The sequence below is a fragment of the Acipenser ruthenus genome, chromosome 16 (assembly GCF_902713425.1).
Source record: "Acipenser ruthenus chromosome 16, fAciRut3.2 maternal haplotype, whole genome shotgun sequence".
Lineage (NCBI taxonomy): Eukaryota > Metazoa > Chordata > Actinopteri > Acipenseriformes > Acipenseridae > Acipenser > Acipenser ruthenus.
This window is the reverse complement of record NC_081204.1, coordinates 13,154,376-13,293,971: the sequence shown is the minus strand read 5'-3', so window position 1 is coordinate 13,293,971 and position 139,596 is coordinate 13,154,376. Positions and strand designations below refer to the sequence as shown.

The following is a 139,596-nucleotide window of genomic DNA, read 5'->3' as shown; positions in this document are numbered from 1 at the left end:
TCTTTGAACTTCTATCACTCATTTACAACTGCTAACATTAGTCCTAAACCCTTTTAATAATTTTATTTAATTAAATATTTTATTATTAACTTGGTAAGATTCTAAAATTAAATTGACCCACCTAAACTACTCCTTACATTTCCTTTTGTTTTGGGCTACGGCATGCTCATAATAGTATACTTCTTACTGAGAACACAAACATGCATTTGCAGTACATGAATATGCTTTAAAGGTTCCTGTGACGGTAGTGTTGCGGGCCCAGATGGTATCGGCTGGGAAGGAGACTGAGGCAAGGAAGCTGCAAAATAACAAAGTGCAAAAAAAAAAGCTTAAACAAAAACAAAACTGTTCAGGCTGCCGTCAAATAGGCTAGTTTAAAAACAGGGTTAAGAAAAGTGTCTTCACACACTCTGAAGCAGTTCATTATTTGAACAAATCATTTAAGGTTCACAGATGTAATACAGTACAAAGGGCCAAATTTTCAAAGAGTTTCCTCCATTCTTTAATTCACTCCTATTTTTTGAAAGAGGTAAAACACCTAGAAAACTTGAACCAAACAACTCTGTTATATATTTCAAGTCCTCTTAAGCACTCAAGGTGTTTTGATTTTCTCACTTTTCAAAAAAAAAAAAAAATTGAGGATATGTAGTGTCTTCTGCCTGTGCAGTATCCCCTCGCTTATTATTCCTGTAAGTTCTTTCTAGCACCACTCTCTTTCCATTATAACTTCAAATTACAAGTTATTCTATAAAAAGAATGCTTAGGGTCGGAATTTTTGAAAAAGGTGACCGCTTGGTTACAAAACCCATGGGGCCTATTCTGACACCAGCATTGTTTATTCATAGAACTGCAGTCTAATCTATACAGTGTTTAAATCTCGAGTGTAAACAAGCATGTTGGTCACAGGCATCCCCCACCGCACTGCTGGAAATACAAAATTTGAAACACCAATATCATGGAAAAATACAGATATAAATGCAGACCGTTGCACAGGCTGCCCCTTGTATCCAGATTGTGATACACAGTCACTTGCCAAGCCAACTGCATTACCTCTCTGGGATGCATCCACTATATCACCGTCAGACTGGATATGCATCGCCTGTGGGGGTGAATAGGACTTGGGCTAAGATTGAAGAAATAAAGAAATTAGGACTCCATTTGAAATGCAAAGCCTGCAGTAAATCACTCCCATGATCTTCTTCAGTGCTGCAGTCCAGTGTATCACATCCCAGCCTGCAGCTCATAACAATGCATTATCTGTGTTCACTTTCTATCTGTGCTGTTGCTATCAAGCCTTAATGCTTTTTTGCTGCCCAAAAAAAATCACCTACTAGACTAGACAAAGAATGAATGATTTTACAGTTCATGACCAACAAATACACAAGGGATGCATCTACAATAGCTTCACTGTGTCTGTCTGCAGAGAGGTCCTGGATTATTTAGCTTTAGTGATCAGTGGGATAAGACTGTCATTCTGTTCTGCACAGTGCTTGTAGCAGCAGTCTTTAATCAATCATGTGAATCTGCTATAAGAAAGAAATTACTCGTGTAACACATGTGATTCAACATTCCTGTCACATAAGAACATAAAGTTATAAATGAGAGAAGGCTATTCGGCCCAGCACTGCTTGTCTGGTTTAGTAGTGGATTTATCCCAGAAATTTGTCTAGTTGGTCCTTAAAAGATCCCAACGCTTCAGCATATGCAACCTGGCTTAGTAAACTACCAATGCTAAAATTGCACATGCAAGCCTAAAGCAATGCATCAAAGCAAATGGAATATTACACAAAATGAATGCAAGCACTGTTTTGTTAAACTTCCACAGCTCTAAAAACTCCCTTTAATTGTCTGTTTTAATTATCTAAACAGCGGCGGATCTAAATGCTGCCTTCCTAAAATTTGTGACTAAGGACATAACAAAATTTATAAACGCGAGAAGGCCATTTGACCCAACAATCTCCATACCCCCACTGGCCTCCACCTCTCACAGGATGCCAGATTGTTGCAGCTTCCCAGGTTCAAAAAGCATACCAGGGTGAAAGAACATTCTCACTCGCCTTTGTAATTCCAACCTCCTTTGGTCAGACAAACAGAGTCTGTCCCTATTTTCAAATCTCGTTTAAAAGCATATCTGTTTGAAAAGGCATTTCTTAGTACATTGCCCTAAGGTTGTCAACTGATTTTAAGTAGCTGACTAACAACTAAAGTATTAGTCATTTTTAACTATTAGTTTCCATTTTCTCTGATGAAATGAGTTCAGCGCTTTGAGAGGACCTGGTTTTGAAAGGCGCTGTATACAAGTGCAAAGTTGTTGTTGTTGTGCTGTCTAAGCTCGTCAGGATTCTAGAAGCTGATTGATCTTAAAACTTTCTCAAGTTGGAGCATCCAAGTGATTGTGCCTCAACAACAGGTCCTAACTATGTCAACTCCTATTCATATTTTGAAACGAAGTGAATACATAAGCCTGGCTAGCTGGATACATAGTTACAAAACAGTGATATTAAGATCCGACACTTTTTAGACCATTAAAATAGGCCACTGGAACACATGAACACGTTTTAGAATTTAGAATATAACAGTTAACAACACTTTGTGAGGACACACATGGGATGGTTCTAGAATTTAGAAACACAGAAAAATACTCAATGAGGACTCAAGCAGAAACTACAATTAGTTCCTTGGGAGATCCATGAAAGCTGAGATGAGAGAGCTGTATGCCAAGGACAGGCATTGAACTTTGGAGGGGAAGGTGGGAAAGGGCAGGGCTGTTTCTTCAGTCCACTGAAAACTATTGTACACAGCTGTGGGGTGGGAGACATGCTCATGAACCCCAGTAGAACTTGTGTAGTTTACATGTGAATTGAAGAACCTTTTTTATTATTATTAATTATACTGCAATGTACATGATAGCGTTTTTGGTTCAAATACAAACAAATAATTATTTACAATTTGATATTTAAAGTGTTCAGTGGCTACCTCTAATCAAGTTGAGTATTTCTCGCGCAGGTAGCCACCAAACACAAGTCATTAAATCTAAATTTAAAAAAAAAACAGATGAAATGCAGATATTAACATATGGAATCTGTTTATACAGAACCTGCTGTGGTTTTAAACATTTTGAATGCTTTGTCATTGATATTCTGAGAGCCAGATCTACACTCCCAACACAATTATAAGTCTAGGTGCTTATAATAGGTTCCAGTGGGGATATGATTTATAATTAGAGGCAATCCAAATCTGGATTGAGTGGTGTTCTGCAGAGCATCTTATGTGTTTAGTATTTGCATTAATAATGGCTTATAAAAATGTAAATCAAGCAAACAATGCATGGGTGAAGTACTTCCAGTTTAATATATCAAGCATTTTTTGTCAGTAAAATCTTTAGAACAGGCACTTTAAAAACATCACAGCACATTACATGAGATTTCTTATTGGGCCACATTTTCAAAGCGTCAACTCCAGTCTTTAATGAACTCAGACTTTTTGAAGGAGACTAAACATCTTAATTTAACATCTTTAATTTAACCTAACAGCTAGGCTATATATTTCAGCTCCCTCTAGCAGTCTGTTTATGATCATTATGATGGCAATGTAATTGCAGAATATGGTGAATGTGGAAGCTGCGATTTCAGAGGAATTCCGTTTTCTGCCTATACTTATATACTGTATATATATATATATATATATATATATATATATATATATATATATATATATATATATATATATATATATATGGCAGGCTGGGGTTTGAATCCCCTCCCTGCTAAAATGTGTGTGAAACGTGGCCAGGTGCTAATTGATTCACTGATGATCAATTACACCTGGCCACATGCTATAAAAGATCTGGGAGATAGCTCCAGAGAGTTAGTTTAGGAAAATAACTGAGAGTAGCAAGGTTTACTTGCTGTCCTGCACTGAGATAGCCGTTGCTTGGGTGCCACACTAGTTTATTTTGGATTGTTTGTTGATTTATTTTGTTTGATTTGTACAGAATAAAAGTGTGCAAGAAGCGCAATTTCTGAACTCCAATATCCTGTCTCCTGCCTCTGCTATTCCAGCCACTAGCTTTGACCAACCGACTATCCTAATACAAGGCCATTCTGCCCATCTATACTCGTCCAGTTCTGAGTAGCGAACAGATCTTGTGACCTCAACATATCACATGAATTTTAAACATAGTTGTATTCTCTTTCAGATAAAGCTATGGAGTTTGTTCGCGGGTTTGAGCAGTACAAGGCAGATGCTCCAGAACTCTTGGAAGAGATTGAAAAGGCTTTAACGGACTGCAGGAAACAAGATGTCTGGCTGCCATATGGCATACAAAACCTGTGTGATTACAGCTGGGAGGAGCTGAGCGAGATCCCACCCAGGACCAAGTCCGCTTCTATGCAGAAGAACCAGAATAAAACACCCAAAAACCTGTGCCTTCCACCCAACATCGGTGCCAGTTTCACTGGGGTACCAAACGAATCTCAGATGTCTGTGAGAATCTCACTGAGACAGAAATACAAGCAGTCATTAGGATGTGGTCTGAAAAATAAGCCAACAATGGAAACAGTGGTTGGTAAGTTTTTGTGTTGTCCATGGTATAGGAACAATAGGCACTTATGTGAAAATGTTAGACCACTTTGTGCTTTAATTAGGCATCTTAAACAGCTTCTAAAAAGTACTACTGCATTTGTAGTTTGAGGCAACTGCCAACATTCACTGTAAATGAATGACAGTAAGTGCTGGTAACTTACCATTTGGTTTGCTGTCGGAAGACAGTCGCTGGAAGTCTTGATCTGTTTGAAGGCGACTCTAATAACTATCTAATTCATGATCGCTGATTTCTCTAATCTCAAACCACCAAGAAAATCCTAAAAAAAAACGTGTCCTTTACAAGTTACATCACAATTGGATCAGTGGTTCTCCTAGATATGTAAAAATGTGACATACAGACAGATGGCCAGACAGATAGATAGTCCAGACAGATAGAGTCCACAATAGATATATCACATTAGTCGTTGTATCACAATGGGATTCTCAGACTTGCATATGAACAACTCCAGAATAGCTTCAGACTAGCATCAGTCAGTAACTAATCAGACTGAATAAAAATTTGACGTCGTGAAAAGAAAATGATTATTTGGTATGCAGAGCTGGATTAGGATATTTTGAAGACCTGGCCTTTTCATCCTCAGAAATCCTCTTTTTTAATCAAATCCTTTCTTTCAACACGTCCCTTTATTTTTCAGATTGCTGTTAGTTTATTTCAAGCTTTATTCAGTCCAGGATGTATCTTTGCAGAGCTCTATTCAGCTTCTATGGTGTGCAGCGAGCTATGGTGATACAGTTCATTGCTTTGGGAGCGATGTGTGAAGTGTCAGCAAACCTTAATAATTCTCCCAACGGTAGCTGAAATGTTACTGTAATGCTAAAAGTAAAACCCTTTCTGGGCTGTACAAGGCAGCAGTTTTTACATCTGTGCCTCTTGGACCTACCCCAGCTCGAATTCCTGTGAACCTGCATACTGTACATGTTGAGGCAGAGAATAAGCACTAGCTAATTCACGTATCCAGGCACTTCAATTTAAATACACTTGTACCATCTGGGGCTTGTAGCCATCCTTTTGCATGTGCTTTGGCAGAGTTCAGCAGTGACTCATTTCTACACCAGGATTGCTTTCATTTTATCCAACCTGATACAGGCTTCTTCTATGTAAGCAATCTGACTGGCAAACCTGACCAGTGCAATAAATCATAATGAAACATAATGACAGTGCAGCCAGTGACAGTGTTAGACTGCTTGACTACTAGTTTAGACACACGTGTTTGGTTACAATCAAATGCTATTTGAAAATACTCCGAATAGAGGCATGACGAGCCTGGTTAAGGCTCTCTCTGCGGTGTGCGAGAGGTTGCTGGTTCACGCCTGGCCTCCATCCTGTTAAACTAGCAATATGGAACATTGGGACATGGAACAGGATAAGATTTCAATGGAATTTTTGCATCAGAATAAACCAGCTCTTGTTTGTAACATGCTGGATCCATTAGTAGACCATGTGCTTGGTGAATCTGCTCCCATGTATTTTGTATAATTCTTTTGAATATCAGTTTATTTTTTGTGGTTCTGCAAATCCTACAGGATTGAAAGTGTTTTAGCACTGGCGCAGAAATAAAATGTCTCTCGCTAATCCAAACCCTGCTTATCCAAAATTAGTCTGAACCGTGCTGATGACAGCTGTACTTAAATATCATCATTTTATGACGCGTGTGAACATTTTCACCCAACTGGTTTGGATTAGTAAGAGTCTACTGTATATGCAAAAACTGAAAGGAACCTTTAAAGCGATGCTCTTATTTCTCAATATTTAATAATATTGTATAAAATGCTCATCTTAGGAAAAAAATTAATTACTACACGGCTGGAAATAAGACTCCCATTGCATAGCAGTTTGGTCCAATCCTCGTTTTGCTATGAGTAGTATAAGACATACCTGAGCTTGTTACCTCTACACTGTGGCTAATCAAGCATGTATTAAAACTTGGAATGGGTAAAATTGCCATTCAATATTTCCATTCCTGACCTAACAATGTCAAGCAGACACCTGCAAGGTAGCTCACTGACATCCACTCTCGCTTTCCTCGGTGTAAAGAGACAATTGGCTTGGTCATGAGATCAGTTCTGCTGAGCTGTTGTTGAGAATTGCTGCAGTGAGGGAATGTAATTGTACATTCTGAATTGGAGAGAAAATAAAGCTTACAATTAAACCCTACTGTTCTTTTCTTTGATTTATAATGGCAGTAGTTGCCTTGGAGTTCACTCTATGACTGATAAACATGGATGAAGCTGAATTTGTTGTTCATTCATAAGGTTTCAAAAGTAGGAAGAGGGTACTTTACTTCCAAGATGGCTTTGTTTTAAGAACAGAGTAGCAGGCTGTATCATTTACTGAATTGTACTGCTTAATCAATTTAGCCAGTACTGAATGAACTGCAGTAGCACACTGTAGGTTTTATTCTGTGACAGAAGAGCACTAGATAAGGGATCATATATACAGTTTGATACTGAGCTTCTATACAAATCATAAATAAGTTTGTATACTGATAAACAGTCAAGTGCAGAATGCATCCGTGTGTCACAATAACAGCCTAAGAAAATGTGTACGCGTGACCTTGGGTTATGAAATCCACACGGCAAAAGACAATTCAACACACAAGTTCAAAAAAAGTGATAGATAGGTTTCTGTAGGAGATTTGAAAGCACTTAAAGTTAGAACTGTGTCTCAAAAGCAAACAAAGAAACAATGCCGACACAATTATTTATTATAGAAAGCGCTCAATATTATTAATTTAGTATTGTGCCTATGAGTGAAAACCACAGTCCTCAGGGGTTCAGTTCTCTGAATATAAACTCATAAAAATCAACACAGCTTGCTTGTTTGAATTTTTATAACTGTATCTAGAAATTGATGACTTATTATTATAGGAACAATCATTGTAACCTTCATGGCTGACTGAACATTTCAGCTTTCCCTCCAATTATTTTATTCCAGTTAATTCAAGACTGCAAAAACCTTTAAGCCTGTGGCTTCACAAAGTATTTAACTTTCATTTATTATATTTATAAAAGATTTATACTTGACCTTTGACCCACATTTGACTCCTGTGCACCCCGACCAATTCCAAACAAAATGTCTCGTTTTAAATCACTTGACAATACCCAGAATTTGTGGTTGTTAGGCACTTTTAACAAATAGGCCATTCTGCTCATCTTGCCCGTTTGGTTGTTAGTAGCTTATTGATCTCAGAATCTCATCAAGCAGCTTCTTGAAGGATCCCAGGGTGTCAGCTTCAACAACATTACTGGGGAGTTGGTTCCAGACCCTCACAATTCTCTGTGTAAAAAAGTGCCTCCTATTTTCTGTTCTGAATGCCCCTTTATCTAATCTCCAATTGTGACCCCTGGTCCTTGTTTCTTTTTTCAGGTCGAAAAAGTCCCCTGGGTCGTCATTGTCAATACCTTTTAGAATTTTGAATGCTATGAAACATGTGTAATTAAAGGAAGTGTGGAAAAATAGGGCTCACATAAATTCAAGCTTAAAAAGAAATGTAGCCAGTAAAATTTAAATATACTTTCTTCCCCTATATAAACCCAAGCTTTTCTTTTCATTTGATCATTATTATTATTATTATTATTATTATTATTATTATTATTATTATTATTATTATTATTATTAATAATAATAATAATAATAATAATAATAATTCAGTATATACTTCACTTTGAGTTATCTAATAGTGTATTTACAGTAAAATTGAATATTAGTCCAAAATGTAAGTTGTGAAGCATAAAATACAATACAATGTTGTTGTTAATTTAAATGATTGTATATTGCGCTCTTTACAATATTTTTGTATTTGATGTTGACAGCAAACCCACCCATTGCCTTGACGTCAACCATCAATCTCACCCTTGACGACTACCTAGCCCACTATTCCTTCTCACTGGCCCTCAGAGGTAAACATTGTCCCTGTGTGGGGAGGGAATGTGATCTTCCCAGGACGCAGACTGAACAAGCAGGCTGAATTGATCCCAAGTGTCTCTTCAGCTTTGGTTTTACATGCAGTCTTCATAGTCTCATTTCATTGGAACTGAATACCCAGAGGAGAACTGTGAAAATAAGAAGGAGATTCCTGACAGAGACATTGAAGCAATGCTGGTTACTTTGGTCTGCAGTGTCAAAACTAGCAACAGCACCCAAACTAGCAATGCTCCAAACCACAGTTTGTTTATTAGTACTTTTTTTAAAAAGCCACTATATTGATAGAAGCACCATGAATGCATTATAACCCTAAGAAAACAGTCTATAAAGATATCTCAGTAGACTGCAGTTTTATTCCAGATGTCCACATCTATTCTTTTTAGAAGGAAGTAGCAGCCCAAATCCAGTGCTGGTAACCCAAGGGACCCTGGAGATGTACAAGTGGGCCATTGAAAGACTGAGACCCATCTTGCAAGAGATGTAGGTGCACATCCATGATACTCAATGACAATAACTCTATACCAAGAAGCAGTGATGCAAGCTAATGCTACCATGGTTCTACAGTGGGCCATTTCCATATTTTGACATACCAGTGTGTTGCATGCTTAAATTAATATAGCCAACAAAATAATTCCATAAATCTTACCCATTTTTTTACTTGCATTACTGTAGCTACATAGAAGTCAGTTACTGCTTTACTTCTTGTTCATTTCAAGAAGTGCCTTCTGGGTCAAAGCATGTTACTGACTGGAAGCATGTCCTATTGGCAACCATGGATGTTAATGCAATAGAGGTAAATGTAGAAAAAAAAGTGCAATGATGGCAATAAGAATGTAACACTGTACATTAAGTGTCTCAAATTTCCATAGTGGTTGCATGGTAAATGCATATGTACTTGCACGTAATTACAATGTTATTACGCATAGTTACAATGTACTTAACATGTACATCTTTTTGCACGAAATATGCAAGTACACTATCATATCAGAAAAGGGTTAGGATTAGGGTTATATCATGCAAAAATATTTACACATTAAGTACATTGTAACTATGCATAATAACATAGAGTATTAACTATAGGTAAGTGTGTGTAATACGCCTGTTAAGGGCTTCGAGGGCTTATGGGATATCGTAGGCCACGAGACAGTAGGTGTGCTTTTAATCTCATACATCTAAGTTGTTTCTAAGTCTGGGGAAAAAGCATGTAATTGTGAAATGTGTCCTTCTGTTTTTAATATGGCACACGTGTTTTATATTCACTAATGGTATTTTGTTAGAATTAATCAATTTAACAAAGTTTACATGCATCTAGACTGCAAATAACGGATGGAACAGCAAACTGTGGTTTCTATGTAAAATATCAGCTAACCTATCTGTACAGTATCTACAGTGTTGTATACAGTTTGGCAAAATTGTATTTGTATTTCTACAGGAGACTAGCCTCTATGGCAATACAGAAAGGTCTTTCTAGGACAGATTAGCTGTTTTGAAACAATCTAATAAAACAATCCTGTGCCAGCAATGTGAGCAATCAGCTCTTAACTGATCAGATTTATTATAGGTTATCCAGCCAGGAATCAATCTCACCAGAGTCTATAGGAAGAGATCAAGGCAACCATAAATGGAAAAGGGAAAGCACTTTATCTTAACCAGTTCACAGGATGAGCTTGATTCTCACATTGCTGGTACTTGATTATTTTATTATATTTCAAAACACTGTCTGCTGAAGAGATAGATACAAATTCAATTTTGTAACTGTATACAATCCTATAGACCATTTACCTGATAAATTTAAACCACAGTTTGCTTAGATACACTTCATTTTCTAATCATAAATATCAGAAGAGAATACACATTTCAGGCTGTGATGGTGTTCGGTGGAATACTGGTTTAAACCAGGGTGATATCAGTGAAGCTATGGCTTATTTTAGCAAACCTGTCCATAACTCCGGATGGCAGGCTGCATATAAATGAAAATATTGAATGTTTATTCTAGTTTTACTGTTGTAATTCACCAGCAGTACCTGTGGTCGAGTCGAGGTTTTCACTCATGGGTGTACAAAACGGCAGTTATATCAGTGTAGGTTCTGTATCCAGCCGCTCACAGGAGAATCATATAGTTCCTTTAATTGTGTAGCTTTATTGCAAGCAGGAATATCTAATAAAGATGTTGGGCATGGTGCAAGGTCTCATGCGAACTAAACCAGGTGTCAGCAATGTAGTTTATCAGTCTGCTTTATGGTTTTACAAAATCTTTGCTTTAAATCCTTTCTAGTCCAAAACTGCATGAGTTGCAACACAAACCAGTGGCCAAGTCAATCTCTGTATAGATCACACACTTCTCCAAATATAGCTTTTCACTTGGCTAGGTGTCCTTATCTACATGGTGTTTTTTTTTTCTAAATTCCCAAGAAATGAACAGCAAGCTTGGGAGAAGGCTAATGGTCGTGACAGCCCTCTGGTTCTCTGCAACTATAATGACAACAAGATCAAGAAGCCAATGCTATTAGAGAAAGCAGGGGTTCAGCATCTGAACAGCAGGCAGCCCTGGCCTGTCGCTGTCAATAAACTGCATTACTCGCTGCCTGACAGGACCACGTTTGTTTAGTATCCTTTCAAGAATGTCAGCGTTATTACAGGACCTTTACACTGCGGAGTATCCTAGAAGTATCTTATGAGGACTATAGTGCAGTGACTGAGTATGTGGGTATAAATCTAGGTGTATTTGGAGAATACCTGTCTCTGTCTGTCTGTCTGTCTGTCACACTTGCCTGTTTACATATATCTGAAGAAGCACATGTTGTGAAACCTGATAAGAACATACAGTTTTTCACAAGAACTCTCATTCCCAGCTATTACATTTCCACCAAAAATACTTGACTGTACTTATTCAGTTATCCATCTGGCTTCATTGCTGTCAGTCAGGTGCCATGTGATGTGATCAAAGGTGGCAGCTATACAAACATCTTCAACAACCATACAAATGATTCTTTACTCGCTTCATTTTCACCTTGTGATTGTGGCTATGTCTACCACCCTGACAAGAACAGGTATTTCATTTAACAGATAAGGATATGAAAACACAGCATGAGCACTGGAGACAGCACAATGAGGAGAATGCCCTGATCTGATATAGGCCCTTGCTCAACTGTACACTGCTCATGCTGCATGAATTAACTTGCTTAGGATTAGTAAGAGCAGGGTTTCATTCAGAAACAAGCCAACTTCGTAACAGAATAGTCCCTGAATGACACTTGTTAATAATGGCTCTAAACACAATTTATCTCTCTAAGCTTTAGATTTTCCTTTTTGTCCCGCTGGATATGCATGTCCACAGATACTGTATATATAGATAGATATCCCCGTACATACATACAGTATGTCATACAGGCAATTGAAAGTATCAGAACCTGGGAACATGTTGTAAGGAGCCACCTGTCCGGTTGCATGTATGTGCCACCTTTTTGCCGTACAAACTGTGTATGCAGGTGGTAAATTGTAGAAATTGTTGGCTCAGATCTCAGGTAAGATGCTGCTCCCCTGTCAGCCACAATAACCACTCTACCTCCACAGGCGTCTCCAATCCAGGAACTGCCCAGACCCAGCCATACTTTTGTCCTGGTATCTGACCAGGCCAGAATCCAATATACAGTGATAGGTCTTTTTTTGTGAGCGCAGAAGACGCAGTGCTGCTTGTGTCCTGGCAGGTGTGCTGTGATTGCTGTGATTCTGACTAGAGAGGGAGGGGCTATCATGGACAGAGAGGGATATGTGGAAAACACATGGAGTTGGGCTTCGAAATGTGTTCCTGCTTCACTAAACAACTATCAGGTGAGTGCAAGGTCAAGCAGGCTGAACTACAGTTTCATATACTGTAATCTGAATCACATGACTCATTATTCAAATCAAGAATTATTTGAAGATGTGGATAATAATGTTTATAACATTTCAGAACTTTGTCCTGATGGATCCAAGTGATTCTGCCTCAATCACATGACACGTCCTTCTGTCTGTCCTCAGTCTGTCTCCACTTAATTTCCAACTGTCTCCTCTGGCTCTGGTGTCTGTACTGCACTTAAAGTGTTGGTTCAGGTTAACTGTCAACTCCTTTTAAGATTTTAAAGATTTCAGTCACCTGCTGCTATAATTAAAGTATTACTATCTGGCCTAATAAGAATCTGAATCTGACTGATTATTGTTAGAAGCATATTTATTTACTATTTCTTGATTCCCAATTTCATTATAAAATACATTACCTCTGAATCTTAAATACTATTTTGTAAATTAAAATGATTGATTTTCTTATTAATATTGACAAAAGCTGATCAATAACCCTGTCCTACCCATTGCTTTGCTTTGTGGAGATTTCTAATTTATTAAATGTGGGTTCTTGTATTAAAACTACATCACAAGACATTCTATATAGTGCCATGAGAATGTTTGCTCTTGTAATGGGGTCTTTGATTCCTTATTTATGTTTTTTGTTGTACAATGATTAAAACAGAAAAAGATAAACTACACGAATCTTGTAGCACGCTACATTGCGACACATTGAGACTGTGTTTAAATTCCCTGTTACAATCAGTACATTCCTCTTGATTGAATCCAGGTTGTAACTGTCTTACAGCTCAATGAACACTTACAATTAAATATAACCAGCCAGTTCTCTATCTCCCTCACCTTTACCTGCCAGCAGGAGACTATCAGTGTGTGTTTGAGAGCGCCAGAAGAGGTAAGCAGCAGCTCAAAAGAAAATGCCCTTCCAAAAACTAAATATATTAAGAGTATACAGTTTTATACTCTGAGTATATTATAGTGTATTATACAGTATATTATAGTGTATTGCAGAGGTGGACAAAGCTGCGCCTTCCACTCCTGGTCTTTGTTCCAACCCTGTTATAAACTGTTTAATTAAACTTCCATCCAGACCTTAAAGCAGTTAATTATATAATTGCTCCTGTTAAACCTGCAGTGGAATGGCCCTGTTGTGATAACCGGAACCTGCTTTATCCTGTACTCTCAAATAAAAGTAAGAAAGCTACTACAGTTATACTAACCATCCAGTGACCCATATTCAAGTATTAGCATGCTTTTAAACACATTGGAGTCCTTGCTTTAAAAAAAAATATATTGTTCCATTAGCTGAAACAAAGATGTAATAGGCTTTAATAAGGGTATTTTTATGGAAACTTTGTAGACATGGGTTTAATTGATAATCTTACATTTTGTGGTTATCTGTACCTTTTCCCTATGCATAATCCCTTATTTCTACTATATCTGTTTCCCTGGGTCGACTTGAAAATGAAGCACCCGCAACATATAAAGGAAGCAACAGCCATCACGGCAGCACAGGTGAAAGACGCTAAAATCGTAAAAGAACTATCGGGCATCAAAAAGAGAATCAAACAGATAGTGGCGACGTGGCTGAATTACTACCTTGTGGCTACAGGTATTACATGATTTAAACATATCTGCATAAAGATTGAGCCTTCCTTGACCCCAAGAGCCAGAAATGTTATATGTTAAAATTACTAATGTTTCCCTTCTTTAAGAGACACTTTTACAACCAGGGTTATACTCTAATGCTAGTTGAGGACAGCTATAGGTAAAAAATATTATTACAAGAGTTGGACCCATTCCTTACCCTCACCACTCTCTGTGTGAAGAAGTATCTCCTTCCCTCTGTTCAACATCTCCACTTCCTTTCCAGCTGTGTCCTCTGGTCCTGGTTTCTGTACTGTGTTTTAAAATATTGTTTGGGGCTAACTTTGTCAACTCATTTTAAGATTTTAAAGACTCATCATTTCTCCTCTAATTCTTCATTGTTCCAAGCTTAATAGATTCCATTCTTCCATCTTCGTAGCTCATTCCATTAAACCCTGGGATTAGTATGATTGCTTTTCATTGGACTCTCTCCAGGGCCACAATGTTCATTGGGTACTGTGGTGACCAAAATTGATTGCTTCCCTGTACTTTGTGGTGGCTATCAGTACCGAAGAAAAACACAGTAACAAAAAAAAACCCTCCAGTTTAATTAAATTATTTTTATTATATAGCAACAAGATGTCAGATTGAGTGCATTCTTGATACTAAACTAATAAGGCCCACTGTTGCCATCCCCTCAGGTCTCTGTGATGCCGAGGAATCTCCTGGTTTGAAACCCTCTCGTCCTGCATCCAAGCGGAAAGCTGCCCCTCCTCCCTCTCTGAACCCAGTGCCGTGGGTCTCTGAGGGCTGTCCTGCAAAGCTTGCAGTGGTGAAGAGGAACCCAAAACACCACCCGCTACCATTCTGCAAGTCTGTACCTAAAACTGGCACCCCTTCACCACCCTTAATACCAGGGGTGCTGGAGGGAATGTGAATACATGTGACAACAAGCACAGAACAAGCCATGGGAAACAAGGCTAAAACGTGTTGGCCACTCCCCCAATCTCTATGTAGTCTGCTTGGTAATCATCCCCAGCTCTAAGTCCTCAGTGTAGATAAGAAACAGCAGAGGTCCAAGTACCAATCCCCACTGAGTGCAAGATTCTCCCATTTCAAACCCTCCCAGATGGCAACCCCCCAACCATCCCCCACCCCACCCCACCACACCCCACAGAGGACCCTGAGAGTCTGTATCAGATATTAACAACTGAGGGCTAATTGATCAGTGATTTAATGGCATCTGCTGCTGCTCCCCAAGCCCATACAGTTCCCTCACTGGCCCTATGGACCCACGCAATAGAAAGCTCCATATAAATTATGTCAAATGCTTTTTGAAAGTATGTTAAATCACACGCTCTTTTTGCATCCATCTTTTTGTGTTGTCTATAGCCTATGATGCTGATACTATGTAGATACTCGTTTAGTTTATGATTTATTCTATGAGTTTACATGAGGTAAGGCTGATGGGTCTGTAACTTCCTGGTTCCTGGCTCTTCTTGAATATGGGTAACATATTTGTAATCCAACAGTCAGCTGGAGCTCCTACCTTTAATGATGTGTCTGAATAATTGTATATACCATTATTGGGATTGTTCTTCTGTAAACATAGTGCTAAAGCTCCTGCAGGACAACAGGCAGTGCAGGCAGTATTGACAGCCTCTATCTCAGTATTGATTAGCAGGCAATACACGCTGATTTTGATTTGATGTTTTGACACCGAAATGGAAACGTCAATGTTCTTTGGCCATGCCCTAGTCAATTACCTGATGTGGATCAGATTTATAACTGCTGATTCCAGAAGATAAGAAGACAACCTTCAGAAAGTGTGTAGCTGAACATATCTTTTCAATCATAACCAATTCCACCCAACAAAGTCAGGAAAAACAATATTGTTCTAAAAAGGGGAAATAGTTGTTAATAATTTGAGCAAATTGACTTGCAGTAAAAAGGTGCGTCTTTTAAATATTATGAGAATAAATGAATCTTACAAAAGGTAGCCTATTTACACAAGTGTGTGCTACATATTGTAATTGACAGTTATTACTTATTTCAACTAACTACTGTAGTAAGACGGTCTGATTGCCATGTGACTGATCTGAAACCGGAGAGTGTCACTGAAACTATTCAACTTGAATTGTTGGAAATCCATGGTAATAAATGCACTCTTAACACAGGAAGCAGGGTACTTGTAAGGGCAGTGACTTCTAGTTGATGCCATGTGCACAGTGGGGTGCTGCAGAGATCAGTGTTAGGACCCCTCTTCTTATCAACATAAATGACGTAGACAGAGGTATATTTAGCAGACTTTGTAGATGACACAAAGCTGGGGGAAGAGTTGACAAAACAGAGTGCTCAAGAAATACACTTTCAGCTTTACTACATGTAGCCACTGAACACTTATAAATATACAGTAGTCCAATATTGCTCATTAAAGCATGGCGTGTCCTAAAAGCAGTATAGGTAAAGAACAGATGTACAGTAATATATATTCTTGTTAGCGGCTGTTTGCTTGATGCAGTGGTTGGTGTGGTATTTCTTTTAGGGTGAAGTTGCCGGTCAAGCCTAAGGCTTCCTGTGTCTGTCCTTCCACGACCTGGAAGGGCATCCCATCGTACTGCCCTGTTCAACTCCGAGAGCTCCTCTGTGAACACAGCGATTCGCAGTTCTGCAGGTGCTCCAAACGAGTCCCCCGAGTCACCAATCTGGAGCTGGATTTCTTTATTAAAGCCCAGAGAGCTGAGCAGATTATTGTGATCCAGGTGATCTCATCACTTCACATACAGCAGCATGTCTGCGGAGCAGATCCTGCACAGAATGCAGCACAAGCGCGTGTGTTTCTCTAACAAACCCTGCTTTGAGGTACTTTTCAAATGAACATATGTACAGTTATTCAAAGTTGTGTACACATAGCATAAGATCATATGGAGTGAATATTGCTTATTTGTAGTTACAGTATATAACAAAATATAAATCACTGTTTACAGATAATTGCTGCTTTTCATATATGGGACAACATATTTATCAATATATTTGAATATAATTTATTCAAGGGGAAATAACTGGGTTTGGATATAAACTATTACAATGTAAAATGATATATAGAAGTATTTCACCTCTGAGACATTGAAGACAATCACACTATTTGTTGCGCATGGTTGCGCAGACTCGTTAAAAACACATTGAACACCTACAATTTCAGAAATAGGTTCTGTGTTATTAATAATGATTCATCACGTTTGAGTAACTGTGGCAATGTGCCCCGCCCCTGTGTGCATGTGTGTGTTATGTGTTGTATGTTGCGTGTGTTAATGTTGGTGTATAGAGATTGGTACACGGAATATAAACGAGTCTGTGTTTCACGTGTGATTTAAATTGTATATTTGTATTTAGGCACGGGATTGCACATCACTGCACGTGCATTTAAAGTATAGTATGTGAGCACGGGGTTGCACAGAATTAATTCACGTGCTGGGATTCAAGTGAATAATTAATTAGTAATTGAATCCCAGCACAACAGTATATATAGATGCACATTTCTTTCACTCGGGGTTGGGTGTTCCAGAGTGGAGAACGGGAGAGAGAGAGAGGAGTTAAAATAAGTAAAAGAAAAGTAAATATAAGTGTTGTGCTCATCGTGTTTGTTTGTCTACGTGCACCATTTGTTAAGTGTTAGTTCATTTTGTTTGTCTATTTATTTTGGCGTAAGTGCCGTGTCCTGTTTTGTGTTTGTGTTTGTTTGTTCAACCTTTTTATTTTCTGTTCTGTTTATTAAATGCTGAGTGAAACCATTCGCTCAGCTCCACCAAACCACACCTCTCTGTCGTTTTATTTCCTGCTTCTGGTCTGACGCCACACACTCCGGCCGTCTTTGTGACAGTAACCTACAATATCAAACAAGTAAGCATGGAAAAAAATAAGACTACCTTGTAATGAGAGCATGAAAAGCCTAGATCTGCTGGTAAACAGTTTGACAGATAAAGTAACCTGGGCCTATATGATAGGACATATTGCACATTTGTTCCCAATAAAACCCCAAACATGTCGTTTTGTTAGTTAAAGGTTATACCGTTTTTGTTAAAACGATCATTTACAAAAAAGTCCTGTGGTTTCAAATTAAATTTGTCAGTCTTTCTGAATATGTCTGGTATTAGCTTGTAAATTTAAAATACAATATTGCTTTATTATTTTTGTATATGGCTTATTTTGTTTATATATATATATATATATATATATATATATATATATATATATATATATATATATATATATAGATAGATATAGATAGATATAGATAATGTGGTAACACTTTATATTAAGGTGCTTCTTATTAATGTTTTATAAATGATTTGTAAATATATAGTATGCTTAATGACTATGTTATAGAGTGTTAATAAAGAATTTAGATGGTTTATAACCATGCATCAGCCATAGATGGAATTACATTTTTATAAAGGGGACAGTTTTTAGCCACCTATTGTACTTTGGGATGTTAAATGTAATTTATATATATAGTTATTGTGCCGTGTGCAATGCCCTGTTGAAATGCATTGTTTTTGTATGTACCCTAAAAATGGAAAGATCATGGTGGATCTTTAACTTCTTCGGTCACTTCGTCAGTCATGCTGTGCTTTATAACGCTATAGTCGGGAGCCATGGTTACGAGACTGTTCTATTTGTATTCTGCCTTACTGTATATTGAGAATGAAAATGCTAGCTGAAAGGCATTATGGGGCAAAGGGGAGCCCTGACCATGCTTTCTTATAACTTGTTCCATGGTATTCATTTTCATAGTGTTCCCAAGACCCCTATAGACTTCTCAGCTATGACATCGACACAGCATCCCGGCTGACAAAAACAAAGACCCCACTTCTGGTAGCAAGACATGGTGTGAGCCCAGGAACAGTGCTGGTAAGTCCTACATTATGACTGAACTACCAACAGACGTAATTCAATCAAGAACTATAGATTACAGGGCACAGTGTGTTAAATTGGGATTTCACACATACACATCCATTTCACAGGCTCCAGCACACCCAGACCAGCGTCGCAGCAGACAGACGAGTTTCACTTTCAGGTAGACGACCATTAACAGGCAGAGAAACAGTGAAAGCTAGATTCCATTTCAGAGACCTCTTCCACTGTATCACATTCTGTATCTCGCCATTACTATATGGCACCATTCTCTTTTAGAGCAAGAAAACTAAAAAGGAACTACTTGTATACAGAATGAAGCAGCTCAGTTTAGAACCTAACATAACTGATCGGGTCTCAAGTGATTCAGTATCAACAACATGGCTAGGTAGCCCATTCCTAATCTCACTAATTCTTTGCTCTAAATAAATTCAGTTCCCTCAATATTTCTGAAAAATGTCCCCATATATATAAATGAGTGGTGTGCCCCCCCCCCACCCAGTGTTCATTTGCTCTTGGTTGAAGAATTGTTTTGCCTCTGGAAATCTCTGTAAGTGACAAAGGGCAAGGCTGCTTGCTGGTCTCCCTGAGTAACTGCTGTGTTTTCTTCTCACTTCCTTTGAAAGGGCGGAGGGGCCTCCTCTGGCCTTGACTTGCATCTTGTTTCCCCTCTTTGTTTTAAAGCACACTTTTAAAGGACAGCAGATCTTGGGAGAATGCAGGGCCTAGTAACAGGGCCTGGGGGTGAGCGGCTGACAAACACAAAGATCCTTCAGAGGGCGTATTTGCTGTTTTCTAGATCTGTGTTCTGAAAAGCCCACTCCAGGATGATGATTCTATGCTTTGCATGCTGTATTTCAAATTTATTCAGCAATGCATTCCTCACTTAATAATAATAACTTTAACCTTTAAAAGATGGCAGCACTTTTATAAGTATTCATCATTTCCAGAGTTTGTAAAAAATACAATTTTTGCTTGAGATATGTTAATGTTATGAATGCTTCTTTCATAACAGAATAAAGTTTTAGAGCAGGAAAGAAAAACGTGCTTATCATAGCAACCATTGCAGCTCCTGGTACGGCCTGAGATGATACCATATATCTACAGTCAATTCAGAAAATGCAGGATCATCAAATTACCATCTAATCGGATTGATTTTCCTATAAATTGGAAATGCAAAGACCTTGGTGTTGTAATAGACTCATCGCTGTCAGCAGCCGGACAGTGCGAGGAAGCAATCAAGCCAAAAGAGTAGAGTACAAAGCAAAGCAGGTTATGATAGGCTCTGTGTCCAATTCTTGTCACCACGGTATCAAAGGGAGATTGTGGCCCTGGAGCCAACCAGATGAATCCCAGGGCTTAAAGGAATGACCTGTGAAGATAGGCTGAAATAAGTGAATCTACTTAGCTTAGAATGGCCAATGCACCTGCAGTCGATCATGCTCATACTGTAGATCTGTTTCAAGCCACTGGGTACTGTAGGTGCTTTCTGTGATTTGGGCACATAGCACATGTTTCTTTCCCTACTGAAGATTTATTATATTAATCCATGATTAATCATGATTTACCTCCATGTAACTGTTACAATATACAGACGTGCTCAAATTTGTTGGTACCCTTCCACAAAAAACGAAGAATGCACAATTTTCTCTGAAATAACTTGAAAGTGACAAAAGTAACTGGCATCCACCATTATTTATTCCATATTTAATAGAAATCAGACTTTGCTTTTGATTTTTTATTCAACATAATATTGTAAATAAGAAAACAAATGAAAATGGCATGGACAAAAATGATGGGACCGCTAACCTAATATTTTGTTGCACAACCTTTAGAGGCAATCACTGCAATCAAACGTTTTCTGTAGCTCTCAATGAGACTTCTGCACCTGTTAACAGGTAGTTTGGCCCACTCTTCCTGAGCAAACTGCTCCAGCTGTCTCAGGTTTGATGGGTGCCTTCTCCAGACTGCAAGTTTCAGCTCTCTCCATAGATGTTCGATAGGATTCAGATCAGGACTTACAGAAGGCCACTTCAGAATAGTCCAATGTTTTGTTCTTATCCATTCTTGGGTGCTTTTAGCTGTGTGTTTTGGGTTATTATCCTGTTGGAGGACCCATGACCTGCAACTGAGACAGAGCTTTCTGACACTGGGCAGTACGTTTCGCTCCAGAATGCCTTGATAGTCTTGAGATTTCATTGTGCCCTGCACAGATTCAAGGCACCCTGTGCCAGGCACAGCAAAGCAGCCCCAAAACATAACCGAGCCTCCTCCATGTCTCACTGTAGGTATGATGGTGTTCTTTTCTTTGAAAGCTTCATTTTTTCGTCTGTGAACAAAGAGCTGATGTGACTTGCCAAAAAGCTCCAGTTTTGACTCATCTGTCCAAAGGACATTCTCCCAGAAGGATTGTGGCTTGTCAATATGCATTTTAGCAAATTCCAGTCTGGCTTTTTTATGTTTTTCTGTCAAAAGTGGAGTCCTCCTGGGTCTTCTTCCATGGAGCCCACTTTCGCTCAAAAAGCGACAGATGGTGCGATCAGAAACTGACGTACCTTCACCTTGGAGTTCAGCTTGTATCTCTTTGGCAGTTATCCTTGGTTCTTTTTCTACTATTCGCACTATCCTTCTGTTCAATCTGGGGTCGATTTTCCTCTTGCGGCCGCGCCCAGGGAGGTTGGCTACAGTTCCATGGACCTTAAACTTCTTAATAATATTTGCAACTGTTGTCACAGGAACATCAAGCTGCTTGGAGATGGTCTTGTAGCCTTTACCTTTACCATGCTTGTCTATTATTTTCTTTCTGATCTCCTCAGACAACTCTCTCCTTTGCTTTCTCTGGTCCATGTTCAGTGTGGTGCACACAATGATACCAAACAGCACAGTGACTACTTTTCTCCATTTAAATAGGCTGAATGACTGATTACAAGATTGGAGACATGTGTGATACTAATTAAAGAAACGAATTAGTTTGAAATATCACTATAATCCAATTATTTATTATCTTTTCTAAGGGGTACCGACAAATGTGTCCAGGCCATTTTAGAATATCTTTGTAGAATAAGCAATAATTCATCTCTTTTCACAGCTTCTTTGCTTTATTCTATGACATACCAAAGGCATGCAAGTATACATGATAAAACAGCTTTTAATTTCATCACTTTTCAGGAGGAATGAAGCATTATTTCAATGAGCTGTAAGGGTACCAACAAATTTGAGCACGTCTGTAGCTCATTTTAAAGCACTAAAATGTGCATTTAAAATAGAGCATAAAAATGCTCAAAATGAATAGCAGAACAACACAATGAGTCCTTTCTTAAGAGAGACACAATTAAGATGAAAGAGCAAGGCTATTACATTGCCTTTGTATATTGAGAAGCTGTAACCCTAAATCAATGGGATCCTTTATTTGAGAGTGGTGGCCCCATTATCACTGGCATTAATGTCAGGAAAATGATAGTTCACCCTAACCAATGCTTTGTGCAGTACAGAAATCTGGACCACAGACATAGCTGGAAAATTAAGTGGAGATACTTTTTCACACAGAGTGGTGAGGGTATGGAATAGGTTACCTAGCTCTGTTGTTGAGACAGAATCACAACTTGGAACCAGACAAGCTTAGATGGGCTGAATGGCCTCCTTTTGTTCATACATTTTTTCATGTTCTTATTTATTGTGTGTATTTTTAAAATTGAATTCTGTACAGTTAAACACTCCAGCCTTTGTCTATAAGATGCCTGCAGGATTTTGAATAAAACGTTTTATTGTCGTTTCCAGCACCGTACTGTTTTTCAGTGTCCCCTTTCGAAAAGTCAGCGACCCAGCGGCTTTCAAGGACAGGATGAAATTATTTCTATCAAGGTTTTAAAAAAGCCTTTATTCCAAGTCCAGTTTTTGCACAGGGAAAATAATGGAATTTTCCTTTCTGATTAGTTCAGCCATATTTATTCCCGAACCAGAACTTCCTGTTTCTCTCTCTCTCTCTCTCTCTCTCTCTCTCTCTCTCTCTCTCTCTCTCTCTCTCTCTCTCTCTCTCTCTCTCTCTCTCTCATCCTCTCATCAGAGCCTGGCTCTCTGCCACATTGTGCAAAAGATGCAAGCTTTTTAAAAAACTGCCATTTGATAGATATATAGGTCATTCTTTAGTAGTGTCGTAGAAAAGTGTGACATTATACATGTCTTGATTTTTATTTCAATTTCTGCATAGCAGTGAATAATGCATCACATATTTTGTGGACTAGCCCAAATAATAACCTATACAATATAAAATTCATTTTTTTTTACTGACATTGAAAGTCCAGCACCCCAAAGGGGTATAAGACTGTCATCACAGAAAGAGTATTGAGATTACAAGACTGAGAGGCCTCCTGTGGAAAATCCTTTCGTAGCACCAGTACTGCTTTCCATGGCGCCCTGGTTGCAGACACACGCCGGATTGCATTGTAGCAGGGACTCCTGTTGATTCAACAGAGCTTACTACTCACTTTTTAATCTGCTTTAATACTGTAGCTGAGTTGATATCCAGATACCAAGGGTAGAACGACTGCTAATTTGACATAGTCGAATAGGTTGACTATTTGATAATATCTGATGCTCTGAGCATACTGTTTCTGAACACTTTGGTCTTTGTGCACTAGATTTTTAAAACCGCTTGGAAATTTTGTAAAACTTTTTTTTATTGTTCTAAAATGTAATTTATATGTCTTGGCTTGCAGCAGTCTGAAACCACCTGCTCACAATTGCCGCACTTCAGTCACATTACATGCAATTAGTCTACCAGTTTGTGAGGTAAGCTGTCGCTTTTCTAGTCGACTATATGGTGATAGCCCTACTGTATTCTATTTCTGTCAAGATCCAAAAGCCAAACAGAAAAGGGTTAGGGTTAAACACTTGGGAAAATTCCGGCCTTTTGCAACACCCACCTCTCAAGCTATTTCCAACATTAGTTTACACTGTATGTTAAGCATGAAGGAGCCTCCAATAACAGGCTCTGAAATACCCTGTTGTATACGAAGATAATACTGTTATTTGAAAGGAGGTATAACTGCAGTATACAAAAATGAAAAGATTTTTTTTAGATCTACGAAATGTGTAAATGATTAAAAAATAATTGATTTCAGGACATTTTGGACAAAAGCCCTTCAGCTGTGTAAAAGAAAATTTAAGTAAACAGTGCAGTTAACTTGTTATTTTTCAGGAATTCTGTGGATGATGTCATGATCATGTCGGGATAGAATGTTCATTCCAAGAGGTTCCAAAGTTCTTAGTTTGAAGATAAACTGACGTTCCCTTTGTTTCCAAGCAGCATTTGTTCAATGGCTTCGTAAGGGTTCCACAAAGTGCTAAACGTCTTTTAGTCTGCCCAGTGTACAGTTTGTTGCATTTCTTGCAGATGATGCAGTATACTATTTCTTTTACAGGTACATGTAAAGGGTTAATGGATGTTGACTGATGATTTAGTGCCTCTGATCTCTGTTTGGGTGTTAATATATTTACAGGTAGTACATCATGGTGTGCTGCATGGAAGTGTGCCTTTTCAAAGTTTTCCTGTCATACTACATTTATTATATTTGGAAGATAATTCTGTTAAACCAAATGTACACCCCAGTGTTAGCGGTTAGCGTTTTTTCTCGTCCTCCCTCCTCATCACAGCCAGGGCAGGGAGGAGCTCCAGGGAGGGGTGTAGATCCTGCCTTAGCCTTGCCTCGCATCAGTGCTGCTCTGTGAACGGAAAGCCCTGCTCTGTCCCCCTGTAACACTGCCAGCTTGCAAGCGCCGACCACACTCTACCCTGTAGCTGGTCATCTCAGTTCCTTTCCATGGTGTATTTAATGAGTACAACACAGGCCTAGAGGAGCTAATATACACCAGGGGGCGCTACAGGGCTGATCTACTGACTAATACACTGCAGCACACTGTGCAAAACATGTGTACTGCCATTTTCTGCACTATTGTTTCCAAAAGTAACTAACATATTAATAAAATGTGTGGGCTCACCTAAAACTTATATACTAATACTTGCACTGCTACTACTGTACTAATTATGTAATTCTGATTGTTTTCACCAGATTCCAGATGATGAGGCTTATTTTGACATGTGAGTCAAGCGTGTACATGGAATACTGTTATATTTGAAGAGTACATTTCTCTGTCTTTTTCTGGATGCACAGTCCTTACACTGTTCTATTTAAGTCTATGTGTAAATCCTTGAACAGAGAATGGTTCATTTCTAATGTTCTAGGAAAGTGAATGGTTCATTTCTAATGTTCTAGGAAAGTGAATGATTTGCTGAAGATTGCCTGTTGATCGTGAATTCAAATCATTTCTGGATTAGTTAAAACACAGTATCACTGAACTGGCAGAGATTATGTTACGGCCGTCGTTTTATTCTGTTCTTCTGCAATTGTTGTGATGCAATTCACCAGAACCCAGCAGGGGGGAGGGTCCAGACAAAGCACATCACGTGAATTTTTGTAAACCCACCAGAAATTATGTTTGCTTTTATAGGGTTCTTTATGTCTAGTTAAAAAAAGCGTACAGCCAAGATCTCCCAAGACAAAAAACAGGAAAAGGAAAACTGTGTGGTCCAGAGACTCCCGACCTCAGCGTGCTCTTCTCTACTGTCAGGTCCTTTCCTGTCTGTTTGTCAACAGATGTATGCTCAGGGGAAACTGCTTTTTGGAGGTACTGTTTTGAACGGATACGGCTTCAGCAAGAAGGACCTGCTCAAGCAGATCGCCAAAACATGCAGGGATTACTTGATGGGCGATGTCCTGCCTGATGACTACAATTTTAGGTAAAGAGGAAGCACAGACTGTATCGCCCAGACTTGTTTGGGACCTAGGCTGGTCTGGGAGGGGTCATAGATAAGACTTTAAGATAGCTTCACTTTGTAGATGTCATTTTGTTTAGGGGACACCACATTTAGTTGCTGGTCTTATCATACTGAAATGGATACTGCCAATGTTTTGGGCCCTGTTTATCAAATCTGAAAATTCAGCCCCAGGCATTTTATTAAAGCAGTGGAGATATCTGCCAAAAACCCAAATGGAATAATTTACAGAATAGTGTAGGAATTTCATAATGGAAGTAACTTGCTTCCTGAGTCCAAAAAAATACATGATTTCTTACTGGAATTTGTACAAATATTTACATTGATTTGAATAATATGACCACTTTTTTTTTTTTTATTTATTTCAAGTATTTTTTTAATCAACTAATCAATTGCCAAATCCTAGATGTAGTTATACTGTATAGTCAGAAACGTTGTCAATGAGGGGTCAGCTAATATTAAAGTTAGTTATACAATTGCCAAACTATTGAAAACTAGAAAAGTAATGGTGCTATTCACATTTGTCATGTAACTCTCTATTCAGCCTGACCTTACCGCACATTCAAGCTGGGCACATTTACTTGAGGCCTAAAAGCTGAGGGAACACGAAGCCACTTTCTGGCTTGAAACTTGGTTTCAGTAGACTGGGTTTTAGGCCGCTGCATGGCACACCAGGGGAGACTTGGGGTTTAATACAGCAAATTTGCCTCAAACTAAGTCTCTCTGTCTCCTGGGAGCAGGTTTCAAGCCACTGTTCCTGAAAAACTGGCTTCATTTTCCCTCAGCCTAAGTTAGACGATGAAATGCTAGTGCTTTAACGCACTGTGAGTCACCCCTGAGTTCTAAAATAATCTGATTCATCAGACCAGTGAGATCCTCCAGTATTGCCATTGTGCACTTTCCCAAAGGTTTAAGGGCCTTTCCTGTTTTCAGGGATGCTGTGAAGGCTGTATTGCAAGCCGCCCTCTCAATAAATAAATACCCTGCATATGGCTGGTTTCTGGTACTCAGAGTGAAAACTCCCCTGGTTTACAACAAGCTTCCTGTTGTGCAACTAATTTTTTACGTGCATTGGGATTCAAACCATCGAAAGTTCACTATTTAAGTCAATTTTAAGTTGAACTTGTTTAGTGCTTTATCATTCAGTAATGTCTTCATTTCATTGGTTAAATGCTCCCAGACAAATCCAATACTATTAATAATAGTTTAGATTTGACCTATACCTGCATTCAATAATATTGGCAGAAAAAAAATCAAATGAATTGATTAAGCAAGTCATCACTTAGGCAGAACCTTTCTTTTCACATTGTGATGTTTTTAAACTATTTTTCCAGAAATGTTCTTCAGAATACAAATATGTATTAATAAAGTAGAACAGGTTAGTAAATACATGCGTATTTACACATAATTACAATGTTATTATGCTTTGTTACAATGTACTTAATGTGTAATTTATTTTGCATGATATAACCCTAACTTTAAACCTAACCATAACTCCCCTAATCCTTTTCTGATACAATTGTGTACTTACAAAAACTCAATTAGAAGATATGTAGTAATACTAAAATAAACATATCCATTATTTCACAAACGTTTCGACTTGAAGCCTTTTTTTCAGGGTCTTCAGACAAAGTTAAAACATTAATTCTTTAAATATTGTTACATAAAAATGTATACATATATATTTTGAAAAATATTAATTTCTTAAAGTTTGGAAATCTATACCTTCAACATTGATAATAGATCACTACAACACCATATCTGGATACATGTTTGTGGTGTTATGATGATGGCGTGGTACATTTACCTGCTGCAGAAATCAGCTTAGCCGAATACAGTTTATCCTGTGAGGACCGGTCCAGTGGCTTGGCATTTGAACAGATGAGAACCGAAAACATGAAAGAACCCCAAACTTCCTGTCAGGTGAAATGTGGTGTCAGAAGTGAACACGTGGTGTTAGAAGTGGGATGACAGAGGTTTGAGGCTCAGAGACAGTGGAAGGGGCAAAATAATGATCTTTATTGAACAAAAATAATCAAATAAACAGGCACAAGGGCCAACAAAAAGGTTCAAACAAAATACAGAAATGTAGGCTGGGCATTAGCCTTCACTACAGTTTCTTTTTCAAAAAAACTAAACAGCACAGCACACCAACAAACAAAACTCACCCAAAAACTCCTCTCCCCAACAAAGGGTTTCAGCTGCCCTTTTATAGTCTGTGGCTGGAGCCCAATTAACTAATAATTAACAATTAAACACTTAAGGCTCCAGCCACATTCTCACATGTATTTTGCAGGGAGGAATTTAACCCCCTCCCTGCCAATCCAAAACAAACCAAGAATCACAAAAACATAATGAAAACAGTAAAACTAACAATAACAACAAACACATATTTATAGGGGCGAGCTGGCACCCCATCACACAGGGCTTGAGAGATAGTGGATAGAATGCGGGGAAACCCATGGAGATTGAGTGTAAAAATAATATTATAAATTATGTTGTCATCATTTGTCAGTACAATATTTCTCTTACCACATACACTGGCCTACCAAAACAAACACTTAAATACAATCAATCACATATGAAGGTCGCATGTACTGCAAGCAATTAATCAAATAAAAGCAGAACACAATATAGCTTTCAATTAAAGCTTAAAATACAACCAGATAATTAATAAATATTTGAACGAATACCACATGCAATGTAAGCAATATATATATTATCATACCTTCCAAAAAAAAAAAAAAAACAACACTACAAGAGGATAAGTTAAATTGCTTTAAAAATAGTCCTTTGAATGATTTGTTTGCATATATTTTTCTGGAAGAACAATTTAAACAGAAGATACACCATTAGAACCTAGCTCAAATTAACTATTAAGTGGTCTAATTCTGGTGTTCTACCTTGCCCTGCCCCCTCACCTCAGTCAGGAGTGCATGAATACCAGCTATCACATTGACTCCTGCAGTCACTGCATTTTGCAGTCCTGTGGCTATTTAATTCAGCCAACAGCTGAGCTCTATGATCTTACTCAGCTAGTGTACAAAGAGAACCCTATAGAGACAAAATGCACTGGAAAGAGTTTGCCGGTACCAATCGATGCTGTGATGGATAATGGAGTGCACATTTAGTGTAAGTAAAGACCCCCCAATTCCCCCATAGTCTGCATAACAAGGAATAATAAATGATCCCCATCCTCCGCTCTGACTGCGTTAATGTCCACGCAGTCCGTCAATGCCTCTGTCCATTGCTGTGAATGATTGTGTGTGGTGACACGCGCTTGCTACTCCGTTAACAGTTTAAATGCCCCTGAATTCAGGAATTAGTGAGGAAATAAGAGGCAGAGTGTAAATCATATCATTAGCTACTGTGATGTCAGATTTGCTGCCTTTTCCTGCAGCTCATGCACATTTTCCATATTCTTAAATACCGAATGATTTAACACCCTGGTTATGTTTGTTTGGGATCTACAATGGCAATTATAAAGCATGCGTTTTAAGAGCATAAAAACAAGAGAGGCCAAACTGTGCCATCAGTGCTTGTCTGGTTTCTCGTAGCTGATTGATCCCCAGTGTCTTTGTTATGGCTCTATCGTGACCCTACTATGAGAAAGTGTGAACATTATTGGCAATTATACAGCATCTGGGCACTGCTTGCCCATTGTTTTCTATAGAGGTCAGCCATTCTGTTATAGCTCAATAATGGAAAAGATGACACTAATTAATGACACCTGTTCTAAAACAACTGCTTACTGTTGATGAGCTTCACAGAGACGCTCGAGCCCTGCTGTCAAAACGTGATCTCTTTCAGAGGACTACAGAGATGATTAAATAACTATTACTATTATACTCCACATGTTTAATGCCATTGCTGTGCTGTGGCGTGTTCCTCAGTAACAGTAAATCGGCCTTGTTCAAATAACCTTGTAGCGCAGCACAACAACACTATTATCCCTTAACGAATGGAGACCTCTTAAAAGGGGCAGTTTATTTGGAAAGTAAACTGGAAGAAATGATATAATTTTCAAGTTAATGGGAATATATTTATTTATATTGAATATTTATTGTGATTAGTTCATTTAATCCCATTAAATAATGCTCCACAATTGCTCTGTTTTGTATATATTTCTGATCTCTAATTTCTGTAAATTAACTTGTGCCTTAAGGGTTTCTCTATAATGCAGAGATTAATTAATATTACAAAACTAGCAATAAACAACTTGGAATGTTCATTTAAGTGTCTGGCTGTGTGTTTTGTTTCACTTTCCCAAATATGGTGTAATTTGTACAGTACAGTACAGTACTAAACCTGCAGCTTTGTGTCTAGTTGTTTAGTTATACCATATTAATCAGCCTGGATTGACAATGACTTTCATTTTAGTTACCCAACACCAGTGCCGAGGTTACAAAGATACAAATGGGACCGCAAACACACAGCATCAGTCCTGTGTCAAGAGTCTGAAAAGGACAACTGTGACTCTCCCTCCAGAAATCCTTCAAAGGTAAGACCAGGAATTGTCTGTTGCTTTTGTTTTCAGTTTGTACAAGGTAAGTTCGCCTCTGTAGAGTTTTCACAAATGCTTCTGCATTGCCGAGTGGCAGGTGTATGGCAGGTGTAACAAAGTGTTGGATGTCACAGGGAACAGTCATGAGGCAGAAATAGAGTAACTATCCCAAAAACTTTGATTAAAACCAGAAATGTGTTTAACAAACACAAAAGAACACAGTGCAGTAACTTTTTTTTTCAGGGCTTGTTCAGAACAGCAAAATGTCACATTACACAGGTACTGTCAGGATTAATTTCCCCCCATTTTATATTTCAAGCAATAAATAAAATGTAATGTCCAATTTTTACAGTGATAGAGTGTGTTATCCATCACAATATCACATACGACTTAAAATCTGTACATTTTATCCTGTGTATTTTTTTTTAATGTGTCTGTTTTTACGCCTGTGTTTGAATGAGTTTGTGCTGTACATGAATGGAGCTATTGCTCAGAGATTGCTCCTTTCCTAGTGTAACAAACACCAATGCACACGTGTGGGTTTGTGAGAGCAAAGGGACTCGTTCTTCTGCTTGGTAAAAGTCATTGAAGTACAACACCTTGGTAACACTGAAGGAAAAAAACCTTTGCAAAACGTACTTTTAATCACAGCCCTTGTTAGAAACTGAGTATGGATTATGAAAACCTAGTTTAAGATGGTATCTAGAAGGAAGAAATCCATCAAAAGAAAATTAAACTTTCATATTTATGTTCTTTTGATTCTTTATTTATTTAACCAGTAGATTTACCTGTTGAGACCAAGGTCTCATTTACAAGGGGGTCTTGGAAAACAATAAATAGACAATTGCAAAGTACAAACACAATAAAAACATGCGTGGTTTAAACTTAAGCAGCAGCATACATAGATCAAAGAATAGAATAAATAAGACATATCTATTTGTTAATGTGAACTGAAGGAGATGCATTGGCAGGAGGTTCGAAGCAATTCCCAAATACGATCTTTAAAACCAGAGAAAGAAAGATGATCACATTCCATCTTCATACTATGATGGAAACAGTTCCTCATCTTCAGGAGTTGATATGCAAAAGATAATTCTCCCAAACGTGGTTGAACCCTTGCAAACATCTGCAAGTAATCAAAACGTGGGTACATCTCATTCACACAGCTATAGCCTCTTCCACATGTGTTTGGCCCAGCTGAATGAAAGATGAATGCAGGAGGGGACGCTACCAGTCGAAATGAACAGGTTTGCTGTAAAAATCAACACTGTCTGTGGACCATGGAGTGGGGTCTACTCAATTGATCTCAACGGCCAAGGATGCTTGGCTTCCATTGTAGTTATTTTTACAGACAGAAATACACTAAACCGACTCCCTTCCGCTGTTAGATTTCACCGTGTAACAATTTTTTTTTTTTTTTTGGTTCCTGGGTAGTAAGTGTTATTTCCTAATTGCTTATGCCTCAAAAGTATAGAAAATGCCTATTATTCCCCACAAACTTTGCTTTTGTGACCAGGACAGTGATATTTTGAAATTTACCTATTTTCCAGAACATTCCAGATAGATTCAGTGCTGAGTAAACTTGGAGTAACTTATAGAACTTTCCAGTAATATAAATAGTAGTATAAATACAGGGGCCTTAAGCCCACCAGTTCAGTTTAGTTCCAGCTGCCTAAGTGGATACATATCTGCATTTTTCTGAAATGGCATCAAGGTCATAGGAGACTTCAAAATGGTGGCATTCCTGATGGGTCTCCAAGGCGGTTTTACCAAGTTTCCCTGCTATCTTTGCCTTTGGGACAGCAGGGACACCAAGGCGCACTACCACAGGCGGGACTGGCCACAGCGGACCGAGTTCTCTGTGGGGAGGAACAACGTCAAGTGGGAGCCACTGGTGGACCCCCGGAAGGTGCTGATGCCACCACTGCACATCAAATTAGGCCTTATGAAACAATTTGTCAGAGCTCTAGATAAGGAGTCGGCAGCCTTCTAGTACCTTCAAGACTTCTTCCCTAAGCTGTCTGAGGCAAAGGTCAAAGCCGGTGTCTTCGTCGGACCACAGATAAAGAAGATCCTGGAGTGCAATGAATTCCCCAAGAAGCTCACTAGTAAGGAGAAAGCGGCTTGGAACAGCTTTGTCGCAGTGGTTCGGGGCTTCCTGGGCAATCACAAGGCCGAAAACTATGTGGAGCTGGTTGAGACTCTGGTGAAGAACTACGGCACAATGGGCTGTAGGATATCCCTCAAAGTCCATATCCTTGATGCTCATCTTGATAAATTCAAGGAGAACATGGGAGCGTACTCGGGGGAGCAAGGCGAGCGCTTCCACCAGGAAATACTGGACTTTGAACGTCGCTACCAAGGACAGTATAACGAGAACATGATGGGAGACTACATTTGGGGGCTGATTCGTGAAAGTGATTTATAGTATAATCGTAAATCTCGAAAAACTACTCACTTCTAAATCTTTTGTAGTCATTTTTGTATTGCTTTAATATAAATACGTGTTAATTTGGATTCATATGTTGTTTTTTTCTGACTTTATGTGAAAGAAAAGACACAAATTCACTCGTTTTCTCATTGGAAATAGGTAAATTTCAAAATATCACTGTCCTGGTCACAAAAGCAAAGTTTGTGGGGAATAATAGCCATTTTCTATACTTTTGAGGCATAAGCAATTAGGAAATAACACTTACTACCCAGGAACAAAAATTGTGTTACATAGTGTTTTCAAAACATTTGTACAAACGTTTGTCTCAACTTTGGCAGTTTAGATCAGTCACGGTTTAGAGAAATAAAGACCCAGTTCTGAATTCTATATTTCTTCAGAATTTCAAGATACACCCCTTGCCTTTTAATATGATCAGATGAACCACGTATATAAAATAACTTTTGGGTTTCTGCTTTAGGTGTGTAAACTAAAGATAAAAATGGTTCCTCCTTCTCTTAACCTTTGTTGTTAATCTTGTTGACCAGCATGGCTTGTTCTACCCTGAACAGTTTATCTCATTGCTTCTAGCTGCTTTTCTTGCCTGAGGGTCATGTTTCATTAGAGATTCTCCAGCCTCTCTTGTTTACAAGCCCCGTACATTATATCCTGCTGCTTGTTACAAGGTGCTCACAGTGTCCGATTGCTTCCTCAACAGGCAGAGACCAGACTTCACTCTGGACTACGTACTCAGGAATTTATCAGACAAAGACTGTGCCTTCTCAATGGTGAAAAGTGTGAAATTCAACAGAGCTTACAGGTATCCAAAGAAAAGTGACTGATTTTGATAATGTGGAGGAAAGATGCGACTAATAAAAGATGGTGTTTCTTTTTCTGCTTGCATGTTTGCCTGAACTAGCAGAGTGTGTCAATATACAGCATTGTTGAGACAGCCTCATTCGGGCAATTCATTAGCTCAATATTCATTTGGAATCTGTTTGAGCCTTTTCCCCACTAGTTTCTTACTACTGGTAAAGGTCTGAACTTGCCATTTGGACTAACTTGGTCTTCTAAACTGTGGACAAGTTACACCCAATTTTGTAGACAATTACATCTTTGTATGGCTAATCTATTTACTTTAGCTCTGGTGTTTTTGAGCATGTTTTGATCCAATGCATTGCCTACGGTAAAACAGCAGTCACATATTGAGATCTAAAAGTGATGGTCAGTCAGTAGCACTTAACTCAGTGTCATCCAGATAAATACTTATATTGGAAATGTTCTTCTAGCTGCTAAAAAACACATGACAAAGCACTCCACTGCTTTACTGCTTTCAGTTAATGTACCCCTAAATATATTCTATTGGCTTATGGTTTCTGTTTATTGCCACTATCACTTTACAAGACTTCAGCTGATGTGCAATACCATTACATGAATACTGCTGTGTAAGACTAAATTACCATTGAACCAGTGTATGATAAAGCAAAAAAAAACAGAAGCTTTTCTCAGCACAACTAACTGTTAATATTATAAACAAAGTTAAACTGGTAACATAATAAACAAAGTTCATGATGGCAACCTAATATCATAATGGTACATTTTATTTTGTATAAAAGTGGACAGTTGTGAACCTGCCTAGAAAAAACACTCAAATCATGAGATCAGAAAACAGGCTTGCACATGCAGCCTCATTTAATTTCATTACAAAGCATTAAAGAGCTATTCTATGAGAATTATGCAATTACAGTAAACTACGTTATTGAGAGTTTAAACATTTCCTTGTCTGAATTGCACTGCAATGGAAAACTGCTATTTCTAAACATAAGAATATAGAAAAAGTATGGGAATGAAAAGAGGTTGTTTATCCCATCAAGGCTTGTCCCTTCCTAGCTCACGCTTTTCCCAGACGAAGGGGATCTAATTTAATAAGACATTATTCATTCTTGTAAGTTTCCATAAGAAAGGGTCAGATCAGTTAAACTCTAGAAGACACTAAACTCTAGGTATTAAAAAACAAAGCAGATTATTTTAACAGCAAGTAATCCCACTTATTTCTGGGAAATGCTTAGAGGGATTTTGCAATTGAAGGTTTTATTTTGATGTCTGTGTACGAGGGGCAATATCTTTACATTTACCTTCAAATTGTTTCATGTCGTGGATAACGGATCTAATGGACGTTTTATGGCTGCTGCAGGAGTGATAGACCTGACACTTTCACTCCAGTAATCCCTTCCCTCAACCTCACTAGAGCTGGCCAATAAATTTCAATTTTTATTACAGCTCCTAGCATTGACAAAAACTCTCCAGAAATGAAAGCCTCTGCTTAAAACCTAGTGAATGTTATTTTACAGTCCTTGTGAGGTTTTAAAAAATAAGAAAATAAAACTCTAGAGTGCAAAAGTGGTTGAGCTAGCAGACAATGCTTTATTGATGCTTCATGGGGTTCAGCTACATGAATAGGCTTGTTTTGCACTATTTCAGATTATAAAAGCTTTTATGATTTGTTTTATGATATGCACTATTGTATTTTCTTGTTAGCTTATTGTATCTTATTTTTATTTTTGTTTTATTCGCTAAATGTTTCACAAAATCTTGTGAATATTAAGATCCCTGAAAAATGACATGGCTTTTTTGTTTTGTTTTTTTAGTACATTGTTTTGGTCTGGCATACTAAGGGAAGGAGTGTGAACTTGTTTCCATCAGGTAATCTCCCTCCTTGGGAAGAATCTTCTCCCTCACCTCCCCCCTTTTGATGCTTTACAAATCAGCTCAAAACAGCTACTATACATTCTCTTCTCATCTGCTTATTTGTTCAGCCACACTACTAGTCTATCTTGCCCTATAACCTTGGGTTCCCAGATGTTTGCCCCATCAGTGTTTATTTTTATTTCTATTCAAAACTTGAGGTCACACTAGACATCGATGCTGGTAAGAAAACATTTCCTTTGGGGTGTTTTTTTCGACTGTGGTGCTGGCAGGAGCAATATATAAGCATTCATCTCAGTGCATTCAGAAGGGAAGGAGAAGCCCACCTATTTATGCACATGCTCCACAACCCCTTCCCTAATATCATGCTGCTGTTGCATCCCTGCTGGAGGTTATTGGCTCATTGTGAAAGCCAATTGCACAAAAGAAGATCCTACACTTTACTGACAAATCAGTGCCTGGTCTTTATAGAACCACCTGATTATTAAAAAGATTACGAATGAGAGGAGGCCATTCGACCCATCTATGCACGTTCCTAGGAGCTGATTGATGTTAAAGTTTGTCAATATGACAAGGTAACCAAGTGTCTCCTTCCCTCTGTCCTAAGCTTATCGCCACTTCATTTCCAACTGTGTCCTTTGGTCTTGGTTTCTGTCCTGTGCTTAAAGTATTGGTTAGGGTTAACTTTGTCAACTCCTTTTAAGATTTAAAAATAAATAATGTCCCTCTGTGGCAGTGCAGAGGTTCTGCCTGTGTATGTGTGTGTGTGTGTGTGTGTGTTTTGTGGCTGGCAGCCATCTTGGCTGGAGAAGAACTGATTGCAGGGGCCAAGATGGCCACTTTTGCAGATTGGTGTTATTGTTTACTTGTTTAATTATTATGAACTTTCAAAAATAAAGTTTTTAATACATAAAAATACAAAATAAACCGGCACGAGGGCCAAACAAAAACACAAAAACACAAACAATCAACACAAAAACAAAACTTACAAAAATACAGCTTCCAGGTTGGGCATTACCTTCACTGGTTTGCAAAAACAAACAGAAAAACAGCACACTCTTTCTTTCTTTCTGGCTGAGTGCTTAATTGAATAATTAAGTGGTTGGTTGCTCCCACCTGACGCAATCAACCTGGGCAGGGAAGAGAATTTAACTCCATCCCTGCCAGTATTTCCACGGGCAGAGCCATTGTTAAAGTGTTTTTACAACATTGACACATTAAATCTGATAATTTTATTGGCTGTGTTAATGGTCTGTGTCCTGTGATGATAAAAGGCTGCTCTCCCAGTTGGGGTAATGCAGTATTGGTATCAAATTATTTACAAAAGCAGAATGAAGGCATTATAAAAAGGATAGATAGTACTGACATATTAGAGACCCAGACACAGAAACTGCAGTTCAAGCGCTTTTTTGTTCTTAAAACACAAAACCGGAACCAAACAAAACAAACACAAGAACAAAAAAAAGGTTTAAACAAAACTCTTCAAAATAAACACTTCAGCATCCAAGCTTCGGCTGTCTCAGTACTCCCTGCTACTCTCAACACTCTCTCCTCTCTCTCCACTCCGCACTCACACTCACCTACACACTCTCACAAACAAACATTCCTTTGTCTCTTTTATATCATGTGACCAGGGGTTAATTCACATGGGTCGGCCCACATTTTGGTGCCTCCAGCGACATGGATGGGGCATCGGGAGCGCAGGTTGGTGACCGGATGGCTGCAGCAACAGGCAGAGGCGAGAGCCTCATCTGGTTCACCGGGTGCAAATGGTGACACCAGGCTGTTCCTTCACTCCTGAGCCAAGATGGTTGCCAGCCACAACATATACACAAAGCCTCTGTTCTGCCACAAGGGATACATAGGGATTTAAAAATGGTTCAAAAAGTTAAATAAAATAATCATGTTTCTGTAAAAGAAAATGTACATGTACTGTATAAAGGTGTGTGTGTGTGTTTTTTTTTTAATAGGAAACAGAAAAGGCTACAATATTCACAAGGCCGTAGCCAACTATGAGGCCCCCGAGGCACGGGCCTCGGTTAAAATCATACTTATCATTGTTTATTTCGGCTCTCTTACACGTTGCTTTTACGCAAAATAAAATGCATTTCATCCCTCATTGTGTGTACATGAATTCCCAAGTCCCGCAATTTAGCAAATCCAGCTTCTTAATATTCCAAGGTGCATGGGCAAGTGTCTCTATCATTTTTCATGGCTGGCTACTGCCCTGATTCATCTCTTTTGGCAGGTCTGACCTCCACATTCTTACTTATGAATATAACCATCTTTAACTGCCTAGATTGCAAAGAAGTGCAATCATTTCTGACCTTAAAACACAGAAAAAAATTCCAAAAATATATAGTAATCATGATTTTTGCATTTTTTTAATCATTCAAAATAAAGTTGTGGCAAGGAATTTAATTTAGGTCTGAAATTCCAAAATCAAGTGCTATATATTTGTGTTGCTCTTCTGTGTTACAGAGTGATTTATTCATAATTTGTAACTCCTACATTTTATGAATAAGAACTGTGAATTGTAAAGTGAAATAAGAGCTCAGATTACAGCTCTTCACAAATAATTTGTGGTCAAAGGAATATTGCAGAAAAACTCTAAATGTCTAGGGGTGCAGCGTGTGTGTTTTGTCATTATTTAGCTAATTCAGTCTGTAATAACACACAGTAGGACGGACTGATTGAGTGTTATTGGTTTTGCAAGTCCTCAGCATTACTGGGCTTGCATGTCCCAGTCATGCTGTACTAATAACCTGGACCTGACAGCTATGGATGGGAGAGGAGCACTCGAGCTTCGGACATTGACAAAACCATTCTGGCCACATGAGTAGAAACAGATGGATTGGAGAGATGCAGACTTCATTGTCTACAACTGTGCCTCATTCCTTTGAAGACCTTATTGCCTAGAGAATTGGGATCAATTTAAGCAAACCAGTCCAGAGACACATTTGGTCCTGAATTTCAACAATTTAAAAGAATCTAATACTGAAGTAGTTTGTGCAAATGTATTATCCTGACACTGACATGTTTCTATTCAATGGAAAGTATACTGCACAGTACATGCACTGTAAGTGCCTGGCCTTGGCAGCATAAAGTAGTTGGCGCACTTAAGAACATAAGAACATTTACGAAAACCAATACTTTAAGCACATTACAGAAACCAGGAGCAGAGGGCACAATCACAAACATTAAGTGGACTTAGGACAGAGGGAAGGACACTACTTCACACAGAGTGGTCAGGGTACAGAATGGGCTACCTAGTTATTTTGCTGAGGCAGAAACACTTGGATCCTGTAAGACTTCACTTGAGATAAATCAGCTACTAGGAAGTGGATGAGCTTATATGGGCTGTATGGTTCGCTCATAAATGTTCTTATGTTCCTGTAGGAAATGAGTAAAGCCAGGCAATGGAGCTGCTGCACACCTTGAGACCAACAAAGCCGGATCTACCTGTCTATCACTTTCTATAGTGTTTCAGCGGGACACAGAATTCTTTTAATATTCTGAGGTCAAGGGAAGATTGTTATAAATATAACCTCTGAGCCTTTCTCAATATTATCTCTGAGACTGTAGCTTTTACTGCACATCAAATCTACTGAATGATGCTGATGAAACTGTTGATATAAGACAGTATAGCTGATAGTGCTACATACTTTTTTTTTTTTACCATTCTTAGTGTTTTCTTTATTCCAGAATGACAGAATGAATAAACACATTTGTTTTGGTTACAAATGTCTATGCCAAATCATTTAACATTTATATGAAAAATGATTCACCAGGAACTAATCATAAGCTTAACTGGACCGTTGCAAACAGACCATTGCGTGAGCTGGTGGGTCATGCAGAGATGAGAAGCTATGCTGCTCAAATTAACAAATACTATAATCCTGATCAAGTTAAAATCCCTCAATGACAGCCAGGTTCTCAACTGATACTGTGAGCAAAAACACTGATATATGCAGTGTACTACCATTGAGTCACACTCATTTCTGCTGTTTTAAAGTCACTGAGAGGCCAGCATGTTGTTTCCATTATGTGCTTATAACTACAGTAGTGTGCACATTTATTAGAACACCTCAAGATGTGTCATGTATATCCTTTACACACCTACTTGCATAAAAACCTCACGGTTAAGTAATTAAAATGTGTCATTCCTTTTACTATTTCCTTTTCTCTTACTATGCATGTGTGGCCTCTTGAGTCATCAATTAAATTAGACAACCACTAATGTGACTATTCTGACAATTTTTTCAAGATTTTCAGTTCCAGTGGTTTGATTTCAGATGCACAACAAATCAAAACAACAGAAGAAATGGGGGTGTTCTCACAATGCACTGCTGTACATCTCCCAGTAGATCCAGTACTGGGAAATAAAACTAAATGGTGTAAATGGTGGACCTGCATTGTAATACTGTAGTTCCACTGATTTAATGTTCATAAAGCAGGTGAAGAAGCTTCATTTTTATATTGTCTGGATTTTTAGTGGAACTCTGCTAACCCTGTAAAAATTGTATTTTTTATTACTCTAACTCGCACAATTTTAATGACGTTCGTGTATTTTTAATACAGCATAGCTCTTAGCTATCTCCAAATTACAGAATGTCTCTTGTTTATATATTAATAGGAAGCGGAACAAAAACTGCTAGGTAGGTGGCACACTTTAAAACTTAACAGATAGGACCAGGAGAAATCCTGCTCATAGGTTATCCAAGCCTTTTTTGGGGCTTTTTTGAAAATAATAAATTCAGCATTTATTTACTGATTCTTTTAGTATGAGGTAGTTCAAGCCCTATTGTGTTTCTAACAGTATTGAATTAAAAATAGCTCTACAGCATGTTGCTGAACACTTTCTCTAGGAACAGGGTTGGTAACGGCATTCCTGTTGCTGATGCTGTATGTTACCTCTTGTATGACGTGACACTGAAGCTTTATAAGGACATTCTGTGCATTGATTTCTAAAATAAACAGCTCAATTACAGCTCAATAAGTTTCCAGTGTGTTCCTGTAGGTACAATGTAAATAGGTAATGAAATGGTTTACCTCCTGGACATTAAGTTTAATAAACAGGTTTTTGGAGATTTACTTTACTGTAATCGTTTCTTTTTTTGTTATATTTAAATGTCTCGTGACGCTCCCTCACAGCGGTAACTGTCCACAACAGCTCCGAAGACCTGAAGCATCCTCCTATCCCCCAACCAAGCCAGTTGCTGTTACACCCAATGACAAAGGCCAGCCCTGCGGGTGTCTGGCCAGCCCTGCTGTAGCACAATGAGGAGAAAAAGTCCCTTCCAGTTTTACCTCCCTAACCTGCGGGAACACCACTCTCAATGTGACTCTGTGGAATCTCGAGCGAATACTACTGTGATTTCTCACAGCCAGGATTCAAAACTGCGGTTCCCTGACTGTATGACACACCACATGGCCATGCCTTTTGCCAAGTGAGACACTCAGGAACCCCTTATAACTGAGGCTTTTTGAATTGTATCAGTATCCATTGAGAAAGTAATAATTCTGATGGTGAATGTTACACTTGATACCAGCAGAGCTCAAAATGACTCTGACTCTGGAGGTTCTGCCACCCCTACAACTAGCCATCAGTCCACCTTTCTCCCTGCAGTACTCGAGAGCTAAGGTCTAAATTACAGGTTTCAACCATAATGATTTCTTTATACGCCTTGCTTGTTAGCACCTAATTAATATAAATGATATGCATGAGAGTATAAAGGAAGCAGTTGATAGTTAATTATCTTCCATGTAGTTCATTAAGCAGAGGGTAGAGGGATCCTCCCATGTATTGATTGATATGATAAGATGAATTAGGTAGCTCCATAGCTCATCCTGTGTAGAATCTATCTTGCCTTGTTGTATTTGAGCTCTGTACCCGAGTTGTGTCTGTTTCTATGTTCCATCGAAGGGGCTGACAAAGGTAGCATCTTATATGGAGGCATAAGTGTAAATAGATGTTATTGCTCAGGGAGTTTGCCAGTGTGTCTGACTAAGGGGTAGATGTACTAGTGTTGCACCTGTCGCAAACCAGTTGCAAACGAGCCGGAAGTCTTGGGTGAAATGTACTAAACAAGCGCAATGCTATTTGCCACTTTTTAGGGAATGATTTGTGGCAGTTGTTTTATTTTGCAGTTCAAGCTGAGATGAAAATGTATTTATGGGCATTCCTGCATAAATTCGCAAAAAGGTGGTGGAGATTATGTGGAGTAGTGGTTAGGGCTCTGGACTCTTAACCGGAGAGTTGTGGGTTCAATCTCTGGTAGGGGACACTGCTGCTGTACCCTTGAACAAGGTACTTTACCTAGATTGCTCCAGTAAAAACCCAACTGTATAAATGGGTAATTGTATGTAAAAATAATGTGTAAACAAAAAAAAAAAATGTAATTGTATGTAAAAATAATGTGATGTCTTGTAACAATTGTAAGTCGCCCTGGATAAGGGCGTCTGCTAAGAAATAAGTAATAATAATAATTGTGCAAATGATGGCTCTCAAATATTATAATGAGATGTACGAAAGCTCCTGGCAATTGCGACACTTACAATTGCATCAATTTGTTAAAAACTTTTGAAAGCATGTTTTAAACAGTCGCAATTGTTGCTGGCATTTCCCAGTCCGCTTTTTCTCATGCGTTGACAGTTGTGCTCAATGCATTTTTGAGGCAAACACCCAAGTACCTAATTTTCTCACGAAAGACAGGGTTTACTTACAAGCCTTGAAAACTAATTTCTATGACATTTATGTTTGCCCAACGTGTTGGGAGTAATAGACTGCACACATGTGCCACTAAGCCATCCAGGTCATTCTGAGAATCTGTATAGGACCATGATCTTGTGTGTTAATTGTTAAAAATAATAATAATAATAAAAAAACCCAGCTGAAATCAATTAAATCAATTTAAAATAATTTGTACAATGCAACCAATTTGTGTACAGTGCAGAAGTATGGTTTATTTTGTGTTACCAGTAGCCTACAGGCTAAAGTAAAAAGAAAGTGCACCAGGTATTCATTTGATTTTACTACTGTACTGTATACTATATAGGCCTATTCTACAGATTTATATTTTTACATAATGTAATGTGTAGCCTACCCAAAACACATCAGTGTTATTTCAGCGCATTTAAAATACACTGAGCACTACAAAAGTATGTGTGTGCGATTTTATTGTGTTGTTTTTAAACCCAACACCTCCTTATGTTGGACAAACATGTCCGATTTAGTGAGGGGCTACTGTGTGATTATGAAAAACTTTTTGGGAGTGAAGGTGGGGGCCCCACTATAGAATCTGATGGGATTAAACTGCCTTTCATGTTTTATATATATATATATATATATATATATATATATATATATATATATATATATATATATATATATATACTGTATATATATAACACTATTAAAATAGGTAAAATGAAGATGGAACAGAATACATTGCACAGATGATGTTTACATTTAACAAAATCAATGTTATTTTGATTCATGCACCCTTGCATGCATAGACGTTATCCTTTGGTCACCCTCTGCTGCAGCAAACCACAACTCAACTCCCGCTATTTACCTGAACAATGTCGCACGACTCTCGTAAAGTATAATGCTAGAGATCTTGCTAAGAAGACACGTATTTAAATTAGTATATTGCAGCTCTTTTCATTAACATATTTTCTCTTAGTGCGTACGACAAAATGTTTACTTTGCTAAGTGCCGCAAACAAAAATGTAAATTGCGGTATGTTTGCGCTGTGACTGGCCCATCTTAGTACACCTACCCCTAAGACTTTTAGTAGAATTTCAAATTGAAGAAGAAATTGTGCTTTTATGCAGTTTCTAGAAACAACTTCATGGACTAGTAGGAATGAGAGCCATCTGCCACATCTTTCATCACCTTGGTTGCCCTTCGGATGGAGACCACGCTAGTGTAAGAGGATGGAGTGCAAAGGATTTGGGATGATACTGAGAGTTATCTGACGAGTATCCAATCTAAATCCTTGTCATTAGTCTGTCCTCATTAACATTTAATGGAAGATTTTAATGGTTCCTGCCTAGGCAATGGCCTCCTCATTGTAGCCGTTTAAAGCAGCTGGGGAGAGCATACAGCCTGAGAAGAGTGAAAGATAAAAACACTAATGCAAAAAATGACCTTATCACAGAGATTCATTTATCGAGCGACCTTGAAAATGCAGTAAACGCTGGTCACCTGGTACAGGGAATTCGACCTCTGAAATTGGTGGGCTACTTGGGATACCAGACATATTCTGTAGTGCTGAGACAAATAGTCGAATATAGCAAAGTATTCAGAAAACATTACCATATTCATATTTGTGATATAATAGAATTTTAACATGACTATCAAAAAACATTAAATAACTGTGCCAGGTTTACTGTACTGTAATATGGCACAAATTATAGTTTTGTTTTCCAACTAATTAAAAATAAAATAATATTTGTTAAATTTAAAAAAAATATTCGAACATATAAAAAACAAAAAAACATGTTTGTCCCAGCATTAATTTGATGCATTGTATACTGTTGTAAAAATTATTTTAGCAGGTCTCCACTGTAGCTCAAAGAAAGCTCCAAGCCTTTAATAAAGAACTGGCACATATCTGTTTATTAAACTTAATGACCAAGAGGTAAACCATTTCATTACCTATTTACACTTTACCTACAGGAACATTCTGGAAACTTATTGAGCTGTAAATGAGCTGTTTATTTTAGAAACCAGTGCACAGTATATTTCCTCATAAAACTTTAGTATCAGCATATTTGCATCTGTCAAAGAAAAGTATCTTTTTTTTCTACATAATTTATTAATTTATCAATTTTTAAAACTTTTAAAACCTTGTTTGTTTATTTGACTGCATATGTTTTGGTAGATTTCATTACACTTTTGAAATAGTGTATATATTTTTCCTTTGAAATACTAACTTGAAATGTCATTTACGGCCCTGTGGGTTGAACAATAGTGGGTGGCCAATCAGAAATAAGCCATGTGTGCTGTGCAGTGACTCTGGAGCTGAATCAATTAAACTATCGACTTTGAACATCGAGAGTGTTGTCGGTTCTGAAGTTTAATTTCCTCTTTTGTTAGTCATGCTCTGTGTTATTTCCTAGTACCCCTCCTGCCTTGGCTTGTAAAAGCCCTGAGTGCAATGTAAACCATATATACAGTATATATACATATATATATGTGTGTGTGTGTGTGTGTGTTTATATATAGGAGACCATTGTCTAGGAATCTGGTATCAGTTTCATAATAATGGTGCCTCATGATAATTACATTTCTTACCGTTTGCAGATTATCAATGATTTTCACTAAAATGTGGATATTAACATTGTAATAGTAAATACTATCACATAGTCTATAGAAGTCTCTTAAGGACGATGGATCAGCGTTGTGGGTTGTTCCTTACGCTCATAAAGACATTGTAGTATATTAGAGCTGCCATCTTAGGGAGATAGAGAAGTGCTGAGTGCTATCTGTTTGCAAACTGATAATGGGATAATAAATTCTGAAAAGCCAAAAACAACTGGAATGAAAACCTGTGTTAGCTGGAAGAACGATCCAAACTCCTTTCACTCTTAACTGATATTTGAAGTTCAAGTTCAACAATATTTAAGCAGCATTTGCACATGCTGTAGCTATGATAGTGCACGTACCCTCCTCCAGCAATCCCAATGGCAAGGCTAATGTTAAGGAGGAGTCTGGATGACATCCCACAGGCTGTTAATTCTTCTCTATAAGCAGGACTTGTTTAAGCCATTGGATTGAGAAGAAATGAAATGCTTTGGCCATAGTGTTTGATTGTGATTTCTCTATTTCACTCAACAGGTATGCCAGTGACCCTCCCGTGAATCTGTATTTTTGACCCTTGCTTTGAAAGCGGTATTCAGTACATACTGGTTTTATATTATTCCAATGTGTGAGGATAGAAAGTGACAGCCTGCATACAGTGTGGGATTAGGGCAGTTACAGTTTTCTTGGGTGGCTGTCCAGTTTGTACAGTATGAGAAAATATGAACTGCAGCTACGCCTCTTCCTGTATAAACACAGCTGAAACGTATTGTGAGTTTTCAAACAGGGTTGTCTACACACAGTTACAGAGAAAATAAACAAAACAGTCTGTAATTAACTTATGACAGCTCCAAAACATTTATATGATGCAGTATATACTGAAAAGATCAGAATGAACTGTAAAAGGATGAACTGAAAAAGAGCATTCCCTTCAGGGAGAATAGGTTTTAACCCAGATCAGCCTATAAACCAGGATCAACTACAGATTGACTTCTAGAGCATTTTACAAAACTGGGGAATCTTGCATTGTATCAAGCACCTAGCCATGGGTACCCAAGATTACCCCAGTGCAGTAATATGCTGTAATAGAAACCAGGGGTGGCTTTTCTTGGCGGGGTATCAGTATTATATTTAGGTATCATACACCACAGAGAAAAGGCAGAGGACTCATTTGTACTCCTGAACACACTGGAGTGTAACCCTAATCAGTGTGTTTATATAGTACAGCCTGCTATTACTGTATATTTCCATTTAGCCATTCCAATGAATGTGTTTCCATCAACCACAACTAAGCAATACACTGACGTAACCCTAGAGTTACTGGGATAAATAATCACAGCTGAACCACTAGATAGAATTAGAACATTTTTCATATCCATTTTTGTGTAGTCTTCCATCTGGGTATTAGAACTGAAGCTTCTGAATATAAGTGTCAGGTCCTAACAAGCTGATCCACATCCAGTGCATTAATAAGAGGGTTCTTTAGTTGTTGTATGATTATGCATTATGCTGATTGGCTTAGTTTTCATTTTATACTAGCTTTCAATATTTCAAAAGTCTCTTCTGGTGTAAGTGGAGATATAAAGAAACTGATATTAGTGTTTACTTTTGCATAACAGAAACATATTAAACATTGACAACACCCAGCCATTGCTCCCCGTTGTTTTCTATGGAGGTCAGCCATTCTGTTGTGCTAATAGTGATAAAGATGACACTAATTAATATACACCTGTTCTGCATTGCTTACTGATGAAAACACTTCACAGGTGGACTACAATGATTATTTCAGACAAACAGAGGTAAATAATAGTGATAATAGTGATACTGGCATTGCTGTTGCATGTTCTCCCTCGTTCAAATAATGCCTTAGACCTCTAGTCTCACTTTACTGATGCAGGAAGTCTGTTATTACCTTGTAAAATGCCAGTGTCCCTTAAATAACACACGTTTCTTAAAATTTCCACTTACACCTGAAGAAGAGACTTTTGAGGTCTTGAAAGCTAAGAGTTTCCATTTCATAGTTAATCTTAAACCATTTCATATATGAATAGTTAATCTGAAAACAGTTGCAACTAATTTCATTACATTATATATATTCAGTTGTAGTCAAAACTTTACATACCCCAATGGAATTTTTTAATTTCTGTACATTTCTCGAAAACAACGAATTATAGGAAAAATCTTTTATAGCAAAAGCTTTTATGGATGAGGGAAAACAAGTTACAAGAAATAGACATCTACAATTATTTATTTCAGCATTTTTTTTATTGCAAAACTCCCAAAATACTAATTTATATATACATTTATTTTATTTTTTTCTAAATTCAGTATTATTGAGTGTTCAACCGTTATGTACAATGCAGCCTTTTTTTAAAAAACAATGCAATGATGACGGGTCCTATAAGATCATGTGCATATCCTATTACTTTTATCTAATATAATTTATTTTCCATTGTGTAGTAATGTTACCCTTTATGTATGTAAGGATGCACCTCTCCCCTTTTCATATATATTAATATACATTATGCTGTATGACGCCAGCAAGAAATAATCCACTCTATAAATCATTATCAGTTCTGCAAGGTTCTAATTGTACTCCTTTAGCCATTATTTTTAGTAGCTATTTGTTTTATTTATTGACCTCAGCTGGTTTTCACCACTGCATTGAACATCCATCAACCCAATCATTACAGGCCCTTTTTGATGACTGTGGTCATGGCTCCTGCTTTATTGTAAATAATGAAAGGTCACTTTAGTTTAATCCTGTATGCCTTTATCAAGACTGATGAAGCCCCTAAACTGTGGCTTTGCCATATAATATGCAGTCAGTCAAAGTGAAAATTCCTATTCCTGAAACAATAGTGTAAATATACATATTGTATCAAAATAAATACAGCAAAAGTTTGCCTTATTGATGCACTGCCTGTTACACTGCATTTAGGAACCTGGCAGTCGGTTTAGTTTGCTTCCGGTAAATGATTGAACACACACTGCACAGAGCAGCACAATTTCTTTAAAATGTCTTCAATGAAAAAGGCCCCAGCTGCATCAAGATTGGAAATATTTCTGCTAAAGATCTCTATTTGGTTTAATAATTCACTAATGGTGAAAATAGAATGTCTTTAAAAGATGACATAAAAAATGAAATATTCTACAATTTAGCATTGACTGTGTTTCAGGAAAGCATTTAAACATTTAGGAACATTTGTTGTATAATTAATCAATTTTGAATGTGAGAACACAATTTTTTTTTCTGCCTTAATACATATTTTTAGACCATGAAATGCAACTAAATAAGCATTTTTTTACAGGGAAAAAATACAGCCCTAGTAATTAGGCAAACAAATATACACATACTGTACTGCTACATGTAGGCCTACTATTAAAAAGTAAGTGCATGTGAAGGCTTCGTACTGCTGTATCCCATGGATTTCAGTAGAGGAAGGTGGCAGAGAATTCAAAACTGGACTTGAGCCTGTGTTGAAACATAGAGTCCTTGACCTGGAGTTCAATAGTACATTGTTGAACAGCCTCCATACATGTGACAAAGAAACTGCACTTTACTGTAATTCCAGATCCATTAGATTTCTTTATGTTTAAATGTTTTAATGCTGGAACATAATTGGTGTGGTGTGTTAGTGTTTAAATCCAGAATTTCCCACAGCTGAAGATCACAGCCCAGCTATTGATGTACTGTGAAACCCCTGAGACAACCACTTTGCTTCTTTGTGCCTTAATTGATCAAGCTGTAAATCCACATTCAAGCCTGTAAATGAAATCTATCTAGTATTTGTAGGCTAATGAAAATAATATACCATGGGGCCTGTATTTGATGTTTCATTATTGTATATTGACAGTTTTTGTAGCCTCTATGATAGTATGGTACTATGATATCTTATTGTACCCATAAATCAACTACAGTATTGGGTTTTGGTAGGATTATACTATGCTATAGTATTTTCTGTATTGGCTATGAGGAGTTTTATTGAGACGAATGTGCCCTACAGATACCAGGACCTAGAAATAGATTAAAATGTTACATGTCCTTTAATCAACCTTATAAAGTCAGAACTGTTTGTGAACTCAATGCTCAATCCATACGTCATTCAAATGTCAGTGTTACTGATTCATTGTAGTGTAGCGGTTCAGTCAAGGCTCATCCAGTTCCTAGAAGTTGTTTCCTAGAAGACAAGCATTGAAATTGATAACAGAACTGGCAGAAGGCACAGGTGTCATTGTCCATCAAATCAACAGTACGAAGGTCACTCTTGAAATCAAGACTTAAAGGAGGTGTTGCAGTAAGAATACCTCTGTTAAGAAAGGGGAACAAGAGTAAAAGGCTAAAATATGCACAAGAACACAGAAATTGTACTATGGGACAATGGTCAAAGGTACTTTGGACTGTTGATGGATAGACAACGACACCTGTGCCTTCTGCCAGTTCTGTTGTCAATTCAACGCTTCTATTCCTTAAGGATATTGTCTTCAAGTATTGCTCATCCTTGTTAGACAACTTTTTGGGTCTTCCAGTCCTGGGTTTGTCAATTACAGATAATGTTTCTCTGTACTTGTTGATTATGCTTCAGATACCACAACTTGAAAATCAAATGTTGTGAGCTATTTCACTCAATGTTTTTCCTTCTTTATACAAGTCAAGGTTGTTATAATAGTAGAAAATACTAGTGGAAGCCACTACTCTTAATGCATCAGAGTAGAAAAATGCAACATGTCTAAGACTTTTGCACAGCAGTGTACACAAAACATATAGTGCACTGCACCTTTAATAGAGAACATATTAAAAAGGAAACAATGATTTAAAACTTTTTGAATGCCATTTAAATAGCTTTACTCTTTACATTTAAGATGGAGACAAGCATTTTTATTATTGGTAATGAATTAACACATCAGGCTCTACTTTTAAATGCAGATAAGGAAAAAAAAAGCAATACTTTGATAAAACAATGTTCAATATAGCGTACAGGAAAAATTTCATAATTCAGTATTAAAATGTAAAAAACAGAAATATTCAGAATAACCTTTGGTAGGCAGTGTGGAGTAGTGGTTAGGGCTCTGGACTCTTGACCGGAGGGTCGTGGGTTCAATCCCAGGTGGGGAACACTGCTGCTGTACCCTTGAGCAAGGTACTTTACCTAGATTGCTCCAGTAAAAACCCAACTGTATAAATGGGTAATTGTATGTAAAAAATAATGTGTAAAAAAATAATGTAATTGTATGAAAAATAATGTGATATCTTATAACAATTGTAAGTCGCCCTGGATAAGGGCGTCTGCTAAGAAATAAATAATAATAATAATAAATAGGCTTTCACCCAGCAAATATATGAACGATTGATTATGCATTTTCAAGAATGCAATACAGTTTCTGAATAGAAATGCTTATACAAGTATATAGAAGAGTGGTCAGCATGAATGTGTTTCGTTTCGTGCATGTGTGCATATTTAAATAGTAGGGTGAATAGCTGAAAGGAGACAGAACATAAGAATATAAGATTCGCAAACAGGAAGTGGTCACATTCGGCTCATCTATGCCAGAAAAATGGTGGCAGTTATTTATCAATTTATACAATTCAATTCAAGAACTAACGAGGCTGTGTGGTCCAGTGGTTAAAGAAAAGGGTTTGTAACTAGGAGGTCACTGGTTCAAATCCCACCTCAGCCACTGACTCATTGTGTGACTCAGAGCAAGTTACTTAACCTCCTTGTGCTCCGTCTTTCGGGTGAGACGTTGTTGTAAGTGACTCTGCAGCTGATGCATAGTTCACACACCCTAGTCTCTGTAAGTCGCCTTGGATAAAGGCATCTGCTAAATAAACAAATAATAAACTGCCAATTATAGTACAGATAACTTGTATACAATACAACTGTGGTTCAAATTCATACAGTCACAAGTAAGTGACAGTGAATACATTTTTAAAATATATATTACAAAACATCTAGAATGCTTTACCAGTTATCAGAATTCAAAAGATCCCATCAGACTCCTGTTCTTGTGACCCAAGAGCAAGAAACCTATTTGCAGGTTCTCTTGCAGGTTCTCTCCCCCTGGGTGCTTCTATCCTATTCCCCCTTTTCCTTTTCCTTTGAACTACTGTCCACTCCCTGTCTGGTCCACCCTCCTCCCTCTGTGTATCCAGTGGAGCCACATGCAACTCCACCTGGGAGTCTACAAACTGCTCCAACTCCTTGATTGCTCGCTGCTGGACTAGCTACAGTATTAGATCGTTGTACTTGTATTGTGCTCTGCAGCTAGCGCATATTAGTAATTATTGTGCTATATAATGCATATTATGAAACAAGATGACTGTAGCGCAGTGACTGGGAACTGTGAAAGCAGTCAAGGAAGCTGTCCACATTTATAAAAGACTCCTGATAGCTCTAGAACAGGGATTACTGAATTTGTTATTAACACCATTGGGAGGATTGATGAGCTATCTCTATGATGAGAGCCAGATACCTCCCACCAGCATCTCCCACCAGCATCTCCACTACCAACAGTCCCATCATCACTCATGAATTATTCATGATGCTTTCAACAAAACATTGTCTCCGAACGCACACACCCAGTCTGCGTCTTTGTTCACAATATTAAAACACAACCTTGGTATTACCATTGTAAATGTGATTCCAAGGGAGACAATATTAATAACAGTCATCCTTATCAGGCTGTCGGTTCCGGCTGAGCTTAATATTCCTGTCTGTGCAATGCGTTTAAAGAAAGCATATTGCTGGCTATAATTCATCTGCTGGTGACAGGGCCTTGTGATTTGGGTTTGATTTTATTACTGTTTACACTCTTGACAAATATCCCATAAAATAATAAGGGAACTGGGCAGACAGGATGTAGATTGACATACAGTGTGAAATCTAATAAGGAATGGTAGCCATAGTACAGTAAAAAAAGGAAGAATACTAGAGCTTCTATAAAGAAGCAATCATACCAAGATAACCTCTCCAAGTTTGTAAATAGTTGGCTTATTCTATCAGCAATTAAGCAAGCAGGAATTTCTAAACTTAAAACAATAAATAAAAAAATGATCTATTTCTACCAGCATTCATCACATTGTGTGGATTTGTGCTTTCAAATACACTGTTGTCATTGCTGTTCACTAAGTGATATAAGAGGCCTATTTTTAGTAAGTGCATAGGCAAATAATTAACGGTATAAAATTAATAAAAACTGACTCACTCCCCCAGTAATTTGCAGTATTAAATGAAGACATACTTGTCAACGCAGATCAGCTGTTCAGAAATACAAGGTTCTGTGGCTGAAAAAATATATGGCAAGAGATAGCTGATCGGGTTCGTGCGTTTGGTACTAAAAGGGAGATTGTATACTGCCTGAAGTGCTGGGAAGATGAATGTCAGATTGTAAACAAAACTGCGGGGTCTTCTCACTTCTGGATCATGTTCCAAAAATATCTCCCTCCTCTTGATGTGCAGTCCACACAAGCACACCGAAGCCTGACATTTTCTTAGAGCAACGAAAAGGCTATAAATATGATTTATATTGTAACGACCCTGGGTCTGCTAATCGCGTTCGGGATGGTTCTATGACCCAAACATTCTGCTGGTCAAAGGTTCAATGGCAGCAGGTGTTCAGGGACGTCAGAGACAGGAGAATTGCTACCAACTGGAGGCTCGGCTTGCTGTGCGAGCGGGACCTGGTTGCAACATTGTTGTCACAAATCAGGGGACAACATGTTGCAACAATCAAGGGATCGAGAGTGGGAAACCGTGTATGCTTGGGATTGGTGGCTGGTGCACTGGGGGGCGTGGCCTGGACATGCCTTGTGCCCCAACCAACCCAACCAATTATTATTATTATTATTTATTTCTTAGCAGACGCCCTTATCCAGGGCGACTTACAATTGTTACAAGATATCACATTATACATTATTTCACATTATACAGATATCACATTATTTTTACATACAATTACCCATTTATACAGTTGGGTTTTTACTGGAGCAATCTAGGTAAAGTACCTTGCTCAAGGGTACAACAGCAGTGTCCCCCACTGGGGATTGAACCCACAACCCTCTGGTCAAGAGTCCAGAGCCCTAACCACTACTCCACACTGCTGTCCGACCAATGCGCCGCCGGCAGTGTTTTGTCAGCCCAGCACGGGCCTTTTCTCTTACTATTTTAAATTAATTGAGGCTGTGTGGTCCAGTGGTTAAAGAAAAGGGCTTGTAACCAGGAGGTTCCCGGTTCAAATCCCACCTCAGCCACTGACTCATTGTATGACCCTGAGCAAGTCACTTAACCTCCTTGTGCTCCGTCTTTCGGGTGAGACGTAGTTGTAAGTGACTCTGCAGCTGATGCATAGTTCACACACCCTAGTCTCTGTAAGTCGCCTTGGATAAAGGCGTCTGCTAAATAAAAAATATTTTTTTTAATTGCATGTGTGGCCTATTAAAGTCATCAATTAAATTAGACAATCACTAATTTGCCTATGTTTACCATTTTCAAGATTTTGAGTGGTTTGATTTCATATGTACAACAAATCAAAACAACAGAAGAAATGGGGTGTTTTAATACCTTTCCACACTACTGTAAATAAATAAATAAATAAACCCCCTTTGCCACAGCTGAAAAGGGTTTGCACACCGAAAACTTGATAAATTAAAATCCGATTTAAAAAAATACTATTCCTTAAAGCTTTGTGAACAGCACCCATTGAATGAAGCCCAAATGTAGAGTCTGAAATCTGAAGCAGAAATGCATTTCAGAAAACCAATGGTGCAATTCCAGTTGTCCCCTTTGAAGTCATGCCTTCTGCTCCTCCCATGCACAGCTGGGTTGAGTGGTCCTGTAAGAGAACCGCACACATCAACAACATTCCTGTTGTCATCCCTTACTGGAATATCTAACAGTGCCAGCTACAGCAGCTGCAAAGAACGGATTGCTTTTTCAAAAATCAGCTCAAGTTATTTTTTCCTTCATGAACTTTAGTGCTGTTCCATATTCAGGCAGTTTTTATATTTAGCTGGCATCACGATAACACTTCTGGATCTGTTAGTGTTCGCTAATATTAACTCCTTTACGTGCTAGTATACCTATTGTAATATGAAAAAAAACAACCTGTTTTTATTCTCCTTATAACATAAATATTTGTTCTCTTTGTATTAGAAACCTGTTTGGGTTTTGTTTGTTTGACATCAGTTTGAATCATGGCCAGACTGGAGTGGATCCATTAAGTAGGGGTGGCTTGTGACTAGGGTTACCAGACATCTTGGGAAAACTGGGATCATCTCAGTTTTCAGAGTTATTTTTTTGCCCCTGTCAGAAACAGTAAAATTGCTAAACCCGTCCCTGTTTTTCTAATGTATTAAAAAAAAAAAAAAAATGTAAAAGTACAAAACTGCATCGGTGTATTCTGCAAGTCAACAGCAATAAATAATTGATTAGGTTGCGTTAGTGCCATTGAACAATAACATATACAACCTTATGGATTATCTGTTTCATAATTCTGATTATGTGAATATGTTTAAATGGTAATTTAATTGGCTTTTTGTATATTTAACATGTTTTGATTAGATGACAATAGAAAGAAAACAATGAGGTATGATCTGCAATACATTCGCACAACATTAGGTTGGATTGACCCTTTTGCATTGTGGCAATCCTCGCTTGACACCACCACACCGATGACGATTTGTGCCAAACCTACACAATCTCATTTAATTTACTTCATGCCTAAATATTATAGTACCATTTTACCATAAGAATACGCAAGCATTGGTTTAAGCTCATTAAGTATTAAGTTAATGTAAATTGAAGCTACTTACTGTTTTTATTTATGTACACACATTTTTACATGGGTAAGATCTTTGTAAGATTAATTATAGCAGAGGCGTTTGCAATGCATGTACACAAACTACAAATGAGAGTGGCATGCTAACAAAGTGCATCGTTAATCAGGGGGCAGAATTAAAGTGAGAGGAATACAATTTGAATAATTATTTATCAGACGCCTTTAGCCAAGGCGACACAGAAACTATGAAAAGTTCCCTTTAAATACCAAACTGGGGGCTGAAAAAGATTAGATACAGAGTGATTACATGAGGCAGCAAGCTAAATAAAGGAAGATTGTATGCTGTGCAAGAGTACATTGTATAGCACTGCAAAAATACTAATGTTGTCTTGAACTCATGTGTTGCAACCCCTGTTTAAATAAATATAGTTTCCAAACTGCTTGTTTTTCAATTTGAACACAGATTTTAATATTGCAGTATTGCAAATACTGTGACCCACTTTACAACGCAATATTACAATGCGTCATACAGCAATCAGAGAAAATTAGGTTTCGTTTCAGGACTGCTTATTGTTTTTCAGCAGCACTTCAGGAAAGCTTACCGTTGCATATTGAATATAACAGAAGACCTGCTTATGAGTGACACAGAAAAATCGGAGAGATGAAAAAACACATTCTGGAATGAGTGCAAATATTTTGAGAGATGGAGGAAGACACGGCTGTGCATGTCCTGCTGTAAAAGTTAATGTGTCAGCAACTTCCATACATAAATACAGAAAATACAGCCCACTCACAATTTCATACTATCAAAACAGTATTCACTGCCATTCACTTTGCAATCAATGCACACTGTGAATAAAAGCTGCAGGAAACATTGTGCCATCTAGTCACTACATAGACATTTGTGTGCTGTAATTGAAGGTAATACTGGATGTAAGTTAATAAAAAGCAGAAATGTACTTAACTGGTTAGAGGCTAAAACTGTGACATAATAAATGATTAGTGAAAGTTTCAGGTCGACACATTCAATAAAATAGTAAAATATGAGGGCCTTCAGAAGCATAGTATTAACTGAATTTAAAGTTACATTTTTACCCTGGAGCGCAGTCCCTCCCCTGCAGAAGCAAGGTAGTAAAAGAAATAGTTATGTCGGCAGTAAGGCAAATTATATATAGCAGCCGGAAAAATGAAATCTCTGAGCTCGGAGTCCACTCCCCGAAAGTCTTAAAACAATCAGTAACAGGAAAAAGTTAATCAAAAGGGAGTTGTTAAGAGTTATGTAGCTATTGTTTACAGCTGGGGTCTGGTGGGCAGAAACCCAGACTTGCACCGTCCTTGTTGACCTTTGACTACAAGAATGTAGGTGGCAAAATATTTGGCTGAACTTTTGATAAGGTGTATAACAATACAATACAGCTCTATCATTAAAAATATAAACTAGAATGCCCCTGTAACACCAAAGAGTTTCATAGTTACTGTACATTTAAGATTAAGAACATAAGAAAATATAGGAACAAGAGGAGGCCATTCGGCTTGTCCGTTTCCTAGAAGCGCATTGATCTTAAAGGATCCAAGTCATTCTGACTCAACCGCATGACTGGGTACAAATGTAACTTGGGTAAGTACCCATGATAGATATCACTTAAAATTAGTGTAACATGGATTGCATCTTATCTAATTGCTAAGGGACTGAAAAGTCTAAGCTTAAAGCAATCAGCTATCTGATCACCAAACATGAAAATAACAAAAGTGTAAAGACCAAAAAGACTCTATGCTTTGCAAAGGGTTTTGTTATTATTATTATTATTATTATTATTATTATTATTATTATTATTATTATTATTATTATTATTATTTCAGTTTGGTCAAATATTCTTGCTAGGGCTACTTTCTCAGTTGATGATAAAGAATTGCTTTGTACCGCTTAGTTATAGTAGAAAGTCAAAAACAGGAGCTTCATTGCTGAAGTCTTGTGAACATATGGTACGACTTTCAAATCTTAGTTTGTGGTCAATTTGCATGGCTTTTTGGCGCGAGAAGGAGATTTACCTACTCTTTTGTTGTACCATGTTTTGGAAACCTATGTAGTAATTTGTCCTACTTTGCATCCATTTTTTATGTTTGCGCCATCTTTAAACAACCTTCAGTTTGTGTATCATAAGATGTTATAAATATTAAACCGAGATGTTGTTCAAAGATGGTGCTTACATTAAAAAATTGATGCAGAATAGGAAAAAATCTAGCTTGAATGTGTCCTTAAACAACTTCAGTCTTTAGTATGTTATTTAGGGTTGTGAGATGTGATCCATTAAAAATGGATACAAAGTTTGAAATAATTACCTTAAAATGAGAAAAATTACACAAGTTGGCCTACACAGGATTCAATAAACATGGAAAAATATTGGCCGTCGCCTGTAGAATTACCATCTTATAAAGCCTTGTCCTTTAGGGCTTTCCTGTTTTACTTGTCAAACAATATGAGGGGCTACATTTCTTACCTGAATTCTGTACTACTTACACTTGCTTTCCCTGTCTGAATTCTCATGTAATTTCTGTTCACATAAATAAACTGTAAGGCGCTTGCATTGTTTCTCAACAATGTGCAGTCATTTCTTTTCATCCAATCTCATGGCTTTAGAAAAAAACTCTCAATGTGATATGTTTTTCAGTCAGGACAAATCTTGCAATTTAAAAAATGTTTTATTCAAGAATAAAAACAGTTGACGTAAGCATATCACTGTATTGTTCTTGGTTTTGACTCTCTGCTTCGTTTTTAGGGGCACTTGTTGCAGCCTCGAAATGTTGCTTGATATCTCAGCTGTCGTTGAGAGATAGGTAAGGAGGCAGTTCAACTGGCAGGACTGAACATGAGGTAGTGGCTGGGAAGTAGGAGGTAAATTCTAAGCATGGCACTAAATGCAGAAAGGTAGATTTCAATGTACCTGGCTGAAATACTATTAGAAGCTGCCACTGATTCAAAGTTGATGTTAGTTTTGTCTTCAATCATTGCACTGCAAGAAAACTTGAGGGGAGTCAGGAATACTTCAAGCAAAAGAAAAAGCACTAAAGAAAAGCACTACTCTGACACAGGAGTAGAATCAATGCTAACTAGGTATGGGAGCTATGCATCATTGAGAGAAGTTGAAAGGTTAGGCTTTAACATACTCAGTGTCAAACAAAGTGTCATGGCTTGGCATCTCAGCCCGTTGAATTTTAAAATACTGACCAGTAAGGTAAAGCTGCTTTGCTGGCAATAATCATAAAATATCAAAGTTGTTCTAAATAGCAGTAGCGTCGAATAAGATAATGACATTGAAAATCAGTATGTGCAGGATGGGATCACCTAATTTATTTGTAAATAGATAATGCAGAAATACAGTCCTGTAAAACGTCAGGGTAATTCCTGTTGCACCTTAGCACTGTGCCCTTTCACTCAGAAAAATGAGTTTGAATCTGCAAACTACACCTGAGCACATTGAAGAAGAACAACATAATTGCTTTATATGTTATTGAGCAACACAGTGGCACAGTCAGAAACCAAAGTCACAACCGCTACACTTTAATAAAGGGCCCTGCTGTTGATCATCTTCAGGGTCTGTGCTCTCCTGGGAATTGTTTCTTGTGTTAAGATGCTGGCTTTGAAGTCTAGATGTTTGTTATTGTAACAGCAACAGTGATATTGAATTACTTTTGAATAGAATTTGAATCAATCTTGCACCCATCACTCTTTTTCACAATGTTTTAGATGTCTAAAAGGTATGTCCTCTATTTGCCCCATCATCATTTTAGTCTTGTTTTTCATTTAAAAAAACCAAAGCAAGAGTACTGTATTATTGTTTGTGCTGAGGTAATTAAGTCCTCAGCCTCAAATGGAATTGTGTATGCGTTAGTTCCTTGTTATATACAATTGATGGCAATCGGCAATGATGATCGTCAATTGGCCCTCAAAATTTGAGGAACAAAGTTAATGGTTAGAATTATAATATTTGAATAGCAAATAATTGCAAATAGAAAGAGTACTGGAAACAGCTTGAATTTCAGCAGGAAGGCTATTCAGGCTTTGTGAAGCTAGAAAGGAACACTTTGAAATAGACTGACAGATGGAATTAAGAGCAGTTGTTAAATGTAATGAGTGATTATTCGAAGCAACTTCAACACGAACCTGAGACATTATTATTATTTATTTCTTAGCAGACGCCCTTATCCAGGGCGACTTACAATTGTAACAAGATATCACATTATACATTATTTCACATTATTTTACATACAATTACCCATTTATACAGTTGGGTTTTTACCGGAGCAATCTAGGTAAAGTACCTTGCTCAAGGGTACAACAGCAGTGTCCCCCACTGGGGATTGAACCCACAACCCTCCGGTCCAGAGTCCAGAGCCCTAACCACTACTCCACACTGCTGCCCTACATGGAGACATGGAGTTGCACTGTAGAATGTGTTTACATAGCAAAAGCAATGCAAGACTAGGAGATATTATTAGCTATCATTTCAGCCCTTTCAACCAGGAATGACCATATTTGATCATAGGTGAGCTTTGGGTTTAATATGTTAGAAACAAAGGAAACAAAACTACAACTTTGACTTTGAATTTATCCACAGGTACAAACTTTACATGCATTCTGTTGAACGACATTTTCACAGCACTTGCATCTGAGCTATACATTTGGAACTGTTAAATGTGCATTTCTTGTTAGGAGTTTTGAGACTAATGAAATATTATACAAATGGAGATGAGGCGTATAGTGGAAAATGATTGTCCCCTGGTCTGGATAGCATATACCCAAGAGGTCTTAGAGAAACATGGGGGAGGATTGCCAAGCCGCTGCAAAGATTTTTCACAAATCCAGGGAGGTGGTGATGAGGCTGTACAATGCACTAGTGAGACTGCACTTGAATACTGTGTTCAATTCAGGTGTCCACAGCACCAAATGGACATTGTGGACCTGGAGAGAGTCCAGAGAAGAGCAACCAGACTGACCCCAGGGTTTAATGGCATGAACTTGAAGAGAGGCTGAAAGAACGTCATCTATTTATCCTGAACAAAGAAGAATCAGGGGAGACATGATTGAAGTCTTTACAGTCTTAAAAGGTGTTAACATAATTAGCCCAAACTATTACTTTAGAGCATTACAGAGACCAGGACCAGAGGACACAGTTGGAAATTAAGAGGTGATAGGGGACAAAGAGTGGTACCAGCAATCAGCTACGAGGAACCAAACGAGCTTAGATGGGTCGAGTGGCCTCCTCTAGGTTATGCAATTACTTATTTTCTTATCCTACTGTAAGCTCTGGCAGGGATGGATGTTCTTTCTTGTTTCATTCGCCTATTGTCAAGTCCATCTACCCAGTACAGTCTGCAGTGAATGTGTTTTTCATAATAACTATGCAAAGTGGCCAAGTGACATTAGATCCCTCCTGCATTTATTAATAACAACCCCCTTTGTTATTGTACTACGTTGGCTTTCTTCTGTTAACACATCCATGCTTGATTTCCTGATTAACCCCAATGTTGTTGAACACTGCAGTGTGAATATTTGTTTTTTTCATTGTGAATAACCCATTTCAGGAGAATTTCCTCTGCATGATACAGTCCATTTAAACAACATGTTTTGCTCTGGCCTTCACTGACAGGAACAGTGAGGTAACAAATTAGCCAAGTGACACAGCAGAGTGCGAGCGTATAGTCTGCCTGCTCACAATAAGGAAACTGACATCTTACACTAAAAACATGTTTTCAACTACCACACATCTGGAGCACTATTTACCAAGAAAAAGTCAGTCAACACAATTCAAAGTACCCATTTGTCACTGCCCTCCACAGCCACCACCACATTTTTTTTTTGACCTTTCTATCAAACAATAAAGTTCGGATCAAATTTAGTAACACTGGCAATTGAATGTTTTGCAACGAGGGGAAGCATCTTGTTGTTTTGCAGAATTTCATTTTCACAGGGTCTATTTATGAGCATGCAAAACAAAGGCACAGTTGTTGGCCATTACAGTTTAAAATTAAATAAAACCACGGACTGGACAAATACTGCTAAACTCACCACACCCTGGACCCCAATTCCAACTGTTCTTGTTTACCCTTGGGAAATCTCCCCTCGTCGCTTCTATTTTTAACCACGACTGCACCTGCTCAATGGATACAAAGGCTTTTGGATTCACTGATGTTCAACCATGCCCCCACCCATATAAGCTTCACATTAAACAAAACTGTGTTAGTTACTCCTGAACACTGTGGGAGTGAATGTCTTACTCCAAAACCCCCCAATTCAATTAAAGGACAGTTGCATCTTTGGAGCTCATAACATTGCTGTTGGTTAAGTAGCTATTATACTTGCAGTCAGATGAACAGCAGTAATTGGATTTGTGATCGATAGATATTTTCATATTGGCCAATTGACTGCCTGGCTGACAATTTCATTTTTACTTTATTTGCACTGGCTCATCTGACAGTAATTCTCTTACATAAAAAGCTGTGAATGGCCAGTTCATTTTTTAAGGGTAGTGTTAGGGTGGGTGTAGAAGCTAGGGAAGAGGGAGGGTAAGACATCAGTAATCTCTGACATGTTTTAATCATTTTCAGGGCAGTTTAAAACCTGGATTTTAGTTTCTACAAAATACATTTAGAAGAATGGTAATCTTCTAAATGTACTGGTAATCTAATCATTTAGTTTATACAACAAGTGTTGAGATATCTAGCATTGAATATATACTTTTTCTTATTCTGCGGTCCTGAGTGACTATTCTTCTTACAGGATCAGATTTTAGATTCATTCTTGCATCCATTCAAATCCAATGACAGAATGGCGTGAGAATCACACTTTTACACTGTGTTGTGTTATTACTTTCTTTTCCATAATTATACTTGTTACATAAACAGGATACTCTAGCTATAACAGTCATGTATAGCTGTAAATAATGAGTCTATAACTACAGGACTCGATGAACATCCATGGTGTATCCTCTATAAAGTCCCTTGCTATTTCTAATAAATAGGATTAGCTTTTGCTGTTTGAAACCAGGTGGTAGTGATAGTAGGTTTGAAGATTTGATACTGTGTTTTAGATGAACTATGCTTTTGAATCACTGGCTCTCAGTACCCAAAAGCCTCTTCTTCAGCAGCAGGTGGACATTTAAAGAAACATGTGTGTACAATTGCATGTCAGAAGAATTATCCGATTGTTGGAACAGAGCATTTCTGAAAGAACACAATTCCTTTGGAAACGGAATGGGATGCTGAAAAGTAACATAACAGCGATCACAGTGATACAAAGTAGCATTAGTCACATGTAACATCCATGTTTTTAAGGTACATTCGTACAGTTTATATAACTGGGATAGAAAGCCATTGATTTAGTCCATGGTAAATGTAACCAACTTGGTTGATTTTTCTGTCTTTGATAGATCTGAAATTCCCTTTCAAGGCAGTACAATCCTCTAAACTGTGGTCTGGTGTACCTGTGACATTATTAAGGATGGTATATCATTGCATTTCAAAAATATGAAAACATCCCATTGCTCAAACACATCCTAGCTTTAATGTAGTGGCACACAATATTTTACCCCTAACCTTTGCTGCTTAGTCATTGTTGCAGCCGTCTATATTTTTTTCTTGAAACCTCATTGATATTAGCCAAAAAAAAAGTTTTTTCCCCTGGCGTTAACATATCCCCCTGGCAATGGGAGCTAGTAAATACCTGAGAAAATAATCTTAAATAATGAACACAAGGTGTATTATAAGACATGAGCCAACTTTTTCAATTTTGTGATATGACCGAACCAATGACAAATCTCCATGTGTGTATTATAAATGTATGTATTAAAAGTCTAAACATTATTATTATTATTATTATACAGGTACTGTTTTTATTCTTGGCTAAAGAGAGAGAATCCATAATGGGATATTTGTATTACTCAGTTAAGCTGCTTTGATGGTGATGTCTATCTGAAGCTTTGAGTTTACTCATTAAAAGAGCAGTGGACTAGGTTGATTTAGTAGAGTTTCTTTGTAAAACACCGATCGTATGAAAAACACTTGTATGTACCACTTGCTATGCAATACTAAAGAAATTAAAAATCATCTGATAAGCATTTCAACTAGAAGTATTTTCTTAAACACTCTCAGGTTGTTTCGCATTTATTCTTATAGTTAAACAATCGTTTTTTTCCTTGTAAAAAATAGGACTAAATTATAGATGGAGAAAACACTTTCAAAATATGGCCCAAAGTTTTAGAAACAGTAAGATATATGATAGAAAAACTAATTGCAGACATTTTTGGACATTTAGATGCTGCTGCTGTAATAAATGCTATAACTACCTGTATATAAATTATCTCACAGTACTTTGGAGTTCCCATCCATATGTATTTGCTGTAATAATTTCTGTAGCAGGTAGCCTGCTTCAGTTTTAACTCACTCAGACTATAATTCCAGTACATGCACAGAACAAATCATTATATATTTTGTTTTTCTTTCAGTGCAATATAAAGCATTACTGTAACTCGCTGTCATAAGGCCGTTTCTTAAAATGATAAAGCAAAATCTTTAATATCTTGCATTTATAAATGATAAACGCATTTTACTGTAAAAACCAAAAATTGAATCACAACGTAATTAAAATACTAAATCCAGATCACAAATATTTAACACATTTTAAAATACAAAATAGAATCATGGCTATGGGCCTGATAAACACTAACAGCTACATGATTGATTATGCTTTGCATCAGTGCTTCAGTGAACACTGTGGCTGTCAGATCTCCTGGCAGTTTGGCACCCCCAATATATATATACAAAAGTGATTCTCACTGAGGCATACATTCTGCTAATCAGGTAAACCACAGACACAGCAGGATTTAAACAAGTCTGTATTAAGATGTCTTCCTTTACTGTGGAATCTAGTGTTTAGTATATATATATATATATATATATATATATATATATATATATATATATATATATATACTAAATTATCTTTACTGCCATTTAAAAGCACGCTGATACAGGGACCCAGCTATGAATACAGTATAGCATACATTATTTTGTCAGCCAAACAAAGATAAGAAAATAAACTAATGTACTGACAAGTGATCATTATTGTACAGCAATCTATCTGTGTGTATGGTGCTATTTAAATTAAACATTTGTAAATACACATGTCAGAATTATTTAGATTCACAAAGACATTACCTAAAGCCCTATTCCATGCTAGGGGTAGAAAGACTACTAATTGATAGAGTCAAATAGTTGAGGTCAAAATATGTTGACTAATCGCCCCTTTAAAAAAAGTAAATGTATAAATCCCATATTTTTATCATGTCTGGTGCTTTATTTGTGAACGTACTGTTTTGTAACAGTTTGGTGCTTGTGCACTGTAATTTAAAATTGCTTAATTTTTTTTTTACCTTCTAACATGTTATTTATATGTTAATGAACGCAACCGTGACAGGACTTCACAATCACATGACCTGCGATTAGTCGACTGACAATTTCTGAGGTCGAATACCAGTTTTTTATTCGACTAGTTGACTGTTGTGTTGCTCAGGTGTTTACCTGCTATTTCCACATGCCCCGTCCTTCCTTGGGCACGGATCCAAACACCCTTACTTTCAAAATAAGGCCAGTTCCCAAACATGTCAGCGCTTTTTACCTGTAACTGTAGGGATATTATTTTTATTATTACTTGTTCATTTAGCAGACACCTTTATCCAAGGCAACTTACAGAGACTAGGGTGTGTGTACTATGCATCAGCTGTAGAGTCACTTACAACAACGTCTCACCCAAGAAACAGAGGATAAGGAGGTTAAGTGGAGGCTGTGTGGTCCAGTGGTTAAAGAAAGGGGATGGTAACCAGGAAGTCCCCGGTTTCAAATCCTACCTCAGCCACTGACTCATTGTGTGACCCTGAGCGAGTCACTTAACCCCCTTGTGCTCCGTCTTTTGGGTGAGACGTAATTGTAAGTGACTTTGCAGCTGATGCATAGTTCACACACCCTAGTCTCTGTAAGTCGCCTTGGATAAAGGCGTCTGCTAAATAAACAAATAATAAATAATAATTAAGTGACTTGCTCAGGGTCACACAGTGAGTCAGTGAGTGAGCTTGGATTTGAACCAGGGACCTCTTGGTTACAAGCCCTTTTCTTTAACCAACGGACCACTCACCCTTCTATATATTAATCTTGTGATGCCATGACTTATCAATTCTGTGTCACACTGACATGCCCGATGACGTGACACAGGACAAATCAGCTTGACTTGACAGTGGTGGAACAGAAATCATATTGACTGAATCACACAGTACAGATATGGCCATACGCTTTGCATCGCCTAAAAATTTAGGATTGAGACGTAATTAAAAAAATGATAATATATTACCATAATTTCAATATTTTATTTAACATTATGTAATCAAAGAAACTACAAAGTAATATTGCACAAGTCTACCAGAAGCCATAATAGTATTTCATGTTAGATTTCAAAATGTCCGTTTTTCAATTTCTTGTCAGTTTTTTGTTAAGTACATAGGAAACTACAAAGCTGTATATAATTCAACATGTTAGCATAACATTATTCAGCAGGTTTAATTCAACTTTCTGAAGCAAAGTCAGTTAATTCTGTAGTGTGATGCAAAATGTTTGATTAACACATTTAAAATTCTTCAGGAATCCTTTTAATCAAAACGTATTCATCCCAATTACTGTTTCTTGCAAAACAAATTCAGTTTTACTCTGAAGTAAATTCACTCTGCAAAAAGAATGCAATATCAATTGAATATGAATGGAGGGATATTGAGTTAGTAAAAATATATAATATGTTTAGTCTAACAGAAGAAAGAAGGGTAATGGATTAATGGGACTGGATTATAGTTATTAAAATCCTAGAATAAGTTGTACCAAGTTAACCCCAGACAATATTTTAACAGCAGCACAGAGACCAGGTCGGATGGCTCTGTTGGAAAGTCTATGTACAACAAAAGTATAAAAAGTTGTTTTTTATTTATTTATTTTATTACCAAAAAGGTGGTGACAAATCTATGTTTAGCCTTTATTGTATAGTCATAGTTGTGTTATTTGTAACTTTGTAAATTCTTATTTGTGTTTAATATGGCACCCTAAGGGGTTAACTGTGCCAGCTTTGTCCATCTGTTGCTAAGGAAATGGTGCCTGTAGTTCAGGAAACAGGGAGAGCAGTTTCCTGTTATGAAGAAAGGTTTTAAAGGACTGTTTTCCTCCAATCAGACAACATATGTATGGGCAGGAAACCGGGCCTGGTAAAGCCTATCCCAGGGCCATTGGTATTTTTTATGCTATGTTTTGTTAGAAAAGATGCAAAAATCATGTCTATAATAGTTAGTCTTTGGATTGACCACTTTGTACCTGCTCTTAAAAAGCTCCCAAGAATATGTCTGGATTCTGGTGCCCCCCGGGATTATAAAAGGACTTATCAAAGTCAATGGGTTCCTGATAAAACCATTAAATAAAATAAATATAGTGTAGATGTGTTAGGGTACAAGATATCTCCTACCCTATCTACCAGATAGTATATCCATACAACTACAATACACTTCATATCATCTAGATCCCTGAGGGAAAACAAATTCAAGTGTACAGACTATGTATAAAAAGGCTCCTGAAAAAGACTTTGAGCGATAGACAGTAATGATCCTAGGGAAAGGGATGTATATGGTCTGAATTAAACTAGAGATTTGCGATATATAATTGAAAATAATAATAATAATAATAATAATAATAATAATAATAATAATAATAATAATAATGTGGCTTTTAAAATGATTTACTCATTTACAACGTTTACAATACAAGCTTATATAGTTGAAAAAAAAACTAGGTGTTTTTTTGTCTTTTCATCACCACTGTATTAAAAAACCATGCGTAATTCTACCCTTTACCGTAAAGTGTTAAAAAAAAAAAAAGGTTTAGTTTATGTTTTTGTTAAGGTTAAAAAAACAAAAAAAGCAGTTCCTCTGGAAGCACTGAGATAGATACATACAGCCCACCCCCTCGCGTATGTTATTGTGGTCAATGACTGTTATAGAGCTTTGAATAATACAATACGAAACTTACACCTCCCCATATGGAATATAATATTATAATTACGGTACTATTTATGAGAGTCAGCACCAGCATCTCACACACATATAGGAGAAGACTGGAGTAATCTTCAGAGGATATTTTTGTAAATTCCTGTTTTTATAATAGAAGATCATACCCTTGACCCAAAACAACAGCATGAACAGGGGTACATTGTTGGACACTATTGGATAAGTTTGTAAGCAGCTCTTGCTCTTTATTATTCACAACCCCTTGTCATATAATGTAAGTGCTGTACCGTCTCCGCGGTATGCAACCACCCCCGCGCACTGTAATCTGAGCAAGTAGTCGTGAGATTCTGTCTCTTTAAATCCTGGGTTTGTTTTTGCCTGAAACTCGGATTTTCACTGCACAATCAATCCCTGATTGAGCAAAAGGGCTTCCTCTGCAGGAAAGGAGCGGAATGCGCGCTTCATCCAGCTAGACCTCAGAGCACATTATTAAGCAGCACCTCGGCAAAAGGGGACGTGACCTGAATAGCGTTTATGAAACAATTTTGAAAGAAGAAAAAAATAATAAAAGGACTGGGAAAGATGACCGATACGCAGCCTTTGTGTCTTTCCGCGTCTTTCCTTGTTGCTGGGGATTTCTAATAATGTGTTTTAATTTATATCTAGTGTGTAGCATCACTTTTAAAGGACTGTGATGATCTGAACACATTCTCATTGACTATTTGGGTGCGTCTCCCAAAATGAATACAGCAGCAGGTAGGCTACGTGTCTGTTTTGTAATATTTTCTTATATTATTTGTATTAATTTTGTTGTTATTTGTATTAATCTCTAGTTGTTGTCAAAGATATGCATTTATGAGTTTTATTTACATTAATTGTCTAAATTAAGACATTCGTAAATGCACCTGCGTTTGAACTGTGTATTATTATTTGTTGTTTGTTTAAAGACGTCTTAAAAAAATGAAACAGGTAAATGTTTGTTTTACTATACAAAGTTGGACTACTTCGTACCGCACACTTTAACTTTTATAGCATGTTATTTAAGTTTTGTAAGACCTGTAATATAATGTCAAGTGCATATTATACAGTAATAGATATCATTTAAATTCCAAATCAGCCAGTAAATCATGTATGATTCGTAATCTCAGTTTATATTTCATTAAATGAAGAAAAGGTATATGATTAAGTTGATTTCTGAAGATTTTATCTTAACAATACTTTGCAAACAGTTGAAAAACTAGCATACTAGAAAATAACGCAACGGTGCAGCGACTGGTCGTTTTTTCCTACTTAAGAATGTCGCACTCTGTTCTGCGGTGACGAGTACCAGTCCGGAGTTAGTACAGTGTGCAATTTCCTGGACGGTGCACAATCCATAAATCCGCCGGGAGACATCTGTATCAGAATTGCACTGCTGCGAGACCTAGAGACTCATCTTTCAATAAAGTTGTGCTGAAATTGGCTTACTGCTTTGGTGGAGGTGAGACGATACTGTACTACACGGTTATTATAATTGAAGTTTTACAGTTAGGTTTGACATTTCTGAAATCGGATGCGTTCTAACAAATAACAGTATTTTCGGTTTAGGAAAATACACCTTTTATGTTTATTCTCAGATTAAGCCGAACACAATGTAGCTATGCTACATTTTAAAACAAATTGGCCTATTACCGACCTTGCTTTTCTATTATTATTATTATTATTATTATTATTATTATTATTATTATTATTATCATCCGTAATGAAACAGATTTTTGGAGTGTTCTGTATTGAGGATTTTGGCAAAATATATATTTTTTTTTTAAATTTGTTTTATTTTTTAATATTTATAATTTTATTGTCTTCATCCATACAATTGTCAAAGGAACGGTATGCAATCACATTAAACATATTGGATAAATGAATGCCTGCATGTGTCGATTTTGAAGCACATTCTGTACATAGAGTATATTATAAATTTATACACTAGTGTGTTTAATTAATTAGTTTGTTTAATTAATTAATTAATTAATTAATTAATTAATTAATTAATTAATTAAAGTGTAAAAAATGTTAACTGGTAAATATCGCAGTAGAAATGCGATTTTACATTTTAAGACAACTAATACATCCATACAACGCTGCACAATATATACAATAATGAATGCGCAATTGTTTAAGTCGTGTATTTTGTGTTTACTGGTAACAGTTGATATATGGGTGTATTGTTAATGCAAGGCTGAAATCGGTACCTGACTTCACTGTGGGAAAATGGTCTCTAGTGTGAAACACAGGAAACTCCCATAAGAACTCAGTACCATAGTCTCACGTACCAAAAGAATATGAAATAAATGAATAGAAATCTTGATAGGATTAAAATAAAAAATAAAAAAACTACCCATTTTACATGGAGTTGGTTTTTAAAACTTAGCTAGCACAATTAACCATAAACATAATACACTTAAAATTATCTGACATTCTTTAAATAATGTTTTCTGTCTGTTTTGCAGTATATAATATAATAGTGTACATGCTACCAGTGTTTAAACCTATACTTGCAAGTTTATTATTCCATAGGCCATGCAGGTAACCCACAGAAGGTAGGAAGGTTATACATCTGCAAAGGCTATTAGTCTGATCAACAAGCTGTTATAGTTGTGAACAATAATACAATTAAGTTATTACAATGTACAGTTAGTCTACTACAATGTACTATAATCAAGGCCCTTTATTGTTGGTTTATATAGCATTTCCTGGGATTTTATCAGTGTTTGTTTAAAAACAAAAATAATTTCAAAGCATTTCTGTGTAAATATAGGGTTTAATACTCAGGGGCAGTCAGAAAAGCAGCTCACCTGCTTCTGTTGTTTGTGAATGCAAACCGTGGAAAGCTGCTCAAGTTAACCTGTATCGCTATTTCAGTTCCAGTATGTTAAACAGACAGTTATTTTTTTATAGCGTTGTATATACTGAATGTACAGTGATGTATTTTCTTGGTGTAAATCAGAATTTCCACACGCTGAGTCGGCCAGACTTCGGGTTACAATCAGAAAACACAGGTCTATATCTTTTGTAAAACACAGGTCTATATCTTTTGTAAAACACAGGTCTATATCTTTTGTAAAACACAGGTCTATATCTTTTGTAAAATCCAGAAATGTTTTGGTAAAAATCGTTAAAACTACTGCTTGCCTCTATTAGAACACGATAGAGTGCAGTCAGCCAATCGCATTCCAGCTCGCATTCTATTAGAACACGATAGAGTGCAGTCAGCCAATCGCATTCCAGCTCGCATTCTATTAGACCGTAAATAACGTCAGCAAATCAGCTGTGATTCCAATATTTCATTTTCACTTCAAGCTTTGTCAGCCTATCAGTGTCCACTGACAATTTGGTTTCTTTCCTGGTTCCAAAACTGAACTATTGTAGACTCTGAATGAACTCTGCCACACAACCTTTCATGTTTCAATAAGAACAGCAGTCAAGCCGAGCCCAGATAAACCGAAAAGCAACTTAAAAGACAATTCAACATTTTTAAAACAAATACGGTTTAATTTCATTTATTTTTTATTAAACTGTCAGTACTATTTACATTTCTCCGCGGAAGGGCACCCGACAAATGATCAATACAGGTTTTAAATGTTGTCTATAAAAAGAAAAGAACAATTATATCTTGATAGTCATAGTTTCACTATTGCTTTTGTCTAAAGTACTATTTATAGAACTAATAGTACCAGCTTAGATACTTTTAGTGATAGAATACTCCAAAAGTACTAAAGTATCAGATTCTAAAGTAATCCTATTGGCTGCTACAACCTTCTATATGCTGTAAAGGAATACTGCACATAGCACATACATTGGAATCACATCGCAAGGTGAAATGCAGACACTATTACCATGTACAGTACACTCAATTGGACCCTGATTTAGGGAGTGTTTTAGTTCATTACCCCTGCATGTATCTATGCTGACAAAACACTGTGCAGACTGTTTTGCTCCACACCTTTCCTGTGTCCCGATGATAAAACAAGCCGGTAATGTCAGGTCAGGACAGAGGACTCTGTAAACCCAGAGCCTTACTGCTCAAAGCAGCGCAGTTTAAAGAATTTAAACACTGTCCCTAAATAGGTTTGTTCTCCAAAATTATCATTTTCTAAATTTGCATATCAGTTGTGCGGGAAACAATTTAACCAAATTTTGAGACCTACATACTCAATAAGTCAACCTTTTTCCCCAGTCAAACCTATTTGATGTATTATATATGTTTAGTATTTCTACAGTGTTTTCTACATTAAAAACAGTAATGTAAAAAGTAGTTTTAAACAATCACTTTTTCAGGACTGGTGCCTATCCCCAATTACTATGCATTAGCACCATAATGTTTTATCTCTTTACACAAATGCTCTTAATGTATTCAATAAAATGTTATGTATTGTTTTACTTTTCCTCACTAAATACTAATACACTCTGTTCAGATGTGCTGCACTCAAATAAAGCTGAGAATATATTTTCAATCATGTGTTGAAACACAGTCAGTTGGTTAATCTCTTCTCTTTGAGTGTGGCACAGGAGTACAGCACGTGTGAGAGTTTGTTTGTTTTAAACTGTTTATTGGTTTTGTAATTGTAAATACAAACAGTGATTATGATTAGCAAAAAGGCAATTAGTTAGAATCATCAAATTACATTAAAAAAATATTATGTGATTATTAACATCAATCTAAACATAATATCAACTTGGAAAGGGAAAACATGGGAGGGAGAGAGAGAGAGAGAGAGATACAGGAGAGTGAGAGAGGAGGGTCACAAGTGGTCAGCTTGCAGGTTAGAAAAGAGTAGGTTAGTAAGATGAGAAGTCAGTGAAGACAGAAGTCTGAGTTCATAGACATATAAGACAAAGGCATGCCAGGCGGTATAGCATTTTTCAGTAGATCCACGGAGTGTATATTTGATTTTTTCAAGCTTGCATGTTGCAAAAGCATTGAAAGGGGTTACATTTGGTACATACATCTTTATCATTTGCTACTGTGATAAAGATGCAAACTCATGCCCCCTAATGCTGTTAGAAAAAGTTTACTCCAACCCTAAGTAACCTTACAGAAATAAAACGTAAGATAACTAATAGTGTTCCCGCTGGTTTCACAGACACGGATTAGCATTAATCTTAGACCACTTTACCAAGGGTAACATTAGCTAGTCCAAAATTAGTGGAACCAGCCATCACTGTGTTATAATAAAAACACATAATAAAACATGTGCACACAATGTAGTTTATCTTCCCAAGACCTGTATACATTTTCTATGTAGAAGATATGACTTTATTTCTGTCATACTGTTGTTTTTTTTATAATGCTCTAGATCTGATTATTTTCTACTCCTTTTTCAGATGATAAGAAGCCACCTCTAGCTCCGAAACCAAAGATTCTTGATCAGCTGACATCTAAATTGCCTTCATCCCTGATGTCAAGACCTTCATCTGCTTCCCGGGGTCCAAAGCCTCCGATTGCTCCCAAACCAAAGCTGCTGCAGGATTCTGAAGAGAAATGCTGCTTGTATACAAACAATAACCTGAACAGGTGCATAAATGGAAAGTTACTGTGTTCTGAAGAAGAGTTCAATGAGGAAAATACATGCAGCACCTATTCTGAGTCTGAGAGCTTCCAAATCATGGACGGTGGGTACATTATGCTTCCTGACAATGAGACTCTTACTAATGAAAGGGATGACAGTGATAATGAAGAGGGACAGTTGTTTGAGATCTCTTCTGATGCTGAGGTGCTCAATTCTACTGATAACATTGATGGAAATGGAGAGGTAGAATTGGAAGAGGCTGTTGAACGTGATCAGACTGAAGACACTGTATCATTAGAAACTGATGAAACTGGTGATGCAGTATCAACTAATACAGTAGAGGCTTGTACTGAACTTGTAGAAAGTGTTGAAGCCTTGAGTAATGACGGAACATCAGACAGTGAGAACAGAGAGGAAGCTGAAGCTGTGGACTCAGGAGCTGGTCCACAGGATAATGATACAGGTAGGGAATCAGATCAAGATCTGGGAGAGGTTGCAGAGGATGTGGGTGCCAGTGAGGGTGATGAGGAAAACCAAAAAGATCAGATCTTAGATGACAACACATCATGTGGAATTAGTGAAGAGAACAACCCTAATCAGTCTCCACCAGTTAGTGAAGGATCTGACGATTTAAATGAACAAAGTGATCCTGAGAAAGAGGATCAGGAAAATGTTGAAGTAAACGAGGAGCGTGAGGATCAAGTTGTTGAACTGTGTGAAAATATGGTACCCGAGGAACAAGAAACTCAGGATTACCTTGTTTTCTCTTCAAATGCTGAGCAGTTGCAGCTTGCAAAACAAATAGATCCTTGTTCTCTGATTCTTGATCCAAATTTATTGGATGCGACTGTTACTGTAGAACCTGATTTTTCACTTTCTGTGGGAGATGATGCGGCCACCATAGATATGGGCAATGAAACCAATATGTTGGAGGAATTTACAGAAAATGAAACTAATGATATTATGAACTTGGAGGATCAGGTAGCTATGGAAAAATCTGAAAATGTTGAGTCTTCAAATTTTCCATGTGATGTTTTTGAAGAGGAGCAAAGCTTCCCTACCTTAGAAGATGACATTGTAGAAGATGACTTTATCCTGGAGGAGACTCATGCGTTTATTGATATGGAAAAGCCTTCTAATGAATGTGAAGGTCTTGACCAAGAATTAGTATGTGAAAAAAAGGATGAGATATTTCCCAATGATACAGAGGAAAATGTATATAGCTTAGCAGGAACAGATGATTTACCCGATGAAAATGCCAAAGCTGAGGACTGTAATACAGTGGAAAATATTAACAATGTAAATACTTTAGAAGATGAGGCTCTAAGCAAACTTGAAGAATTGGTTGTGGAACCAGAAGAGACAGAAACGGTGTGCACTGATGTTAATGATTACACAATCTGCAATCAGGACCATTGTGGCCTCCAAGCAGAATTATGCACCGTTACTTTGCCAAAAGACTTATCAGTAGATTCTCTTTTTAACAGACCAGCACTGCTGGATGACTCAGAACTTTTTGGTGATGATAATGAAGGTCTTATAGTGCCCTATATGGAAGACATAGAACAGGAAAAATCAGAGGATACCATCAGTGAGGAGCATGTGTATGAAGAGGCTGGACTAGACACAGACGGTGAAAATCTAAACTTTATTGCCGTCGATAGAAAAACTATTGTAACAAGAACAAGGTCTTATTCTGGCAAAGTACCTGGTTATGTGCCTGAGACGGTTCCAGAGGAATCTGACTTACAAAACACCAATGAATACTGCACAGTGGCCTTGGACAAAAGCGATCAACATCTTGGTGAAAGTGAACAACTTGACATAAACAGAACAATGCTATCTAAGTCGAGGCGTTTTATTTTATACCCTAGGTCATACTCAGTTGAAGGTCGTGATATGCCAATGTCTGTTTACAGAGAAAATGACGGAGTGGAGAACTGTGGAATGAAGAGGAACGATGATAACCTTTCCCTACCTTGTGTTATCGGGTCCTCAGGCAGTTTCTCTCAGAGAAGCTACCTTTCCTCCAGCGGGATGTCAACTCCATCCTCAGTAGTTGATATTCCACCTCCTTTTGAACTAGCTTGCATAACCAAGAAGCCGGTCACTAAAAGCTCACCATCACTCCTAATGGAGAACGAGTCTCCAGACAAACCAAAAAAGAAAAAGTTGTCGTTCAAGCGTTTCTTAACACTTCGGTTCAAGAAGAAGACAGAAAATAAGGTCCATGTAGACGTTAATGTTTCTTCATCTAGGTCTTCTTCTGAGTCCAGTCATCAAGGGCCTTTAAGACTCCTGGAATTGGACAGGAGAAGTCTTGGCAGCTCACCACAACTGAAGTCCCGGTCTGGAAAATCACGGGCCTCAGACTCACCATCTACTTTTCTGTTTTACAAGGATGGCAAGAGAAAAGGGACCCACAAAACATTCAATAGGAGTGTATCTAGAGTGGAATCCTTTGAGGATCGGTCGAGACCTCCTTTTATGGCCCTTCCTTTGACAAAGCCAAGATCTATTTCTTTCCCGAATGCTGATACTTCAGATTATGAGAACATTCCGGCCATGAACTCCGACTACGAAAATATTCAGATTCCACCCAGGAGACCGTCCAGAACAGGCACCTTTACAGAATTCTTTGAGGATCCATGTAGAGCCCTGTCCTCTGCCAATGAGAATGATGGCTATGTAGACATGAGCAGCTTTAACGCTTTTGAAAGCAATCCTCAAACGCCCGACCAGGAAACAGAAAGGTACTGTAAATTATTATGTAAGACCTGTTAGCTTTTTTTCCAATTCAGGAGATTGAAAACTTCCTACGGTGGCATTTTTTCTGTTTTTTTAAATATACAATTGACTTTATTTACCAGTTGTGATGGGCTGTCTCACCAAAGAAGTGCTTTCAACATAAAGAGAACAAAACTTGGCTAACTTTCTGTAAAGGAAAATCGTCAATAAGAACACATTAAGAAACACGAATATTCTGTAATGAAAAATGCAATGGATCTGCTTGTCAGATGTGCTTTTATCAATAAATGGAAGTTTCACTTTTGACACCAGAATCTTGTTTGGAGATAATGACCCTCATACCTATCTTCGAATCACTAGCACATATTAAGAATTATTACTAAGCCTTCTAACACTAAATGAGAATTTACCATCTTAACTCAAACACTCTGTCCTAGATTACCTCTGCTAACCATATTAAGGCACTATAAACAATCCTCCATTTGTTTTTCCATACATATTTAATGTACTTTTTTTCTTTTCTTTCAATTTTTGTAGTAATTCATGGTTTATTTATATAATTGATAGGTATTCTTAACTTGTTCTATAAGCTATTGAGATCAAATAATATATATAAATATATATATATATATATATATATATATATATATATATATATATATAAATATATATATATATATATATAGATATTGGCAGTATGGTTTTTAATAGTCAATAATTTTACTATATCTTTACAGCTTTTTATATGTATGTGTTTGAATTTGGGCTAACGTTATTACAGTGAATGAATGAATGTAGAATGTATCATGAATAGAAGATTACTAAATAATTTATAAATTGCTGACACTTATTGCAATACCTCTCATTCAATATAATTACATATATTTAATAAGATTGTCCTTTAGGTATGTGCAAAAAAAAATATATGAAGAAATAAAATCATTCCAGTATTTAAACATCTGTGATTAGTGAATACAGTAATTTAGTTAGATTTTCCTAATCTAATAGGATATTCTAATTTCCAAGATTTGCCACCAGTGCCACCAGTCTTCATATTTGTTTCCTGCTAAATTACATTATCTGATCACTCAATGTCTATCCTGTGACATGTACCCTTGTCTGTGCCTCAAAAACCCTTTGTTACATTTCTAATGACATTCCTTATCAAACCACCAGCCCCAGTTTTAAACTGTTGAAAGTGTTCTTTAGCATTATGAAACTAATTGCTAATCTCTAACCTCTGGGACTCATTTCATCCTAAAGCATATACATAACCCCTTACTCCACATCAAGCTACAGCCAACATGTAAAGCATGAATGTATATATAAAACCAGTATTCTTCCTTGGGACTTTCCTTATGTGAAGCATGGTGTTCGCTACTGTATATAAAAAATAGTTATTTACAGAACCTAAACAAAATGAGTCCAGAAACCATATTGGCTCTACAAAGAACGCACAGAAACCTTGTAATCTAACGGTGTATAGCATTGGATTTTTGGAAACACTAACCCATACAACACATACAGATCTGAAATATTTCCTTTAAAGACAGCTGGTTCCATTATCAATAAACAACGTCAAGGTTTATTAGTATTTTTGTTGTTAAAGTGCAAATACTGTAAATACTTAAATATATGACACACCGCAATTGATCTTTAGTGTTATAAACAGACTACAGGAATCGAATTGAAAGCAGATTGTTAAATTTCATTGTACTGTATGCAACAATAAATGATAAAGTATTAGAAAAACAAAACACATAGCATCACGTTTCAGATATTTAAGTACAGTTAGGTTGTTTATTTTTCATTTCAACTGGAAAGGAGGTTTTATTTTGACCTCATTCGTGTCCCAACACTATTGTGTAAATGTTGCAGTAAACATCAAGTTGCAAGCACTTCCTCTGGAGAGAGACCATTGAAATTGTAGAAACCCCAAAAACACGACTATCTGCTGCCAGAGGAAGTTTTCTGTTTTCTTTTTGTGGCTTTGTTTTTATATGCTGCTGTTTCTCAAAATTGTATCACGTAGCCTTCATCTGCTACTATTAGAATACTTGTTTACAGATCTTTGCTTGTTTTGCCAAGAGCTGGGGAGCACTGTGTACAAATAAAACATTCCTGTATTATTAATGTAGCAAATGAATTTTTAAACACAGTAAGAATTGTTTTGATACTGTCTGTCTTCTATTAATGAACTAGGGTGTTGTTCCCTCATGAAACTCAATTTCCTTTCTCTGAAAGTCCTCTTGCCGCATGCACAGACAATAATGCAACACATAAAGATGAGATTAGTTTCACAGAGAACTTCTAGCACTAGATAGCAATATATATTACATAGCAATATCAGAGCTCCGTTAGTCAATGATAAGGATGTATGTTTTCTTTTATTCTTTCAATTTATTTTCTTCATTACACTTTTGTCAAACTGATCTGGGAGATTTACTCCAAAGAGAGTTCAGTGGTGGGATAGTCACCTTTTTTAAGCAATCCTCAATCCAGGATATGGGAATACAAATACCAAAGCAATCTAGATGGTGTTTAAACATTTTCTATAACAGGTGTGTCCAGAATGTGTTCTCCAACTTTCATGAAAGTAACACTGGTCATAACATTACTACATAATCTACAGCTATGGCCAAAAGTTTTGTATCACCCTATAGAATTAACTAATTTTGCTTCATAAAGCGGAATGAAACTTGCTGAATAATGTTACGTTAACATATTGAATTGCATACCGCTTTGTAGTTTTCCATATAAATTTTGAAATCTAACATGAAATATAATACTGTACTACTATTATGGCTTTCGGTAGACTTTTGCGATATCATTAAAATGTTCTTCTGTTGAAGATCTTTTGGTTTTGGGCTTGTTGTTTTGTACTTCAATTGTAATATGCAGATATTTCAAAGACAATGTTATGTAAATGAAAAGTTGCTGGTACCTAATAACTTTATATCCTGGTACCTAATCGCTACACGTGTTGTAATTCAGACTCACTGGCATTTTAACTATTTGCATTAACTTAAGTAAAGTGGAGAGCCAAAATAGTGTATAATCTTTATAAAGCAAATAACAGGCAAGAAAATCTAATTGAAAGCATTTGTTAGCACTCTTAACCAGAAATGCTGTAATCTGAGTAATGTAACCGGAAGGACCATCTGAAGTGAGGTTACCCTTATAAAAGTGTACCACGGAACATTTGCAAAGTAGTTGTAAAGTTTTCCGTCATGCTTTTCCCATGATTATGCTAGATACACCTTTGTTAGCTACAGTTGCTTTAAGTGAGGCAGACATAATTACCATGATTTGGGTTGGGTACCATTATCACACAACTTGAATCAATATTTTGGCTTGAAACTCATTATGACATTGCTGCATTTCTTTTTCTTTGCTGGCAGCATGTGTGAAAGTGGGGAAGAATAGGCAAAAAAAAAAAAATACAATACATTTGCCTGATGCCAAATCTCTCTTCATTTTGTAGGGCTTTTAGCTTGTATAATCCATGCCCATTTTACGTGCATTTAGATTTTGCTTCACTTCTGCTTCTGTGAGAGACTTAAAACACACTTAAGTAAGACAGTAACTTGTGGCATCCATACAAATAAATGGTAGTGCTGAACTATTAAGTACTTTCAAGCAGCCTTTTGGTGGCTTTCATGTAACCATGGCAACACTGAGAAAGTGGCATGAATGCAATTCTTCATAAATAACAGTGGAAGAACCTGCTTGCATTACCGCATGTTATACTTTCATCACTCTCGCTCTGTCTCTCTCATGATCATGTGAAATACTGAGAGATTCTAAAAGAAATGTAGAGCAGTCTTCCTCTTTAGTCGAAACATCTGGCTTTACTGTTTCTTTGAATCTGTCTAAATGTACCGCTATTGAGTGTGTTACAGCTATGGGTGTGTAAGGTTTTCTTGGAAATACCTTGTATGAAGGTGACACATTGATCAATGTGTGGATATTGCTGCTTCAGCATTTTTCATCAAAGGACATGTGGCTTAGAGGTAATGCAAGTCTTTGTCACAAGGGTTATGCATTCTATTGACTATAGCTGCTGATATTAACAGTATCCTTTCAAAGTCAGAGGTTCTGTGGTGTGTGTTCAGTCTTCAGTTGTCTGAGGAACATCCCCCCTTTACATACACACATGTGCAGGTCACTGGGCCCTGGATTACATTTCCCTGTTCAGATCCTTATACAGATGCTTCATTTATAGCACTATCAATTAGCATAATTCCAGGCAGTGATAAATTGCACTTTATCAAATGTAAGTTTTGACAATACCATTTCTCCGTGATTGAAGTGATTAATGAACCTTACCGCTGCCTGATTTTTATAGTCTTATTAGAAAGGATTTTTTTCCCCAGATATAAAAGTATAAGAAAAAGGAAAATACACATTAACAAACAAATATATGTATAACTAAAGCATTCTTTTTTTGCCATTTTTGCATTATGGTATATCTGCAGCACACATTAGTTTGTCATTCACAACTAGTCTTGACTGACCTTAAATGTGTCTTACCAAGTGTTGCACAGTACCATTGACTACCATCTCTACCATGATTGGCTGCAGGCAGGCGCATGTGAAACATGCATTCTAATTGCTACCAGCCTTGTATGTGTAATTTCTGCCATTTCTGTCTTTCCAATTACAGTACTGTACTTATTATGAAAGTTACCACAGTGATTTTGCAGTTTTCTCATGCTTTCCCCGTGGTCATACTTTGCACTTGCCATAGTTTACCATGGTTTGTCATGTTTTTAATATGCTTTACCATATTACTCTGGGCTTTACAATGCTTACCTATTCTTTATCATGCTTTCACTGTGCTTTATTACACTTTGCTTTGCTTTTACCAAAAAAAGTGCATACAGAGGTTCCTCATGCTGCACCTGAAAGTGTTTAAAATGTAGAGTTTATCGGATAATAGCCAAATACAATCTGTTTGTAGCAGGCTAGGAGTTTCTGATAGAAGTTGGTGTTAAATCAAGGTACTTGTTGTGTTTACCATATAGAGATTGACAGAGGCCATTCTCAGCCCATGTTTTGAATGAGGAGCCTAATCAAGGCATTGTTGTTCTACACTGCTTTGGGATTCTATAGCATTCCTCCAATAGAATGCAGAGGTCAATTCAAGGGTCTTTTGTCTCAATATTACTAAAGGTTTCGTCCTCATAACTGAAGCAGTTGATCGTTGCAGCATTCTTCAAGAAAGAAAGTGATCTTGTAATAAGACATATGCAGCTGTTTTTTGTCCAATATAACCTAAACCCTTCTGATAATAAAAATAATCTATTGACTCATCATTCAGCGATTGAAATTCCTTGAGGAAAGAACATATTGTTCTGCTAGACAAGTCAAAGACGACTGATAAATTTCATTTAATGATCTCATTTAGGCTGCTTAAACAAAACCCTTCTCTTAAAAATGAATACGAAGTAACCCTCAGATTAGCTCTTGCTGGCTTTGAAAATGAGCAAATGCTGTTTATGTGATCATTTACTGTTGTGCCTAAAGGAAAGCCTAGCTTTTGGTTATAGCAGTAATAAATGGGCTGTGTTTTGTGCCTGTTTAAATGCATGAGATCTTTTTCTGTTTTGCAGTTGGTGTTACGCCTTTAGGTAAAAAAAAAATCATAGTATCTAAATTAGAGCGTATGTTTATTTTCACTGAGGGGGGCTGATGTGTTTTAACAGCTAAAAAAAAACGGATCATTCACCCAGCCTGTGTCTGTGAATCCCATTTCTCTCTCATGATCTGCATTATAGCAGCTACACTATGGGCCATTTCCTAGGCATCTGGGGACAGTACCATCCACTTACACCATCCATCTGGGTTTGGCAGCCCCATTCTCCACTGGAATGGTACATTATTTGTAATTAATTAGAAGTAGCTGTCATTCGACTTCTCGTTTGTGAAAAATTGATATAGAATAAAAAAAAATTCTGCCATGTTCCTTTCTATTATATTAGGGTGCTAAGCATTTCCCACAGTGTAAGGTTTGAGAGGCTTGCCTGGTGAAAGCATGGCATGGTGTGCCGGGTGAGTCATACGGTCAGGGAAGCACAAGGTCATGTCCTGGCTGTATAGAATCGACACTCTTCACTGGGGATTCCAGATGTTTCCATGTTTGCTCTGATCAAGTACTATTAATAACATCGTCGTGTTTTGGGTTTAAAAAAAAATTCAAATGAGCATTTAAGTGAGTGATTTTTATATTTTCTTTTAACTTACCACTTAAATTCTTCCCTATATATTCACACAAAGCGGCATACTGTACACTATTTACAGACCTACATGGAACTACAGCTCAAAATTCGCCTGCTTCCGGAGTGGTTTACTTTGCTTTTTATATCCATGGTTGCTTAGATGTAATGCAGCAATATATAACCCTTTGTAAGGTTTTCCGCAATATTTAACACACAGCTTTTATAAGCAAGAATACAGAAATACAGTACTGCAGAATAGATTGTTGTGATGTGTATTGTGTGATCATACGCAATGTGAAGTATCAGTCCTGTTTTTTGTTCTCAGTATCGAAGCTAGTTTCATCATTGCTCTCCTAAGCCCTTAAAGTCGCTCTCTTAATTAATCCAACCAGTTTACCCGACTGCAAGAGTGCACTTTATTAGCTTTTTAAGGGCTAACACTGGCAAAACAGTGAGTGCTTTTTTAAGTACAAGCTCTCATCCATTTAGTCTAATTGCTTCATTAGGACATAATTAATTGGTATTTCAGACTGAGGCAGCAGTTTGAAAGACCCCTGGTTTTTATCTCCCACCAGCACAGTCAGTAAGACCATGGCCTTGTAACTTAATTAGGAGCAGTTGAGACACACGCATACAATACAGTGTGTGTCTCAGCCATTTAACACATTCCTTTCCTTTATAGACATCATTGTAATACAGCAGTGTGCAAATTTATTAGAACACCCCATTGCTTCTGTTGTTTTGATGTGGTGTGCATACGTAATTAAACCACTGTAACTGAACTTCTTAGAAAGTTGTTAAAAAAGACAAAATAGTGATTGTTTAATGTCATTGATTACTTTAGAACAGTAAGAGAAAAGGAACACATAGCCACAAATGATAAACTACACGAGACTTTTTAGAAGTTGTTTAAGATGCCTAATTAAAGCACAAAGTGGTCTAGTATTTATACGAGTGCCTGTTGTTTCTACATCACTGACTGAAAATGGATATTCTCACACCCTGAGGATTTCATGCAGGTACAGTTGGTATATAAAGGATATAAATGGCACATCTTGAGGTGCTAGAATACATTTGCACACTATTGTACTGTATATAGAATTCATACTAACAAAGTATTTCTGGTTGGTTGTTTACTACTTTTGCTGGGAAAATCTTTAGACAGGCAGCAAATTAATAATTTTTTGTTTTCCAGAAATTTCATTTTTCAAGTCATCCTGGGCCAAAAAAAGGCCCCATTGATATTTTTCCTTCATGTTTTGTTTTTTTCCCTCAAACCATCATTTATAAAACCAGCATGATTAGCTGAAAGCCAGTTCTGTCAAGTCTGAAACCAGTCATGACTGTTGCTAGGGTTAATGTAGAAAAACAGTAATGGATATTCAGTTTGAAAAACTGTATTGCGCTTGGTTTTAAACTGATGTTCAGCAATATCCATTACCCTACACAATAAAACATGATATACTGCAATGTGATGACCTCTGACCCAGGCCTGTCTTACTCGTCTTACCAGCAGCACATCTATATCATTGCTGTCTCTTTGAGATAATGTCAAACACTACAAATACAAAAAGAGATGCAGGAATATTAAAACATCATTCCTGTCTAAAAAGGACTCCTAACAACATGTACAATGTGTATCTAAGCAAGAAAAAGATTACGTTAGCTAAGTGTGATATAGCATACCCATACCAAGTTGATCTTTAAGTGTAGCATTGCATTTGATTTGTTGAAACTAGATAGCAGGTTATGGTGTGGGAAACAGTCTGCCATTTCAGATTAGGAGGGAAATCTGTCAGGAAAATGTGAATCTATTAATGATAGTTCAGCGTCCTTGTAATGGGAGCTGTTGAGTCAGTTTGATCTTCAGAGGCGATAAGCTCCCAGAATCCTTACCCGCATTGTTGGATTCATAGGCACGGCTGTAACGTCATATTAAAGTTAATTGGTCGACTATATTTGGCGTGTAATAATGTGTTATACTGAGCTTGTGATCAAAAGTGCAACAGTAAATAGATGCTTTTGTATAAATAAATGCTATCCCTGCCATTTCATTTTTTCCATCAATAATAATTATTATTATTATGACACATCATACAAAGTATCGCATCACATTTATTTTTCGGATTGTGACCTGAAAATCGTGACACAACAAATTTGTGACGTTAATGTATCATCACACTAGTGTTTAGATATCTGGTAGTCTTGTAATGTTAAAAATGGGTCAGTTTATTTTTTATTTATTTCCTCAGGAACTAGGAGCTAACGTTTTAAGTTAAAGAAACAAACAACAGTCTTTTAGGCTGAGGGCAGGAGTGCTGTTTGCCAATTACTAGTGGTGTCTTTGGCTCTAACACATTCTGATTGATGCTGTGAAAAGAATGCTCTTTTCCAATTGACTTAACCAAGAATAAGTCAAAAAGTGTATGATTTCGACATAGATACAAGTGAACCCATCCAGTAAAAGGGTGCAGGTGATATTTATCTTTAAATCTCGGATACAAATCTTTTAAAATGTTGGTAGATAGGCAGTGCCATGTGTGCTTGCGTGTAAAAGCCCTTGTTGTGTATCAGCAGTGCTGCGCTGTAGCTTTTGGCACAGCAGGGCCTGGGTGTGGGGCATCCTAACGTCAGCCGCTGTTAGTTCATTGCCAGGTCATCTCTGGGGAGGAAGCGCTCTGGCTCTGTTCTTCCACCTAGCTGTTTACAGGAAATGCGAGACAAGGGCCTCAGAACTGGGCTGTGGTGTCGTAGGGTGTGAAGCTCTCAGTGTAAAGTTGGAACAACACAAGCTGACGTGAGGTACTGGAATCCAGTAGTCATTTTGTTGTTGTTACAAATATAATCAGCCATCATTCACAAGTACAGATCTGTCAGACGCCTTGTACACTGTTTTACAAATGCCATTGAACACTGCAGCTGAAATCTATTGCCATAAAACAAAAACACACAAAAAAAAACATATACCAGTTCTGTTATCATTTTAGAACAGACTGGGTTTACTGTTCCAGATTTAAGCACGATTTTAACCCATGAATTGCTTCGACAGTGCTAGATATTCTATTGGAAGTGTACTGCCAGTGTGTTACTTAAAGTGTTACTGAGCCCCCTGTAGTGTTTACAAGAAACACGTTACTTTACCTTTGCTGTATCCCGTGCCGTCCATATTGCAGGAATATATTTTTCAACATAATCCCAGTTTATATTTCTATTCACACATATTACAGATCAGCATTTTTTCAGCTGTTACCCTGGAACATTTGTCAGGAAAAAGATCAATTTTCTTTGAATCAGCGCGATGTATCCAGTTCAACACTGCTGGTGACTGACATGAGTGGTGTATTGTGGGAACTGAAAACCAGCACAGTTGCGGGAGGAAGCGTGATCTGGATACACTGCAATAAAAATATCTAGAGTCGGCAATATGTTTAAAAACATAATGCTGCAATCCAGAGAACATGGGACACAGCAAAGGTAACTTCATGTGTTTCTTGTAAACACTGCAAGGTGTTAAGGGCAATATACTGAAGTAGGTTGCATTTGAAGATATAAGATTCAACTGCTGGAAAGAAGGCTTTTGCTGACCTAATTACACCATTAAATTGATACTGCCCCAGTGACACAGAGTGACCAAGGCGAGCTCTTGTATCGGACGGTGTGATTGGGTGGGGGTTCTGTGTGACATCCTGCTGCAGGGTGGAGTGAAGTGGGGGGAGAGCAGCTCCTCAATTAGTATAGATGATTATGAAGCAGCATTGACTCATGACTGTACACACAACTAGTACAGATCACAACTGGTACAGAACTGGTTAAACCACAGGAACATAATAAAATAAGGATATGTACAAACAAAAAGAGGCAGTTCTGCCCATCCTAGTAATTTATTGATTTCAAAACTTCAAGTTGGGTCTTAAAGGAGCCAAGTGATTAAGCACATGACTAGGTAGTCCAGTCCATTGTAATAGGGATGAAACCAAACTGAGTCTGACATTTGCATAAAATACCAAACCAAAAGGTATCGGCAAGAGCGCAAACCAAAAACGATTTTTTTCTACACTGATAGAACGTTGGCAATCTCAGCACTAAGCCTGTGTTGCTGTGTGGTCTAGTGGTTAAAGAAAAGGACTTGTAACCAGGAGGTCCCTGGTTCAAACCTTGGCTTACTCACTGACTCATTGTGTGACCCTGAGCAAGTCACTTATCCTCCACACCCTAGTCTCTGTAAGCCACCTTGGATAGATGTATCTGCTAAATAAACAATAAGTTAGATGCTTCAGTGAGCAGGTCAGTTTATTTTTATTACAGTAACTTCAATTACTGTTCATGTATTGAAATTTGTTTACTTTGTTTGATTACTTTGTTACTGCAGTCTATCGGCATATTGATTGAATTCAAGTGTAAGTGCCTTATCCATAGTCATATGTATTACAGTAAAAGACTATAATAAACCAGCATACTAAATGAGAACTTTACATATGAGTTTTGGTGGACTGGCTTTTTTTTTTGCTGACATAAATCTAGATGGTATTTTAACTTAGAAGTGCTTCCTCATCAGAAACTATTTTAAAATGCTGCCAAACATCTCACTCATTCATGATGATTAAATAACTTAACAATATTGAAAAACCATGAGCTGCAGTTCTACTCAGACGTGATTTGCATGTGATTTGTCACTTACAACCAGCCACGGCAACAATGGGAGTACAAGGAAAGTAATAAATAAAAAAGTGAAATGTCTCTTAATACATTATTTGATTCTGTCTACATTGTGTCTACTTGTGTAATACATTGGAATGAGTGATGCAGTAACACTGTATTAAGCTTATTTGTCACAGTTTGAAAAATGACATGTATGTAATAATGTGGTGACCCGTTCCCTTGGCTGCACAAGTGCACTTTGGTTTTTCGGTTTTAGAATTTCATTACGATTTTACCGAAAACCGACGCCAGAAACAGCCGATAGAGTTGATAAAAAACCAAACCGATCATAACAGACTTGCATCCCTACTTTGTAAACTTATTTTAAGACTTTAAAGATTTCAATCATGTCACCCCTAATTCTTCTCTGTTCTAGGCTGTAGGAGTTCTGGGGAGAAACATCTATTTGGGGCCATGTACTCAGTGGGGTGCTACAGGGATTGTGATAGAAGCCTCGCTCTACATCAGTGACCTATAGCAGATAGGGAGATAATTAGCAAGCTTGAGAAATTTGCAGATGACACAAAGACAGGAAGGTGGACACCTATCCAGTGACCCAGGAAAGCTAAAAGGATACAGATTACAGAACTGGTATGAAATAGAAGTGACAGAATTGGAACAGACCCTCCAGGAGACAGAACTTGCTGTTGTAATAGACTGATCACTGTCAGAAACCAGACAGTATCAGGAAGCAATTCAAACGGAATACAAAATGCTTGGTTATGTAGATAAATGAGGCTGTATAATGCACTGGTGAGATCGCACCTGGAATACTGTGTTCAATTCAGGTCCCTATTCTACAAATAAGACTTTGCAGCATTGGAGAGAGTCCAGAGCAAACAGACTAATCCCAGGGCTTAAGGGAAGAAGTCGTGGGACAGGAACTGAATCGATTTAGCCTGGAAAAAAGAAGGGTCAGAGAAGACCTGATTGCAGTTTTTATAATCCTAAAAAGAGTTGACAAAGTTAACCCTAACCAATACTTTAAGCACAGTGCAGAGGACTTGGGACAGAGGCTTGGGGGCCATTTTAGTGCACAGAGAGCGACAAGTGAATGGAATACGTTGCTATACCACATTGTTGATGCTACAATATTTGGATGCTTTATTTATCTAACTGCAGTAGATAAATCAACTACCAGGAACTTGGGGAGCCTTACTGTTATACAATGTGTATCTCCTACAAAATGTGATGTAGACCAGTAAACATGGACTGTATGTCACCCAATACGCACACAAACACAGTGAAGCACTGTCTGCTTGTATTACACCAGCAGCAATCCACTACTGTGTCTGCCACATAATACCATAACACAACTTGCTATTTCCAGACCAGTATATATATATATATAACCACCGCTGATAAATATAACCCAATAGATAAGGAATTTACCTCTGATTTTAATCATGCTACTGTATATAAACCTATAAAAGTTTACCAAATTAAATTTGCACAGTAATTTACCATGCTTTTCCCATGGTTTTACTTTACATTTACCATAGTTTACCATCGTGTGCCACTTTTATTAATATGCTTTACCATACCTCTCTAGGCCTTTCAATAAATGCCCATGCTTTACCATGCTTTCACTGTGCAGTATTACAGGTTAGTATGCTTTTACTGTAGTAAACTATGGCACCTTGTGTATTACACACACTCAACATTAATCTTCAGAGACAGGGACGCACCTGTGTATGGGGTCTACAATGATGCAAAGAGATAAAACCTTATATTTGTCAATTTTGTGTGGCCAATCTATCTCTGCCTCTGTCTTGAAATGATCCACGGGATGCAAATGAAGTCACAGGACAAAGTCAGATAGGATGTAAATGAAGTCACAGGACAGGGTCAGATAGGATGTAAATGAAGTCACAGGACAGGGTCAGATACTCAAATGAATGTTCTTTGTGCTCCTGTCAAGTAGCAGGTGCGGCACAATGGACACAAACAGGTTAAGATACCACAGGGTCACCAATCTGAATATTCATTGTCGGATCTATGCATGTGCAACCACTTTATATGCCACCGTGACTTAATTAACACCCTGTGTATTGAGGGAAACAGCAGCGGCAGGAGCAGCAGGACAGATTCATACGATTACATTACACTAAGGCATCAAAATCAATTCATAGCATTAACATACATAATCAGATTTAATGTAGTGAAGCATCAGAGGCTTCAAGGCTGGAGGAGAACTTAATGTGATCAGGTAGCACGTTCCAACTAGGTAAAACCCTAGGGGAAAGGGTTAACGTGCCTGAATTACATTTCTAGCACAGAGTGTTTTATATTGCTATACTCAGCTGTTTAATGAAATACATTTTGGTTTATCCTGGAGTTATAATAACAAACTAATATAACAGGGGGGCAGCCATGGTCCCACAGAGCCACAGGGTCTTCTGGTTCTCTTTCCACCTGAGTTCTCAATTGCTTAATTGTACTAATTATTTTGTTAATTGGTCAACACCACAAACAAGCATCTTAACCACTATGAAAGACAGCCAGGATTGTCTGCATTCATGCTTATAGAGCCTTTATCTTCCAGAACGTTGACCACCCCTTGCATGAAGACATTTCCCTCTCCATAACACAATGCAGAAGTGTTCAAATCAACAAGCCTGTCATTTGTGTATTTCTACTTCAAAGTATAGAGGCCAGAAAGCTGGACTACAAGCATCAGCTTAATAGTCACTTTCTTTCTATATTTGGTTAAATATGTTCGGTAAATAAATAGTATTAATTACAACATCCTTTGCCTGTGAAATATTGTACTGTACTGTATATGAAAAAGCTGCCGGTATTCAAGTTATGCTACTGTATAAGATGTGGTAACTTCATGTGTTTCTTGTAAACACTGCAAGGTGTTAAGGGCAATATACTGAAGTAGGTTGCATTTGAAGATATAAGATTCAACTGCTGGAAAGAAGGCTTTTGCTGACCTAATTACACCATTAAATTGATACTGCCCCAGTGACACAGAGTGACCAAGGCGAGCTCTTGTATCGGACGGTGTGATTGGGTGGGGGTTCTGTGTGACATCCTGCTGCAGGGTGGAGTGAAGTGGGGGGAGAGCAGCTCCTCAATTAGTATAGATGATTATGAAGCAGCATTGACTCATGACTGTACACACAACTAGTACAGATCACAACTGGTACAGAACTGGTTAAACCACAGGAACATAATAAAATAAGGATATGTACAAACAAAAAGAGGCAGTTCTGCCCATCCTAGTAATTTATTGATTTCAAAACTTCAAGTTGGGTCTTAAAACTATGGATAAGTTATGCTACTGTATAAGATGTGTGGACCAGAAGTATGTTCATTACAGTACCGTACTCTGTTTCTTTTTTATGTTGAGTCAGTCAATTAAGTGTGAGGCACTGTAGCCTTTCTGCTTCTGCAATCACACTGGCTTCAGTTTCTGTATAATTTCAAAGCAATTGTTTTTACATGAGCAGGTCATTTCTTTGCAATCTGTTCTTACTCATGCGTATCACTGCTACAAGGGAAAGAAAGAGAATTCTGCTGGGGTTATAGGAAACCTACTGATATCACATGCTGTTGTTTTATTTTTTAAATAATTGACACTATTTGAAGATCTTTTCTGTTGTACAACATTTTGTTTATCTTCCCGTAGTTCAACTAAAAGGTCTCAAATTTAGAAGTGGGTCATTCCATATAAAATTACACAAAAGGTTGCTCCAGCTGTCCAGCCACCTATGGTTAGCCTCGCCACTTATCTGCAAGCTAATGCATGGGCAGGGGTACCTCAAAAGAACGTAGTGTAAAATATGTATAATGTTGTTTAGTCTATGTTTTAATAAATCATCTATCGCATGAATTTCCTGACTGAACACACATCCACATATTTAAATGTATTTCCACTGAGTTCTCATGAGCACTGTGTCTGCAGAGTGACTGAAACGCCTTCTCGTATCTCTGCCCCACAGTGCCTATACAGAACCCTACAGAGTGTGTCCCGTTCCAGTGGTGGATGTTACATCTGATGAGGATGAAGGGAAGAGCTCAGGAGAGGAGGATTCCCTGGTGGAACACAGCAAGGTGAGACAGGTCGTTCCCATTGGGGCTTCATCATTCTGACAGCTTTGAAGACGTTAGAAAATTGAAATCAGTGACATTGTTTTCGGTTACATCATGCCTCTCACAGAAATAGAAGATATTTCAATTATCTTAGAACAGATATATAAGCCATATTCATATACTAATTTATACAGTGCACACTTGAGGACGTTGCACTATACTTTTTAAGCATTTTACAGTTTTATTTCTCATTAAATCTGTTGCTAAAGACCTGTATGATTACAACAGGAGATGTTCTTGTTTATTGTCATGGGCTTTCTAACATTTTTTAATTACAGGTTATTAAAGTTTCAATTGAGGGGGACCTTGATTTCATTTTCTTTATATAAAATATCCTTGTGTCCTTTTACCAACAGCATACACATTTCTGAAAACTCAGATGTTTGTGTGTTATTCTTTTTTTCTACCACATATTATTATTCATATTAAGCCTAATGAGTTGATTGTGAGATTGTCATATATCATGTTTTTCTGGCATAGCCTTCATGTAGCACTGATGATAAAACAATGTGCATTATGACTGATTCAATTCAAACATCTCTGATCAATTTCCCTACCGCGACATCTACTATAAATGTGCAGCGTGTGTTCAAGCTGCCTACTATTCTGTGTTGGTTGTTTTTCAATGTGGATTGGTAGGTCAGTTTTTCTCTCTTTACTGCAGCTAAAGTTGGTGTCATTGATATCATTTTACAAGTTTTCTTTTTGGTGAAGCATGGCACTGTAGATGGTGTTTTTTTTTCCATTCAGATGTAAATAACGCTAATGACGGTTTGGCTTTAAGAATCTAGCTCGGTATTACTGTTACTACTAGTATATGTGTGCTGCGTGCAAACTGTTTAACTACAGTAGTTAAAACATGTGTGGATTTGTAAAAGAAAACTGGACTTGAAAACCAAACCACAGTGGCTGAATTCTCAGTAGTCAATTGCTTGTTTTCCTCTCTGATTATGCTTTATTTGAATCAGACCCCATGTGGCCTTCATGACACCACAGGGCTACTTAATACTGTATACCTACATGCTGAGGAAAAACCCACTTTGTATTAATGGCATGTTGTCATAACACTTCTTCAAACCAAAAGTAGTAGAATTGAAATTTAGTTTCAGGCATATTTGCAGTCGTCAACAAATGAAGGACACGATATCAACACAAGGGGACAATAGTTTACCACAAAGCCTGAAATATATGGTCCATATTGGTTTTATTAAACCATGAAAGACAGCTTGATCTGCATGCGGTTTCCAGACAGCAGCAGTAGAAGGGGATTCAGATCTTGAGGCTCATTTCTTCACGACTTCTAAGTCTGTGTTTTTGGATTGGAGAGCTTTCTGAAGGATGGTGACAGATGTTTTTATTTAGATGTTCATTTAGAATTTGTTGAAGCTTATCTTTAGAAAGCTGAGGAAAACACGCTTTTGCCATATTTTGTGATGTGAAGGTAGCACATCAGTCAAGGTCAGAGCGTTGCTATAAGAATATGTACCGTTGCTATGGAAGTATTAAAGTATAAGTAGCGTTGCTGGGAATATAGACTTTTTTTAAGGACTTTGGGGTCTATAGTGCAAGGTATAATCTGCCACGTGGTGGTGTTTTAATGAATCATAAGACGGATTTTAAAACCAAGGTATTATATATATATATATATATATATATATATATATATATATATATATATATATATATATATATATATATATATATATATATATATATAGATAGTATATCTTGTTTTGGGTTTTTTTTTTACCACAGTTAAATTCTTAACACTAACATAATTGAATTAATATAAGAGGTGGAATATCAATTGCTGTTGGCATTGGAATACATGTCAGTTGAATTAGAGATGTTTTAAGTGGGATAAATAACTCAAAGTGGAGAAAATGTGTTCAAATAATCTATAGTTTCTCAAGAACAGTTAATTATTTTCACTGACTATTCATTGATTATCCCTTACCTAATAAAATGGGGCGGTGCATTATCAGCTTATCTTAGTACATTTACATTTGGATAACTCCATCCTTAAGTTAAGCTGTCAGAGAGTAGACAGAACGTGATCTAATTTTGTAATGAAGACAGCTACTCTATTAAGAGTTTCCTTTCCATTTCAATTAAGAATCACAGTTAGAATCTAAAGAACAGGGAAGCTAACCTACAACTGCAGCCTCTGAAAACGGGGTCAGTTATGCATACCTGCTGTAGACTTCCTGGAAGACCAGCAGCAGGAAACTTGACGCTGAGAACAGTAGACAGGTTTAAATTTGTAAGACTCAACATGAAGGTGACCCTAAAGACCTGTATGATGAAAACATGAGACATTCTTGTATATTTCCATGGGCTTTCTAACTCAGTGAGGAGGAATGCATGACGTTAGTGGATAACATACTATATATTGTCATGTTATTTTAACAGTAATCCTGTGAAGCAGGTTCAGCAGAAGACTGCAGGAGCCCTGCTGAGTTCACATTGTGTGTGGAGATGTTTTCTAAGAAGCCTGTCCATGGACATTGTTGTCAGCTACAGAGTTCAATCAGTGGTTAAACAAACAGTTATTTAATCACATTGGGGGGAGGGGGGGCAACGCCTAGCCTCATTGTCTCAGAACCAGGCAGACGCAAGTCAGGTGACACAGGCCACCCAGTGAATTGTCTGTCTGCCAAACAAGCAGACATTAGACCCATCTCAGGTAGCCACTTCAGACAGTGGGTTTGAAAGCTACATTTTTGTTTAATGACTGAAAAACAAAGTGTGAAGTTATAGTCAGGGTTCCAAATTGACACCCTAGTATACTCAATAGCTTTTCAACACCAGACATTATCGGTGAGAGTGTACAGCCACACTGCCAAAACCCACCACTAGAGGCGCTCTCACACAATCAATCTATCTCTCTATCTATCTTTTTTGGACTACAGGTCCTTCTTCAGGTTGTTTATAGCACTGCTTTTTCCTTCCAGCTGAAGAAGGACTTGTAGTCTGAAACATCCAGATATAATTGATTTTTATTTTTTTTACCTACATTACATTTTCTTTTTTATATCGTAGTGGCCCTAGAGCCTATTGACAGTGATATGGCAGGTGTTTCTATTTTTTTTCATTTAAACCCAGTATGAAATACAAAAGAGAGCTAGATGCATATAGTAAGAGTGCAAGGCTTTCTGTAAATGTATTTATAACATGCTTTATCTTCTTGAGTGCTTGCAGCTCCCACACTGGATTCTTGTGTTGGGTTTGGATGTTTATTTCTATGAAATATTGTGACTCTTGTGACTCTTGTTGGGGTGGGGGACTTCCCCTTTGGAAACTGCATCAAAACTCCAAAGACTATTGTTATTTCTATGAACATTATCATTTGCACATTGGTGTGATTTGTTTTGGAAGTCAAGCATACTTTTAGTTTTATATTAATTTTAAGAACTGACATAAACCATGGGGGACATGTGACTACTAATTGAACCGTTTCATTGTTTCTCTTTGCAGAGTGATGGGCACTCAAGAGCTTTTTATATAGCAAAGGAACTGGTGGATTCTGAGAAAGTGTAAGTATGCAAAATAAATAAGTGTGTTAGGCTGGGTCACTTGCTGGTATTACGATAAAATATGATAACCGCCTTACTGTAATATCATTATAATTGCGTAGATTGCCTGTAAAAACATTTAAGAAAATTTACGAACCAGAGGAAGCCATTCAGACCATCTGAGATTGTCCAGTTCCTAGAAGCTGATTCATCTCAAAACTTGGTCAAGTTGGGTCTTAAAGGATCCCAGTGATTGTGCCTCAACAACATGGCTAGGTAACCCATCCATTACCCTCACCACTCTCTGTGTAATGAAGGGTCTTGGTTTTTACTTCTGTACTTTAGTCAGGTTCAGTAAGAACATATTAAGTTCCCAGAAGGGTTATTGCAAATGATGTCATTTCAATTATGAAAACTATCTTTACTATTCTTCTTTTGTGGCTATACCTGAGGTCGTCCCCAGTTTACATTACAGTGCAGGTGGATCTAGCAGATACTGCACAATCCAGCAAGGAGAGAGGTGTAACCTGACTTTCAATGAAGTCAAAGGCAGTAGACAGGTAGTTAGCAATCAACAGCTATTACACATTTAAGTGAAAGTCAGCAATAGAGAAGATCATTCAAACTCAACACAATTCAGAAGCACTAACTTGATTCAGCATTGCCCTTTCTGCTTATTTTTACAGGTATGTGGAGGGCCTGAAGCTACTACACGTGGTAAGATGAGTTTCAGTTTTGTGTTGAAATTCCTGTTGCTGATGCGATTGAAGTTTGTTATTGGGGAAGGCGTGATCATTTATAATACCCTATTAATAGAACTTCAAAGAGACTGAGCAAAAACGGGGACAATAAGCGGAGCTGACTTTATGAGTTCAACAATAACTTGGCAAAATAAGCAATAAAACACAGAAGTGCTGATACAACAACTATGCCTGTTTGACTGAGGAACTCAAATATAGTACTGTTGTATTTATTTATTTAAGCAGGAGATTTATCCATTGAGACCGAGGCCTCATTTACAAGGGTGTCCTGGAACACAATAACAGGACAATTGCAAAGTACAAACAACACACAAAAAAACATGTGTGGTTCAAACTTAATCAGCACCATCCTGAGACAAATAAATAAGTCAAATATATATTGTTAATGTCAACTGAAGGAGAAGCATTGGCAGGAGGTTCTAAGCAGTTCCCAAATCCGATCTTTATAACCAGAGAAAGAAAAAATATCAAATTCCATCCTCATACTATGATGGAAACTGTTCTACGTCTTCGATAAGTTGATATGCAAAAGATAATTCTCCCGCACGTGTTTGAACCCTTCTGTAAACTGTAGCCAATGTTAGGCTGTGTTCACACTGGATCCGTTTAGAGTGTTTGGTCCGCACTCGGTACAGTTCAGTACGTTTGGTGTGAAGTGAGGTGGTCTCAGTCCGTTTGGCAAACGCACAGAGTGGTTCGCTTGCTAAACCTCAATGTGAACAACTGCTGGACTCTGTCCTTTTGCACATAGGAAACAAACTATACAAGTAAGTAAACATTTTTCACGTAGTCTAGTTCATACTCTGAAAAAAACAAGCAGAGCAAAAACTAAATGTCTCAGGGCTACATTAGGGATTGTCCCAGTTTTCAGCCTTCATTTTTGTCGGAAAACAATAAAATTGTTAAATTGTCCCGGTTTTGCGATTGTATCACAAAACAATACCAACGAAAAAGGCTACGGTGTATAAGTGAGAAGCCTCACTTAGAGCCTAGTTTTATGTTCACATGACAATGATGTGTAAAAGAGGACCACTCTAGAACAAATCTGCCACATGAATTATATAGTAGGCTATAGCTAATTTATGTAGAGACTGCTTACAAGCAAACTGGTAAATATAATCACCATAATCTAAAACTGGGAAAATAGTAGCAGTCATTAACCTGTAGTTGTTTAGGTTCAAATGGTCACTTCCTTTAAAAATAGGGACAACGTATGCAGATTTCCTAATTGACGGCATTCAGTTTGAAATTAGAGGGAGATTAACTCTTTCAGTCCTGAATTATTGTTGTCGAGCTGAAGAATGCAAAATTAAGTTATATAATTAAAAAAGGAACTCGTTTATTGAGTAGACATGAGAATAGGACAACAAAATATTTTGGTAAATGTCACTTTAAAGTCCTGTCAGTTGAGGAATCTTTGGCCTCAAATGTCAAAGCATGTTTATACTCACTTGTATGACAATACAGCTGATATAATATTGTTCTTACTTGTCTTTTATCACTATAGTACAGAAACCTCGGTCGCTTCTCAGCATTTCTTTCCTTCCCACAGGCCTTGGTATTCTTAGAAACAATTAGGACTGAAAATGATTAAATAGATCTGCTAACAGTTGAGCAATAATCCATGCTGCTACCTTTAAAAAATATTATTTTTGTATGATCTAGACACAGTAATAGTTTAAGTGTTTTAATAGTACGAAAATACAATTTAGCTGCACAGTTCAGCTAAATTAGACTCAATATCTGACTGAGCACTGGTTTTAATAGAACCTGAAGACATTTGTCCTTTCATCAAATGGCAAACCAGCCCTAACAATATACTTGTTAAAATAATCAGTGACATCTTTACTCTCAATGTAAGTGCTATCATTAAATGTCACCGGTTGGGGCCATGCTGATGAGACACCAGACCTTCTTTCAGAAGTTTCCAAAATGTATGTGGGTTGTTCACATTATTATTAGTAAGCTGCAGGTAATAATCAGATTTAGTTTTCTTAATTAAATGTAAATTTATTCCTCAAGGCATGCAAGTCTTTGTTTTACATGCTTAGCTCAGCAATAGTCCCAAGCTTCAAAAGAACGTGATATTCCACTTATAGTAAACCAGCGACAGTTAGAATTGATTTTAAGTTTTTGTTGTTAACTTATAAAACCCTTAATGGATTAGCACCCAGTTATTTGCAAGAGTTACTGACCCTGTATCTTTCAAATCGCACTTTGAGATCACAGGATGCAGAGCTACTGGTTATTCCTAGGGTCAACAAATTCTGGGAGGTAGGGCTTTTTCTTGTAAAGCTCCTAAATTGTGGAATGCTCTGCCTGCGTTTGTCAGGGAAGCTGGGACCATTACAGTTTTTAAGTCAAGACTGAAAACTTACTTTTATAAAATGGCTTTCTTGTCTTAGTGGGTTTTAATGTAACTTTTATATTGCATTATTATTATTATTATTATTATTATTATTATTATTATTATTATTATTATTATGTATGGATGTGTGTATGTAAGTATATATATATATATATATATATATATATATATATATATATATATATATATATATATATGTATGGATGTGTGTGTAGACGTGAAATATGTTTCACAAATGTATTGTGGTTTTATTATTTGTTTTATATATAATGTACTGTACAGTGCTTTGAGATACTTCTTCTGTATAAAAGGCGCTATAAAAATGCAGATAAATAAATAAAATAAAATAAATAATAAGGGGAGAGCGCATCAACAGAGGTGATATTAACCTGGTTTTAATGTGTTTCTTTTTTCTGTAGAATCATTTTCAAAAATAGATGCAAATTGTACTGCCCGAGTGAGATCTATACAGCTTGACATTTTCCCAACCCAATTACAACTGAGTAATATATTTAATTTGCTACAGGAGTAGTAAAGGCATTCATTTTTCATGATTGCCCTCAAAGAGTTATGGGCATTGAGAGAATGATCTTAAATACCCTCCCCCTCCCAGGTTCAAACAATCCTTTCAAAAATCACACATGCATTAAGCATACATCATGTGGGCTGTCCAGGACAGTTTATTTATTGGGTTGTGATCCCCAAGGCAGCAGTGCACACATCTGTGACAATTGAAGATACATTTCTTGTTGCTGTAGATGCTGCAGGCTACCTTGCTGGATCGGTTATTTTCACTTGTTCGGCAATTAGGACCAAGCTAGAAAATCCTTGCTTACTGAGTTGTGTCACACAGTTACATAGTTGCTATTTTTAAATCTTAAAGCTCTGGTATAAATAGAGGATACTGAATGAGCCTTGGCACGGCATTATCCTCCCAGTTAGACTGGGCACACTTGCAAGAAGGGCCAGTACCAAATATTCAACTAGTCGACTAGTGACAGTTGACCTCACTAATCGCACGCCTCAATTTCAAAGCAGCAGCAGCAGCAACATAGTCATGTTTTGTGTGTGTTTAAAATGTGTACTAGTAGTTAACTACCAGTGTCAATATTTCAGTTGTATTCAACTGTTGAATTGAAATGGAAGCTAATTGTAAAGTGTGCAGTTTCAGATGGATGTTAGTGCGTTAATATGTATATATATTTTTAAATCCAAGCAGTTCTAAAGTAGATGTCAGAAAACTGTATGGACACAAACAGAGCACCAGACTTATAAATGCATGATTTATTAATATTTTGTTTTAAGTGGCGACTAGACAACTATTTGACTCTGGCACATAAGTCAGTCATTCTACCCCTACCTGCAAGTTGTTGAGAGGATCTGTGGCTATATATGAATAGACCTGTCCTTATATATGTCACACTTGCATTTTACATGTATAATACACACTGTGGATGTCATGGTGATCTACTTTTTTATGATACTGATACTTCAGGTATGGCAATAAGACTCCTATTGCATAGCAGTTTCACACTGTCCAGGTTTTAAAACAAGCTTGATTTGCCACAGTGTATAGGTAACAAGCTCAGGTGTGTCTTGTTAAACTTAAACCAGGAATGGATCGACCTGCTATGCAATAGAGGTCTTATTTCCATTAGTATTTACTAGTTTGTGTTTAGCAGTTAATTCTGAGTCATTGAGCATGATAAACACATGTTACATGCTACAATAATTTGATTCCTTTCTTTTGGAAGAATGGCCTACATATGTTTTTTAGCTCCCACCCTTCCCTCATAAAAACTTGACAAGCCAGCTAGAATCCCTAAAGAGTTGAATGTTTTTGCACACTGGATGAACAGTCTTATAAACCCATGTGGCTACTTTTAGAATGTGTTTACAGCCACAATTGATGTGTAACTAGTTGGGAATAAAAAAAATCTTGAAAGATTGCCCATTAGATGGCATTTCAGTACACCCACACAGCTATTGAATTGAGCTATAATTACAAACAGCATTGTCTAAATCTCAACCAGCCTATATTAGCTGACTCGGGTTTGTAATGTCATCAGTGACTTACAATCTTAATCATCATTTAAGGGTGTTTCTTTTCAGGAAAGAAAGTCTTAAAACACTGTTTTGTTAATACACAGCATGTGTATGAGTGTTGTATTGACCTGTCAGATGGCAGGTTTCGTTTTGTTTTTAAATTGAAATTGCTGAATCTGTTTTATGTGAGTCCTTTTATTGCTTGATATTCTATAGCTTTTCACATTATATTTATTTTAATTTTAAAAATTGTGGCAACACCAAACAGACTTTAAGCTGTCGTTGTTTCACTTGTTGTTGTTTAGCTTTTGTGCATCTATATAGAATTGTTAAAAACAGTTGCCAACACTCCCAAGTGAGAATTGCAAATTAAGAGCCAGAACTGAAAATGTTGATTAGCTGAGTTTTAATCAGTGAATCAAGAATGGTTTGAGAAATCTGGGGGGTATTCTTTAAGTCATAGTGCCTGTCAATGATATCATAGCTCAACCGTTTGAAAAAAACACTGAATAATAGTAATATAGTTCAAACAACTGATCTGTATGTTCTTCAATCTTTCTATCCATTATAATCATCTTACGCCTTAACCTGCCATGTTTCTCTGTAATGCCTGCTTTTATTGAACTCCATGCACCATGATGAATATTTCCGAAATGGTGTATTACTCAAAAATGGAAAACTTATGTATGTAATCATTTGTGATTCAAATCCACGATGGGTCTGAGTTACTTCATTATCCAGAAAGAAAGGGGACTGTCCTGTTTCTATACAGCAAGCGTTGAAATATCTAGCATCAAATAACTTTTTGCATGTAAGCTGTTAAATATAAGTTTAAAAGGGTTTTCTTTTCGATAATTATCCTTACGTTCATCGGGTGCTGTGGTTATTTCACTCATGAGGATAGGTGTATCCTCTTTTGTGGAATAACTACAATACTCTGTGTACTTACATGGTGTATCTTCTATATACAGAATATATGGAAGTGATAAATCTATGCAGTGGAGATAAAAATAAAAAAGATCACATATGCGGTTAGAACTCTAAACCCTGTTGGCTAATGCAGTGACACATGCCCCAAAAAAGGTTGTGCTTTTGCCGACAATAGTCAATCTAGCACAGGGGTGGAGGGCTATTCCACTCCAGGTTTAACATGTAAAGTGAGACAATGAACTACTTCAGGGTCTGGCTGGAGGTTTATTTGGTTCAATTAAACAATTTAGTACAAGGTTGGAACAAAGACCAGGAGTGGAATTGCCCTCCAGGACCGGGATTGGCCAGCCCTGATCTAGCACAACTGCATGCATGTCCACTGGCTCCTGTGTAAATAGGAATCCCACAGGTAATGTGCAGACAAGAGTCTAGAATAATTCAACTTATATTTAGACAGTGTTCTTGCTTTTCTGTCAGAGATGCTCTGCATTATTTTGAGGGTAGGTTTAGTCAAGATAAACCATCTGTGTGTGAATAAAAACAAAGGAAGTGGAAGAAACTGCACATCTGCTGAATGATGTAATCATGTAACTGTTCATCTGGGTAGATTAGACCTGCTGGTTATTGCTGACTTTCACATCAGTCTGACTGCTGTGCAAACAGGGGGTGCTTCCTGGTCTGCAGACTTACAGGAAGTATTCTAGGGGGTTTGAGACTGACTGCCAAAGAGGAACAAGTCAGCCCTCCGTATTGTGAATCCCATAAAGGCACCCACACCATTCTTGTAGCTTTATATTTTGGTAGGTTATGCATGTTTGTTCTGTATATGAATGATGCTGTATAATTTGTCTTATTTATTATGGTAAGCTGTTTTTGTGGTTCAGGTTTGGTTTTGGTGGAGAAAGTATACATTTTCTTCTAGAATGGAGTTGGATGTGTTGTAATTGGATTCCCTTCCTCGTCTGGTTCCCTGGTTCTGAGTTCCAGAACTCGGGTATCAGGTATTCAGTCTAAGACATTGCTGTCTCTGAATTTGATGTGTGCATCATAGAAAAGGCATTATCTGATTTGTAATCGTACGGGAGGGAGTTTACCATGAAAGACTAGATTCTCTGGCTTGGCCCACAGGAAGTCTCCACTGGAGGAATCGCTCCAGTTTCCTGAGTCTGTGCCTGCCTTCTGTTATAAAAAGCCATTGGGAAACAGACAATCACTCATGCTGCAAGGTATCATGGGATTACTGGTGAGCATTATCACTGAACTAGAACCCTTCCCTGACCCACCGATCTAACCCACTGGGACAACTACCAGGAGTTGGTACACTAGGACAATGGAGTTCATTAGAGGTGCTGCTTTGAATTTCACTTGTCAGCAGCCCTTGAACACTATCTAGTTTATCTAGTAAACATTTTTTATATTATTATTGAACTTACAAAAACCTTAATAGATGGGGAAGTCCATATCATCCTGAGTATTACATATTCAATATATCACAGTTGTCTGGAAAAGACCACCACTGGAGATATGTTGATATATGCAAGCTTACTATTGTTCTATTGTTTATGTGTAAAAGAACAAAAAAGACTTTCCACCCATTCCCAGATGGGAAGTCAGAAACTGCTTTTCAATGGGAATATTTAGAAAAACAGAGCAGACAGGAGGCACGGGGCTCTATTCTTTTCATAGATGTGGGGGCATGCTGTGATATCAGACACAGCTTCGTTCAGGTTGAAACGGGGAGTAGTGGTGCCTCTAATTTCTTCTCCTTTTTGCATAGTGGATTATTAAAACTTTTTTTGTTGCTAAATGTTGTGCACATTGCCCCTCATCATACCTCAAACACTCTGGAGGGATGACACTAGGTTGTGAGAACAGTCCAGTCTCCATGCCTGTTCAGTCCTTAGCCTCCATTGTTTTGTGACTGCTCCCACAAGGATGTGAAACAGGGAGAAGGATGAGGGCAAACTGATAGGCAAGCAAGTATTTTAACCATTATGCTTGAGACAGGGGTCAGAATCTGTACCTGCGTCCATCAACACTGCCTCCTATACTCTTCCCCCTTTAACCTTGCTAATCAGCTACAGCCATTCTGACATCCATGTCATGGCACCAATCTAAGCTGCATGCGAACTGGCAGCCATGCTCAATGCAAGCAAGGGAGTAACTGCTATGCAAGCGTAACAGGCTCGTCTGAAGGTGTGGTTATAGTGCTTTCAGCCTCGCCGACAGAGGTGAGAATCTATTCCGGCAGCGCATCACACAGCACTGCCTGTTACACATGCAAAGGGGCCCAGGGCCATCGTGCCTAACTGAGGGGTGGTTCTGTGATGGAACTATTGTCATCAGAGTGCGTTGAAACACATTTTCAGCGACAGGGCAGATCAAGGCAGATCAGGCTGTATGTGTTTTTGTCCACTAGAAATATGTTGTCAAGCAGTGAATCGTGGGGAGGTACAACAGTTTATTAAGCGTGGTAATAATTACTGTTCACTTGGAAAAGAGGCATGTTCAGCATAGTATCAATAATTGATACGAGCAGGAGCTTGACTCTAAACTGGCTTTTAATGGTTTAGAACCACTTGAGCTAGCTGACTGTGCTGATAGTACACGTGAGTCCTGCTCCGCTAGAGATGCAGCTTCAGTGGGGCCGTCAGCTGACAGTATCCAGGGGCAGTAATAATCCTGTTGTGTGCTACACTTAGTATTTGGAGCGATTACTGACCCCAGGTTTCAGTCTAGTAACACCTACCTTCCTCCTACTCTGTGGGGAAAATGCGTTTATACAGAAGATTGATGAAGGGTAGATAAGGGAGTGTGTGCGTGTGGGGGCGGGGGGGGGGCTGTAGAGTGGAGGCCTCCAAGCTGATCTCTGTCCAATACTGCCATCCCACCTACTTTGTTTACACATTCGCGTTTCCTGATTGAGTACCAGCCTGCACTTTCCACGTTACATAGGGTTGTGAGGGAGATAGGAGAGACAGATTACCACTGTGATGGATGCTTCCGGAATTTACCAGACTAAATTAAGTAACTTTTTTTTGTCGGGGGGGGGGGGGGGGGTATTACTTTCTTTTTTTTGTCTTTTTAAATGATATTGTAATTTTTATCCCCCACGGGAGATACATATCTCCAGTAAAAGGTACACATAGTGGAGGAATCCGTACAGACGTACAGATATGTCAAGTATATTTAAGCATCCCTGTGAGGGATCTTATAAGCTTTTATGCATCTGCTTGCCACAGACACTTCAGCTGCTCCTATCTGTTTCAGACTTCAGATGTTCAGTGTTCTGAAGACGCTTGGGCAAAATGTAACAGTGCCCTTTACTTTGAACATATGGAACTTTTTTTTTTTTTTCGGATGATAAAACACAAACATATTGAGAAATTGCCGTCACATTTTATACACAACTGTATTACATAACGATGGGTAAAGTTCAGTTGTGGACTTTTGCACTTTTGCACTTGTTTGTGTTGAGAGACCATTTATGGCAGTGACCTTGACATTGACCTTGAGATTGACCTGGCTGCCATAGTGAAGCCATGTCACTTTTTAGGTTTCTGCATTATAGACAGCACACTTTCCGATATTGTATTCATACTTAGTACAGAGTTGTCTTCTATGATTATCCCAGTCCTCTTGCCATATTTCAGAAACTAATAACGAAACATGCTTATTTAAATATATACATTATCTAGTACGCCCTATGCAAGATACTATTGAACAAGAACAAAATACTAATACTACATTTCAAATGAGAGGTATTCATTTTGCTTATAATTCTACATCATATTTGTCCTAATATGACATACTTATTTTTGTCATAGATCAAATATAACAATCATGTGTAAAATGTAGAATTCAATGCAACATGTTTTTAGGCATCCCTGTGGGGTAGCTTATTTGGAATTTTCATTGCGCTGCCACTGCTGATATTTTAACAGCTAATATCTCATAGAACATCTAACAGAACCCTTTATTTTGGCCTGTGACCTAAGATGGTGGACACATTGTGGTCATGTGACTTTTTGGTTTCTGGATGACAAAGACCCAACTCTGGGATTTTGTCTTCAGGCTTCAGTACACAGCTGATGTTTCAGTTCATGACTGTAGGTAACATACTAGAAGAATGAACCCATTTGTAGACCTTTGTAGATAGGGACTTCCTCTTTGCAGGGTCATGTAAACACTGTGTGTTGGTGACCATGACATTGACCTCTAACTATGACGTGACTTTCAGGTTTCTGGGCTGTAAAGACTGTTATTGTCTTTTTGGTACTCATCTATATTCTGTCGTTGTTCTCATGTTCCTTCACCAGTAGTGAAATTGTAATGAATTGTTTTAACCTCTTAAAAAAACATTTTTAATTGCAGGATTTCAGAGAAGCCATCCAGAAAGTGAATTGTGAACAAAGTGAACCTGTGGTGGAAGAAGAGAGCTTAACAGCAATTCTTTGTGAGCTGCCACAAGTCTATGAGCTGCACCAGGACATTCTCAAGGAGCTGGAGGAGAGAATCAATGACTGGTTAGTTATGTCTAAGCCAGTGATCGAGCCATCCTCCTGGATCTGTCAGTCTTGTATTTACATTACACTTGCCATTTCAGATTCACTGATGATACAGACTATAAACTATAACTCCATATACATAACTATAACTCTATATACGTAACATGTGCAATACAAAAAAAATGATTTTCTGTTCCATGAATTAAATTACAAAAGTGTACTGTAACGAATATTCCAGGATGTGAAATCTATGAGTAAGAAAATTACACTTTTTATTTTGGACTCCAATTGTCAAAACGCCCCCAAAAAAGTTGTTATATATGTGAAGAAGTCAAGTTGAGTGTTGCGTGAGAAACAAACAAATACGTGTTTATTTTTATGTAAAAATGATAAACAATCTGGAAAACGACTTGATTGACGTGAGAAAGCTCTGCTGTAGTGTCTCCCATCTTCTTATCCATGGTTTCCACACAGGTGTTTGCATGAAGGTATTGATTAAACTAAAACTGCTCAATGCTAAATATCCATAAGAATGCGCTGCTCAGATCTGTACAGCTCTGAATAGAATGAACCTCAATAATAACTCAATCAGGCTGAGAAAGAGAAAGTGAGCAGCAGCGAGAGCAGTCTCAGCTGTGATGATTCAGTCTCCTTGCATCACTGCTGCATTCTCAATTAAAGGGGAATTATACACGTGGCTCATCTGGCACGAACATAGCATTTCCCTTGGTTTTTAATGATGAGCTGCTTTGCATTAACATAGCTTTGAGCTTGCTTGACAGCTCAATGCCCTCCTTTGGCGTTTTCATTGAAAACCATTGTCATGTTTGACCTTGTTTCAGGGAGGCGCATACAAGGATTGCTGATGTTATTCTGTCAAGGAGACCACAGTTCAACGTCTTTAACACATACCTCACAGAATTTGATAGGAACATTGCCTTGCTTGACGAGTGCTGTCAGAAATCCCAGATTTTCGCTTCAGCTGTACAACAATTTGAGGTAAGCCCTGCAAAACATGGTAGGATTTTAGCATGGATGTATTGTTACTGCTTGTTCCAAAGTACATTAAACACTTGCTTTAAGGCCTTCTCAGTAAAAAGGCCACCTCGCAGGCCACATTTTACAATCCTACCTTTCTTACATTGACAACAATGTAAAGTAATCTTCAATATTAAGTAATCCCTGTAAAACCCTGTATTTCTATATTAAAGCCACCATCAGCAGTCCCAAATGGATCAAACCTCTGTTAAAAGACCTCTCTAAAAAGCAACATGAAGTGAAGTATCTACTGCTCATTGGAACATATTTGTAGTGTTCCTCCATTCTTTCAGTCCTATTTTTTTGAAAGGAATAAAAAAGATATTAATAATGTTACAAATTGAGATACAGAACACACAGGGATTGCTGAAGAGAATGTCAAATATAAAACGTAGTTGTTTGGTTTTAGTTTTGGTAAATTGAATGGTGTTTTACCGCTTTCAAAAAAAAAACAAGCAGGCCTATTCTGAGCATGAGGCGTCATTTGAATTACAAAAAATGGTGTTTAAAAGTGAAAAATCTCAGACTGCTCCGAATTTGACCACTGTTCTTGACAGGCTATGGTCTTTGGGATGTTAGACGTTATTCCCTAACTCCATCTAGAATCAAAAAAGATCTGGGAAAGCATTAATTTGCTTACATAGTGTCATGTCCTTGGAATAATTTTTAAAGGAGCCATCAGATGTATTGATGGGTGATTGTTTTTTGTTTGTTTTTGTTGTAACATGCTGCTGCTGCTGTCAGAGGGGCTTGCATCTCAGTGAACTAGTTCTGAATAAATAACTTCTAATAAATAAATAAATACCACTACTACAACTGCAAATACAATAGTGCTGGGACAAACATGAGGTTTTCATCTTCAGATAGCCATTCAATATATATAGGTACATAAAAATAATTGATAGAAAATCAATTATGTCAGAAGATTTCTGACTACAAGTCCTTCTTCAAAACTTTTTTTCACTTTTTTCTATCAATTCTGTGATTTCTGATGGACACCGATTTTTGCTTGTTTGTTAGTTTGAATATTTGTATATTTGTCCCAGCACTAAACTAAAATAAATACTATCACAACATATGTATTCAGTCTATGTAGGCCACTGGGGAGGAAACAAATGTGTGAATATGCAAACTTTAGCAGTCAGTTTTGTAACCTAATAAAGACTGGTGCTTATTTATGCAATGCTCCAGAGAGTGGGTTCAAATGCATCCGTCTTGGCGCCTGTATTGATTAGCAAAACTGTATGGGGACTGGCTGCACCATTCAGAAAGGTCAAGCTGGAGAATGCCAACTTTAACAACAAAGCTTGAAAAGGCCACCAGAAAATGGTGTGAATCCCTCCCAAAGGTGTGTGCAGTCTTTCCAGACTGAGGAACTGAGGAAATAGAGCCACTTGACACGGCAGCTTCTTTAGTATGCAATCTCAGCTGTGCTGGCTGCTGGGTGACACATTGCACTGATGCAGTAACTTCAGTTTCATTATTTAGGCTTAGGACTTAAGATTTAGGACAGAGGGAAGGAAACACTTCTTCACACAGAGTGTTGAGGCTATAGAATAGGCTACCTAGCATCACTTGGATCCTTTAAGACTCAGCTTGACACAGTTCTGACATCAATCAGCTACTAGGAACTGGAAGATCTTAGAAGGGCCAAACGGCCTCCTCTTGTTTGTAAATGTGCTTCCGTTCTTTTTTCTTATCTGTTTTGAAATGTGATGAACTGGATCTTGTATGGATGGAGTTTACGTTTGTTTTAATGTAATAGATTAAAAGTCAGCAAGGTTTGAATGTTAACAGTAGATCAAACGGTAGGTCTTATGAGTGGGATTAAAAATGATTCCAATTATATTTTAGAATATTTCAGAAAGAAAGAACAGTTCAGTAATTGTATATAATCTGCCTACAGTTGTCATTAAAAATCCCCCCCCTACAAGTGGCATGTTGTTGTAACACAGTAAGACAGGATATTGTTTGGAGTGTGTTTGATAGAGGGCTGGACTCAAACAAGAAAGGAGTTGCAGTCAATGGCTTTTAAGCACTTCTGTTGTTGGCTGACAGAAATACAGTACAGAGGTTGTGGTCAGAATTTTACACTAATACAAACACAGCTACTGTACATACAATAGCTTGACTCTTACGGTCAGTCCACTTCACAATGTAGTGTGTGACAGACAGACAGTTCAATAGTTCAATTAAACATATAATGTAAATTATAGTAATACTTAACATAAGTCATACTAGATACTGTACATGTAGAATTATTAGGCATATTATGTAGAAAAATATATAAGCAAAAAAAAAATTAAATAATGGCTTTTGCATATAAACCTGCAAAACAGATCCCAAATATTGAAAATGCTGTACAGAGAAGTTAGATTTGAACAAAATTAATGAAGTTACCACAAAAGCTCTTCAGGATGGCCGTTGCTTATTGTTTAATTATTTTATTTATTTCATAAATCCATTTAAGATGGATAACATATTGGAGTTTCTGGACCTTTGGTTTCTGCATGATAAAGACCTAACTCTTCCAGATATTGGCTTCATGCTGCCCTATTGTTTTAATCTCTGGCCACATCAATGGTACTTTGACATAGTGGCCTATATTTTCCCCTATGGACAAATCGCAGGCTGTTGACTCTTTATGAAATGTATTACATGGGGCCCAGTGTCTTTATAGTTGTACACAGCTGTGTTTGATGATTCTCTCAGCAAGGTTCCATTACAGATGATGTCCAGTAGAAATTAACCATTTCACTGCTGCATCGTTTTAATCTCAGATACAGATCTTTTTCACATATCTATTTTACTTCATGTTTATAAACCATTCAATCTGTTCGAATATGCCCCTGGGATCCCATTTCTAGTTGATCTGATACTGATACTATAAAATTATACAATTCTGGACGTGGATTTAGTCAACTCACCTTATTGTAAAAGATTGTGTTCATGGTGGCTGTTTCGTCAGGAATCAGCTGCATTTATAGTCTTTTGCATGAGCAATATTTAGTGACCCTTGAAATTGGGAAACATTTCCATGTGACACTGACTTAAGGGTGAAAGCAGCTTATGTCATTGGCAGGCTGTCGGCATCATCATCATGCCATTTGAGGATATTTCTAGTTTTATTATGAGGCTTGATTGCTGCTAAAAGGAGAATAGAAGCATGGCTGCAGCACTGTAAATCATTTTAATGCTTTTCCTCCACTTTTTCTTTACAACTGACCCTTTCCAAACCATAAACGGTCCCCCCCCCAGTGGATCCTGCTAACGTCATGCCCACAAACCTCCTTGGCAAACGTTGCTGTGTATTTTTATCTCTCTCTTCCAAGCCTGTTGTCACACTGGAAAATAATGGGACGTTAATTGAAATCATTCATTTGAAATTGTGCGTGCATAGGGATGTAAATGCATGCTTTTCAAATGATAAAATATGAAACAGACACATGCAGAATTGTATTCATGCAGAAATATCACCAGGTGTAGTTTGAAGAGGTACTACTAATATAGATCATGTGTGTACATCTGGGAGAAAAACGAAAATCAAAGGATTAACAGTAAGTGCTTCCTGAATATAATTGTGCCCAGTGTTGGGGAAGTAACGTTTTAAAGTAACCTGTAACACAGCAAAATTGTAACTCTTTACAGTAATTTATCAATTTGAACAAAAAAATGAACTACTTAAAGTTCCAGTTTATATTTTACAGAGGCATTTTTCCTTATGTTTGGTCAGGCTTCAAGCTAGTATTTTAAGATCCAGCTAACTAACTTGCTCATTCCCTCCTCGGATGCCATTTTCTAGCAAGTTGATATTCATGTGACAAGTAAGGTTTGACTGACACGCACTCTGATTTCCATGTTATGCGTTAACCATAGTCCTTTTTTAAATGTAACTACTGGAAAAACTACTTTATGTTTTCACTTAAAATGTAATCTGTTACCGGTCTGAGAAAGGAACCCTTACAGTTACAAGTTACTGAAAAATGTAATCAGATTACAGTACGGCGTTACATGTAATATGTAACTCCAACACTGGTTGTACCTTACATTTTTTTCGAATGAAATTCAGTATCTGTTATGTATTTAGTTAAAATGCAGTCCAACCCGCTTAAGTGTATAACCTAGTTCCACAAATATTTATACACTTAAACAGAGTATACTCTTCAGTGGGTTGGTGATGTGCAATCCCAATTCTTCTTCTAAGATATTACTGCAACGATGAGAAAGTGCATTACACGACAGTGCTAAGTATTTTTTGAGGCTTCATTTAATTCAGGCCCACAATTTATTATTTTACTTGCATAAGAAAACACAGAACCATCAGTTTATAATGTGCTTTATTTAAATGTACAGTAGATGGTAATGCACATATACATTTACAAAATAAAGAGAAGTTGGCTGTGTGCAACAAAGAAAGGTCTGAGGCAAATAGAAAATGCTTTTTCAGGTCACGTGGGCTCCTGTTGTGATCAGGTTGGGTTATGTTAATCCTGTGTAAAGTCCACTAATAAAGGCAGATTTGATGAAGCTGGTTACTCTGATGGGATTTTTTTCTCAGTGGTCTGCTATCATTATAACATTATAAAAGGTTGTTATGTGTTCATGTTTGACAGCATTGTTTCTGAAGATGCAACACAAACAAAAAAATGTTTCTGAAATTGTCTTTTAGATTTAAAAAAAAACAATACTAATGTTTAGGCTTGTGGAACACTTGAACAAAGATTTAAATAGAACAATGTTGTGTGGATCACAGGGCCAAACCATACTTTTACATTGGCAGCAATTAAAAAAACAGAAAAACAAACACCTGTCAATCATTCCTGTGTTTAATCATTAGTTTAAGGCCTTTTTTACACTCTTGAAATAATTAGATTTTATAGGAGCCGTTCGTATCAACAGCTGTCAGTTCCATTGTGTATAACTGTCATTTGCAGTGACAATAGAGGCAGCAGCTGTCAGAGGCTGTGCAGAAGTGCTGCCCAATCTAATGAGAAGCACCACACAGTGTGCAGAATTCACAAAACTCTTAATTGTATTAAACTCAGAAATAAATACTTAATAACTAAAATGAACTGTGTTGCAAGTATTTGCTTATATTTAGTTTATTACCTTATATTTATTATGCAAATGGATTTAATTGAATTCCTATTGTCAGTGGTGGGTGACTGTTTTGTGAAAAATGGAGACTGATGCAAATAACATTGCGGTGGACTCAATTGTGATATTATAAATGAACACTGTTTTTCATTCCTTCAAAATTATGCAAATGCTTTTTTTTAATAATCTTAATAGCACGTGTCTTCAGTATTAAATAAAACATTTAGGCTTTCCTTAATACTGGTATACAGCTATGGCCAAAAGTTTTGCATCACCCTATAGAATTAACTAATTTCACTTTATAAAGTCGAATGAAACCTGCTGAATAATGTCACGATAACATATTGAATGATATACCTCTTTGTACCATATACTTAATGAGAAACTGACAAAAATGAAGGCTTCTGGTAGATTTTTGCGATATCATTTTGTAGTTTATTTGATTACATGATGCTAAATAAAATATCAAAATTATGTTCATGTAGTTTTTTTTTTTTTTTTAATTATGTCTCAATCCTAAAATTCTAACTGATGTCAAACTTTTGGCCATATCTATAATATCCACCAACATGCAGTTTCTCAGTGAAAGATTCATAAAGGCTCCAACGATTAACTACGTCCTTGTTTGCTGCATGGTTCATGGACGTGACATAATGACTTAAAACCACACATAAATGATTAAAAAGCTCACTATTGTGTTTTCAGTAGATGCCCCTGGAAAACTATGCATTGCCCATTGGCTGGCCTTTAATGCAAATGGTTTATGTACTGTAACTGAACTGATCATTTCAAAGCTGATCATATTCTGTTTTCCTTTTGGGGAGCAGCAAAGTCCTGGCTGTGCCAACATGAGTGTGAAACATCAGCTGCTAAAAGTTATTCTCCGGATCCTTCAGTATCGCATGCTTCTTACAGGTGAGAGAGCTCTTTAATATTCACACTAATATTCACTGAAATGAAGGGGCAGCACAATGTGTGTCCTTATTATAGAGATAACTGCATGTGAAGAAACGTTGATCGATGTATTACAGCAAGGAAATAAAGTACACTTCCATGGAGTACTTACAAAGCCACTTCATTCAAAATACTATACTACTAGTAGATAAAAATAATTCAAAGGTATTTGCAAACAAATGAATAGAAGGTGTTATATTGATTTCATGAAGTAATCGTTGATTCATGATACATTTCCAATAAGAGTCACTGTGCTCTGTTTTAGCTACTTGGACCCATAAGTGGGCCTACTGGCCTTGTGTCTATAGTAACATTTATTATGAATATAATGTAACAATGTCTTCATTTTGGTGTTACAGATTATTTGAACAATCTGTCCCCAGACTCGTCAGAGTATGAAGACACTCAAGGTATTGGCGTATACAATATTGTGGTACAGGGTGCTAGAATGCAACTTTTTGGTTTTGGTTTCTGGATGATTTAGATCAGCTTGACAATTGACACACAACTGTAGCCTATGATTCATTTGACAAAACTACCATCACTGCTATGGAACATAATCTTAGGACTTGTATTACTTTCACACTTAGACTTTGGGCCCTAATCACACAGAGCTGACATTACACCACTAAATCTCACCAATATGCACTGCCAATATTTGATAGTTCTCACATTTTCAATGATGTATTAAATGTTTTCTTGGGATGTGGGCAGCACAGAGGCACTGCATATGTTTCAGTGCACAATGGATCACCTATTGCAAGTGCAACACTAGTAAGCTTCCCCATGTCATTCCCCAACACCAATGTTAAGTAGTTTTTGCAAAAGCAATTTTAGTTAACAAATCACAGTATTTAGTATTTAGTTAACAAATCACAGTCAATGCTTAAACAGCAGTAAAATCACACAGAAATTAAGCAAAGAGGTGGTTCCGACACGGAACCCACTTTAACCTTAGATCAAATCACGTAAAACATCAAGCATATTTTAAGAGCTTCCAGTACCAGATCAAATCGTCAGTCGAATAGCTAGTATCTCATTAGGTTCCCGCTCTGAGTTCGCATCCTCCGGCCCAGCCTCCACCTACTTTTTGGATTCATCACACGGGGAGGGCATTTTTCCTGTCCCCTGCCCATGGTTTCCCTACAGTCAGCCTCTCCACTGATCCACAAATTGATTTACGAGCAAGAGTACCTCGAAAGGGGAGGTCAAAGGTCAAAGAACATAGTGTAAAATATGTGCAATGTAGTAGTGTTGTCTAGTCTCTGTTTTAATAAATGATCTATCGCATGAGCTTCCTGACTGAACACACATTATGATTTTTGAACAGGTAAGTAATTAAATATTAGACAAATGCAAAGTAACACTTTAAGACAACCACCTTGGTTATGGAGGGTCTGCTTGGTTGTTCAACTGTGTCTCTTAGAACCGAGTTTATTAACCTGCAGTGTTTTCTTTTCCTCCATTTCCTCTGCCAGCTGCCTTGGTAATTGTCTCTGAAGTTGCAGATCGAGCCAATGACAGCTTGAGACAAGGGGTGAGTCTCCTTGTATCCTGTTATTTGTTATAATGTTGCCCTACAGTGAAAAATACTATTGCTCCCCAGCTATCAGGAAAATATTAGCGAGGTGGTCTAAAAACTGCCATTATGAAAAAATAGATTGGGATTTCATGCTGCCATTAATATCCTGTATAAATAAAATGTCAGTACATTAAAAAGAAATCTAGAAATTACACATGCGTCATTGATAAATCAATCAATAAATAAACATCTACAGTACTGAGCAATTTTACCTTTCCCTTTAACACATTTGCCCCAATAAGGATAGTTATAAATTCTTGTAGTGGCGCTGTCCTGTGTCTAACCTGTATCAAATGGTTACTATACAGGCTGTAAGGATTACAACCAAATATGTTACCTACCCTTACTGTGTGCAGTGTTGTATATATTTCTGCAATATCTTTTTCATCATAAACACAATTGTTTTGATATCGTATTCACTTGTACTTTGTCAGAAATCAGAACACTTATTTTTATTTGACACCAGGGCCATGCCACTAAATGTCTTTAAAAGCATAAAAAATGCTCCAACTGCAAAGTACAATGAGTCCTTGAACTGTATGCATTTACCTTCTGTGTTTTGTGTGGACAAACGAGTCTTAGACAGATAGGACTGGTGTAATTAAAGTTTCCAGGTGCTTAATAACAAGGGCTGCAGTGTGGAGAAGTACTGTTGACTCTCTCTCGCTCTCTCTCTCTCTCTCTCGCTCTCGCTCTCGCTCTCTCTCTCTCTCTCTCTCATTATCTCTCTCTCTCTCTCTCTCTCTCTTGCTCTTGCTCTCTCTCTCTCTCGCTCTCTCTCGCTCAGGAGAACCTCCTCCGTCTGGTTCACATCGAGTACAGTGTTAGGGGCCAGAGAGACCTGCTCCAGCCAGGAAGGGTGAGTACTGCACTCTCCGATAAGGACATTGTTTTTAACAAGTCTCAAACACAACAGGGCCTTCAAATCGCATGTAATTAAAAAGCCTTCAGCCCCTCTCTCCACTCAGTGTCACAGAGCTCTCATTTAAAGGGCCAGTTTGGAGTTCTTGTGGGATTTAGCACACCGCATTCTTCTTTCATGTTCTGTTATTAAAAATTGATGAGAGACTTTACAAGTGTCTGTCTTCCATAAAATACCTTTAATAAGCAATTCCTGTTAGAAAACGTGTATGTGATGCATTAGAGATTTATCTCTAAGATTTTCTTTGAGGGTATAGATTTCATCCTTTTGATGTGTTAATTAATACATACAAGCAACGGGAGCCTTACTATTGAATAATGGTGTTCACAAAAACAGATATAATGGGTGATGCCCTTAAAAAAAGGAAGATGGTATAAATGTGGTGTTTGTTTCTCAATTAGGGATGCAACAGTTAGGATTTCCCCAAACCGAAACCCACATTTTCATAAAATTCCAAACCAAATGATACCAACAAAAGATGAAACTGGAGTAAACCCCATTCCTAACATTTGCATACAATGCTGCATGCAAAAGTCTTACATATATATATATATATATATATATATATATATATATATATATATATATTTTAAACAATGAACATAATTTAGATATTTTATTTAACATCATGTAATGAAAGAAACTACAAAATGATATCGCAAAAATCTACCGGAAGCCATAATAGTAGTACAGTATTTCATGTTAGATTTCGAAATGTCACATTTTTCAATTTTACAATGCGGTATATAATTCAATATGTTAAGGTTTCATTCGACTCTATGAAGCAAAATTAGTTCATGATGCAAGATGATGCAAAACTTTTGGCCATAGATATAGGCAGTTCATATAACATCCCTTAAAAATTTTAATATAGTAACATAAATCAAAAGTTCTGACAAGGCTTCCCTGATTGATTCTGACAGAACCTCAGTATGGATAACCACGGCTTCATACTTAGTCTGGGTGTTCAGATGTCCAGTTAGCTGACATTAATATCATGTACAGCAGTGTGCAAATGTATTAGAACACCCCACTGCTTCTGTAGTTTTGATTTGTTGTGCATACCACTGTAACTGGAAATCTTAAAAAATTGTCAAAATAGACAAAAATAAGTGATTGTCTTATTTTTGATGCAATTCATTTAAAAAAGTAAGAGAAAAGGAACACATAACCATTTGTTTTACAAAGCCTAATTAAAGCACAAAGTGGTCTAACATTTTCACACAGTGTCTTTTATTTCTATATCACTGATTACTGAAACTGAAATCCTCACACCCAGAGGTTTTCATGCAGGTAGGTATATAAAGGATGTCAATGACACACCTTGAGGTGTTCTAATACATTTGCACACAACTGTATAAATAAAATGGCAATACATTTAAAAACAAACTGAGCTGTGTCATGTTAAGTCATGTTTAAAGTCAAGCAAGATCAAATTAAAATGACAGACAGAACATTGGAACTATTAACAAACCCTCACAACTGGAAAGCGTCAGTGAATTTCATCTCATATTTCTTAATTATGTAACTAACTGCGCGTGAGAATTTCCAAAAGGTCTCCTAAAGTTCTGTTAAAATTCCTTAATATAGTAATGAATCCCAAATACTGATGTGCACTTGTTTTTCTGTCTGTTTGTTAGGTATTTGTGAAGGAAGGAACATTAATGAAGGTATCCAGGAAAAACAGACACCCTCGGCATCTGTTCTTGGTAATGTTTATATTATTTCCCCGTTGAAAATCGAAGGTTAGAATGGAGAATCATGAGAACATTGATAATGCATTTAAGTGTTTGTTACACTTAAAAAGACAGCAACATCTTACAGTAAATGTAGTTTTGTATAAGTTGGTTTTCAAATGGCATTTCAGTATATGCAATGAAACCATAATTAATATTTTCAAAGTTAGCCTGCAAGTTGGAATGTGCCCTGCAGCATACAAACTACATCTGCAGATGACTATCTGGAAAAATATGCAAGAAACCTGCAGAAATGAAACAGATAACTGTGGAGTGTTCTGTGGAGCATCTTATGTGTTTAGTATTAATAATGGCTTATACAAATGTAAATCAAGCAAACATAATCATATCAAACAGTTTCTGGCTTAAGTACTTCCAATGTAATATATTAAGCATTTTTGTCTGTAAAATCTTTAAATACCGTCAAACAAAAACATCACATCACATGAGACGTCATATTGGGCCACATTTTCAAAGCCTTAACTCCAGTCTTTAATGAACTCCTGTTTTATGAAGGAGACAAAACATCTGTTAACAGAACTAGAACTGAACAATTGAGTTATAAATTTCAGGTCACTTTAGCCATCTGTTTATGATAATTATGTACAATATGTGTGGAAGACTGCAAATTCCTTTATGAACTTCTAGTTATGAACTTCCATAATTTCGCTCCGTTTTGTGATTTTAGGCTACCTAAGGGAAGTAATGTTAAAACTTTATAATGCATTAGTAAGACCTCATCTAGAATATTGTGTTCAGTTCTGGTCACCTTGTTACAAAAAGGATATTGTTGCTCTAGAAAGAGTGCAAAGAAGAGCAACCAGAATTATCCCAGGTTTAAAAGGCATGTCGTATGCAGACAGGCTAAAAGAATTGAATCTATTCAGTCTTGAACAAAGAAGACTACGCGGCGATCTGATTCAAACATTCAAAATCCTAAAAGGTATAGACAATGTCGACCCAGGGGATTTTTTTGACCTGAAAAAGAAACAAGGACCAGGGGTCACAAATGGAGATTAGATAAAAGGGCATTCAGAACAGAAAATAGGAGGCACTTTTTTACACAGAGAATTTGTTGAAGCTGACACCCTGGGATCCTTCAAGAAGCTTCAAGAAGCTGCTTGATGAGATTCTGGGATCAATAAGCTACTAACAACCAAACGGGCAAGGTGGGCTGAATGGCCTCCTCTCGTTTGTAAACTTTCTTATGTTCTTATGTTCTTAAGTATTGTTAGCATCTTACATTTCTTATTAAAAATGAATGCATTTTCACGGTTTGATAAGACTTTGATTTCAGGAATTGTTATTATTATTATTATTATTATTATTATTATTATTATTATTATTATTATTATTATTATTATTGGTGTATAGTCTGAAAGCCAACATACCAAATGTAACAATATGTAGTATTAAAAACAGCAAAAATGATCCCTACCAGTTATTATACAGCACAGTACTTCTTACACTTAGCTATAATGCTAAGAAATCTAATGACTGGCTGCATTTTTACAGATGCTGAATTTTCAATACTACTCGTCTCTAAACTGTCACTGTCTGTGAGATCTGGGGAGTGTATATTTTAAATATTATCTATCAAAATCTAATGAGTGGGGATTTAAAATACTATATTATGTAAATAAATGCAGGCAGTGCCTGTTGCACTTTACATAAAACATAAAACAAGCACAAGGCTTGCAAAAAAAAACTTCTTTATCCTTGCACTAGGCAATTCGCTTTATTTCACATGAATAATGTTTCTTACATGCCTTGCATTTTATATTGGTTTTCTGAGAGTTATAGGTGCATTACTTTTAATAAGTTTGGTCGTAAAAACGAAGCCTGGTAATAATATTCTGACTGATTTGTCTTGTTACGGTGCTTGAAAACAAATTGTTCTTTCAATTGAGCTGATCATAAATTGAAGTCCCTAAGCATTTTGCCAGTAGCAAAAACAAGCCTGCTACTTTTACAAATCGGTGTGGAACTCAGTTGCTGAACACTTGCAGCACAAATGCTTCAAACAGTGTCTATTACTCTTGAGTTTATAGTAGGGTTTAATTACAATAAACAAATGTGGATCGTAACATGAAATGATGTTTACGGCATATAAATTCTCAACTCGTTCAACAGAAAATCATTTGAAACACATCCATTATTACATGCAAATTACAAACAGCTGTTATACCCTTACCCATTTATTTAACGGCAAAACACTTACGACTGCCCCTTAAGGTTCAATATTCCTGACGTGGGGTTATCAAGCTGGTGTCCTTTGTCTTCCACCTTTGTACTTGGGCGTTCAGCAATCTCAAAAACACCACAGCTCTTTCATTTAAATGTCTTGCAAGTAGTTTGTTGAAGATAACACTGATATTACTGGCCCAGCCCTTTAACAAGGCTTGATTTTGCAGCACACTCAGCTGTATACAGTGTCGCCCCCTCTGGTTTCCGACCCTCTCTCAGAGACTCTGTGCTCTACAGTGCCCTCTAGAGGTGTGGCAGGGTGGATCACTCCTTACTGGGTATCTCCTCACCCACACACAGATACATGACTAGCAGTGAGAGGTCTACACAAAGTGTCCCTACCCAGGGATGCCAAGGTTCAAGAGTACCTCCTCCACCCTTCAATGTGTGACTGAAACCCTGGCATGTCTTTTGATGTCAGCCTGGCAGGGCGTGTCCAGACACCAGGCTGAAACTCACTTTTGACACGTGTTACTGTGCTGCAATGTTCCTCTTATTGAATGTGCTAGTATTTTCTGTTGTCTAGGTTCTCTTATGAGAATCCTTTTTTCATTGTTCAGTGTAGCAATTACATGTTTTACAATGTTTAAATCCTTTTACTAGTCTCTGAACCAAGTGTTTTCAACAGACTTATAGAGCAGTATGTTATCACTGTGTAGTTTGTGGTAGGGGTAGCACTGAATGCTAGAAAAGTCACAGTCGACAGTCAACCCAGTGAACATTAAGAGATGCTAAGCCCCTCCCAAGTTGTACTGTATGTCTCATTATTGCTTGAAAGGAGACTGTGCTTGGATCTCGTCATGTTCTCTACAGAAGGTGGAGTGTTATTTATTTCCTTTATGGACCAGTTCCTTGAAACAAGGTAACAATATGCTGAGTGAAATAACAGAAAGGCAGGATGAAGCAGTGTCATTATCTTTGAAAGGAAGCAAGGACATCAGATATCTCCACCCAAAACAGGACTCTCCTGACCAATGGTGTTGTCGAGCACTGGCTTTCCTGACAGGATGTTTGGTGGGGGTTTCTGAATCCCTGTTTCCTGCTCGGGGGCTATTTACAAGAATGCAAGAGTCACACTCCCGAACACAGTCAACGGCTGGGAAAGTTGGAAAGAAAGCCAGTTTATCAGCCAATCAATAGACTGATAAACTGTTTCATTTGGAAATAATAAAATGTGTTTTTTCAGTGACACATGTAACATTAGGCAACCCATTAGGCTATTGGTCTGTAGCGTTGCATGGAGTAGGGTCCCAGTATTTGGTAATGTATTATATCAGAATCATGTAGCAGTGAGTAGTGTTGAAGAGTTTTACACAAGGCGAACACAGTGAAGATGAGCTGCACATGAATTATGCAACTCGTGAATAAAAATACAAATGTAGAACGAAGGTTAAGAGTGATAACAGTTTTAAAATGCCAGGCATGAAGCAACCAGGTAGGAAGTGACCTACTTTGTTTTCTTCCCACAAACCTGCCTGTATGTACATTGAATCTTCAATTGTCTTCCATTAAAACAATGACTGTTGCTAATCTTTGTTCTCACCCGGCCATACACTGGGGTTACCGATTCTATTCTTTGATGAGGCTCAGACCAGTATCTCTCTCATCTGCTTCTCCTCCCAAGATGAGAACAGGCTAGACTAACAGCATGTACTCTGAAGATGAGTACTGATGATTGTGTTTTTCATAGTGAATGGATACAGTCCAGACACATGCAAGTTATTAAAGGTTTAGGGAAAAATGTATTATTTAATCGTTTTGAAAAGCTGTGACAGAGAACGGCAGCTGAGAGACTAGGGTGCAATTGTTTTTATTACAGTACCAGCCTTTGAAGTTTGATGGTGATGTCTCCACTTTTGAAAAATAAGTACAATTGTTTGAGTAACTGACAGCTCTTTGTAAAAAAAAAGCAGGTTTAAGCAACTCAAATATGATCAGTAAAGAGGCACTGGAATAAACACTGGCATAATGATGTTCGTAACACACTACTCCGGATCTGAATTAAGCAGGAAGCTAATGTAAAGCTGAACTTTTTAAAAGCTGAAAGAAGTGATTAAATATGTCACACTGACCTCCTTATCCCTTCTTTGGAAACAGCTTAGATATTTGCTTTTGGTTTTGTTAATAGCTGCAGTCTCCCGTGTAGTAAATGGGCTGTGATGGATGTACCCATCAATGCACATATGAGGGAGGTGATGGAGTGGCGGATTCTAATGTTAGGCAGGGCTGCCGGAGCTCCCGTTAGATTAATGGTCCTGGGGAGGGTAATTTATGAAGCAATAAGTAAACTGAGTAAAGATGCTTGACAACTCATTTGTCACCTGCTTGTGTTGAAAGTCCTTTTGTGCTGTTTTTAAACGCAGCTTTTATGGATCCATCCTGTTTGAACAGACGCTCATTTCACCTGTGTGTGTGTGTGTGTGTGCGTGCTTGTGTGTGTGTGTGTGTGTGTGTGTGTGTGATGGGGGACAGGTTAATGTAAGGTTTTAGATTGAATGCAAAAGCAGCACATTGGGTAAAATAAGAAAATATATAACAAGTGTATCCACATTTACATTCATGGCATCTGGTTTTACAGTTCATTGCAAAATTGGGTTCCAAGTGACATCAGTGTTTGTATACAGTATAACAGTTCATACCTAGTGTTATGTGATAACATATCTATTAAAAAGATAAAGGAAACCACTTCATAAAACTAGCTCACCATGCGAAATCTGTTAACGCTGTTTAGTTTCCGTTTCCACTCAAAAAGGAAAATAGCCCTGGGTGTAAACTGATTTGCATGATGGGGTATGCTCTAGCTCTCCTTCTTTTGGGCTCCTTCCTTGAAACTTTTAAGTCCCACCCATAATGAGAACCCTTGAGGTTGCTAGGTTACAGTTAATCAAACCAGCTCTCTACAAAATAAACCAAATGAAGTTAATGTATAAAATACTTATTTATCTAACTCGTTCCCTGTGTGATGAAGGGTGTTTGTGTATCAGTTTTTCAAATCAGCTATCAGTTCAATCAGGTGTCCTTTCATTATATAGGGCATTTTCACAGAACGGAGTGTGGCATGGAATGCGGAATCAAGTGGTTGATGTTTTATCCTTTAAGAGCCGACTAGATAAAGTTCCTGGATCAAACAGATACTAGGAACCACAGGAGCATTAATAGGTCAAGTGGCTTATTACAGTCAATCACTGGATGTAAAGTCTCATTTAGTAATCGTGCTGCCCTGTAATAAGCCATGGTTCTTTTTTTAAAACTGAAAAACTGTGGGTTTGCATTTTTCCATTAAAAAATGAGCTTGGCTATTCCAAAGATCACAGTGAAATTTAGGCTAGACGGGTGTAATCTTTTCTATACAGCCTGAGGGTTTGGTGGAAGTGCATAGCTCATTGTTCATACTTTTATGTGAAATTTTGAGACTCCAAAAAGAATAACGTTGCAACTGTTGAATGTTTTCCTCATTCAGCATGGGTGAAGAGCTACAATGACAGCATGTTTCACATCAATGCGTTCTGTCTATATAGACAGCAATAGAAGACTTGCTTCTATTTGTTTGTCATTTTTCAAATGATTTCTGTTCCTAGGCAGCATAACTGTGAGATATCTTTGGAACATTGTGCCAAACACCATATCTGAAAACTTTTATATATATATATATATATATATATATATATATATATATATATATATATATATATATATATATATATAAAATAGATCTTATTTATTTAAATGTATCGTTTTGTTAGAGTACCCACTAAAAGCATTTGATCTGCATGTTTTTTTTTTAAAGCTAAAGATACATGCTGGTAAAAGCCAATATGGTGTTTATTTGCCAACCTCTTTTCTATATATTTTTTGACAGATGAACGATGTTTTGCTGTATACCTACCCGCAGCAGGATGGCAAATACAGGCTAAAGAACACGCTGTCCTTGTCAGACATGAAGGTACGTTCTTTAAATATCTGCACAGCCCTCTTCCCTGCCAGTGATCTGAAGGAAGATGCATTCATAGCTGTAGCTGTTTAATTAAGCTGTCTAGGAGCATTCTACTTAAAGTAAGTGCAGCTAAATAATTCCAATAAATTTAGCATTCACTGTATAGTTTTCAGTGTGTATTTTAGCAAACATAGGAAATCATGATATCTGGTACTGCGCTAGGTTAAATAAATCTCTGTTTGCAGGCCTTGCTTTTGGGTAATCTTGCACTTTCCTGGTCATTTCACCTGGAGAGTGAAGTTGTTCCCACCCCTTTAGGGCCTTCTTTCCTGTCAGTAACCAGTGTGACACAGCTGAGGTGAAATGACTTAGGAATTACAAGTGAAAAATATTCCTGAGGGGCAAGGCAAGGATACAGAGAAGTTCCTTTAACTAGTGTGCCAGATGCCATGGTTTAAAAGTAAAATACATGTTTGCGATATAATGTGTTTCTTTCAAAACTGCACATTTGAGTACAGTGAATGACAGGTAAGATGAGGGTATTGTGTTAGCTGCAAGCACTTAAATGAGTGATAGAAGTGTAACCTACTGTATTTTTCAACAGGCTTATGAACAAAAATGTGCATCCTTGTACAGTTTTACTGTACAGTGTTGGGACTGTTTGCTATTTACAGACCTGATCAGAAATGATAAGAAAGCTTATTCAGAAACCTGTTTAAAAAAAAAGAAAATTGTGTCTGCTTTTAAAACCTGTGGTTATTTCTAGTCAGCTATTTAAGTCTTGAACTTGAGCTCTTTCTGTCGCATTGATGCAGAGCTAAAACAAATTGTACTATTATAAAAAATAGTTTTTTGCAATGCAATAGTTTATTAATTACTTAAATTCAACAACAACAAAAAATAGCTTAAGGGTCCTAAAAAAAAGACCAAAATTGTAAAAAATGTTATACCATAGACACTTGTTTTGTGCAAACTGATTTTAGTAAATAAAAATATTCAATAATTATCAATCAGTTACAGACCATTTGGTAATGTTCACACATATGGAGGATCTTTTCTGCCACATTTTTAAATAGATAAATTAATTCATAAATAAATGTAAATCGAAATAAATAAATACAAGCAGAAATAAAGAAATACATACATTTAGATGTATTTATTTATCCACGCCCAAAGTTAAATGCCTGGTAAACACCCTTTATGAATATGGCCCACTACATCCAAATGCTTTTCATAAAATGGGAAGAAAGAAGGAAAAAAAGACAAATAACAAATGCCATACAGTGAGCTACCGTTATCTAATATTATTGGGATGCAGACCAACATAATACTGGCTCAAGTAAACAATAATTGAAATATAGGATCTCTGGAAATGTTTGTGTCCTTGTAATATCACTGCATTAACCCAGCTTTTTTTCCAACAGAATATGAATACCCAGCCTCAAATCCACAGATTGTTATCATTCAGTTCAGTGAAGAGTCTATTGTCCATTTGCTTATAAATAATGTGGTATTTGAACAATATATGTGATGCTGAATCAAAGCTGTCACTGAGGCAGCTCCATTCACACCAAGGGAACTGTTCCATTTCATTGTTCTGTTGTGCTTCTTAAGGCTGAGGTCAGCTCATATCTGTGATAGCAAACATCCCTTCAAAGTCAAAGGGGACGACAGCACCTGAACACTGGCTATTGTTCCACTCAATCATCTCAGTGCAGATTGCAAATCAGTTCTGTCCTCTGTTTCAGATCAGTAAACCCATTATTGACAAGGTCCAGAATGCACTGAAGATCGAGGGGGCTGACTACTCCATTATTCTTTCTGCAAGGTACATTGCTACATTTCTATCAGTCCGGATACTCATATTTTAACACCACACAACAACATGTGTTCATGCTTCTCACCTTAATATTGTTAAAAGGAGACTCTTTAGTATTGCATCATGGGCAGAGAGAAAATCCAGGTGTGTCTTTCCAATAGCTACATAGGTCTCAAGTGTACAGTTTTGAAAGAAACACATGTCATAGCAAACATGTATTTAAATTAACACATGGTGGACCATATTTTCAAAGCATAGGTAATGTTTTTTTTTTATTTTACTGTTAATTCACTGAAATCAAACAACTAAGAAATATATTTCAAGTTCTCTTCAGCACTCTCAATGTGTTTTGTTTCCCATTTTGTAACATAACATGTTTTTTTTTTCCTGTCAAAAACAAATAAAGAGAGAAAACACTTTAAAATATGGCCCAATGTCTGGTACTGCTTTAGGTTAAAGAGAGTTTATAAGCCTTATTTTCAGTATATAGATTATACTTGCATTTCCTCGTTTCATCTCAGCAGCATCTTCTGGGCCAATGCATGTTATTGGTTGAAAGTATGTCAGTCAATAAGGGAAGCAGCTGGTTGGTAATGACAGGAAAGAATCCATTTAATGGGGTGGGGCCAATTTGAACAAGCAACTGCAATACTAACTGAAAGCATTATGTAGTGCCAGATATAATGTTTAAAAAAAAATCAAATAAAAAACTTGTTATAAAGTGGAAGACAACCAGCACAGTCTCATAACTATAGCTTCTGACTGACACTCCCCTAACGGCCAAAAAAACTACAAAACAAAAGAACAACATTAAGAAACAAAAAGTGTTCCTCAGACATATGCAAAGTGTGTGTCTCATTATCCACCACAGATATTAAAATGCATAAAAAACATGTAATCATATATTTGATAGCTTAAAAGCAAGAAATGGCAAAACATGTCTGTGTTTCCCACTCAAGTATAGTAACACCCGGTCGACTGTAGAGATAGCACAGCAGGTGCAAAATGGCTGATTGGGGACCCACATTTTAATGAGATTCTTATCCCATGCATCCTGAATTGAATCTCTCTTTGGTTAGATGGGTTTTAATGTAAATCACTGATCTGGAATAATGTGTTTAATACCTGAGGTCAATTACAAGCAGAGAGCAAAACTTAAACGTACCAGTGGCTGGCTGGTTTGGCTGTCGCTCACAGAAAAGAACAAACAAGCTCAAAACGAGCCACTGCGATGCATATAATGCTTTGGCAGGGAGGCTGATAGTAAATTGTTCAGCATGACTTTCCGGCATAGTAAAAGGAAATACAGTTATTTTAAGCACAAGTCAAAAAAAAAATTCAAAACTACAAAGAAACAACTAGCCCTTAGGAGCCATCCGATTACAATTAAGTGTTGTGTTTTTTCAGTTTTTATACTGGTGCATTATGTCCTAGCTCGAGCATGCAGTATGTACCATCACTATTCTATTTCTAAATAAAGTCACCCCCAGCAACTTACATCATGCTTCTGGATTAGTTCCTACAACATCCAAGTGACTAGAGCCAGCCCAGATTGGCTTCTGGGATCTGATAAGGTATCAATGTGCTCACAATGTGAAATGAATGTCTGTGAATGTCTGAAATGAATGCTTTACCGAGAGCCGTCTGTATCACATGAATATAGAGATCTCCATTTTGATATGCTTGTACTAGAAGATGGCAGTCAGTCAATGATGTGTAATCTAATATGCATACAAGGGTTTGTGAGATTGCCATTTTATTGCTTGTACATTAATTGCAGACATTTTTGAATTTAGAGGATCATTGATTTTAATGGCTGTAAGCACCATGTACAGTTGCGTATTTGCAGATTCACAGAGCCAGTAAAGTATTTATTTCCCTGTCAGGAGGGGCTCAACGCTTTGTTAGTTCAAATTACGAAGGCTAATGGCTCTCGGATGCATTTTTTTTATGTCAAATGTAAATGCCCCAGTGTTACAATATTTTACATTTGTTTCAGAAAATAAACAGTTTAGATCTACATTGGACACGTGTTTAATTAAGATGTGCTTAATTCATCTCCATCAGCTGTTACTGTACAGCGCCGAAGTGTCGATTAATTTCCTATGCAGTGTTAATAGTTATTTTTAATCAGACTGTACAATTCAATTGCATAAGAGCTAGTAAGACTCAAGTACCAAATATTAAACTGTCATATATCAAACATCTTGTACTATACTTTTAGGTATTGGCACATTTAATCAGTTACGATCCCCCTAATTCATATCAGGTATAAACAATATAGCTCAAATGTTTGTCCACTTGAATTTTCAGTCAACTAAGTTGTATTTATAAATGGACAAAGCACTTCCTTGAGGTTTCATGCTTGTGCCCCTAATTGTGGTATTGCTATCCCTACTCAAAAGTAAATGCAGTACACAAACTGGGCTTTGGAAATGTGCACTATGAGGGAATCGTAATAGAAACATGGAACCCATAATTACATTTAACCACCCCTGGGGATACAAATAAAACAGAGGTGACCAGTAGAAAACTCCAGTTGCATCTGCTGTGAACCTGAATGGCCACTATTAGATCAATTAAATTGGAACGTTTCTGTAATACCATTGTAAAATCTTACAAAGTCAGTGTAAACTCCCTTTTTATGCAATGCGTGTTTAATTATCTGTATGTTCTTATGGTGCGCACTATATGAAATATTAGCATAGCCCCTCCTTAAATACCATAAAATGACACCTACTGGTGTCTTGTGTTTAGAAAGTTGTTGCAAACCCTTGTCAAAATGAAAAAAAGGACAGGGTCAAGGGATTTTTAGCGTTACAATCATAGCGTACTACCTCTATTAATTATAAATTAGCCAGTGTTAAACTATTTTGTCGATATTGAGCCTGTTGTAGCCCAATTATAACTGTGATTTCCAGTTTCTGGTCAGTGTTTGTCTCCTACTAATGATTTCAATCAGTTTCAATCACCAAATCATACATATTTGATTTCAACATTAAAATAATATAATGTAAAACACTGTTCTTTCTTTTATGTTAATTTGCAGTAACAAAAACAAACAAACAAGCGAAACAAAGATTTAACCCTACAGAAACTCCCTAATTTCCGTGTCCAGGCCACTACAAAGTCTTTTTTTGTTTGTGTACTTTTGTAAATAAACGGTGTAAGTGTGCCCTCTTGTGACAAAATCACATACAGCAGCACTATATTCATTTGATTCATATGTGGGTCATTCCACATCAAATGGACCAACGGTGCCCACCTCACTGTCTCAGATTATTTTGATATCGCATATGGACGTGCCTGGAGGTGTTTTAGGCAGAATCCCAAAATATTAGCTCTCAGCTCTCTTATTATTTTATAAGTTATGGTCCTATAATGGGAGGTGCCTGTAATGGATGAAAACAAGCACTGAAAAGGGGCCACGTGTGAGAGGTGAGATCTTTCAAAGCATTCAAGATATCTTCTTGATACTCGCTGCACACACAGGACAGCTCTTCCAGTTTAATATATTACCTACTGGTGACCATTGATGTTAATGCAATGCTGGAGCCAATTGTAGAAAAAAAAGTGCAATGATGTCTCAGATCATCCAGTGTGTGTCTTTCATTCCTGTTTATTAAGACATTTTGGCTTGCCATCCAAACTGTTTTGTTCAGTGGAGTTTATGAAAATCCAATAGAACTCAACTGGTAGAATAACTATGTGAAAAACATGGGAAAACTGAACAATTATCATGCGATAATTTTTATAAGGGTATACATTGAGCTTGGAAAATGTCAAAAATTAGTAAATGACTAAAAACTACAGTTGCTCTTAAGTACCATTTAACATTTTGAAATTGCAGCATTGTGGGCTTATAAAATGTAATTCACCAAATTGTACCTAACTTCATAAATCAGTAAGGCAGTTCTTACAGTTCTTCATCATGACTAATTTGACAGCATTGTAAAAAAAACAACTTTATATTGTAATATTTTGCACCACAAGATGGCGCTTTTCAATTTCTTTTATCACGCTTGAAGCTGTAAAGGCTTAGTATTGCTACATCATGTTGTTGGATTTAAAGTGAGAGAGTCCTATTTTGAAGCCAGTGTACAGTGATGTAAACCCCAGTCTTTCCATCTGCAGCGTACTAACTGGAAGTGAATCTTTGATTCCCGGGATGTTTAGACCCTGTTTATTTGTCTCTCAGCTCTTGCAGTGAAAGAGAGGACTGGTACCATGTGCTCAGCAGAGCCGTTGCAGATCATTCAAGAGGCCGAGCCAGTCCAAGCAGCAGTGAGGTAAATGCTTTCCCATGTATGTGGGCTTTTTGTCAAACAATACAGAAGCCCCTGTTAAAGAAGGTGAGGCTGTGTTCTGCTATACATTAATGACATGTGGATAAGCACAGTGCATGCAGACTTTATAAAGTTGAGCTTCACACACATGCAGTTAGGTAGGGTATATAAGACAGACACTCATTAGTGCGAGTGAGACAAGCTACCTGAATCCTCTCCTGACGACAGACCATCTCCGTACCCGAACTATCTCCCAGAGAATTAAAATGTAAACTTGGTTAAGTAAAATATGAGTTATGGTCATGAATGGACTGTAATGCTAATAGTGGGCGTTGACAACGGCTGTGTCATAATACTGAGCTCAAATTGATATTTTGATTTACCTGTTTACACAACGGAAAGTATTGTTTTGAAGCAAATGTGATATTCAAGTAATTGTAGCTAACAAAATAATTCCATAAGCATTTCCAATGTGCAGTTTTAAAAGAAACACATAATATGGCACACATGTATTTTAATTTTAAAACATGATAGCTGGTACTACTGTAGGTTAAAGGAAGCTCTCCATTTCTGTGCTAAATTCTTGGCTTACCTGTGCTGTCTGGGAGAGACCTCTGGCTTTCCTTCTTCTCTTGCACTAGGTTCTTCCTTTAGGGGAGGTCAAGCTCACTTCCATCCATGGAGGCCAGGCAGCAGCAGTCTTACCCCAGCGAGCCAGTCCCCAATGAGTTTGGGTAGACCCCTGTCCTTTCTTACCTTTCTTCTTTGAGTTCCCCATCGGGGAAGCAAAGCTCACTTCCAAGCTCCAGTGGTGGCTTCCCTGCGATCTTACACAGCGCACCTCGTTCTCTCATTCACACACACAGCCTCTGCCCCTGTCCAGTGAATAATATTGCCCCTCTGTTTCCAGGCCCGAGAGAAGCTGTGGATGTGCCTGGGTGAAAAACCCCCCACGCTGGTGCCTGTTTCCCATGTGATGATGTGCATGAACTGTGCCTCTGATTTCAGCCTCACCCTCCGCCGTCATCACTGCCATGCCTGTGGAAAGGTATGGTCATGAATCAGCTCACTCACATATTCAGCACGCTGCCAGTCTTTTGAGAATGTCTTTTGCTATATCTACCAAATGCGCTGTTGATTTCTGAGAGGGTGTTGATTGCATAGTACTGTTTTCGTGTATTGAAATAAACATATATGCTCACAGGTTTAAATATTTAAGCCACACATCGGGCCCAATTCAGAACTTTGAGGACTGTTTTAACCCATTGTGTGCAATTGTCTTCATTTTAGAACAGGCTGTTTTGTAATGTTACCTGGCATCTGCCTGTTATTTTAGTTTTCTCTTTAACTGTATTGTTAGGATAACATACTCTAATTTAGTTAACCACAAAAGTTAAATCTACATGAGTTACATAAATACAGATTGTGTTCTGATTTGGTGCTTAATGGGTTAAGAAATGTTTTTGAAGCTGATTTTAATTAATTTAATCAAGTTTGCAGTTCATGAAACCTTTTTCAACTTTTTAGAGTGGTTTTATTGATTTAGTCTCATTTTTCAAAGCACTGTTTGACCTCAATGATTATAACGCTAAAAAAAAGACAGTCAAATCCACCCACTTCACAGTAGATGCCTACAGTAGATGGGAATATGTGGGTTGTATGTACACATAGACAATTTGAATTCTCTTAAAGGTACAATGCTTGAAAAAAAACAATTGAAAGTAAAAAGCAACGCTAGTGTTTGTATTCTGTTATTTAATACAGACTGACCACATTCACCAAGAATTATACATGACTTATTTTAGACTGCTGGTTTCATTAACAGTCATCTCTACAGTTCAAAAACAACGTCATTTATAGGAACTTAAACAGGTCTTTAAATAACTAATAAGTGAAAGCTTTGAGAATAGGGACCATTGTTTACACTGTCATGCTGTAATGATATTCTTCATTATAATATGTAATAAATCATACAACATGATGTGGTTGTTTCTGATTTGATTCTGTTACTAAATTCAGATTTATTTTTCTAAATGACCTTGCTTTTAAAGAGGTCTTCATTCAATTTGTATTTTTAGAAAATACATCTTGTCCATGGTATCAAAAGTAATAAGAAAAAACAGGCAAACATTTTGTAATGGTAAAACTTCAGTATACAAGTAAAAAAAAAAACAGTTTTTTGTTGTTTACATCGATTGCATGTCTCCTGTATTTCTTAATGATTTCTATTCATTCCAATTCCTGTTTATTTTTTTCTTTGCAGTGGCAAAATGCTGCCAGATTAGTAGACACCACACAACTCAACATTAAAAACATGTTTTAATAAACATAGACTATATAAATGAACATATTAATCAGACTATATTATCACTCAGTAATATGTCTCTTATTGTTCTGGGTCTGGTAATGCATAGCTGCCCAAATCCTGAAATGATACCTTCTTCTTTCTTGCCTGCTTTTTCTCTCCACTCACAGTCCCTTCTGTTCTTGCCTAAACCCTATTTCTACTGGAAGCTGGTGCAAGGTTCAAGTGATCTTAAGGTTATTGTACATATATGCACACTTTGTAGCTGGCTGAATAAGTCCCTCTTTGCATGCAAGGCAGTGCATCGAAAAGAAGTTTTCTGAAAACTAGAAAATAAAAGTTTACAATTTCGGAGGGGTCCCTGAGCAGCTCACCTGGTAATAGCACGGATGCGTGGTGTGCAGGTGAGTCATGCAGTCAGGGGAGCGCAGGGGAGCGCAGGAGTCCCTCGACGTCGCTGGGGATTCCAGAGGGAGCATTGCATTATTTACAATTGATGAGAGTTTTCAGAACATCATCTGAAATTGGCAGTACTTCTCAGTTTTCCGAAAACTTTTGTTGTGTTTTGTTTGTGTAAATGCACTGTATGTTTATAAATGAATGTGTTTGTACTGTACCACCCGTGTATTGCAATCCAATGTGGATCTTTACTAGATGGTAGTTAGCTTTCTGTGGTTTGCAAAAAAGCAACATAAAGAGGGCCCTCATTTCTTTCTTTTTTGCTCTTTTGAACCTCCTGCAGATTGTGTGCCGGAGCTGTTCCAGGAATAAGTGTCCACTCAAGTACCTCAAGGACAGGCTCGCCAAAGTATGTGACCAGTGCTACACGGAGCTGAAGAAAAGAGGTACTTACAAATAACAAAAAAAATGCCCTGCATTCCTGATATGCTTACAAATACATTCTGGTCACCAAAGAAATGGACGTTTATAGCTGTCTGGAATTGTGAGCCGTTTGGATTCATGAGAACCTGTTTTGCCGGTAGCATTTGGGAGATGTAGTCTAAGGGTTTAATCAAAGGGCTACTGTGTAAGCTAAAATGTTCAGTTCCGTCTCTTATGGTAAGAGTCTTCTCATGAGCACTTTGGATGGGCAAGAAGAAAACCCAAAGTGTGAGATGAGAAGACACTCTCTTACTGTAAGAGCCAGAGTCAACTGTACATATAAACTGTACACAGAACGACCGGGTGGGTTATCTGTTTGTCATTATAACCCTAAGAATGGTTCTCTAATAATGTCTGACAAGACCGGTATTGAATGGAGTCATGTAACCCAGGAATGTTCATAAATTTGGCTGGTATCTCCTCCACAGGGGTGGAGTGCCCAACACCAGGCGATAACTTACTGTCCAGATCCTCAGGACGGCCCTTATCAGCTGTCTTCCAGAGCATCCACCCCACAGCACTGTGGAAACAGAGGAAAAACCCCTCTGCGCTGACACAGGTGAGGACAAACGCCCTTTCCAAAGCCCTCTGTTCATAGTTATCACTTTACAAACCAGTGCGAGGCTCCTGTATAGTTCAAAATTTGCTTTATTGAATTTGTATTCAGATCAGTGAAGCTTATAGTGCTTCTGCACTTGGAAAGGCATTGCTTTGCTACTACTTGCTTTACCTGGCTGCTGGGCGGGGGGCGGGTTAAAATCAGTTAGAAATCATGCCACAGGAGAACTATCAGAGCAACTAATCTATGAATGGGACTTGAGAACCCCAGTCAACATTGCTTAGAGACTCTGCAAAAAGTTTCCTAGTTTATTTACCTAAATAAAAAGTACTGAATCGACTGATGAAATTAATTATTTCCTTAACCTACAAGACTAATACTATCGTTCAAAATCAATTATTGTTTGGTAGTAATTCAAAATCAACCTTTTATTTATTATGTTAAAAAGTTAATAAGCAAAGATGTTTTAGGTAATCTTTAGGCAATTCATTTCTTAAAGTTCTGTGAATAGGGCCTGTTATGAGATATAAGATAAGGTTAAGGCATGTAAAATTACACCTAGTGGTGTTTATTTGCTACTGCAGCTAGAGCTCCAGTATTGTAATTGAAGCTGTCAATAAAGATCTCTGTTCTTGTTTTAGGTTGCAGCGTCTGCAGAGGGTTCCTCAATGAATGGCCCCCTTCGCCGCTGTAAGAGGAACAAGAGGCACTGGAAAAATCTATGGTTTGTCATCAAAGACAAAGTGCTGTACACTTATACAACCAGTGAGGTAGGGGGTCATACAGTCTCCTTTCATCCACATATTACAGACCTGTCTTATAATGAACTGAGATTGACAGGAAAACTTCATCTATTCAGCCTAGATCAATCAGTTTCTAGGAACCAGACAAGCTTGGATAATCCAAATGGCCCCATCTCATTTGTAAATGTTCTCATGTTCTTAAAATGTAGGTAACTCCAACTCAGTAAGGTTTCAAACTTATATAATACGATTGTGATCTTGTTTTTTCATTTATATTTTTATTTTTGTATTGTTTTGTAACTAACCATTTAGCAAAAATAGTTTGCCAGGTATTTCAAGTTTACATTATAGGCCATATTTATCTCAAATGGTTGCAAACACAAGCATATGCTCAGAACCGCCTGTGTTTGTACAGCTCTGCGTTTGAGGCTTTCGAATTTCATTATACCAGCAACTTTCTTTCTGTTCCCACTGGCACTTGACAAATATTTACAGTGAAGGAACAATCCAGTATCTATATTTGTGACTGCAGTGTTCATTTTGTTTGTATTCATTTCTGTCTTCCACTGTGTTTTATAGAGTTGAGTGTTGCAGGGGGTCATATTAATCGTTCTAGTCTGGTGTACCAACCGAACCAAGAGAGAATAAATATTTGAGTCCTTTTGGGGTTACAGGAGTGTTTTAAACTTTTTTGTAGTCAACAGGATGTGATGACTGAAGCAGAAAATGATACAAGTGCTTCTAAACAAGAAGGACACATTAGTTACAATAACTGGTATTTCAGAGCTGTAGCAAGTTATTGTTGTTTGAAGGACATCTGGAATATTATCGCTTCTCAGCTTGGCTTTATAATTTTTATGCTACAAAGGCAGGGCCTTTAATTGAATAATACTCCAGCTACCCTTGTCAGGATCGTGTACTGTAAGTAGCCCATCTCTGTTTTACAGTCTACAGTACCTGAGAGAAGACACATGAAGGGGTGATACAGTGAAGGGAATATGCTAACATCTATCTGCCTTGCAGGACAAAGTTGCAACTGAAAGCTTACCTCTCCTGGGGTTTACAGTGAAGCGGCCAGGGAAAGTGGAGGGAGGTATGGAGCCAGCCTTGGCGTTTCAGCTCTACCACAAGAAAACTCTCTATTATACCTTCCAATCGGAGGACGCATACACAGCACAGAGGTAACAACACCAGCAACATACCTTTCATACTGTAACTGCTGAAACTAGCTGTTCACACGACATTCACAACTCATCAAAACACATTGAAATCATTCGTAGAGTTTAATAATTACATACTTCAGAGGGGAATGACTGAACTTTGATTAGCATTATGCCATTCTCACAAGTCCCTGGTCTTTATTTACACTGTGATATATTCTGCCACAATACAGCAGGCTAAATATACAGTACTCATTTATTTTATAACTGCGGTTTGCAATCACATATCCATTTTCTTCAAATTATTGCCATTTCCTTTTCCTGTTTTTGTCTCCCAATTCTTACCTAATTTATTTTGTTATTTTGCAGATGGGTTGAAGCCATAGAAGAAGCTACTGTGTTATAGCACTGGCTATCTGAGTGGCCTTGGGTCACAGAGTTCTACATCTTCTTCAACATACATTCCAGAAACTCATGACACAAACCTGGGCTGAGCCTTGGAACTCATACACTGCAGTCTGTAACAAAGCATGCACCCAAACAATGAATGTAAAGACAAAAAAAGAACAACATAACCTGCCTTCACTCACTGCTGACTTAATGCAAGACATCTTCTGATGGAGATTGCGCACACTTGCACAACAAGTTCAATACTTTCCAGATGAGGTAACTTAATTTTTGTTTTATAACTTTAGTGAACTCCAAGAGGGACAAAGAGATGGCGCTGAAAATGAGTGTCTGTCTTTTATCTTATGAGCATTTACAGCACAGACAGCTGTAGTGCTGGCATGTCTATCCTGCAAAGACAATGTGCCAATGTGCCACGTGCCAAACCTTGCCGCAGTAAAGTCGTCCTCAAGAAGGCTGGGGTCTCCACAATGTCCACAGTCTCTGGCATCTTTAAAAGGCTTGTTATGGTTTTCTGGTTCTTTTGTTATATAACCTGTCCACCTACAGCTGTAATCCAGGACTCTGTCAGATTGAAATCCATTTACATACCATAACTAATCCAATGTGCAACCCAGCAAATATTAGCACATTTTAATGCAGTCATCTGAACACACAGAAGGCTGATAAATGTATGCGCTCCCGTTCACAACCCTGTGTATTACATTTTCTCCACTCAATGGCACACCTGACATCCTTAGTTACTACTTTAATTAAAAACAAAATCAAAACTACACTTTAAGCATAGTAAATCTTCACATGCCCCTGCTTTCTGTTAAGACGGTCAGATCTGAACCATGGTAAATGTTACTTCGTGGTGCTCCCCAAAAAGAAATGTTTGGAAACAGATGGCCCAGGTCACTTTAATCCTATGGTTTTGTAATGTATACAATGTTCAATTATTTTATCCAACTGATGTTTTTTCTACTTAATAGGCAACAACTGTCCTTCTACTTCTAATACGCTGCACTGTTCACTACTAAAGACCATCTTGTAATGGTCTTTATAGCACAGGATATTTCTATGAACCATGCTGAGCTAAAACTTTTTAGAAATATGTTTCAAGAGTGTAATGAAAAATGGAAGCAATAGAAGACATTGCCCAATAATGGTTTTGCATTATTGGTCTCAGCAATGCACGCAACCCAGACCTGATGGAGGCCCAATACATTTATATGGAGAAAACAAAAAATAAATGCTGTTTATATAATACCAAACCAGTAACAGTGGTTTATTTCACCAATCCATATTAATAATGTGTGGGTTTTTAATTGAGAATTCGTTTTGGGCAGAATTAAAATACAACTCCTTGGAAACATTTAAATGTGGCTGGCGGTTATGTAATCTTTCAACACATAACTCCATTATTGAATTATGGAGCCTTATGGCAGCACATTCTTTATATTGCAAAAAAAATCGTTTTTGAATTTATAATGCAAAACAATATGTATCCTTGGAATACATTTTAGGAATATATTGCTAAAAAAAAAGTGAAACAAATGTACAAGACAATAATGATATCAGAACTCTATAGAGTATGTGTATTTATAAACAGCAATGCAACAGAAACAGTCATGTTTTTCCTTTCATTGTAAAATCAAAACCTGCTTTTCAATGAAGTGTTCTTAAAGTCATTGGGCATTTTGCTTTTTGTCTGTCTTTACTTATGCCCAAGGCTGTATTTTTTTTTAACAGCTGTCACAGATTTCATGCTTTCCAGGAAATTTACCCATTGTTGTGTAATATGTAGTTCCCCCTGAAAATTTGCATTTCTGAAAGAATAGTTTAAATCTAAATATTTTTTTATTACTTAAAAATAAATACAGCAAACATTTGCCTTATTGACACACTATGTGTTAACTGCATTTAGGAACCTGGCAGCCGGTTTAGTTTGCTTCCTTTAAAAGATTGAACACACACTGCATAGAGCTGCACGATTTCTTTAAAATGTCTTCAACGAAAAAGACACCAGCTGCATCAAATATCGGAAATATTTCTGCTAAAGATCGCTCTGTCCAGTAAAAATCGAGGACTTATCACATGTTTGTTGCTATTTTTACTTGTATTTATGTTTTTATTTGTTTGATATTTCACTGATGCTGAAAACAGAATGTCTTTAAAAGGTGGACATAAAAAAATAAATACTCTACATTTTAGCATTTCCTGTTTTTCAGATAAGCCTTTAAATATTTAGGAACATTTGTTGTATAACAGCTCTAGAGAAAAATGGTCAATGTTGAATGTGACACAATTTGTTTCTGCTTTAATAAATATTATGTTTAATTGTGAACTATCTTGAAATATCTGTTTTTAGACCATGAAATAAGCCATTTTCTTTACTGTGAAAAAATAAGGCTTTGCTTCTGACCCTCAAAATGAGGGATTTATGTTAAAGGAAGACAGCAGAGTGTTAATCACAGATTACAAGAGGACTTGTCCACTCCTTCTCATTTAATATAATAGTAATAATGGATACATTCAAAAAATCCATTGAAGGCTTCCCTAACTATTTACATTTTGAGAACAAGAACTCCACTCAGTCAGCACTGACAAAGGTCACAGTGCACATTAATGCAACCGCACAGCTCAACTGGTTTTGTTAGGGCGGTGCTTGGCATTTATCTGTTTTTATATTTTTGTGTGTGGTGAATTGAAGTCCTGCCAAAACAGATAGGGCATGAAACTTACTTTATCTTTGATCTGAACTGGTGGCCATGTTTACTGTTTGTACAATTTAACAAAGCACAGGTTGTATGCATACACAAATGCCCAATAGTACTTCATTATCTACTAAGATATGTCTTTTAATGTTTAGTGTTGAACATTCTACTAAAATGGCCTTGCACATGTAAGTTGTAAATGTAAAACATTCTTTTGCTTTATTTTGCACTGCCAAAAACAAGGAATGCTATGATTGTCTCAGATTTTACTAAACCGTGTTTCAGACTGCACTCCAGTGACAGCAGTAATGCAAACCCGATGATGTTCAGTGACTGTACCTGCAGTAAAAGACGGAGAACCATGAAAATATTTTCTTGTAAAAATCAGTATGTAATGGATTGTATCTTTGTTTAAAGCAATGTGAAAATAATAATAATAATAAAAATGAAATCTTAAAAAATAACCTCATCTTAAATTACTAACAAGAAGCTGCACAGTATCCAGGTCTTTCTTTAAAGGGCAAAAACCCAAGGGGTCTGACACTGCCTAGTTTCCAGTTATATTGGTTATGGTGAATACTGATATCATTCTGTCTACAACTGTTCCTCCAGCAGGCTTACAAACCATTGACATAAGCATGTACAGTAGCACAGCATTTTAAGTTTTTTGGGTTTTTTTTTGTGGTCTCTGGGCTCGACTTTGAGGGGCACTAAATCTTGATTGACACTGAGAGGTAGGCAGGGAGGCCATAAATGAGCAGCAGGTAAACTCAAAGCACAGCACAGACTGTAAAGAGAGGTAGGTTTACATTTCCCTGGCTTGGTTACTATTGGTAACTGACCCTGATTGAAGGTAAATGGTACTGTTAACCCAATGTCTGCTGACTTTCGGTGATGTTTTGCAAATATTTTCCCGTCAAATGATCAATTTGCCGGTGAATTTAGTTTAGTAGATGCCACTCGCCTGTGCCTTTTGCATCTTGCAGGTGTTAAATCTATTCATGATTTGTACAGTATATTGGAGGGGTTGATCTCATCAGGGCATCGATGATTAAAGGGACGTGGAGCCATGTCGTGCATGCATGGGGACGTCCATACCCACCCTACGGCTCGGATAAATAATACAATTGGCAGACACACGGCCAACGTAAGAGTAGGATTGTGTTTGCCCTACCCTATCATTCTGGGATGAGACTGGGAGCAGTTTTGAGCTCTGTTTGCTCCTGCTGCAGTCTCTTCTGACTCATTGGCTAGGAAGGAGAAAGTGATCAGATCTTCCCCTTCAGTGACACAGAATGGTTTTGCTACAAAATGCAAACCCCACCAAACAAGACAGGAGCACTGTGCCACCAAGAGCCAAGGGCCAGGCCTGGGAGAAGTCAAATCTGGTGGAACTAGGGGCTGTGGTGAGGCTTCCAGGACAGAGCCAGACCCCAGTGACCCAGAGCTTGAAGCATACAGAATGTTTTAAATTATACTATGTGGGGTTCTACACAGAGGTAATTGTTCATGACAACTACCACTAGTCCCTCTAAAATAAATGCCCCTTTGAATATGGTTGAAACACAGCATTGTATCTTATCTGATATATATTTAATCTACCTAATATATTTAAATGGCTTTCCTTTTTTTTATTTCAGTATCATCCCAGTTGCATTCTTATGACCTTGGCATATGCTAATAGTTTAAATGCCTCTGCGTCTGTGTGTTGTCTCGTCTTACTTTAATAACAGCTTAAAGAATAGAATAAGGAGGATGCAAAAATCACACATATGAAAGAGCTGTAGCCAATCAGCGCTGTCCAACCGAGGCAGACTAGGCTACGTCAGCGCCTGTCTGGCTCTCGTCGCTCTCTGAGCTAGGAAGGAGAAGAGAGCTGGAGGAAGAAGAAAAAACTTCCAGCACGCTGGCGGAAGGGGGTCACGAACTATGACCTTTCACAGAAGAAAAACAATAACAATTTTTTTAAAAAATACATCACAACCAAAACATCATTATTTTTCAAAAGGTAAGATTTTTGTTATTTTATGTCGATTAAAAGATATATTCAAACGCGTCACGGACAAACGAGGTTATTTTTTTTCTTTTACTCCTTTATCTCTCGGAGGCTCGTGCCAGGTCAAACAGTTGTGTTTAAACACACAGTTAGTAGACAATTGTGTGTATATTTTTGCAACTGTAGCTTGAACAATTTCGGCTTTATGCTTTCGTTTATTTAAAGTTGTCGCAGACAAATGCACGCTAACCGTCTGTGTTATCTATCACGCAGCTGAACCCGACCCTTTTACCTTTGGCATCCCGGGGACAGTGGATTGGTTTGGGGTTTTGAATATATAGAGAGCTGGCCAGAGGTATTTAATCGATGCACCTATCTTGATTTTTGATAACCCGATATAGTACTGCAATGTTTTGGTTCTAAATACTTTTAAAATAGCGTACACCGTTCAATGGCTGCGCCGTAAAACTTGGCTGAATGCCATATTCTCCATTTTGTTCTTTTTTTTTTTTTTGCCTTCAATGGTTTCCTCAGACAGGGACTACACTATTGAGAGCCAATCTGACCAATCAGAAAGCAGCTTTACATCGGCTCGGCAAACATCAAATGCGGCAAGGTTTACTTACGGATGGACGGTTCACAGGCTTTTGTACAGATGTGTTATTAATATTACACTGTCCTATTGAATTTAAAAAAACAATTGCATTTATTTCGCATTCATGTGGTCGTAATACTGTATGTTTAGCTGTGTTGAAATCCAGTTATGAATTGTAACAGTTGATCAATTATAATTAGTTAATAATAATTTGGAAATGTTTTGTAACAATTCAACAAAGAGGTTCATAATGGAAGCTGATATGTCAGTCTTTCAAATGCAAATATGTATATTTTTAGTAGTGGCTCAGTATAATAATAAAAAAACCGATATGCTCTTATTGGTGTTTTTGTTTATTAGAAGACCTAAAAATAACACAGTGATTATAAAATACAATATACATTGTCTAATGTTTAATTGCATTTTTCAGGTTTTATTAAGCGTACAGTAACTTTGCATAATTGTTAGTTATGTAGTAATTAATAAGTATATAAACGCATTGAGTACAGTATTCTGTTTGCATTTTTTTTGTTGACTTTGCTATGTGCATCTAGTGGGCGGCACAGATATTTCAAGTAGCCTTAAATTAATAGTAGAACAGCCAGGAAAATAATACAGTTGTGCTTGTGCTGTACTAGCACAATCTGTTAATTTCCTGTCAACACCTAGCAAAATGAA

The 139,596-nt window shown here is 37.3% G+C and overlaps 2 protein-coding genes across 6 annotated transcripts in view; both read left to right on the top strand.

Annotated features, from left to right (window-relative positions):
• The first annotated feature begins 66,873 nt into the window (after window positions 1–66,873).
• LOC117412436 (FYVE, RhoGEF and PH domain-containing protein 5-like) lies at window positions 66,874–136,791 on the top strand. 3 transcript variants are annotated; one of them, XM_058988860.1, is made up of 22 exons: window positions 66,874–67,267; window positions 71,876–74,813; window positions 89,678–89,789; window positions 93,306–93,364; window positions 94,030–94,060; window positions 103,823–103,974; window positions 104,799–104,955; window positions 110,919–111,006; window positions 111,405–111,455; window positions 112,524–112,582; window positions 113,415–113,486; window positions 115,190–115,258; window positions 121,392–121,475; window positions 123,215–123,294; window positions 127,484–127,574; window positions 128,482–128,619; window positions 130,047–130,112; window positions 130,619–130,721; window positions 131,187–131,317; window positions 131,959–132,087; window positions 133,084–133,241; window positions 133,590–136,791. In XM_058988860.1, the coding sequence occupies exons 1-22, from the start codon at window positions 67,252–67,254 to the stop codon at window positions 133,624–133,626; spliced, it is 4,821 nt and encodes a 1,606-aa protein (XP_058844843.1). In that variant the 5' UTR covers window positions 66,874–67,251; the 3' UTR covers window positions 133,627–136,791. The 3 variants fall into 3 exon arrangements, with proteins under 3 accessions (XP_058844843.1, XP_058844844.1, XP_058844845.1); XM_058988862.1 differs by lacking the exon at window positions 66,874–67,267 and adding an exon at window positions 67,861–67,991; XM_058988861.1 differs by lacking the exon at window positions 130,047–130,112 and having other exon boundaries at window positions 66,876–67,267.
• A 1,381-nt stretch (window positions 136,792–138,172) lies between these two features.
• The window catches only part of LOC117411750 (nuclear receptor subfamily 2 group C member 2), a 21,339-nt gene continuing 19,915 nt past the window's right edge, over window positions 138,173–139,596 (top strand). Inside the window, exon 1 of one of the 3 annotated variants that reach the window (XM_058988859.1) lies at window positions 138,173–138,335. The gene's annotated coding sequence lies outside the window, so the exon portion shown is untranslated. Of the gene's footprint in view, window positions 138,336–138,659; window positions 138,679–139,596 lie in introns of those variants that run through there. The other 2 variants (XM_034019481.3, XM_034903924.2) reach the window with 2 other exon arrangements.

Bases quoted from the DNA above. Each gene is read 5' to 3' on its own strand.
- LOC117412436 (XM_058988860.1), top strand. The intron at 113,487-115,189 runs GTGAGTACTGCA...TCTGTTTGTTAG, and splicing joins ACCTGCTCCAGCCAGGAAGG to GTATTTGTGAAGGAAGGAAC. The intron at 131,318-131,958 runs GTGAGGACAAAC...TTCTTGTTTTAG, and splicing joins ACCCCTCTGCGCTGACACAG to GTTGCAGCGTCTGCAGAGGG.